Raw genomic sequence first — 144,179 nt, 5'->3', positions numbered from 1 at the left:
GAATGGAAAATCCCCACATCCATAAAGCATCTGCGAGGATTTCTTGGGTTGACAGGGTATTATCGCAAGTTTGTTAAGAATTATGGGAGAATAGCAGCACCTCTAACAACATTATTGAAGAAAGATGCATTTTCATGGACTCCGGAAGCAACAAAGGCCTTTGAACATCTTAAAGAGGCAATGTGCCAAGCACCGGTCTTAGCTACACCGGACTTCACAAAAACCTTTATTGTGGAATGTGATGCTTCAGGAAATGGAATTGGTGTTGTTCTAATGCAAGATGAAAGACCCATTGCTTTTGAAAGTCGTCCAATCAAGGGAAAGTTTTTAAGCAAAGCTATTTATGAGAAGGAAATGTTGGCAATACTCCATGCACTTAAGAAATGGCGACCCTACCTAATGGGAAGACACTTCAAGGTAAAAATGGATCATGATAGCCTTAAATACTTTTTAGAACAAAGATTATCCTCTGAAGAGCAACAAAAGTGGGTCACAAAGATGTTGGGTTATGACTTTGAAATCATCTACAAAAAAGGGAAGCAAAATGTGGTGGCAGATGCACTCTCAAGAAAGGATGAGGATGTGGAAGCATTGTTGTGCGCCATTTCTATTATCCAACCAGATTGGATAAATGAAGCAAGGGAGGAATGGAAGAATGACGAAGAAGTGTGGGCACTTATTCGAAAGCTACAACAAGATTCCAGTACGTCTGATACATTTAGCTGGAAAAATGATTCGTTATGGTACAAAGATCGCTTATACCTCTGTAAGAATTCCCAGCTAAAACAAAAGATTCTTATGGAATTGCACACTTCTCCCTTAGGAGGGCACTCAGGATTTTTAAAAACTTACCACAGGGTTAAGAAGGAATTTTTTTGGGATGGCCTTAAATCAGATATTCAAAAGTTTGTGGCGGAATGTTTGGTTTGCCAACAAAATAAAGTTGAAACAATTAAGACACCGGGTCTATTACAACCTTTATCCATTCCAAGCCAACGTTGGGAGGAGGTTTCAATGGATTTTATCACAGGTTTACCCAAGTCTGAGGGAAAAAGTGTCATCATGGTGGTAGTTGACAGACTTACCAAGTATGCACACTTTTGTGCATTATCACATCCATTTAAAGCCAGTACAGTTTCTACTGCATTTATGGAAACAATTCAAAAGCTACATGGAAACCCAAAGATTATTGTAAGTGACAGAGATCCCATTTTCACTGGAAATTTTTGGACATAATTATTTTCTTGTCTTGGTACTCAGTTAGCTCATAGCTCATCTTATCATCCTCAATCTGATGGGCAAACTGAGATAGTAAACAAATGTTTGGAAGGATATCTTCGTTGCTTTGTATCTGATAAACAGACACAATGGGTCAAATGGTTGCCTCTGGCTGAATGGTGGTATAACACTTCCTTCCATACAACAACAAAAATGACCCCATTTATGGCACTTTATGGGTATCAACCACCATCCATCACATCATATTTAAGAGAAAATTCTAAGGTTCAGGCAGTGGAACATCACATCGAACATCAACAACAAGTCCTCCAACTCTTAAAGGATAACCTCGTGTTGGCACAAAATAGAATGAAACAACAGGCAGATCAACATCGCAGTGAAAGAAGTTTTGATGTAGGTGATTGGGTATTCCTACGGCTACAACCATATAAGCAAATGTCCCTAAAGCAAGCTAAGAAGGATAATAAATTATCACCAAAGTATTATGGTCCGTACAAGGTGTTGCAAAAGATTGGTACTATGGCATACAAATTGGAGCTTCCTGCAGCTTCTCGATTGCACCCAGTTTTCCATGTTTCATGTTTAAAGAAGGTTATAGGCGACAAGCTCCCAGTTCAAACAATATTGCCAGAACTTGACGAGGAAGGAAAAATTATATTGGAACCGGAAGCAGTCACAGAAACAAGAACTCGACAGCTACGAAATCGATCAATTTCAGAGTATCTTATCAAGTGGAAGAACTTATCCGCTGAAGATTCCACATGGGAGGATGAGAATTTTATGCAAAAGTATCCAGAACTACTCAAGCGTTGAGGACAACACTTTTTTGAAGGAGAGGGGCATGTTGGGTCCCTATAATACTAGTGATTACCCCATTACTATTGTAGTTATACCCCTTATTTATATTGTTGTGCCCCTATTACCCCCATATTGTTATTTCTGTGCCCCATAGAATCCCTCTATTGTTATTTTTGTGGCTTTATATTATTATTGTTAGGTCAGCTGGATTATATTGTGACTCCTTAGACTCCTATATATAGAAAGGAGGTTTTGTCATTTGAATCATCCAAGAATTGTTCATTTATGTAATGTAAAGGAGGTTGCCCCCTCGAAGAGGCTGAATTCTAAGGCGTTGATCTATCTTTTCTATCTTTTATTGAGCTGGTTTCTTAATAGTTTGAGCCATGCGAACCTAGGCACTCTCTTCGAGCTGCTTGCCCTTGTCATCTCCTACTGTGATACCGCTTCAGAGCACAATGTTTATGTTCGGGTCCTCCTCGCACGGTTCAGACCTCATCATTTGTAGGTTCTAAGTCATGGGAGGCTGGAGTGTTCCTTTATCGTGCAACCTCGTTATCAATGTGGGGCAGTCCTCTGTCTCATGATCAAACTGGGTACAATATAAACAAGACACTCTCGTCGGATTCGTACAATCGCGGGTATAATGCCCTAGCCCTCCGCAATTGTAACAGATCAGTTGTTTGCAACCCCTTCCTAGTCCCATTCCACCTTGACCTCGTCCACGCCCCTGAAACCCGGTGCGCGTCATTCTTGTATTTTGATAGAGGGCTTGTGTTTTGGTCTGAACCCTATATGTAGGAGTCTAATCCATCATCAATTCATAACTTCTATAGGTACGCTCATCATGGCCTACTGACCTGTAGAAATTATAGAATAACGGTTGGGACCTCTGCGTATACTTTTGTAATAGATGATAGTTGTTAGGTTCCTATACCAATAAGAGTCATAATTTTGATGAATTAAGGTTAAGCCTTGTAATATTGTACATACCTTTGCTTTCTGCAAATATTTTCCATATTAGAAAAAATAAAAAAATTTAAAGAGGGTATGTCCTAAAAGAATAATCAAAGGACAAAAATAATAAAAATAGGTCACAAAAAAAAAATGAAAAATATGAACCCCAAGAAAACCGAAAGACCATGAAAGTGTGCAAGTCAAAATGCCACTACTATTTACTTTTTATTCTTAATCGATGATTATGTGTAGCTTATTACTTATGCCACAATCCATGAATAGTCAAAATGTTTAAACATGGCTATTTTATGTGTTCAACATCATGTTTATATATAGAGAATAAAATCTGAACAAACAGTGTAATCTTGGCAAATAATTAGATAGGTAGAGTAAATAAAGGAGCTAAATTGTTTAAATTGAGCCCTTGGATGAGAAAAGGTTTGATTTAGATAGTTTTCTATGTAAAGAAAATAAAATATTGATAAGGGTTTGCTAGCTTAAATGCACCCTAAGAAAGTGAAGAAAAAATGGTAGAATAAGTAGATGGGTAAGTAGAAGAAAGGTTGCAGAAGTATGATGATTGATTAGACATAAGCATATTTATCATTTTTCACCATATGTTCCAAATATGAATGGACAATCAAGCATGCAAATGGATTTCAAAGTCAATTAATTAACCTCCCCCATTCATTTCACCTCTTGACTTAACTAATTTCCCACAATAAAGTTCAAAGTACTTAAAAACCTTTAAGTCAAAGAGGCTCAAAGCATTTCTCTGACTTTTGAAGGGACCGGACCCTCAGCTCAAAGACTTATGGATATCAGGTACTAGAATCCCCTCATAAAAGTTCACACCCCCCCTCCTTCAATTCATTCATTTTCCTAATAATACTCCTTTTCCTAAGGTTAAAACATTTTTTGCCTAGGAAAAAGCAATTCTCCCCCCATATAAAACACTTTTCATACCAAAACCCCACAAAAATGCTTTACCCTATGTATTAATGTAAATATGTGAAAACATGTAATTCATGAAAAAACATTATGCTTACTGTTTTTCCCTTTTCTGGCCATTTTTCATATTAATGACTAACTTTATTATAGTAAATCCTGGTTTACTGTGATAAATAAACAGTTGAAAGCTACTGTGCAGTAAAAATGAAGGCAGTGGAGTAAAACAGGTAAAAACAACACAACAGGGCCAAAGAGTATCAGATGAAAGTAAAGAAGACTCCAACGTAAAAATGCCACAACTATCAGCCAACTTAAAGGGCTACATCTCAACCATAAAGGCCAGCACAACCATAATTAAAGGGACAGCAAGAAATAGTTCATTATCTGTCTCTATCTTCTTGCTAGAAGATATTTGTATTTCCTAGAATAAATCTCAAGTTGTTTTGAGATATTTTCTAATAAGTTTTTTGTATAAATAATTCACAATTAAAAGTATGTAGTGTGGATTCCAAACATTTCTATAGACCTTTTCTCTCGAATCAAAAATTCTATTGTATCAATGACTGGATTGGCTTACTGAATCAAGGAATAAAGATCAGATATTTTACAAGATTCTTGTGTAAAGTGAAATACAAATAAGTATTCTCTCATGTTCAATGTTGTTTTCCTTCAAGTTTTTCATAATCTTTAAGTATCTCTAAAATCTAAATGTTATAACATGGAATGATAGTTTAGAAATTGCTTAAATACACTATGTCTTGACTGTTATGCGTTATGATATGTTTTCTTCACAAATCTAAGTTAAGGAATTCTTGATTGCTCCTTAGTTTAGGTGACTTCTTGTGATCTGTAGCAAAGGATTCTTAATTTCCCTTTGTTCATGATTATCCTCTGTTCTCCATTCTAATCTTGTTCTAAGGATTCTTGAGTGCCATTTTACCCTAGTTGGAGTTGCTTCCCCCATTACACCTAAAGGTTTTCATTTTTCTCTGCTAACCTACCCTGTGAACATTCCAATTAATGAATTGGTCCATTCCTAGTATCCATATTTTGACTCCATAGCCCAATGGCTTGAAGACCTATCTCTATCCATCTACTCTAAGAATTCCACCACCCAACCTTCAAACCAAAACCAAAACCCCAAAGAACACTAAGAACTAGCCTAAAATCCCATAAGAAACAAAGCTAAATTATATAGAGAGATCCTTCTCTGAGTTAGGTTGGCTAGAGCCTATACTTAAAATATTGGTTTGTGGTTACCTCGATTTCTTCTTTCTTCTGATAACTTCTAAGGAAAATTCGGAGTAATAACATAGCGGCGACCATACTGGGGACTCAAATCCTCAGTCTTAATAAACCTTTAAGAAAATTTTATATCTTTATTTAAAGCCTCTTAAAGGGTTTATTAGAAGTTATTTACGAAATCTCACAAAAAGAAAGTAATTAGAAAAAGCTTGAAATTCTGGCTTCAAGGAGAACTCACTACACTAGGGCTGATCCAGATCCAAACCTTGCCCCAATAGTTGATAATCCCAACCTAATTTCAAGAAGACCCAAAAGAGAAGAAAGTTCAATTAGTCAAACACCTTTAATCAAAGTCGATTCGTGCCCTGATGAGTGGTTGTTTTTAGAAGACCTTCCCTTTGATGTGCCATTTGATCTTTCCCTATTTAGAACAAGGTCTAAAAGTGCACTTGATGAAATTTTCATAGATCTAGAGTTTATTGTAGACCTTGAAGTCCAAAAGGCCATCAAAGCAATTGATGAGTACCTCCTAAACTCACCACAGTCATCCATTACTACTGCTAAGAACCTTGAGCTTTCTGAACCAATATCCACTACTCTTAGTTCACCATTATTCCCTTCAACCTCTCAAGTTCATTCTCCACCCCCATTCATACCCTCACTCCCTTACCAACATATCATATCCCAGGTACCACCTGTCAGTCCTAGTTCATCCTCCACTACTGCATCATCTTCCAATGCCTCAACCCCACATTTTAACCCATCCCAGCTTATAGCCATGGCAAATAGATATGCTCCCCTTGTCTTACATGCCCCACTTGGTGCCATGCTAGTAGACTACCAGAGTAAAATCGTATAATTTTATGGTGTAGGACACTATACTGCACAACACCATGTTAATAAAATGACAGACTACTTTGAACTTCATGAAATTGATATTGCAAATGTCCAAATGAGATTATTCGCTCTGACTTTAGCTGGTGCTGTTAGAAAATGGTTTAGATCACTGCCTGATAATAGTATTGATAGTTTAGAAGTATTTCAACATCAATTTTTTAATAGATGGGTAAAGAAAAAGAATCCTCTACAAACCCTTTCTGAATATGAAAATATTAGGAGAGGACCAAATGAAATTGTTCAAGATTACTGCACCAGATTTAACAATATATATAATGCAGTTCCAGTTAATCTGAGACCCCCACCTGACTTAGCATTAATAAAGTTCCCTGATGGTTTTGACACAGACATGGAATTCTAGCTCAGGGAAAGAAACCTCCCAACCCTAGAAGATATGCAAAGTGTAGCAATAAGTGTAGAGGCTAATTTATTAGCTAAAAGAGCTAGAGTTAGGAATAAAAGAAGAGCATTAGCTAAATATGAACCTTCACTTTCTGACATTAACATAAATAGCTTAGAAAAAGGCATGGAAAATTTGATGGATAGAATAGAGAATATAGAGAGAAAACCACAGTGGGATAATCAATAGGCACCTCTAGTTGGAAACCTGAACTTCAGGAAAAACCAAAACCAAAATACTAGAAAAATGGACCTGATCAGAATAGAAGACCTCCTTTCCAGGAAAATTATGCAGAAACATCCCATCCTGAAGACCCAGAGCAAGACACATAGATTAACCTGATGGGATTAGATGATGAAGGTACTATTTTTCTGACCCAAGATGATCAGGAATTACATACACTGCAGCAATTGCAAAACTAGTCTGGAGAGTCATTTGACTATAAACAAGGTTATGATTCTACCATATTTGAAGTACATAAGAAGTATAACCTAAGGAGTAAAAAGAATTCTGATATCTTTGAGCAAATGAAGAAAAAAGTGCCAAATCAACCAAAGAAAATCAATGAAGCCCTGGTTTCTAAAATCCTCCAGATCCTCACCAGACAAAACCAGAATTCTTCTCACCCTACCATTGAATATATTTCCCCTAATCAACATTTTGATGATCAACCCTCTTCTTCAGCTTCTCCCAAAAAACCAGTGGACACATCTCAAAAACTAGATTGGAAAATTCACAAAAAGAAGTCCCCAATAAAGGAAAAGAAGACCATCCCACTCAAATCCATTTTGACAAAAGTCCAAAACCTCAAACTGAGAAAGCCCCTTTTCCTTTAAATTTGGGAGCAGAGGTATCTAAGCTGAAGATTTCAGTCTCTTTCACAGAGTTAATCAAGAATGAAACCTACAAAACACAGATAAACCAAACCCTGAACCTTGCTGAAAATGAAGATTCCGTTAACCTGTTTGATGACCAACCTGAACTTATATTTGGTGCAAATTTCAATGGAAAACCACAAGAAGGAGGGATACCACCTTTCTATATTAGCCTTGGCATCCATGAAAAAATTCTTCATAATGAAATGTTGGATTCTAGTGCCTCCCACAACTTAATGCCCAAATCAGTAGTGGAAAAATTGAACCTAGACATTACTAGACCTTACAAGGACTTATTTTCATTTGAATCAAGTCAAGTAAAGTGTCTGGGGTTGATTAAAGACCTATGTGTTACCTTAGTTCAATATCCTACCAAAAGCATCCTTATGGATATTGTAGTTGTTGACATCCCACCAAAGTATGGCATGATGTTATCCAGATAATGGGGAGACAAACTTCGAGGATCTCTATAACTTGATATGTCACATGCAACAATTTCTATTTTTGGAGAACCCAAGAAGTTGTACCAAGAAAATTTAATGAAATACATGGTGAGTAGCTAGGATCGGCCTCAAAACTTTCCTATCTACTTTGTACATTCAGACATTGATTCTTTTATTTTGTATAATACTGATGAAACACAAGGAACTCTTTTAGACAGTGTTGATACAAAACCAAAAGAAATTGCAGTTTCAAAACAAAAGGAAATTGTCCAAACTTTATAACTTTCCACTGAACAAGGTACTCAAGTTGCGGAAAAATTGGTGGAAACAGATGATACTAATTATGAACATGAGATATTGTGGCATCTTGACTTTGATGGGTCAGTCAATAAGTTTGGAGCAGGAGCAGGAGTTTGGATATACAATCTAGAGAATGATTATTCAAAATTCCATGCATACAGACTAAATTGTAAGTGTACTAACAATATGGTTGAGTATGAAGCACTACTTTTAGGACTTAAATTAGTTAGGAAACTAGGAGCTATAAGAGTTTCTGACATGGGAGACTCTGAATTAGTGATAAAACAAATTAATGTTGTATATATGACCAAAGTCCCTAGATTAAGTTGTTACAGAGGAACCATTGTAGAAATACTAAACACTTTCTTAGAAACCAAAGTTGTTTTAATTCCTAGAAAACATAATATGCAGGCTCATAGTTTAGCAATGTTTGCTAGCACCTGCAAGCTACCCTTTCAACCTAACTATCAATGCTGAAGTAAGGCACAGGCCTGCAATCCCAGATAATTTGAAGAACTGACAAATATTTTTTAATGACAAACAAATAAACAACTTTTTGATTTCAGAACAAGATTTGTAAATAGAAATATGATACTGACACATCAATAGAACTTAACACTAAAGATAGAATAGAAATAAATGAGATAGAAGGTGAAGAGATAGATAGATTCCATCCCACTAAATTCAAAAAATTAGATGTAGAAAACCTAGAGCAAGTTGAGATTGATGAGATAATTAACGAAGACACTGAAGTAATCAATCTCAAAGACAATTTCTTACCTAAGGGATTAACCCCTTTGGAAGACCTGTTTGATTCAAATGATGTCCCCAGAAAGCCCAAAATGGAACCTTTCAAATCTGATATGGAGGAATGTAATATTAGCACTGGTGAAAATCCAAAATTGATCAAACTTTCTAACTCATTACCTCCCACTGAAAGAGTAAAATACATTGAGTTATTAAAAGAATTTGAGGATGTATTTTCCTGGAGTTATGAGGACCTCAAATCCTATATGACACTAGCATCATACAACACACAATCCCTATAAAATAAATTCAAAAACCTTTCAGACAAAAACTTAGAAGGATAAATCCTATCCTATTACCGTCAATTGAAAAATAAATCCAAAGGTTGTATGATGCTAAGATAATTGCACCAATTAGATTTTCTGATTGGGTTTCAAACCTGGTGCCAACTAGGATGAAACCCGGTGAGATTAGACTCTATGTGGACATTAGAAACCTCAACAAAGTATCCCTTAAAGGCAATTACGCTCTCCCCAAAATGGAACATATTTTTCAAAGGGTAGTTGAATCAACTAGGATCTCATTAATGGATGGGTTTTCTGGTTACAATTAGATTTTAGTTCATCCTAATGACCAAGCCAAGACTGCCTTCACTACTCCTTGGGGCCCATTCATGTATGTGAAAATGCCTTTTGGATTAATGAATGCAGGAGCCACTTTTTAGACGGATATGGATATAGCATTTGTCAAAGAAATTCATGATTTCCTAGTGATATAACTACATGGCATTACTGTATTTTCAAAATCTGACAACCAACATTTGGATCATCTAAGGCAGGTTTTTATTAAATGTAGGAAATATGGAATTTATTTGAACCCAAAGAAGTCATTGTTTGGGTTGGAAGAAAGAAAGTTACTAGGTCATATAATTTCAAAAGATGGTATCCGAATAGACCCTGCAAGAATAGAAGCCATCTTACAGATACAACATCCAAGGAACATCAGAGAATTAAAATCTTTCTTAGGGAAAATTAACTTTCTTAAGAGATTTATTTCTAATCTAAAAGAATTAATTAGATCACTGAACAATATGTTGAAAAACTATTCAACCATAAAATCGACTGTTGAAGCCAAAAAATCCTTTGAAGACATTAAACTGGCCTTAACAAGAACACCAGTTTTGATCAATCCAAAATTTGACAAAGATTTCATCTTATTTTCCTTTGCTTCTGAGCACACAATTGCTGTAGTTTTACTGCAAAAAAATGACCAGGGCTATGAACAACCTATTGCTTTCTTTATCAAAGCCCTCAGATATGCCTCCCTTTAATATAACATAATGGAAAAACAAGCTTTTGCTTTGGTCAAAGCTATCAAGGACTTTAGAGCATATATTTTATATTCTCATATAATAGACTATGTTCCCAATTCAGTAGTCAAAGACATCCTAACTCAGAGTGGTCCAGATGGAAAGAGGGGAAAATGGATTGCTACTATTTTAGAATATGATATAGAAATCAGACCAACTATGTTAATCAAGGGCCACGGTTTAGCCAAGCTTGTGATTGAGTCAAACTGTCAGGCCCTGGATATAAACTTTATTGTGCAAATAGATAATGAAGAGGAGATGGCAACTCCACTAATCAACTAGGCCTTTATTGAATCACCATGGTACGCTGATATGATTTATGTTTTACAAAATTTACAAGCTCCTCCAGGATTATCTAAGACCAAAAGTAAATTTTTGAAGATGAAATCCTTAAAATTTTCTATATTAGACAATGTGTTGTTTTGGAGGAATCATGAAGTTATTCTTCTCAACTATTTATTAAAAGATGATTCTGACAAAGTACTGCAAGAGTTTCATGCAGGTGACTATGGAGGACACCTTTGCTGGAAAACCACTGTAGATAAAATTCTTAGAGTTGGTTTCTACTGGCCAACTTTGTTTTCCAATATAAAGAAACATGTGACCTCCTATCACAAATGTCAATTTTTTTAGGGAAAGAAAAGCTTCTACCTTTACCCCTAAAACCAATCTCTATTGAAACACCTTTTCAACAATGGGGGTTAGACTTCATTGGTGAGATTCACCCACCTTCTTCTACCCAACACAAATGGATCCTCACTACCACAGACTATTTCACCAAATGGATAGAGGCCATACCTTCAAGGCAAGCCACTGACATTGTTATCATAACCTTCCTTGAAACCAACATTCTATCAAGATTTGGATGTCCAACTAAGCTCATTACTGATAATGCAGTAGCCTTTAAATCCAAAAGGATGATAGATTTCTGCAACAAGTATCATATAACCCTAGGCCATTCCACAACCTATTATCCTCAAGGAAATGGACTGGCAGAATCCTCAAACAAAAGCTTAGTGAACATCATAAAAAAGTTGTTGGAGGACAATAAGAAAACATGGAATAAAAATCTAGTCAATGCCTTATGGGCAGATAGACTAACCACAAAGAAATCAATTGGTACCTCTCCCTACCAACTAGTTTATGGGATGGAAGTTGTTTTTCCATCTTCCTTGGGAACACCAGTAATGAAGTTGCTCCAAGAATTGTAGGTTGAACCAAATGACATCCAAAGAAGAATCAACCAAACAATTCATTTACAGCAAACCAGGAAAGAAGTGTACATCAGATCTCTGGTTGTGCTGGAAAGGATCAAGAAGATTTTTTATAACAGGACCAAGGCTAAGGATTTCTACCTTGGTGACAAATTCCTCAGATGGGATTCAAGGAGGGAAGAAAAAGGTAGACATGGGAAATTTGATTTCCTATGGAAAGGCCCATATGTCATTTATGCTTTCAGAGGTAATAATGCTTTCTTCCTCAAAGAAATGGATGGTACAGAAGCAGAAGGTGGACCAGTGAATGGTCAGATGCTCAAACACTATTTTGAACTTAACTACTAATTTTTGCTTTCCATTGTACATATTCCATTTTTTTTTCAAAAAAGTTTAGTTTGGATTGGATGGTGGTCATAGAAGTTGAAGCCCAGAGAGAAGGCCCTAAGCTTCGAAGGATTCACCATCATAAGTATCAATAATGCAGAGGCATAGATGATAATTTTGCAAGGAAACATCAAAAGAAATTTAAAGGCTACTAATTTACAAAGTTCTTGACATTTCACCAAGAAATGCCATCCCCAAGTGGAGCCACTGTTAGGTTCCTATTCTAATAGGAGTCATAATTTTGATTGACTAAGGTTAAGCCATGTAATATTGTACATAACTTTGCTTTCTGCAAATGTTTTCTATATTAGAAAAAATTAAAAAATGTAAATAGGGTATGTCCTAAAATAATAATCCAAGGACAAAAAGAATGAAAATAGGTCAAAAAAAAATGAAAAATATGAACCCCAAGAAAACTGAAAGACCATGAAAGTTTGCAAGTCAAAATGCCACTAATATTTACTTTTTATGCTTAATGAATTATTGTGTGCAACTTGTTACTTATGCCACAATCCATGAATAGTCAAAATGTTTAAACATGGCTATTTTATGTGTTCAACTTCATGTTTATCTATAGAGAATAAAATCTAACCAAACAGTGTAATCTTGGTAGATAATTAGATAAGTAGAGTAAATAAAGGAGCTCAACTATTTAAACTAAGCCCTTGGATGAGATAAGGTTTGATTTAGATAGTTTTCTATGTAAAGAAAAGAAAATATTGATAAGGGTTTGCTAGCTTAAATGCACCCTAAGAAAGTGAAGAAAAAATGGTAGAATAAGTAGATGGGTAAGTAGAAGAAAGGTTGCAGAAGTATGATGATTGATTAGACAAAATCATATTTATCATTTTTCATCTTATGTTCCAAATATGAATGGACAATCAAGCATGCAAATGGATTTCAAAGTCAATTGATTAACCTCCCCCATTCATTTCACCTCTTTACTTAACTAATTTCCCATAATAAAGTTCAAAGTACTTAAAAACCTTTATGTCAAAGAGGCTTAGAGCATTTCTCTGACTTTTGGAGGGACCAAACTCTCGACTCAAAGACTTATGGATATCAAGTACTAGACTCCCATCATAAAAGTTCACCCCCCCTTCAGTTCATTCATTTTCCTAATAATACTCCTTTTCCTAAGGTTAAAACACTTTTTGCCTAGGAAAAAGAAATTCTCCCCCCATATAAAACACTTTTCATACCAAAAACCCACAAAAATGCTTTACCCTAAGTATTAATGTAAATATGTGAAAACATGTAATTCACAAAAAGCATTATGCTTAGTGTTTTTCCCTTTTCCGCCCATTTTTCATATTAATGACTAACTTTATTATAGTAAATCCTGATAAAAACCCAATTTCCTGTATATATATTTATCTCCTTTGTGTGAATTAACCCTACACGCCAGTCTAATTATAAACTAAGATCTTCACCTAAAACCCGACTAAAACCTTTAACTGGTCAATTTGTGATCAAGTCAATTAAGCTCCCTTTTAATCCTTTGTTAATCACCCCGATGGCCTAATCTTACTTTAAGCCATTATTAACCCTGATACCGCCATAATTAACTACCTGCCGAGCCCCCCACTAGCCTGCACACAGCTTCTCCACCTGATCACCATGCGATCGTCCCCCCTCCTCATCCGACGACCCTTATCCATATCAGGCCAACCCGATGTACGTCCTTTACCCACCCGATAAAGTGGTTTCCCCCTTGGCCCCCAATTCTACGTGTCATCTAATGAGTGGAATCAGGTGGCCCCTCCCAAATACCACCAAGCACCCAAAAGTAGTGTTAAATAACTGCTTGCCACCCTCCCGCGATGTGATAAATTAACCACTATTCACCTCGTACCTGCCAAAAAATATCTTTTTGCGTATAAAAGCCAAAAGCCCCAAAATTGTTTGTTTTCGATGAAATTTCATCTACAAGCCTCTATACGCATGCATGACACCTACAAACGTCAAAGCCATCAACCCATGTGCAATTTCACTCCAAAGATGTCGCAAACAACCCAGTCAGCCTTGCAACCTATACGAAGCCCATTCAACCACTTGAAATCGCCAACCACCCTGCTCAGAACCAAATCACCCCAGTTCCAGGTATTTAAACCAGAATTCACCAAATACCCTGTCAATTCCAAAGTAACCAATTTCTGAATGTTTTAGTTAAGTTAAAAATTAATTAAAAATACTCAAGAGCTTGAGCCATAAACCACTACAGAATAGCGTCACCCTAAAAACCTTAAATCCCTACCCACACTCAAATCCACAAGAACTAAGTATGGCTACCCCAATTGCAATGGATGTGAGGCCTATCACTACACCTCATTTAGACCTATGTCACCTTCCCCTGGCTGACAGAGACCTTCAAATAAAAGATACCACTGTCATAGAGCTCTTGCTCAAAGTGCATTGCCAAAGTAGGGACAAGTTCCTGAACCATGCTGATGAAATTGGCCTTTGGGAATCAAATTTGCATGTTGGAATTATGATAAAGGTGTTGTCCTTGATGGCAACTCACTCAAATGAAAGATCACAGTACAGCAAGTTAACAGCAAAGAATTGCAGATTAGACTACACAGAATGAAGAAAGAGAGGTATACACAGGTTCACCTTGACCAAGCTGCATATACATGTAGGTTCACTGTATACAAGGCGTGTATACGTACACACACACTTTCACAGAAGCAAAAGCGTGTATATGTTGGAAAACTAAGCTTTTGGTCCATGGTATTTGGTCCAAGGTATTTGGTCCGAAGTATTGACCCTAGGTATTTGGTCCAAGGTATTTGGTCCGAAGTATTGACCCTAGGTATTTGGTCCAAGGTATTGGTCCTAAGTGGTTTTGGTCCATGGTATTGAGAAAGGGCTAAAAATATAAAAGGAGGAGAAGATCATTAGGCCACAGTGTGCAAAGTATTGAATATCTGATGAAGTGTGAAATCTAGTATGCAGGTTATTGGGTTATGGTACAGTGTTGGATCTGAACCAAGGATGAACCTTGGCGGATGATGAGGGATTAGATCTAATGATGGATCGGGATCTTAAGGCGTAAAATGAACTATAATTATGTGTTTTTGCTCGTGTATATTCTAGATCTGAATACATATTATTCTGCAAATGTTATGATCTAGGTATAATTGAAGTCTAGTATAGTTGTAAAATTATGAATTAACATTTACAGATGTATACGTTGGTTGGCTTAGACAAAAGTGCGTACACACGCTGGTTATACACAGGGAAGTAGCATATACCTTGTGAAGAATGTTTCAGATGTTTTGTTTGCTATTACAGAGATCTGGGTTCTGTTCTCGTGATTGTCTTTTGGTGAAAGTATTCTTAATGATTAAATTTAGGAGTTTCAGTGATTGGTTTATGTACTTGATGATTGTATTGCAGCTATGATGTTGTTGATGGGTCCAGTATGAAAATTGGATATGGTGTTGTGTTGCAGGAGTATCCAGTCTGACAATTTATGAAATGTGGTCCCTAGTAGAAGAGTGGAGTTTCCTGTAGGGTGGCACCTACATACTAATAAACATATTGGCTAGTACAAGAGCTACGGGATTGTAGCTCCCTTCCAGCAGTAGCTAGAAAACGAGAGAAGGTTGCAGTTTTCTTCAAGTAGAAGCATGTGTACTGGTATAAGTCTGCACCAGTACAAAATTGTAAACATATTTTTCTTTTTATTAAAAGAAGACAAAGACTACAACAGCAGGTGGTTTTTACCCACATTCGGTTTCCACTTTATATCTTGGTGTTCATGTGTGAAGCTTATGTGTAATGCTTTATTATGCTTTTACTACATTGTCTAATTAATATCTGACATACTGGTTAAAGTTCAATGCATGATAAATTGGTTAAATCAAAAGTTATCTGCATATACACTAGTTGCTTTAATAACAGTCGCGTGTACATGCTAGTTAACTTAGCTAAAGTAGCATATACAAATCTTCTTATGGAAATGAAATATTATTGAATTAAAAGTACTGATTCACTCCCCCCCCCCCCCCCCCTCCCCCCCCACCTCAAAATTATTTCCAACAATTGGTATCAGAGCAGGTCCTTCAGAAGAAGCTTGATCGCTTGAAGGAAGATCCATCATCATGAGTAATCAAGAAAGCGAGGGATCCATCACACCACAAATCTTTGATGGGGACAACTTTGTTTATTGGAAGATAAGAACCACATCCTATCTTCAATCACTTGTAACAGTTGTCTGGGAAATCATGGAAGGAGGATATACATTTCCATCAACAATTCCTACAGATACGGAAGGTAAAAAGCAATATGAAACCAATGTTAGGGCTGTCAATACATTATTGGGAACTTTGTCACAACCAGAGTTTGTAAAAGTTATGCAGCTCAAATTAGCCAAAGAAATATGGGACAAAATAATTCTAAGATATGAAGGAGACTCTCAAGTAAAACGAGCTAAACTGCAAACTCTCAGAATTCAATATGAAACTATTAAGATGCACAATGATGAAAGTATACCTAGTTACTTCTTACATATAGATGAGGTTGTTAATTGCATGAAGAATCTCGGTGAAGAGATAAAGGAAGTTACCTTAGTTGAGAAAGTTTTAAGATCCTTGTTTGCTAAATTTGAATCAAAAGTGTCTGTGATAGAAGACAAATAGGATCTACAGACTATTACTATGACACGGCTTCAGGAAATCTTAACTACCTTTGAGATGAGAAAAGGAATCCCATCAGATATGAGATAAGCTACATTTAAAGCTTCAGCAAAAGGAAAGGAAGAACTCAATGAATCAGGACATATTTCAGAAGAAGAAGATGAAGTAAACTTTGTCAAGAAGCTTCAATGGGGTTCCGAAAGATTTAGAGGTAAACTACCTTTCAAATTTTTCGCCTGTGGTAGAGTCAGTCATTATGCTGCCAAATTTCCTCATAAAGATAAATATGATAAAGGGAAGGAATCTGCAAAATGGAATAGAAAACAAAGTGTAAGCAAAAGGAGTTACTATACTCATGAAGATAGCGATGGTTTATCAAATAGTGATGAAGACGAAAATAGTAATGACTATAGACTTCTAATGGCTTATGAAGATGATAATTTTTAGGATGCTTTAGAAGAATATGACCTTCATGAAGAAATCTCTAAACTCAAAATTTGTTTATAAGAAAAGAATATGACTATAGATACCTTGGCATATCAACTTGTTGAAAGAGAAAAACACAATGAAAAACTAGAATGTGAAATTGTGGGTCTAAGAAAGGATCTTGAGAAAACAAAATCTCTCAATATTAGATTTGCTAAAGGATTAGAAACCTTAAATGAAATCATCAAAGTGCAGCATTCTCCTCTGATAAAGACAGGTCTTGGATATACTAAAGAAGCATCTCAATCACAGAAGCAGTCAACCTCCACTAAAAGCTATCTTGATCCAGCAAAGAATAGTGAACAGTATGACAATCATCAGCAAAGGCAAAAAGCAGATCACCAGGTAAATCAGGCTCAATTTGCTTCAAGGATGAACAGAAGTCATAAAAAACCTCAAGTAAATCATACTCAATTCACTTCAAAGATGAATAGAAACTACAATGACCAAGTCAATAGAATCGATAATCGTAGGAACTTCTTTAATGTTCAATGTTTCTCATGTCATAATTTTGGACACAAAGCTGCTCAATGTGTTGCTTACAAAACCATCATGACTAGAGAAGCACGAAATCAAAGGTATTCGACAGGGATCAAGAAAAGTTCCTATAATAACTTTTCTCTTCTTGAAAATGAAATAGAATGTTCAATCTGTAACAACTTTGGCCATGAAGAATCTAAATCGGAGTAAATTTCAGAAAATACCACAAAAGGAGCAAACTCCATTAAATCCCAAAATATAGAGAAAGAAAGAACCGCAAAGAGAAATATGTGGTATATCCTTGTATGAAAAAGCACAAGAAAACCAGTGGTACATCAACAGTGGATGCTCAAAACACATGATAGGTGACAAAGAAAAACTTCACTCATATAATGCCTTAGAAAAGGAAAAGAATGTATCATTTGGAAACGACACTCCTGTTGTCATAAAAGGTAAAGGATCTGTTTTCTTGAAAGAAAAGGTTAAAGCTGGGAATGTTATGTATGTTGATGGTCTAAAGCATTACCTGTTGAGTGTCAGTCAAATGTGTGATCAACGAAATGAAGCGGTGTTTCGATCAAACAGATGTGTTGTTTGTGAGCTTGATATAGGAGAAACTGTGATCAAAGGTACAAGAACTCAAAACAACTTATACATAATCAAGGGAGGACAACAACAATGTTATCTAAGAAAAAATGATGAAAACTAGCTATGGCATAGAAGATGGGCACATCTAAGCTTTTCTCAAATGAGAAAAGCATGCAAATTCTAGGTTGTTCGTGATCTTCCAGATATCAGCATTCCTGAAAATACAATATGCAAACCATGTCAATTCGGTAAGAAAAGTAGATCTCACTTCATTGAAAAAGAAGGGTCAGCTAGTAAGCCTTTTGAACTTGTTCACACTAATTTATGTGGACCATCAAGGAAAAAGTCACCTCGTGGATAAGAATACTTTATATTGTTCATTGATGATTTTTCTAGAATGTGTTGGATAAGTCTTCTAAAGCATAAAGATGAAGCATTCGAAAAGTTCAAAGCCTTCAATGCTTTGGTTGAAAATGAATCAGATCGCAAGATCAAATGCCTCAAATCTGATCGAGGAGGGGAATTTACCTCAGATGAATTCTTTGACTTTTGTGAACAACATGGAATAAAAAGGCAGTTCTCCACTGCAAGGACTCCTTAGAAAAATGGAGTGGTAGAAAGAATGAACAGAACTGTTCAACAAATGGCAAGAGCTATGCTAGATGAATCTGGAACTCTTGCAACCTTCTGGGGTGAAGTTGCATTCATCGTCGTCACTGTCCTCAACCAAGAAAATGTTTGGGTAAACAACACTCAAACTCCACATGAACTTTGGTATGGTAAGACTCCTACTATAAAATACTTTAAAGCTTTTGGAAGCAAATGTTACATCAAAAGGACTGATGAAAAACTTGGTAAGTTTGAACCCAGAGCAGATGAAGGTATTCTTCTTGGTTACTCTTCCCAAAGTAAAGGATATAAATGTTATAAGAAAAGACTTGGGAAAATTATTGAAAGTATTGATGTTGTGGTTGATCAAGCATGCAAAAATCCAAAACAGATAAAAACTGAAGATTATGACAATTAAGAAGATGAGGATTATTTTCCCACATCAAATCACACTGATTTTGAAGAAGAAACCAATCAAGCACCAGAAGAAGAGGTAACGGTAGAAGACAAGACTTCATCCAGGTATGTTCAGAAAAATCAGCCAGAAACTCAAATTTTAGGGTTAAAACAGGCAGGTGTCCAGACAAGAAGTACTATTACAGAAGCCTCAAGCTATCTAGCATTACTATCTTCCAACGAACCTCAAAATGTAAATGAAGCATGCAAAGATGAATGTTGGGTCAAGGCCATGAATGAAGAACTTGAGCAAATTGAAAAGAATAGTACTTGGGAATTAGTTCCTAGACCTCATGATAAGAATATCATAGGAACTAAATGGATATTCAAAAACAACCTGAACGAAAATGGAGAATTTATTAGAAACAAGGCTAGACTTGTTTGTAAAGGATATGCTCAACAAGAAGGTATAGATTTTGAAGAAACTTTTGCACCTATTGCTAGACTTGAAGCCATAAGGATGTTTCTTGCTCTTTCTAGTTTTCAGAAATTCGAGGTATACCAAATGGATGTAAAATCTACCTTCCTCAATGGAGACTTAGAAGAAGAAGTCTATATTGAACAACCAGAAGGATTCATTCTTCGAAATGATGCAAAACTTGTATGTAGACTCAGAAAGGCTCTTTATGGTCTAAAACAGGCTCCAAGCGCCTGGTATAACCGTCTTGACAAATATCTCCACCAATAGGTTTTTTCAAAGGGGTCAGCAGATAACAATCTATATACAAAGATTGACACTGGTAATTTGATAATAATTGTTGTTTATGTTGATGATATCATTTTTGGTAGCAATGAATAATCCATGAGTCAAAATTTTGCTTCAATAATGCAGCAAGAATTTGAAATGTCCTTGCTTGGTGAGCTTACCTATTTTCTTGGTCTACAAGTTTAACAAAATAAAGATGGTATTTTTCTTTCACAAACCAAATATCTCAAACAGATCCTGAAAAAGTACAACATGGAAGATTCTAAACTAGTATGTACCCCAATGGTAATTGGATGAAGTCTTAGCTCAAATGATGAATCAACAATAGTACATCAACCAACTGATTGGCAGACTGCTTTATCTAACAAGTACTTGACTTGACATCATGCAGGTAGTAGGAATAGTTGGAAGATTCCAAGCAAATCCAAAGGAATCACACCTTCAGGCAATCAAAATGATTTTCAAATATCTTCAAGGAACATAGAACTTTGGTTTATGGTATCTTAGAGATACAGATCTTACTCTTCATGCTTATACAGATGCAAATTGGACAGGAAGTGTTGATGACAGAAAAAGCACTAGTGGTGGTGCATTCTATATGGGTTCCAGGTTAGTGTCTTGGTTCAGCAAGAAACAAAGTTCAATTGCATTATCTACAACTGAAGTAGAATACGTGGCTGCTGCATCTTGCTGCACACAACTACTTTGGATGATGCAAACCTTGCAAGACATCTAGATCACATGTACTCCACCCATCTCCATTCTATGTGATAATACAAGTGCCATTAGTATTTCAAAGAATCCAATCATGCACTCCAAGACCAAGCACATACCCATAAAATATCATTTTCTACGTGAACAAGTGCTTGATCAAAAGGTCAAATTGGAGTATGTTCCCTCCAAAGAATAGGTTGCTGATATATTCTCTAAACCACTGCCTAGAGAGACATTTGAATATCTTAGACAAAAGCTGGGAGTAGTTGTTGCATCATCCTGCTGTTAAATCCTATTTTTCAGAGAAAGGTTGTTGTACGCAAGTTTCATGAAGTGTAGTCGCGTACATACATGGGTTTCTGTGGGCACAATCGCGTATATGTGGGTTTGAGGAAAAGCAGTGGGCCAGACACAAAAAAAAAGGGGTCTGCTATGGTTCTGTCAATAATATACTCTGTTTCATGATGGTTACAATCTGCTGATAACATGTGGAAATATATTGGTCCTAATAAAGTTTTTGATAACTTGATGTATATATGATTGATGATTATGTTTTGATATCTCTTTCTGACATATGCAGTGATCAGATCTGATAGTGAATAGGTGGAACAGGTTCAGGGGGAGAACATGATATGCTTCTAATAAAGCATTATGTTTAGAAGTCTTTGGTACCTAATTAATGATGTCTATGGTGTTTTCACATACATATGATATGATGTGAATGATTTTGTGCTACCACTTGGAGATATGACATATGCTTAGTTGATCCATGGAAGGTTATGATAAGGGAATGAAGCAAGTTTATCTTGAGGAGATCAAGAGGATGAGTTGATATATGCGACATACTTTGACACAGGTTGATGATATTTTGGGAACTAATGATGGACATTTACAGGTTGCTGGTCTAGATGCTATTGACAGATGTTGTTGATGGTGCAGATCATATGATAGTTGCCGATGACTATCATGGTCTTGTCTTAGATATTTGGTCTCTATTATATATGTCATGTATATCATTTAATGTAAAGGTCATGAAACGACCTAATTTTTAACCCCACTATGTATGGGATGGATGATGTAATGTTTCTTGTTTTTGTCATGTATAAACAATTAGTATATCCCCACTTGGTTGGGAGATGGATGTATGTATGAGTCATTGGTGACAAGAAGGTCTGTATAGATTCATGTTATTCTTTAGAAAATATTTTTGCAAACTTTGCTTGTGCTCAGGGGGAGCATGGACTCGATCATGGGAGCTCAATGAGTACACTTCAGCATATCAGAGAATTCAGCATGTACCCTTTGCCCTTGATGTCAAAGGGGGAGAGTGACTTGGTGTTGTTGTTGCCATCAAGTCCAAAGGGGGAGATTTTTGGCATTATGATAAAGGCGTTGTCCTTGATGGCAACTCACTCAGATGAAAGATCATAGTACAACAGGTTAACAACAAAGAATTTTAGATAAGACTACACAGAATGAAGAAAGAGAGGTATTGCAGGTTCACCTTGACCAAGCTGCATATACACAGAAGTTCATTGTATACAAGTCGCATATATGTACACACACACTTTCACAAAAGCAAAAGCTCGTATATGTTAGAAAACTAAGCTTTTGGTCCGTGGTATTTGGTCCAAGGTATTTTGACCCATGGTTTTGGTCTAAGGTATTTGGTCCAAAGTATTGACCCTAGGTATTTGGTCCAAGGTATTGGTCCTAAGTGGTTTTGGTCCATGGTATTGATAAGGGACTAAAACTATAAAATGAGGAGAAGATCATTAGGCCATAGTGTGCAAAGTATTGAATATCTGATGAAGTGTGAGATCTAGTATGCATGTTATTGGGTTATGGTTCAGTGTTGTATCTGAACCAAGGATGAACCTTAGCGGATGATGAGGGATTAGATCTAATGATGGATCGGGATCTTAAGGCATAAAATGAACTATCATTATGTGTTTTTTCTCATGTATATTCTAGATATGAACACTGACCAATATGTTATTCTGTAAATGTTATGATTTGGGTATAATTGAAGTCTAGTATAGCTATAAAATTATGAATTAACATTTACCGATGTATACGCTGGTTGGCTTTGACGAAATTGCATACACACGCTGGTTAGACACGGGGAAGTAGCGTATACCTTGTGAAGAATGTTTTAGTTGTTTTGTTTGCTATTACAGAGATCTGGGTTCTGTTCTGGTGACTATATTTTGGTGACAGTATTCTGAATGATCAAATTCAGGAGTTTCAGTGATTGGTTTATGTACTTGATGATTGTATTGCATCTATGATGTTGTTGATGGGTCCAGTATGAAAATTGGATATGGTGTTGTGTTCCAAGAGTATCTAGTCTGAAAATTTATGAAACATGGTCCCTGGTAGAAGAGTGGAGTTTCCTGTAGGGTGGCACCTACGTACTAGTAAACATATTGGCTAGTACAAGAGCTAGGGGGTTGTAGCTCCCTTCCAGTAGTAGCTGGAAAACAAGAGAAGGTTGCAGCCTTCTGCAGGTAGAAGCCTACGTACTGGTATAAGTCTGCACCAGTACAAAATTGTAAACATATTTTTCTTATTATTAAAAGAAGACAGAGACAATAGCAGCAGGTGGTTTTTACTCACATTGGGTTTCCACCTTATATCTTGGTGTTCATGTGTGAAGCTTATGTGTAATGCTTTATTCTACTTTTACTGCACTATCTAATTAATATCTGAAATACTGGTTAAAGTTCAATGCATGATAAATTGGATAAATCAAAAGTTATCTGCATATACGTTGGTTGCTTTAATAACAGTTACGCGTACACTCTGGTTTACTTAGCTAAAGTAGCATATACAAATCTGCTTATGGAAATGAAATATTATTGATTTAAAAATACTAATTCACTCCCCCCCTCTCAGTATTATTTCCAACATTGCCCAAGTACCAGTTCCCCCAAGTCCACATTTTTCCTGAAATTGTGCATATGTGCTATGCTTGCTACGTTCCTAGTCACAGAACCATCATGTATCATGACCAGAAGGTCCTTTTCACCATTACCGTTGAATCCATCAATGAAATGTTGCAGCTCCAACCAGGACCAAACCTAACTCCCCTCTCAATTGGAGACCTATTAGACTTATACCCCAAAATTAGCTCTGCCAAATTGGCCCAACTGTTCCAAACCTTCATCGTAGAAGAAAAGCACATCCCTAACAACCCCCCTCCATATGCAGCAACTATTTTTTCCCCTTGGGGCCGAAATATTGTAGCCATGATATCTTGTGTTTTGGGTTACTCCACAAGTGAGTACATTGATGAAATTATCCTGGCTTTCATGTCCATTTATACCCCAGGACAACCTCCTGCAACCATTTATGACTTTGCCGCAATCATAGCTGACAGGATGCATGAGCAGTTCACAAGAATGGGAAATGAAAGAGTCTTCAAATGATATTCAATGTTATATCATATGTTCCTATATTATCAGCCTGATAAGTTCCCATTCACCCTCCAAAATCTGGACACCAAGGGTCAACCAAGGTCAGTCATTTTTTGGACCCCATTAATCCATGAGTACCAGTCTCCATACTCTTATTAGGACTTTATTGACTTATTTGTACATCCAATTATGACGATGTTCACTGGAAACCCTCCTCCAAGACTTAGTCTAGAAATAAAGAGACTCCTTCAAATGTCAAAGCATACCAAAGTGGGTGACTGGTACCTTTACCAGAACCACACAGAGATCAGAATATATGGTTGCATGCTTGTACCATACAAATTTCCAAGATACCTCCCTATGAGATTGTTTGCATTAGAATACTACAAGAAAATTATCAATGCAGATGAGATAAACTTTGTAAATGCAAAAAAGAAGGCCAATTTCAAAATAAAAGACCAACTAGGCCCCTTCATATGTAACTCTAGGAAGGTTGGGACAGAGGTAGAGTTGATAGTACAGAAGATGAAGTTCCATAGAAGTTTTGTTTGGAGATATGACCCGTTGGAATTCATCACCAGGAAGAGGAAAAAGGTCAAGCTGGGACCTTTTATTCACCATCCCATACTTGAGATTGAAGCCTATGCTAACCAATCAGAATGGGTGGAAGGAACCCTAATTGATCAAGACAACATCAGAATAGACATAGAGAACGCTCTAATCGATCTTGAAAAACAACTTGATGAGGGTTCGTTCTTGCAGGTGCCAGAGCAGTCAGATAGGCCAAAATAGTCAAACAGGCCAGAGAAATCAAGTAAACTAAAGACAGCCATGAGTACCCCCTCAGTTATGCAAACTCCTCTAAATGAGGAGAAGAGCCTAAAATGAAATAGGGAGGAGGCCACCACATCAGCAAGGGCCACTTCACAGACTTATGTAGATACAAGCCAACCAAAAAGACAGAGATTGAATCCTGTCTCTAAACAGGAATACACAGAGAAAATAACATAAGTCACCAGCACAGAAAGAAATAGGAGCAGGCCCATCACCCCATCAGAAGGCACTCCTTCCACATCACAAACTCAAGGATTGCAAAGGCAGCTCAGTATTGAGGTACCTTCCTTTAGAATTCCTGCTGACAAAGACAAAGACATCAAGGAGAGGTATAGGGAAATGAAAACCAGGAATGAGAAGCTTAAGGTCCAAACTTATGCCCAGTACCTGAAGATGACCCCTACAAATCAAACAAGGCTAATGATAGCCTTTGATATCAAAGAGGAGAAAATGCAGATGACTTTTATCAAGCCTACAACTCAATAGCCAAGAATAACCTCAAATTTCAAGAAAGTATATTTTGAAGTGCTAGCAAGGGATATCCATCCCATAGACCAGATCGAGCTACATAAGCAAACAGGGGAGATGATATACTCCACTTTGACTAGAAATGCCATAGCTACCCATCAACTACAGAATTCCTTAAACAACATATCTACACAATTACAGTTGGAAAAGGCCTCCTCACAGACCAAGGACACAAGAATCAAGTCCTTAGAGGACTTAGTAATTGAATTGGGACACGATCCCAAGGATATAAAAGCCACAGAGAAGATAATTAAGAAGAAAAATGATGATATCATTGCACTCAAGAACCAGCTAAAGATACCCCAGCTGCATCATCCAAAAACATTAGAGGTCCTGGAAGCCCAGCAAAGACATGAAGAGCTCATGGACTTGGTCCTGAAGCTGAATGATCAACTCAAGGAGACAGAGAAGGAATTTTACATTTTAATTCAATCGAAGCAAAGTGACTTGGCCACAACTTCCAAAACTTCCATTCCGACAATATCCACAGCAGTTCCTTCTACACTGGAAGCATCATTGGCACCCACAGCTCCACCTACAACGACATTGCCAGTAATAGCAGAATCTATTACATCAACAGGAGAACCAGGGGACAAAGCAGTAGAACTTGTGAAAGCCATGGAAGATATGTCTATCCAGGCTACAAAGATGAAAATATTGAAGGAAAAGGTGGAAATTTTGAAAACTGATGGCAAACTGGCCCAACTCAAGCAGAAAGAGGAAACACAAAGAGCCCAGAGAATGGGTGAGAGGATCAAAATCCTGGAAAAGGATTTGACACTTGAGAAGCCACTTGGACAAACAAAGGAAATGTTATGGGCCAATATCATCAACTCTATCAATGATATTTGGCCATCAATCCAAGTTATTTTTGAGCAAACAAAGCTAGTGAAGATAGCCACTGAAGCTATCCAGAAAGGGAATGAGGAATTGGGAAATAAGCCTGAGGATGCAAATAGACTCATCCATTTCCTCAATAGAAAAAATAGATATGAGCTACATGATCTAAACATTGAAGTCAAAACTGCCACCATTCTAGAAATAAGGAAGGTCCTTTCTTAAAGGAACCTCATGCTTAATTTAGAAGAAAAGTGCCACAATATGCAAGTAGCCATTGATAGATTCATGGCTAAATTTCAGATTTTGAGGGAAAAGGGTCTGCCTAGTCCTAAGGTCATCAATGATAAACTCATGACACAATTGGGCTATGGCAACAGACTCAAACAGTTGGCTAAGGAACAAGCCTTAATCCATTAGAGCCTTACCAACAGGGAAAGTATTATATGACACATTTGAGAACTTGTTTTTCCTTGAGCATGAGGTAAAAAATTTGTTCCTCACCAAGACAATTTTTTCTAAATATACCGAGGCTGGTGAGATTTACAGGAGAATGGTAAATGTGAAATTACCAAGTGCAGAATGGTGGGAAACAATGACACATTTACTGTCATAAATAAATAGATGAAAGTTACTATGCGGTAAAAATGAAGGCAGCAGAGTAAAACAGGTAAAAACAACACAACAAGGTCAAAGCGTATCAGATGAAAGTAAAGAATACTCCAACCTAAAAATGCCACAACTATCATCCAGCTTAAAGGGCTAAATCTCAACCATAAAGGCCAGCACAACCATAATTAAAGGGACACCAAGAAACAATTCATTAGTTGTCTCTATCTTCTTGCTAGAAGATATTTGTATTTCCTAGAATAAATTTCAAGTTGTTTTGAGATATTTTATAATAAGTTTTTTGTATAAATACTTCACAATTCGAAGTATGTAGTGTGGATTCCAAACATTTCTATAGACTTTTTCTCTCGAACCAAAAATTCTATTGTATCAATGACTGGATTGGCTTATTGGATCAAGGAATAAAGATCGAATATTTTACAGGATTCTTGCGTAAAGCGAAATACAAATAAGTATTCTCACATGTTCAATGTTGTTTTCCTTCAAGTTTTTCATAATATTTATGTATCTCTAAAATATAAATGTTATAACATGAAATGGTAGTTCAGAAATTGCTCAAATCACTTTGTCTTGACTGTTATGCATTATATATGTTTTCTTCACAAATATAAGTTAATGAATTCTTGATTTCTCCTTATTTTAGGTGGCTTCTTGTGATCTGTAACAAGGGATTCTTAATTTCCCTTTGTTCATGATTATCCTTTGTTCTCCATTCTAATCCCGGTCTAAGGATTCTTGAGTGCCCTTTTACCCTGGTTGGAGTTGCTTCCCCCATTACACCTAAAGGTTTGCATTTTGCTCTGCTAGCCTGCCCTGTGAACATTCCCTTTAATGAATTGGTCCAATCCTGCTATCCATTTGTTGACTCCATATCCCAATGGCTTGAATACGTAGCTCTATCCATCTACTCTAAGAATTCCACCACCCAACCTTGAAACCAAAACCAAAACCTGAAAGAACACTAAGAACTAGCCTAAAATACCATAAGAAACAAAGCTAAATTATATAGAGAGAGCCTATACTTAAAAGATTGGTTTGCGGTTACCTCGGTTTCTTCCTTCTTCTAATAACTTCTAAGGAAAATTTTGAGTGATAGCAATAGTTATCTGTAGCATGCTTCCCTCCTATCTAACAAATCATGCACCATAGTGTAGGTGCCGCGCTCAACCCTACTTGTGCCTCCAGTCTCAATGGCATTGGCCCTCCTCCCGTCAGGTAGTTCGCAAAGACTGGACAATGGTCCTTGTCATGTCCCTGTACTTTGCATTTTATGCACCATACCTCCTCATGTGCTTCTAGGCGAGCTGTCTTGTCTTGTTTCAAGCTCTGCATCTCAAGACAAAAGTTTTCAACTGTGCGTGGATCTGTTGGACTCCTAAATTAGGATCTCTTATCAAGGTCTCGTGCGATCTCATTCTGATCTCCAACGGCTCGACCTGAGTCGACAACTTCTATTGTGACAGTGTGTTCCTTAGATGCGGTGTTAGTGACGCTACAAACCATGCGTGATGTTGCCCATCTATCAAGGTCATGTTGGCTTCACGAATCATACACTTCAGTCTCTGATCCCGCTCCGAGGGGGTCTCACCTAGAAGCATAGTGATTTTCTTAAACCTGATAATCGACTGTGTCTCTGATATTGGTCTGCTAAATTCCCTATTTAGCACAACTTGGATATCCACAAACCCTGCATTTGGATTGTCATTGGAATGCTCAATGTACCACGTCAGTGCGCGATCCTGCAAGCTGCTAACTAGTGTTGCCTTCTTGATATTATCATCCATGACTCCTCGCACTTCCCATACAACTTTTACCACAAACCAAAATTGGTTTGGATCTTCATTCCCTACTCCTTTGAACACCAGCAACTTTATTGCGCTCTCCATATTGAACTGTGGCGGTAGCAGAGGTTGTGTGGGCGTAGATGTGGGTGAATATGGTAAAACTAGTGGTGGTGTAGATGGGGGTGGTATGCGTGGAATTCGCTACCTTATCAAACTGATCGCACTTCTCGGTGAAACTTTCACGAGCTCTTCCTCACTTTCTCGCAGAGGTGAAATCAAGGGACTAGTCTCTAATTCTTCGCTACTTTCTTCTTTGTAGATCTTCCCACTTCGCATAGCCCCAAACATCAATTTATTCGCATAACGTGCTTTTAACACAATAGCATTTTAATCCAAGTGTTCAAAGATTTAATGTACTTGCCTCGCGGTCCTTTGAGGAAGTGTCGTTCTACCTCACTATAGCTGTCTGACATATCTACCACGAACTCGGTGATAAATCCACCTATAATTCGATCGATCCAATGGTCCACAATGCGCACAATCCTATATCCTGATGCTTCTAGCCTTTGCACCAACTCTGGAGTCTAAATAATAGGTTTGTGGAGCCTGCATCTTCCTTGACTATCATCTAGCTTCACGATCCACTCATACAACTCAGAGGGGAAGAATGCAAAGAATATCTCGTGGATTTCCATATATAAGTAGCGCTCTAACCACTGTTACTTAGATACTCATGGATTCCTATTTTCTTGTGCCGCAAACTCGTGAATCTTTCTGTGCAACCACCCTTCAATTTCTTTCTTTGTCAGATTCCAGTGGCATGACATCAGACATATCTTATGCAGATCCCGGTCTGGGCAATGGAACCATTTGTTGGCTTATGGGGATCTGACCCAGGTTCGAAGGTGATTTAGCCAAACAAATCCTGGTACTATTGGCCCTTTCGGAAACATTTCACGGAGCATGGACTGAGGTCTCACCCGAAGTAGTATGGGAGGGTGCTAGAACTAGGTTTCCGCACCCTGGAGATGTTTGATGAGTTCAAGAGGTCCGCGGTTCGACCCTATGCACACGTTTCTAAGCGCACTTTCCCTTACCTCGCAACCTGAGATGTTGCCTTCGCGCATCCCTACTCGGGGTTCAAACACTGTTATTGGCTAATTCCTTACTAGTATTCCAATGTTAGTTGATTATTCTAGTCTACTTGTGTGCTTAAGTTATACTTATCAACAAAAACCATTCATATAGGTGCGCACATTAAATAAACAGTATATTTGCAATTCACATCAGACATGCATTAATTAAAGAACAGATACATGAATTGGTAACAAAGATTTTCTTTATTAATTTTCTCTTTGGTTACAGACTCGACTCCTCCCTGCGCACTCAGCTACAGGGGTCTGCGCACTCAGCTGCAGAGCCTTCTCCTACTCTACAACCCAAGACACACTTAGTCACTTAGACTCTATCTTCTTGTTCCTTCTTACCTCGTTATGTTTTACACTTAGTGCCTCGCTCTATTTATACACTCCCATGGTCTGCGGACCATGGGTAAGCTGACATTACATTACAAAACTAGGGCAGACAACCCTGTGACTCTATCATACATTTTACGCTCTGCGCCCACCATTCGCGGAGTCTTTACAACAATATTGGGTCAAAACTTGGGCTTTGAGCCCGAAAACATGCCTTGGGGGGGATTCCATGCCCAACAGGGACATTCCTTCGTCTCATGATCAAACTGAGTATAATATAAGCATGATGGTCTCGTCGGATTTGTACAATCGCAGGCATAATTCCCTGGCCCTCCGCAATTGTAACAAATCAGCTATCCGCAACCCCTTCTTGTTCCCATTCCACTTCGAACGCATCCACGCCCCTGAAATCCAGTGCACGCCATCCCTACATTTTGATTTAGGGCTCACATTTCAGTCTAAACTTTGTAAGTAGGAGTCCAATCCATCATCAGTTCATAACTTCTACAAGTGCGCTCATCATGGCCTGTCACACGGAATTTGTCAAGGGTGCGGACACGACTGACCTTCCTAGAAGTCTAAGACGTTCTAATGACAAACAAGACAAAATGGAGTGATCTTTCTCTAAATACACCTTTTACAACATGAAAACTACAAGTGTTTAGGCTTACCTTATTCCAAAACGCTGTTGTTGAAGTTCGTTCTTGACGATCCGGATGAGCTCCTCCTTCAAGTCAATTCCTGCAACCACAAACAATCAAACAATTACCAAGCACTTGCATTTCATATAATAAAACATATATTCAACATGCAGACCAAGGAACACATGAAATAACTCATTAACACAAGCTATTGAGAAAAATAAACCAGTTTGTATTAATAACGAAACAAAGAAACTCTTACAACCTGGCCTTGGTGTTGTGCAAGTTCCTCCCAGGGTCCATCAAGGGTTTTCCTCTACTTTGACAAAGCTCACCCTCTCCCAAGTAGAATCAAGTGAAGACAATCTCTCCTCACAAAGGCTCTAATGGAAGACCTAAATCCTGCAGCATTTACCCAAAGAAAATGTATAGCTCCAACCTCTCCTCCTTCTGGCTCAATGCCTTTATTTATAGTGTTGTAAAGAGGTTATTCAGGTCCACTATCAATGGGATCATCCCCCTCTATGGGTGGGATAGCTCCCTTATTGATGGGATAAGTTCCCCCTTAATAGAGATACATGAACCAACTGGAGGCGCATCCATTTCATCAAACCGACCTCTAGAATGTTCTAGAAGTAACCACAAGTAACTTTTTCAAGATAAAACTCGCGCATTTTGCCTTTTACAGAGGGACGCACCTGTCCCTTAACATACAGAGCGTCCATGGACGCAGCTTTTGTGAACATGGTCAGCGTCCCCGCAGGTAAGGCTAGAGAGAACCTGCGACCCCAGAGATAAACATATTTTTTACAAGACTTTCTCTCTTCTTTGAGTTTGAGATGGATAACAGAGGCATGAGACTTGCCTAAGAGGGTAGTATGACTGTTGATTTGAGCCATACTAACTGTAAGTAGTCAAGGTGACATTTTTTAGTGTAACAGATTGCCCCCTAAAGTGCGAAGCCTGGAATAGAGTAGGGTTTTGTAATTCTAGGAAGGGTGAAGCACTTTATCATTTCAAGGATTGTCTTGTGGATGGCCTGGTTGGAACCTGCAATTTTCAACACAAAATACATGGATAAGATTATATCATCACTGAGGTAGGCATTCCCATACTCAGATTCAAAACTTTAACTAATGGACTAACTATTCTGATACAGGAATGATCTTGCAGTACATCATTTTTATAGACTTTTGTAGACACAGTATGGACGCAGCCATCTGTTTATGATTAGTCTACATAGATAATGAATACAAAACTCCTCGCAGCCTGGATGGTAGAAACTAGATCCAGGGTCTTCACTTCTACTTCCCGAATTGGTACGATTCTAGCCATGTGATTAAATGATTTGATGTCGAACATGTTAGAAACCACTTGATTACCAGTCGATGATGTAAACTGTTAACAAGCGTGAGAGAGACCACCAGTAATGTCAATGGTTCTCAAAGTACCAAGCACAACCCGTGAAATGTGAATAGATGTTTTGATGTCGAACACTTCACGGAATCCTTTGATCGAAAGTCAATGATGTAAACTGACGTCAAAGGCGAGAAACCTGCCATTGATGCATGCAGACTTCAAGGTACTGTCGATTCCTAAGTCATCTTTCTAGATAATGTGTCGATGTCGATAGAAAGCGACCCGTTGCAGGCAAGCCCACAACACGAAATCATTGTTCAAGTTGAAGAAATGTTGCTGTGAGGACTGACTCAGGGATGGTCAAATGGATGACATATATTTTGCAGATGAAAGTTTTGCTCACAGACCTCTTGAACACATAACGACACGACAGATGGCTTGGTAACAAATAACTCAAAGTTAATCCCCGGAACCCGGTTAAAGACTTTCAAAGTGGTTTGATCAACTGTGAGGTAAAAGATTTCCCAACCCAGGTGAATGAAAAAGTGTCGTGTTCAAGAGTAGTAATAAAGTTTCTTTTGAGACAAAAGGTAACAAACAGGTTCATTCTTCTCTCTTTTCCCCCACCATTTCTGGCAAGTACCTCTTTATTTTTAACAAGCTTGAGGAGGATAACATATGCTTGATTATAAGCTCATCCTTCGGACGAGTCCAACCTAGTTTAAATTCGAACCCTAGGAAGGAGTGGTTCGTTCCTGTTTGTAATTGAACAGGTCCTCTACTGTAAAATTTTAACGAGCCCAGTATAGGAGAAACTCGGCGTTTTTCAATTTTAGAGAGTCTGAAAAAACTAAAGGAGACTCCACGTTGAACTTTTTCGTACATTTGTGTCCCTCAAGCCCGAAAAAGTATAAAATAATACCTGGGGGAACCGCTTGATCTTGCGACCAAGGAGTACTTTCATAATAGTGTCGTTGACCTGAAAAGTAAAAAGCGATCAAGGACACGTCGTTTTATTTCCTTATCGAGTTTGAAACGACAAAAACCCGACAATCTTTTCCTGATTTTGCGGTCAGAAAAGAGCTAAAAGGGGACCGTCTTTTAATTCCGTTTTAACGAGTGTAAAAGAAACGCTCGGCAATCTTTTCATGTTTTAAGAGTCTGAAAAGGGCTTAAAAGAGAACTCCAAGGTTTCACTTTTTCGTAAGTTTTAACGAGTTCGAAAAAGGGATAAAAATGTACTCATGGTTTTCACTTTTTCGTAAATTTTAATGAGTTCGAAAAAGGGATAAAAATGTACTCATATGACCGACTTTCAATTTAATTTACGAGCAGGAAAAGACGGAAAGAACTCGGCATTTTCATTTGTTTTACGAGAATGAAAAATAGCAAAATAATCTCGGGATTTTCATGAGTTTAACGAGTCTTGAAAATAACTGAAATTGACTCGAGATAGGTTTCATTTTTACAAAAGCTTGAAACAGATCAAAACTATGCTTCAAAGTAGTTTCATTTTTACTCAAGCTTGAAACAGAGAGAAAACTGTGCTTGATGCCCCCTAAGCATAACTGCTAGAGCGCATGCCCCCCTGCTTCATTTCATTCAACCAATTGGATGAAATGAAGGTTGAGTTACGAGATCATTGAAAGACTCGACCTAAAACTGTAAGAAAAACTAAAATAACTAACCTAAATATACAACTTAACATCTACGAGATCTAGTCAAACTCTTGACTCAAGTAGAGGAGGATTTGTTTCATTTTTTAATGAGCTTGACACAGGAAAAGAACTATGCTCAAATTCGGTTTCATGTTTACGCAAGCTTGAAATGAAAAACTATGCTTGTTATAAGTTCACATGCCCCCAGCATAATGATGCAAATCAAGGTACATGCCCCCCAAGCTTCATTGCATTCAATGAGGTGGATGGAATGAAGCTTTACTTTCAAGATCTTGGAAAGACTTGTGGGAGTTGTTTCATTTTTTAACGAGCTTGACACAAGACAAGGAACTTTGCTCATAACTACTCTCTACAATCTACCTAACAAAAACTTTACTCTAAAAACCTTGATTCATTTTTTAACGAGCTTGACACAAGACAAAGAACTATGCTCTAAAAACCTTGATTCATTTTTTAACGAGCTTGACACAAGACAAGGAACTATGCTCATAACTACTTTCTACAATCTACTTAACAAAAACTATGCTCTAAAAACCTTGATTCATTTTTTAATGAGCTTGACACAAGACAAGGAACTATGCTCTAAAAACCTTGATTCATTTTTTAATGAGCTTGACACAAGACAAGGAACTATGCTCATGACTAATCTACCTAATTAACCTACCCTTGTTTCATTTTTTAACGAGCTTGACACAAGACAAGGAACTATGCTCAAAAAGTTCGCATGCCCCCAGCATAATGATGCAAAGCGAGGTACATGCCCCCCAGGCTTCATTGCATTCAACCGGCTGGATGAAATGAAGGTTTACTTTCAATATTTAACTTGAAAAGGGAGTTGTTTCATTTTTATGGAGGTTGACACAAGAAAAGAACTATCCTCATACCTAATTCATTTTTTAATGAGGTTGACTCAGTAACAGGAACTGTCCTCAAAATCCTACTTTCTACAATCTACCTACATATCCTAAAATCTACCTGATTCATTTTTTAATGAGGTTGACTCAGTAAAAGAACTATCCTCATACACTGATTCATTTTTTAACGAGGTTGACACAGTAAACGGAACTTTCCTCGTACACACTGATTCATTTTTTAACGAGGTTGACACAGTAAAAGGAACTTTCCTCATACACACTGATTCATTTTTTAACGAGGTTGACACAGTAAAAGGAACTTTCCTCATTACATCCTAATTTCTAACTATATGACCTAAAAAACTAGCTGATTCATTTTTTAATGAGGTTGACTCAGTAAAAGAACTGTCCTCATGCTAGCCTATTTCATTTTTTAACGAGGTTGATACAGGAAAAAACTATCCTCGTAACATTGATCATGGCTTCCAACTGGAGGAAAGACATGTCAATGGACACACCTTGATCATGGCTTCCAAGAGGTCTTCATCCGAAGGAAGAATACTTCTTGGGAAGGAACACATGTCAAGGGACTCAAAAGGGATAAGAACATCGTGTTCAAGTAATCCCATAGAGTTTTCCATGTCAATTACCGGAGCTAAATCAAAGGAAGATGAGCAAACAGTGAGAGGCTCACTTACATCGGTAACTGAAATCATGGGACCGGTTGCCACATAATTAACCCGTGGCAGGGTAGATACCACTTTAGAATCAGGAACATTTAGGGGTGTCATATTATCGGTAGTTGAAAAAAGACTAGGGAACGAAAGCTGGTCTACAGTCACAATACTGCCATTGTGAGGGAAAGACATCGCGCGAAAGAGTGTCGATACGACAGCTTTCATTGCATAAACATAGTCTCGCCCAAGGAGTAAATTGAAATCCAAGGGACCTCGAACTACCATAAGATCAACACAAATAGTTTTACCTTCCAAGGTAATAGAAAACTTAGGAAGGATCCCTAAAGGTTCACTAATTGTTCTGTTAAAAGCTTTCAGATTCTGCGTAATAGGCGCAAGCTGAGGGGAACCCAAAGCTTTCCAAACAGCTGAGGATAAAATACTGACAGAAGCACCTTCATCTACCTGAGTACGATGTATGTCCCTACTACCAGCCTTAACAATGATTTGGAAAGGGATGGAGGAAGGAAGACGAGGTTCTGTCAGTCTATTCCAATCAAAGGAAAAGACCTCAGTACTTGGAGGGGGTTCTATAGAAACAGGTGAAATGCCCCCCGGCATAGAAGAATCCGATGTAACAAGAAGAACATCAGCGGTATGAAATTTACTCTCGAAAAGGAGAGTGTGATCGACCGAATGTGAAATTGAATCGACCACTTGATCAACTAACGGATCATCAACCTGAGTGACATGAGTTTCACTCTCCAATGGGAGAGTGTGATCGACTGTACTTGAATTTAAATCAATCACTCCGTCAGTTGACGGTAGGTTGGGAGAAAGTTTACGGTAACCGGTTGGAAATTCTTGTTGTGGAACAGTAAGGTTTTCCAATAATGTTGAGGCTTCATCCATGTGAGGGCAAATGTGAGTTTGATGACTCCCTTTGCATAACTTACAAGGAAACCTAACTTTACCTTTTTTCCCAGGAACCTGACTATCACTGGTTGATGGATCAACGGAAAGTTGATGGGATTTTTCTGACCATACTTCCAAGACCTTTGGAATACCAGGACAATTGACAAGGAAGTGGTCACCCTTACAAAGCCTGCAAGGGTATTTGGGTTTACGATGCATGTCGGAATTTTCCTCAACACAACTAACACTTACAGCCATGGTTGGTTGGTTGACTTCTTTCTTATCTTGCTTCTTCTTCTTTTTCTTCTTCTTCCCTTTCTTCTTCTTCTTAGCCTCCTGGTTACTAGCATCAAGGCTTTTACCAGGCGAAGAGGAAGAAATGGAGGAAGAAAAATTAGGCGAAGAAGGTAAAGGGTCAACAGAAGGTTGGTGATGTTGAGATGGTGAACTCTGTTGAGGTGAAGCATCCGGTTGAGGTGGAACAATTGGAGTACTTTGGGCCAACGAAGTTGAAAATAACCATATCGGTAAACCTATTGTAAATCCAGGTAATGACAAAGTAGCCATATAAGGAGGACCAACATTTCCAAAGTAAGGAAAAGTACTAGGATTCTCATTAGGAGGGGTTCCTAGGTTGATAAATTCCGGAACATTTGCCATTATATTCAACTTCAGTGAATTTTATTAACAATTTAAAACTAAAATTAACAATTCACAATTCACACTTAACAACTAAAATTCACAATTCACACCTATGGTCTCTAAAAGTAAAAACAAACAAATTAACACGCGCTATCAAATCTAGGAGTCAAACCACACACAAACAGTAAGCTCTCCGGACCGAAAACACTAGTTGGTGATGAAGCCCAACCTCGCAGAATTCAGTACAGAAATGGCGGGTGGAACAGTTACCCCGGCAACCTGCTTAATGAATAGACCGGCACAAGTTCCTCCACTTTAACCGTCTCGAAGTGAAGTGAACCCCCCGGAAAATCCAAGTGAGTATAACCGACGTCTGCTCCAGGTACAGTGGGACCTTCCCTCCACCGTCACCTCGGTAGAACCCTAAATATTATGGTCACTAAGGTCACCAACAGTAACAAATACACCTGGGGGAATAGTCTAAACTCCGACAGCACGCAAGGGCAGAGTAGCAAGCTCAATCCCCTTACCGGCTCCTTGACAACAATCCAAGGTTTACCGATAAGTGACCCCTGGCTCCTCGACAATGGTTAATCCGAGGTTTACCGTTTGTAATACGTACTATCTGGCGTCGTTCCCAACGAGGGGGGAATGATCCCCTCACTGGTTCGGACACGAGCTCGTGCTTCTCCTTTAAGAGGAGCTTTCCCAGAATGTAACTGAAACAATTGGATTTGTTCTACTCAAGATAGACTATCTGTTTGGTTTTGTAGTCTTGGAGAGTTAAGTACTCACCTACTCCAAGACCCTAGCCTAAGCTATGTTGGTGTTTCAGAGCCCTAGAAATGTAAAAATTACTAGATGAATTTTAATTAAGCGTTGTGTTATTAAGGCTGTTATTACTCAAATGGGTAAATGGAGATGAAACCAATGGTGTTATGACCCGACTCAACTGAATGCAATCGAATATGATAATGCAATCCTTTCAATTCGATGAATCCTAACTAGAGTAAGGAGAGAGTTTCCATTCACTTCCAACAATGCAAAAAATTGATCATTAAGAGAAAATTTAACAAATTCTCTAATGCACTAATTTCATCAAGAAAAACTAATGCAAATCAATTCCAAACCAATTTTTATTTTTATTTTTGTGTAAATTCAAATCAAAGAAAGCTGATCTAAATCTACGATTGATTTTTCAGAATGTAAACTATGCAATTGTAATCTATGCACAATTCACATGAAAAGTATGCAAATGTAATCTATGCACATTTTTCAATAATATTCTGAAAATGAGAATTCTAATTGTGCAAATGTGATCTATGCAAAAGAATTCTCAAACACAAGATGATTCTAATGTAATCTAAGAACCAATCAAGTGCAAGTCGAGAAAATTGGGTGAGAGTTCGAAAGATCAAAACATAAAAACACTCAAAGGCGATTAACACTCATACACAATTTAGCCCCCCCCGGCGAATGAGGGGGAAATTTTTTTGCAAAAACACAAGCAAAAAGATGCAAAATTGTGAAAGAACTGAGAGAAATCTCCAAGTAATGATCAAAGGAAATCAAATCAAGAATTTCTCAAGAAAGAGACTCAAAACACCCAATTGATGAAAGCTAAGAGCAGGAACAAGCTTAGGTGAAGATTCTGGACAAGGGACTAATGAATCTGGGCAGAAAAAACTAAGAAAAAACAAAATCTAAGAGCAAAAAAGGCAAAAAATGGAATTTTCTCAAATTTTGGCAGGGGACGCAGGCAACCCGTTAGCACAGGTGCGGGCCCGCTCTGTGCACGCAGCAAAAGTGCGTCCAAGGACGCACTGTGCAGCACTCAGAGGGTGCGTCCATCTGAAAAACTCAAGAAAAACCAAAATAAAACTAATCCTAAGCTAACCCACCCAGAGACAGAATCACAGAGCCAAAACCAGAAAAATAAACCAATTTTCTCAAAGCAAAGTTCACATAAAGGAAAAGACTTTTCTCATCAATGGAATCTATCCCCAGCGGAGTCGCCAATTTGTCACACGGAATTTGTCAAGGGTGCGGACACGACTGACCTTCCTAGAAGTCTAAGACGTTCTAATGACAAACAAGACAAAATGGAGTGATCTTTCTCTAAATACACCTTTTACAACATGAAAACTACAAGTGTTTAGGCTTACCTTATTCCAAAACGCTGTTGTTGAAGTCCGTTCTTGACGATCCGGATGAGCTCCTCCTTCAAGTCAATTCCTGCAACCACAAACAATCAAACAATTACCAAGCACTTGCATTTCATATAATAAAACATATATTCAACATGCAGACCAAGGAACACATGAAATAACTCATTAACACAAGCTATTGAGAAAAATAAACCAGTTTGTATTAATAACGAAACAAAGAAACTCTTACAACCTGGCCTTGGTGTTGTGCAAGTTCCTCCCAGGGTCCATCAAGGGTTTTCCTCTACTTTGACAAAGCTCACCCTCTCCCAAGTAGAATCAAGTGAAGACAATCTCTCCTCACAAAGGCTCTAATGGAAGACCTAAATCCTGCAGCATTTACCCAAAGAAAATGTATAGCTCCAACCTCTCCTCCTTCTGGCTCAATGCCTTTATTTATAGTGCTGTAAAGAGGTTATTCAGGTCCACTATCAATGGGATCATCCCCCTCTATGGGTGGGATAGCTCCCTTATTGATGGGATAAGTTCCCCCTTAATAGAGATACATGAACCAACTGGAGGCGCATCCATTTCATCAAACCGACCTCTAGAATGTTCTAGAAGTAACCACAAGTAACTTTTTCAAGATAAAACTCGCGCATTTTGCCTTTTACAGAGGGACGCACCTGTCCCTTAACATACAGAGCGTCCATGGACGCAGCTTTTGTGAACATGGTCAGCGTCCCCGCAGGTAAGGCTAGAGAGAACCTGCGACCCCAGAGATAAACATTTTTTTTACAAGACTTTCTCTCTTCTTTGAGTTTGAGATGGATAACAGAGGCATGAGACTTGCCTAAGAGGGTAGTATGACTGTTGATTTGAGCCATACTAACTGTAAGTAGTCAAGGTGACATTTTTTAGTGTAACATGGCCTACTGATCTGCAGAAATTATAGAAAAACTGCTGGGATGTCTACGTATACTTATGTAATAGATGGCAGTTATCTGTAGCATGCTTCCCTCCTATCTGACAAATTGCACACCAATGCAGGTGTCGCGCTCGGTCCTGCTTGTTCCTCTAGTCTCAAAGGCATTGGCCCTCCTCCCGCCAGGTAGTTCGCGAAGACTGGACAATGGTCCTTGTCATGTCCCTAGCCTTTGCAATTTATGCACCATACCTCCTCACGCACTTCTGGGCAAGTTTTCCTGTTTTGTTTCAAGATCTATATCTCAAGACAAAATTTTTACAACTGCGCGTGGATCTGTTGGACTGCCAGGTTAGGATCTTGTATCAGGGTCTCATGCAGTCTCATTGCAATCTCCAAGGACTAGGCCTGAGTGGATAACTTCTACTGCGATAGCACGTTCCTTAGATGCAGTGTTAGTGACACTACAAACCATGCACAGTGTTGCCCATTCGTCAAGGTCATATTGGCTTCACAAATCATACACTTTAGTCTTTGATCCAGCTCCCACAGGGTCTCACCTAGAAGCATAGTGATTTCCTTAAACCTAATAATCGACTGTGTCTCTGATTTTGGGCTGCTAAATTGCCTATTTAGCGCAGCTTGGATATCTGCAATCCCTACATTTGGATTATCATTGGAATGCTCAATGTACCACGTCAGTGCATGATCCTACAAGGTGCTAAATACTGTTGCCTTCTTCATATTATCGTCTGTGACTCCTTGTGCTTCCCATACAACTTTTACCACAAACCAAAATTGGTCTAGATCTTCATTCCCTACTCCTTTGAACACTGAAAACTTTATTTCTCTCTCCATATTGAACTGTGGCAGTGGCGGAGGTGGTGTGGGCAAAGATGTGGGTGAAGATGGTGAAACTCGTGGTGCTATAGGTGGGGGTGGTATGCGTAGAATTCGCTGTCTTATCAGACTAATCTCACTTCTTGGTGAAACTTTCACTAGCTCTTCCTCGTTCTCCCATGGAGGTGAAATCAAGGGACTAGTCTCTAATTTTGTGCTACCTTCATTTATGTAGATCTTCCCACTTCGCGTAGCCCCAGACATCAATTTATTCGCATAACCCACTTTTCACATAGCAACATTTTAATCCAAGTGTTCAAAGATTTAATGTACTTACCTTGCCTTCCTTTGAGGAAGCATCGTTTCGCCTCGCTATAGCTGACTGAAGTATCTACCGCCAACTTAGTGATAAACCCTCCTATAATTCGATCGAGCCAATGGTCCACAGTGCTCGTGATCTTATCTCCTAATGTTTCCAGTCTGCGCACCAACTCTGGAGTCCACACAATAGGTTTGTTGAGCCTACACCTTCCCTAATTGTTTTCTAGCTTCGTGATCCACTCATACAACTTAGAGGGGAAGGATGCAAAGAAAATTTCTTGGATTTTCGTATATAAGTAGCGCTTTAACCACTCTTCCTTCGATACTTGCAGATTCCTATTTTCCTATGCCGCGAACTCCTGAATCTTTCTGTCCAACCACTCTTCAATTTATTTCTTTGTCAGATTCCAGTGACACGAAATTAGATATCTCTTATGCAGATCCCGGTCCTGAAAACGGAACCATTTGTTGGCTTATTGGGGCTTCACCCGGGGTTAGAGTTGATTTAGCCAAACAAATCCCAGTACTACTGACCCTTTTGGCAACAGTCCGCGGAGTGTGAACTGAGGTCTCACCCAAAATAGTATGAGAGGGTTCTAGAACTACGTTTCCACACCCTTGGAGATGCCCGACGGGTTCAAGTGGTCTGCGGTTCGACCCTGCGCACACGTCGCTACGTGCACTTTCTCGTACCTCGTAGCCTGAGATGTTGTCTTCGTGCAGCCCTACTCAGGGCCTGAACATTGTTATTACCCAATCCTTATTAGGATTCCAATTTTATTTGATAATTTTAGCCTACTTGCATGCTTTAAGTTATACTTAACAACATAAATCATTCATACAGGTGTGCGCATTAAATAAGAAGTATATTTGCAATTTACATCAAACATGCATTAACCCAGGAACAAATACACAAATTGATAACAAACTTCTCTTTATTAATCCCTTCTTCAGTTACAGACTCGACTCTGCCCTGTGCACTCAGCTGCAGGGGTCTGCTCACTCAGCTGCGGACTTCTAGGCCTCTGCGCACTCAGCTGCAGAGCCTTCTCCTACTCTACAATCCAAAGACATACTTAGTCAATTAGACTCTTTCTTCTCTCTACTCCTATTCCATCCCTCTTGTTTTTTATACACTTAGAGCCTCGCTCTATTTATACAATCCCATGGTCCGTGGACCATGAGTTGGTCTATCCAGCCGACATTACATTACAAAACTAGGACGGACAACCCTGTGACTCTATCATACATTTCGCACTCTGTGCCCACAATTCGCAGAGTCTTTACAACAACATCAGGTCGAAACTTGGGCTTTGAGCCCCAAAAAATGTCTTGGGGGCGATTCCATGCCCAACAAGCATCCAGTGAAGTCCATATCAAATTGACCATCTCACGAATTATGGAGGCATTGTAGCATTACCTCCAAGGAAATTCCTCTCGCTAATGGAATGCCCCACCAATCCCGAAAACTAAACTCTCACACAATGGTCTTTACAAATGTTGCGGGATCATATGAATTAAAGTCTTGAGTGTCTAATTCAAATCTCACTAACTCCTTTCCCTCAACATCCGCGACTTTCAAGTTCCTTATCTCATATAATCCAATCTACAAAGGAAGAGTGGGCCATGGTGCTTTCTTCTTCCTATGCAGCACTGTTGGAAAACCTATGGTGAGATGGTTTGATATACTTCTTCCATGATAATTTTGTTAGTGGAATACCTTGCTAAGACATGCAAAGGCTTCTCTCTACTAAACAATCTAATGAAGGTGCCGCCTAGTGAAGCATACCAATCTGCAATGTCTACTATCACCTCCATTTATTCTCGTGACATGCAAGGTGTATCTTCTTCAAAGATAAGCTTGTATAGCAGGATGATGAAGTTTTCAGTTAACCATACCACTACTCCTCGATAACTGCATTCTGAAAGACACTTGCAATAAATGTGTATGGTATTTTCTTGTGGTCTCCATGTCCACTTCATGCCAGGTAACTGTTGTTGTGCACATATTGCATCTTGTAAGTATACAAACATATATAACCTTTCTTGCTCATCCTTGGGAGGATTCTGAGCCTATGTTATATGGGCCTTCAACTATCGAGCCAATAAATTTGACTAGTTGAATGGCCTCACATCATTCACCACTTGGTTTAATAAAACTTCCCACCCTTTAGGAAAGGTTTTTGTGCTCTCTTGACCATGGATTCTACAAGAAAAGATAACCAAGACTTGGAAAAACTTCGTGAGGGACTTTGTCTTGCACACATGGGTGGATGTCTATCGAAACTTTGATGGCTCTTTCACCCAACCTTTGACAATGTCAATTATGTTCAGATGATTGTGGATTGAATAGAAGAGTGATTCCATGCACTCTACTGGCTCGGGAAAGTGATACATTTGGTGAAAGTCTCCTGCCTGAAAGGTGGCGAGCTTTTGTCCACTTGCACTGCTCAATGTCATGGTCTTCTTATCAAACAATGAGACGATCCAACAGATGACATCTGCACACAGGAAGGATGAATACCTACATGAAACCTTGTATAATATTGAGTGCCAGATGTTGAGATACAACTTCAAGTCCTCTAAGTTTTGCTCAAAGTCCTTTACAAAAGCATTTTTAATCTGCTGCCATGTTAGTGATGATCACTTTTCTACAAATAGATGAGTATCCTCATACACTCACAAATCAACTAATTTTTTCTCAACTACTTTCTTAGTACTACTCTTAGTAGTTTCCTTTGAAGCAGCGCTCTTAGGTTCCATGGTAACAGCGACTGTTGGAGATGTGATCAACAACTGTTGTACCTGTGGGATAGAAAGGACACTCATGGCAAGCAAATGTCAGTCTTAGTGAGGGCCACCGTCTGCAAGGTTCCTTTTACACTATCGTACTGGTGCTGGAGCTCATGCGCCTCTATTTATAAGCATTGGATGTTAGGGTCCTCCTGCAGATTCGTGAGGACCTCAAATGACTCCTCCAACATTCTGATGCAGTCCCTTACTACACTGTCGATCTCTTCCAGCCCTGATGTAATAGTGCTAGCGTGTTGTTCTCTTACTTTTGAACGGGTGGAAGGTTGTGCCTTCAACTGTAGCTCAGCTATATGAAGGTTTAGCTCCAGCTGAACCTTGGCCATTTCGTCTCGCGCCTCGCGCACCCCTACTGCTAGTCTGTGGATGCGTGCCTCTGTTGCTGCATCTGCTGGGATGGCTAGCTCACGGATCATCTGATAGGCTTCTTCCAGTACCTGTACCATCTACCTATTCTGTGACACCACTTCATCGCACTGCAAGCTCAACTATTCCATGTTGATCATTTGCTCACTTAGCACTTACAACACACAACTCTCCCTAGCCCGCAGTTCTACAGTAATCCCATCTTGCAGAAAATATAGCGTCTCCCGCAGGAGTGCAGCCATGTTGATCCTGACACCTTTTAGTGCTCTAATCATAGGTCTGTCGGCCTCATCTGTTGTAACCAGTGCCCCTTTTAGGAGCACTATTGTATTTGTTGTCTGAGCGCACAGCATCTGCTCTGCTACAGTTGTCCCTACTGCGAGGCTGGACGAAAGGGTACAAACCTAAGGAGTGTGCACCTGTAACTCCTGCAGCTGCACTCTAAGGGCCCCCAACAAAATCTGATTCTATTACGCGAAGTTCTGGAGGGCCTCGGAGGTGACGTCGTGCAACATATCGTCGATGTCATGCAAATCACCCTCATTAAGGGTGATTGGTTCGATAGACAACTTTTACGCCTTGACCTTCTTGCGCCCCCCCATCTGCTCACTGAGGCGCTAGTGCTTCAGTTGTGTTGACGTAGTTTGTGGGTCCATGCTGCCCTCCTCTTCCTCAGTTTCCTTCCCATGTGGAGGCGACTTCTAGCCCTCGCGCATCTTCTTGACTGCCTCCTGTGCTGCTACTATTGCTACCTTTTTCTATTCTATTTTTGTCTGCATAGTGTCCCACGCCTCCTGCGCTTTTTCTGCAGGAGCTTCCTACCTTATCTTCTCTGCCAATTGCGCCATCCACAGTTTGGCCTCCTCTTTCGGCCGCGATTTCTGAGGTGCACCACGCCAGTGGCCACGTCTCTAGTACATCAAAAATTACGTCATCTGTGGCTATGAAGGGTAGCTCGCTCCATTTCTTGGCTGGGTTCTTTCGCACTCTGATATATATGATATGGAGGTCCTCTTTAAATTCTACAAAAATTTACAAGCTGTTGTAAACAGTTGGTGATAATTGTGGCTTGCGGTTAATCCCCATTCTGACATTCATTTCCATGAACACCAAGGATATCTTATTGTCGTGGATCCGGTTTGTGTCTTTTGTGGCCCACAACGAAGCATACTTCGTGGACTCCAATAGATCCCTATCAATTGTGGGGAAATAGGTGTCCTTCAGCAATTCCCCTACCACGAGCACTATGGATAGCAGAAGCCATGCATAGTGGAACATTTTTCCTTGTTCTTGGACCTCGCAAAAATTTTCCAGGAACTCCTTGCATAGGAACTTGGACTAGTATTTGGGTCACCACTTTAACTACTTTGTTATTGATGTTGGATATGGCAAAGCCCCTTTTCTTCTACTCCAGCTTGTACTTCTTCTTCATGGCATCCGCGATGGCCAAGTCACTTCTCTTCCCCTTTGAGATGTCTGTGGGGTCCTCTCCTTTGCATGGAAGCCGGGTAATGCAGTGGATTAAATGGTCCGTGATGGGGATGGGCTCCTTGTTACACAGTAATTTGTCACTGCCTTCACTCCACTCCTTCTACTGTGTCATGTGCCTAAGTCAAACATGCTCATATTGAACAAATTCTCTCTTGTGCTGCCAAAAAAACCCTTTTTTCCTAAGTTATCTGCCTCATCACTTCTGTGGACAAAATGTACGCACTGAAGGGCGCTCATAAACAGTCCAGCTGCACTGCCAGTGTGGAAGTACATCTGATTCCCACGATGGTTCGATTTCATGCTCTAACGTGAGGTTACTTATTATCTTTAGCGATGAACTGATTGGCTACATTACTCACTAGCAATGTCAGCGCTAAGGATCATTTATGTCCCCGCGATGACCCAGATTGGACGAATTTGTTCCAACAGTTTGCCTTCCAGATGACTCCAGACCTGGTTGTTGGCCTAGTTTGTATCACCCCCTTTCTCTGGCATGGCAGTTCCATCAATTGTGCTACCTTCCTTTGGATATTCTCACTCTTCCACCTTTCATGGAGACTCCTTCTCCTATTTAAACTCTCACCATTGCTATGCATTGCTAGTTTTTGATAGTTGGATAGTTGAGCAATGTTGTTAGTGTTTGTGTGTTTGCTAGATAGCTGGTGTGAGTGTGACAATTGTGGGATTGTTGATAGCTTGTGGAAGGTTGTGAAGTGCCCTTAATCTTGTGTGAAACGTATGAGTGAGAGAGATCTTGTATGTTGGGAGATCCATGTTCAAAGAGTGAATACTTGAAGAACATGTTGGATGGATCCCTCTGAGAAGGCTTGTGACGTCAAGACTTTGGTTGTAAGATTACTCTTATTTCATTATTAATACAATTGATGATGTTTTCCTATGTCTTGTATGTAATTTACTTGATAGCTCATGACTTCTTGACTTTGTGAGTAAACAGATTATTGTTGTTTTCCAGTTATGTGCTTTGTTGTATTTCCTTTGCATTATTTCAGGTTGATCACTCATTAGGAGGAGGAAGTGGAAGCTGGAGCAGCGCAATGGAACTCCATCGACCACCGGTTGAGGTAGGCCTCCAACTATGACTGTTTAAGGAAAGCTATTGTTGATCTGTCCTTGTTTGTGACTAGACCCACTCTGGGGCTAGAGGGGTTGCCTCTATCCGTAGAGGGAACACTTTCCTGCCTCACACTCCTCCAGCCACAAACACCCACCATGCACCAGATAGAGTAGCTGTCTGATGATGAATGTTGTTATTGGAGCGCGGTGGAAATGCGGCAACCAGAGCAGGTTTAATAACCCTACCTTTTCCACCCCGCGTAACCACTTTCGTGGCTCCAATTCAATAACCACTGTCGCATTGTTCTACTTGGGCTTCATGAGCTACGTGGTCTCTAGATGAGGGAACATCTTGTGGTCAGCGAGATCCCAATCTTGAAATTTCAAGATTGGCACCCGTCCTAGGTGTGTGCCCTCAAAGGTGATGTCGTTTGGGAGGAGCGGAGTCTGGAGGGAGCTCTTGCTCTCGTCGAGGTCCTTGGGCACTTTCTCCTTCCCCTTCCATAGGGGGATATAGGCAGGCAGCTTCGCTGGAGGGTGCGCAGGCTCAATTTCTTCCTCCATGCCTTCATCCTCATCTTCTTCAATTATTAGGTCCTCTAGGTCTTCCTCCTCCTCGTCGGTTTCCAATTTAACTTCTTTCCCTTTCTCTTCCATCATTAACCTGGTGCGCAGCAGGTTGCTAGGGGACACCCATACAGGAATCATCATTTGTTTGTCTTTATTTAGCCTCGGTGTGCGCATTAATTTAGGAATTTTCACTTCAGGGGAATTCCCCATAGTCAAGGCCTATGCAGCCTCTTCAGTGGTCATATCTGCAATTTCCATAACTTCCTCGCATGTTGCCATCTTGCTCGTCCGAAAAAATATCAATCGCGTAATCAGGGTCTCAATCAACGCTTTGCACAAGTCAAATAGAGCTTTGCTCAGAACACGTGGGGTATACAATAGATCAATTCACAAATGACCAAGTGTTGTTTGTTGGGTGGCCCTTTGTAATTTATAGCACCTTTTGAATTTTAATTCGACTGTTCCCCCCAAATCTGGTTCATTAATGCTCCCTTGGCAGTATATTTTCCCAAATCTTTCCCCTAAATTATATCTTAAATGCCTATCACCCACTCCATTTGGTCTCAAGTCGAGCATCACATCATGAATAGTGACTCCAATAGTCACTTTCTAGTCAACCCGTGCAACAGCGCAACCCCCCTTATGCAGTCACGGACCTTGTGACACTTTGCTTTTGCACACAGCTCCTAGGCAAAGTAGTTTATAGTATCGCCCCTCCTTTCAACTGCTTGGAGTGTTGAGACTGTACTTCCCATGGCTAGTCAGGTGGCTGTATAGGGTTTCATCCAGTCATCCATCACTTTTCATTGAAAATACCCACCTTTTATTGTTACTCGCTGCATCGCGCACTTTATCATCGGCATCACGCCACCATGGTTGACATGTTTAGTAATATGTTGGCTTATAGAGGCCTGACCCAAGTTCAGAGGTGATTTAGCCAAAAAAATCCTGGTACTATTGGCCCTTTCGGCAATAGACCACAGAGTGCAGACTAAGTTCTCACCTGAAGTAGTATGGGAGGGTGTTAGAACCAGGTTTTCGCACCCTGGAGATGTCTAATGAGTTCAAGTGGTTCGTGGTTCAACCCTGCGCACATGTCGCTATGCGCACTTATCCATACCTCGCAGCCTGAGATGTTGCCTTCGCGCAACCCTACTCGGGGGCCAAACATTGTTGTTACCCAAGCCTTGACTAGTATTCCTTTGCTAGTTGATTTAATTAGCCTACTTGTAGCGTTTAAAGTATAATTAGAAATATAAACTATTCATACCTGTGTGCACAGTAAATAAACAGTATATTTGCGATTTTACATTAACCATGCATAGATCCGAGAACAGATACATGAATTAGTAACAAAACCTTTCTTTATTAATATTTTCCTTCATTACAGACTTGACTCTGCCCTGCGCACTCAACTGCAGGGGTCTGCGCACTCAACTGCGGACTACTAGGCCTTTTCGTGCTCAGCTGCATAGCCTTTTCCTATCCTACGACCCAAGACACACTTAGTCACTTAGACTTTATTCTCGCCTCTTTGCTACTTATTGCCATGTTTTACACTTAGAGCCTTACTCTATTTATACAATCCCATGGTCCGTAGACCATGGATAGGCCGACATTACATTTACAAGACTAGGGCGGACAACCCTATGACTCTATTATACATTTCGCGCTCCACGCCCACAACTCGCTAAGACTTTACAACAATATTGGGCCAAAACTTGGGCTTTGAGCCCAAAAACATGCCGTGGGGGGATTCCATGCCCAACAGGCCCCCAACACAAACACCGTGACTCACCCTCGAAACTCTGTCGGTGTGGCGATCTTGGCGTGGAGTCCTTCTAACTATTCTCTAATTGTATTGAGATCCACAGTGCACTGAGCTGCTTCTTGTTGAATCTGTTGCATCCGTTGTTCTGAGACCTCTAAGTCTGAATTGTTTCCATACATCTGTACCAGTATATGTTTATAGTCCCACGCCTTTGTATGGCTCCCTGGAGCATGAAGACTATGCTTCTGTCGGCTAGTCAGATAGTCGGCCCACCCTTGTAACGCTTCAAGCAACTGCCACTCACTTTTCCTTGGAAGGGTTGTCCATTTAGTTTGACTAGCTAGACCGCACCTCTGTTTGTGACCTCCTTAACCATGTATGGTCCTAACCAATGCATTCTGAACTTCCCCAAGAATTTTTCAAACTTACTGTTATAAAGCGACACTAAATCATTTACCTTGAAAGTGTGCAACTTAATATGGCAATTGTGCCAGACCTTTTCATGCTGCTTTTGTACCTGCTAATGAAAACCAACCAAGAACCATTCCTCCTCAAGTTATTCCAATTGTGCGAGCCTTTCTTCCAAAGCTTTGCGGTCCATCATACCTGTAAGCACAGCGATTCGTAGACTAGGTACAATATACTCCATTGGCATGGCAGCTTCCACACTATAAACTTACCGAAAGGGTGTTTGTCCCATTAGTTTCTTGCATGTTGTCCTATAAGCCCATAGTACTACAGGTATGCAAAGGTCCCAATCATTTCGCTGCACATTGCACACTTTGGTTAGCACAGTCTCCAGTATTTTGTTGAACACTTCTACTATCCTGTTGGCTTGTGGGTGATATGGTGTGCTTTTCTGATGATACATCTGGAACTCTTATGTGAGTGCGCTGATGGTTTCATTCAAGAAATGTGTACCTCGGTCACTCATTAATATCTTCGGACATCCAAATGAGTTCAACATGTGTTCAAACAAAAACTTCACAATCGTAGCAGCCGTACAGTCTTTGACCAGTTGCACTTCCTCCCATCGTGTCAGGTACTCCGTCATGGTGATGATGTAGCGCACGCCCGTCTTTCCCTAAGGTTTGATGGGTCCCACAGAGTCAATTGCTCATTTTTTTAATGGTTGTAGTTTCATTTGTGGATTCAATGGCATCTCGTCCCTCCATGATGGATTTCTGGTCCTTTGACATATATCTCAGGCTTTATAGTATGCTTTTGAATCCTGGTGAAGGGTTGGCCACCACAACCCTGTGCAAAGAATCTTTTGTGTGGTCGCTCATCTTGCATAGTGTCCTCTTGCAGCGCCCCCATGTGCTTCCACAAGGATCTAACTTCATCCAAATTCAGGTTCGTAACTTCGCAATATCTCATGATTTTCGATTTTGTATAGGTGCCCTGCAATAACAGAAAAATCCACCGTGCGCACCACCAATTCCTTCTTCTATTGGACAGAGTATTCCTTCAGCGCGGTCCCTGTTTTTAGAAAGTGGATTATATCTTCGAAGTGCCCGTCCGTAACGTGTACAGCAAAGAGTTGTGCGTCAGGTAATCCTTCCTCCAAGTTAGTAGGTTCCTTGCCTGTCTCAATACGTGACAAGTGATCTGGTCCTGCGTTCAAGCATCCAGGTTTTACCACGACCTCAAAATCATATTGTTGGAACAATACGAACCACCTACATATGCGCCCCCCCAACACAGGCTTATTCACTAATTACTTTAGCGTGGAATGGTCTGTATACATTTCGAAATGTCCTCCTAGCAAGTAGTTCCGATATTTTTGGAGCACATACACCATCACCAAGCCCTCACACTCGGTGGTGCAATAGTTCTTCTTGGCTTTGGACAATCTCTGACTTGCAAACGCGATAGGGTGATCCAAGCCTTCCCTGCCCTCCTGTGTAAGCACTGCTCCTAACGCGATACAGGACGCATCAACATGGACCTGAAACTACACATCCCATTTTGGGAAGACCAGGATTGGAGCGAAGGCCAATTTCCCTTTTAGGACATGTAGGCTCTTCATGCAATCATCATTCCAGCAAAATGTGACATCCTTTTTCAATAGTTTCTCCATCGGCACGGTGATTTGGGCATAGCTTTTGATGAACTTTCTGTAGTACCAGGTGTGTCCCAAGGTAGCGTGCAGCTATTTAACACTTTGCGCTACTTCCAAATTTAGAATTACGGCAATCTTTGTAGGGTCCACCATCAGTCCCTATTTGCAGACCACATGTCCCAACAGGTTCCCAAAGGGAACTAGGAATGTGCACTTCTTAAGTTCCAGCGCAATCTGGTGTCATCGGCAAGTATCCAGAATCAAGTGTAAGCCTGATACGTGGTGCTTAACCAATCCGAAGATAGTCCAATCATCAAGATAGACCTCCAGGAACTTGTGTATGTATTCTTTGAATGCGGCAACAACGATGCACGAAAATATGGTTTGCGCATTCTTCAATCCAAACGGCATAACGGTGTATTGAAAGCATCCCAATTTTGTTGCAAAGGTTGTTTTTCTCCTGTCTTCCAGCGCGATCTTGGTGGTACCCTGAGAACCCATCCGTGAACAAGCATGCTTCTTGTCCGCCAAAATTTTCTAATACTTCATCTGTGAATGGTGTTGGGAATGGGTCATGTACATAGGCGTCATTTAGCTTCCTGAGGTCCACGTATATTCTTATTTCGCCCTTCCACTTTTTCTCTTGTACTACCATAGGACTCACCCAGTCGGATTCTTCCACTGGCTCAATAATTCCGGATACGAGCAATTTGTCTAATTCTATAGAGACCTTTTCCTTATACTTCGGATTCAAGCAGTAAGGCCTCTGCTTAACCAGCTTTTTGTCGGGTTTAAGGGTGATCTTCATCATCCCTAAGTCACCAACAATCCCTTTTATGTTTGTAATCTTGGTTGGGAATAAGCCTTGGTACTTGCGGAGTAACTCGGCGACATTGTCCACCATGGCATCATCCCAAAAGTCACCGAGCGTTGCATACTTTGGTTCAGCCTCCATCCCAATGTTTACCTACTTCATTTTTAGTAGCACTGTGATGTCAGGGTCTTCAATCAATGGTCCTCGAACCTCGTGACAACCTTCAGTTTCTGGAATGTTAATTTTCCATGGATCCTCATCATCCTCCTCAATATTTACATTGTAACACTCCAGTGCACAACTCAGCTGGGTCGCCCATTCCGACTGAAGCACTTCCATTGGCTCCTGTGGTATTTTGAAGATAGTTGCATTTACTACTTGTAGCGCATCATCAATAGTATCCCACCAACTATCTTCAAGCTTGAAGGTTAATAGGAGTCCTTCATGCAAGTTCTTCCATTCGCTCGTGCCATGGCAGAGCTCTACCTCAGTATACCAATTCATGGGTATGACATCTAGGGTATGACAGAACAAATGCACCCATTCAGGTGGTGGCTCTTCTGCGTAGACCTTGGTCCATTTCGCGAGGTGTGCACGTGGATCATCCCATCCATCATACTTGTATGTCAGTCGTACCTACGATTTCCCAAATCGTAGGCGCATCATCCTTCTACATCCCCGCCAGTCCTTAAAATTACGCTGGTGTGTACCCCAACACCTTGCAGGATTAGCGCATAGTGCCCATTTCAGAGCGTCGAAACGCTGCTACTCTGGTACTTCACTTTCAAATTTGGTTAGGAATTCATCCATCGTTGTCAACCCATCATACACAGGCATATACCTTTCCTCTACTGCTACACAACGTAGTGACTTTATCATCATGTTGCAATTGAGTGTGGTTACCTTGTGTAACCGATTTTGCCATCGTACTATTCCCTCGTCTGAATCCGATGTGCAGGAGCTTTCACGCTCCCACGAAATCCTGCCATCCACTGTAGGATTCAGCCAATATTGTTCTTGAGCAGTTATCTTGTAGATACAGTCTAGATCATCATCGTTCTCATCGTCATGCACTGGCTCTGTGTAGTGTGATCCTTCCGCAGGGTCTAAAGGTACCACTACGTGTAGTGACTTTTTCTCAAAAATCATCTTGCGTTGCTTTATATTTGTCACTCCATTCACGTCAGTGACCCAATCTATTCCTAGTAGCACAAGATAGGGATTGTTGTCATCCACGATCTCTATCACTTTGAAATCTACAAGCGCACTCACACTTTCAATATCTACCGTTATTCCCTGCAATCTTCCTATTGGTAGGATGTTTTTTTGGTTCGCCATTCACGATTGAATAAGAGACCATTGCAATGCGGGCTTACCCATGCACTCCCATGTTTTCTTTGGCAATACATTCACGTCCAATCCTAAATCTAGAATCACTTGATCCATTTCATATTCCCCAATTTGCGCAATCAATCTCAACTCCCTTCTTATTCACGTTGTGTGCTTCCCGAGCTTTCGCACTACGTGTGGTTCCCCTAATCCAGCACATTTAGTGATGAGTTCTTGCAGTCCCTTCACAACCTTGCTATCACACAAGAACTTCATGCATGTCTCCATAATGGTAGTAAGCATTGATGGGTCCATCTCTGGTTCTAGTTTGTCTTTACTACCTGAAGTCGAGACCTCCATGAAGCTCTTCTTAGCTTCCATGAATGTCTCCTTCACGTGCTCCAAATCAAACTCTGGTTCCTTTGTTGGAGCCTTGCGAACCTAAGCACTCTCTTCTAGCTGCTTACCTTTGCCATCTCTTGTCGTGATACCACTTTAGAGCATGATGTTTACATTCGGGTCCTCCTCGTGTGGCTCAGACCTCATCATTTGCAAGCTCTAAGTTGGGGAAGGCTGGAGTATTCCTTTATCGCGCAACCTCACTATCAGTGTGGGGAAGTCCTCCATCTCATGGTCAAACTAGATACAATATAAACATGATGCTCTCGTCGAATTTGTACAATCGTGGGCATAATGCCCTGGCCCTCCGCAATTGTAACAAATCAGCTGTTCGCAACCTCTTCCTAGTCCCATTCTACCTCGACCTCATCGGCGCCACTGAAATCTAGTGCACGCCATCCTTGCATTTTGATCAAGGGCTCGTGTTTCGGTCTGAACTCTATAGGTGGTAGTCTGATCCATCATCAGTTCATAACTTCTACAGGTATGCTCATCATGGCCTACTGACCTGCAGAAATTACAGAACAATTGTTGGGATGTCTGTGTATACTTTTGTAATAGATGACAGTTATCTGTAGCATCATTCCCTCCTATTTGACAAATCACGCACCATAATGTAGGCGCCATGCTTCGTCCTACTTGTGCCTCTGGTCTCAATGGCATTGGTCCTCCTCCCACCAGGTAGTTCGCGAAGATAGGACAGTGGTCCTTGTCATGTCCCTGGCCTTTGCATTTGATGCACCATACCTCCTCAAGTGCTTCTGGGCAAGTTGTCCTATCTTGTTTCAAACTCTGCATCTCAAGACACAAATTTTTTAACTGTGTGTGGATCTGTTGCACTCCCAGGCTAAGATCTTGTATCAAGGTCTTTTGTATTCTCATTGCGATCTCCAAAGCTTTAGCCTAAGTTGACAACTTCTATTGTGACAACGCGTTCCTTAGATGCGGTGTTAGCGGCACTAAAAACCATGCACGGTGTTGCCCATCTATCAAGGTCATGTTGGCTTCATGAATCATACACTTCAGTCTCTGATCCAACTCCTAGGGGGTCTCACCTAGAAGCATCATGATTTCCTTAAGCTTGATAATTGTCTGTCTCTAATTTTGGTCTGCTAAATTCCCTGTTTAGCGCAGCTTGGATATCCGTGATTCTTGCGTTTGGATTTTCATTGGAGTGCTTAATGTACCACGTCTGTGTGCAATCCTGCAAGGTGCTAACCAGTATTTCCTTCTTGATATTATCATCTGTGACTCCTTGCGCTTCCCATACAGCTTTTACCACAAACCAAAATTGGTATGGATCTTCATTCCCTACTCCTTTGAACACCAGCAACTTTATTACGCTCACCATATTGAATTGTGGAAGTGGCAGAGGTGGTGTGGGCGAAGATGTGGGTGAAGATGGTGAAATTAGTGGTGGTGTAGGTGGGGGTGGTATGCACAGATTGCGCTGCCTTATCAGACTGATCGCACTTCTCGGTGATACTTTCGAAAGATCTTCCTCACTTTCTCGCAGAGGTGAAATCAAGGGACTAGTCTCTAATTCTTCACTATTTCCGTTTCTGTAGATCCTCCCACTTCGCGTAGCCCCAAACATCAATTTATTCACATAGCCTGCTTTTCACATAGTAGCATTTTAATCCAAGTATTCAAAGATTTAATTTACTTACCTCGTGGTCCTTTGAGGAAGCAACGTTCTGCCTCGCTGTAGTTGAATGACGTGTCTATCGTGAATTCGGTGATAAACCCTCCTATAATTCGATCAAACCAATGGTCCACAGTGCACGCAATCGTATCTTCTGATGCTTCTAGTCTACGCACCAACTCTGAACTCCACACAATATGTTTGTCAAGCCTACACCTTCCCTGACTATCTGCTAGCTTAGCGATCCATTCATACTACTCATAGGAGAAAGATGCAAAGAAAATTTCATGTATTTCCATATATAAGTAGTGCTCTAACCACTGTTCCTGCGATACTCACGGATTCCTCTTTCCCTGCACCGTGAACTCATGAATCTTTCTGTCCAACCACCCTTCAATTTATTTCTTTATCGGATTCCAGTGACACGACATTAGACATCTCTTATGCAGATCCCGATCCCAGAAATTGAACCTTTCGTTGGCTTATAGGGGCCTCACCTAGGTTCAGAGGTGATTTAGCCAAACAAATCCTGGTACTACTCTCCCTTTCGGCAATAGTCCACAGAGCGCGGATTGAGGTCTCACCCGAAGTAGTATGGGAGGGTGCTAGAACCAGGTTTCCACACCCTGGAGATGTCTGATGAGTTCAATTGGTCCGCAGTTCGACCCTATGCGCACGTCGCTACGCGCACTTACCCGTAACTCACAGCCTGAGATGTTGCCTTCGCACAACCCTACTCAGGGGCCAAATGCTATTGTTACCTAAACCTTCACTATTATTCCATTGTTAGTTGCTTTACTTAGCCTACTTGTAGCATTTAAAGTATACTTAGCAATATAAACTATTCATACATGTGTGCGCAGTGAATAAACAATATATTTGTGATTTTACATTAACCATGCATAAATCCAAGAACAGATACATGAAATAGTAACAAAGCCTTTCTTTATTAATCTTTTCCTCAGTTACAGACTTGACTCTTCCCTGCGCATTCAACTGTAGGGGTCCGCGCACTCAGTTGTGGACTACTAGACCTCTACACACTCAGCTACAGAATCTTTTCCTTTCCTACAACCCAAGACACACTTAGTCACTTATACTCTATCCTCGTCTCTTCGTTGGTTATTTCCATTTTCACACTTAGAGCCTCACTCTATTCATACGATCCCATGGTCCATGGACCATGGGTAGGCTAACATTACATTTACAAGACTAGGGCAGACAACCCTATGACTCTCTCATACATTTCGTGCTCTGTGCCCGCAATTCGCGAAGACTTTACAACAATATTGGGTTAAAACTTGGGTTTTGAGCCCCAAAACATGTCGTGGGGGGATTCCATGCCCAACATAATATGTGGTCCAATTCAAGGCATCAGGATCATCAATTCTCGGCAATAGTCCCCAAATTCGTTGATTTGATCGTGCACACCTTGTTTTATCACCCTGGGTTCTTTATCGAGAAAATCCTTCTTGTTCCCATCCTCAAGCTTCTTAACTTCTGCTTCTACCAAAGTGATTTTATCTCTTAATCAAACCCTTTGTTTCCTAAGTTCTTGGAGCCTAAGATCACCCTGTCGGATATCTTCCTCAAGTCCCAAGCATTCTACTTAGTTTAGCTGCGCGATCCCTTCTTCCAAGGCTCTACAAATTGTTGTATTGATCGGTGCCACTATGTGCGGACTAGGCATTTTATACTTTATGGGGATTACAGTGTTCGCCCCATACTCTAGCCTCAGAGGTGCCTACGCCGTCAGTTTCTTGTACATGGTCCTATTATGCCGTAGAACCATTGGTACACACAGATCCCAATCATCGCGATGTGCATTGTGTACCTTTTTCAGTGCTTTGCATACTTCATTAAAGGCTTAGGTGTGTATAACCTTCTATGCACTTGATCTTTCCATACTCCATCGTTCCAGTCGGAGGGGTCGTTCGCACCATTTCCTTGCCCACACCTGCTTACTGACCGTGTCTCCCAATGTGAAGTCTGCGTGCATCCGCGCAGGTTTTTTAAAATATGCTTGTATCAATCTAGACAAGTGCATGCTCGGACCATTCTATCCGGTAATCTTGTCTGTTAATCGCATCTTAGGCTTCCCAAATCATGTGTGTATCATTCTCCTACATTTTCACCAGTCCTCAAAGCTTCCTTGGTGTGTACCCCACCACCTCACTGGCGTAGCACGCAATACCCATTTCAATGCTTTGAAACGTTGTTGTTCTAGCACATCTCTTTCAAATCTGTTCAAGAAGTCATCTACCTCGCTTAACCCATCATACATAGGCAGATCCCTTACCTCCATTGATACACAACATATTGATCTCGTCATCATGTTACAGTTCAGCGTGGTTACCTCGTGTAACTGGTTTTGCCATCATTCTATCTCTTCATCGGAATTTGATGTGCAGTATCTTTCACACTCCCATGAGATTCGTCCATCCATGGTTGGATTTACCTAGTCTTTCTCTCGCGTGGTTATCTTGTAGATGCAGTCCAAGTGTTCGTCGCTTTCATAGTCACGCATTGGCCCGGTGTAGCGCGATCCTTTTGTAGGGTCCAAAGTTACAACTACGTGTAGATACTTTTTCTCAAAAATCAACTTGCACTTCTTCAGATTTATCATCCCATTCATATTAGTGGCCGAATCTATTCCTAATAGCGCAGGGTAGGGATTGCTATCATCAACAATATCTATCACTTCAAAGTTTGCTAGCGTGCTTGCTCCTTCGATATCCACTATGATTCCTTGTAATCTTCCCATAGGTAGGATCTTTTGTTGGTTCGCCATTTGTAGTTGGATAGGATACCATTGCAGCGTAGGCCTTCCCATGCACTCCCATTTTTTCTTCGGTAGAACGTTCGCATCTAATCCTAAGTCCATAATCACTTGGTCAATCTCATATTCTCCAATCTATGTGGTTAATCTCATCTCCCTTCCTGTCCTTGTCACGTGCTTTCCAATCTTCTGGACTACACATGGTTCTCCTGGCGTGGTCCTAACGCATCTATTTATAAGTTCCTGCAGTCACTTTATAGCCTTGCTATCGCGCAGCAGCTTCATGCATGTTTGCAAGAACGTTGTGATCATTGATGGGTCCATTTCTGGCTCTGGTCTGTATTTGCTTCTTGAAGTGGAGGCATCAGCGAAGCTCTTCCTAGCTTCCATGAAGGTTTCCTTAGTGTGCTCCAAATCAAACTCTGGTTCTTTCGTTGGAGCCTTGCAGACCCAAGTACTCTCTTCAGGTTGATTGCTTTTATCATCCCCTATTGTAATTCCACTTCGAAGCACAATATTCACATTAGGGTCTTCCTCGCATGTCTCAAACCTCATCATTTGCAGGTTCTGATTCGGTAGAGGTTGGAGCGCTCCGTTGTTGCGCAACCTTTCTATCAGTGTGGGACAATCCTCAGTCTCATGATCAAACAATGTACATTACAAGCATGATGGATGCATCGGATTCGTACAATCGTAGGCATAATGTCCTGGCCCTCCGCAATTGTAACATATCAGTTGTTTGTGACCTCTTCTATGTCCTCCTCCACCTCGGCCTTTCCCATGCCCTTGAAATTTGTTTCGCGTCATCCCTACGTTCTAGAAAAGGGGCCACATTTTAGCCTGAACTCTTTAGGTAAGATTCTTATCCATCGTCATCTCATAACTTCTATAGGTGCATTCATCATGTCCCACTAATCTACAGAAATTACAGAACAAATGTTGTGAATTCTGCGTGTACTTCTGCAACAGATGGTAATTTTTCATAGCATGCTTTCCTCCTATTTGACAAACCCCAATGCAGGTGCTATGATAGGTCCTGCTTATGCTTCTAGTCTCGATGGCATTGGTCCTCCTCCCATGAGGTAATTCACGAACACTGGGCATTGGTCCTTGTCATCTCCTTGACCCTTGCCATTTACGCACCACACCTCGTCGCGCACTTCTGGATGAGCTGTCACATCTTGTTTCGGACTCTGCATCGCAAGGCACAAGTTTTTCAACTGTGCATGAATCTACTGAACTCCCAAGTTGGGATCCTGTATCGGGGTCTCACGCAGTCTCATCGCAATCTCCAAGGCCTCGGCCTAAGTTTTTAGCCTTTGTTGTGATAGTTTGTTCCTTAGATGTGGCATTAACGATGCTACAAACCATTCATGGTGTTGTCCATCTGTCAACGTCATGTTAGCTTCATGAATTGTGCACTTCAATCTCTGATCCAACTCCCAAGGGGTCTCACATGGTAGCATTGTGATTTCCTTGAACCCAATAATCAACTGCACCTCTGACTTCGGCCTGCTAAATTCTTTGTTTAGTGTAGTTTGGATATCCATGATCCCCACATTCGAATTGTCATTGGAATGCTTAATGTACCAAGTCAGCGTGCGATCCTGCAGAGCGCTGACCAATGTTTCCTTCTTTATATTGTCATCCATGACTCCCTACGCTTTCCATACAACCTTTATCATGAACCAAAACTTGTCTGGATCTTCATTTCCTACTCCCTTTAACACTGGAAACTTTATCGATCTTCCCATATTGACTCGCAGTGGTGGCGGAGGTGGTATGGATGAAGATGGGGACGAAGACGGTGAAACTGGCGGTGGTGTGGGTGGGGGTGGGATGTGTAGAATTCTTTGCTTTATCAACTTGATCGCAATTCTTTTTGAGACCTTCGCGAGCTCTTCCCCGTCCCCTTACGGAGGTGAAATCAAGGGGCTAGTTTCTAGTTCTATACTACCTTCATTTCTATAGATTCTCCCACTTCGCATAGCCAAAAACATCAATTTATTCGCATAACCTACTTTCCACATAGTATCATTTTAATCCTAGTGTTCAAAGACTTAACGTACTTACCTCGTGGTCCTTTGAGGAAGTGTCGCTCTGCCGTACTATAGCTGACTGAAGTATCTAATGCGAACTCAGTGATGAATCCTCCTATAATTTGATTGGGCTAGTGATAAACAACGCATGCGATCTTATCCTCCGACACTTCCAATATGCGCACCAACTCTGGAGTCCACACAATAGGTCTTTCGAGCTTGCAACTTCCTTGGTTATCTGCTAGCTTCATGATCCACTCATACAGCTCAGTAGGGAAAGATGCGAAGAAAATTTTGTGGATCTCTGTGTATAGGTAGCAGTCTAACCACTCTTCTTTTGATAGTCACGGATTCCTGTTCTCCTGTGCCGCGAACTCGTGAATCTTCCTATCTAACCAATCTTCAATTCCTTTCTTTGTTGGATTCCACATATACGACATCAAACATCTCTATGCAAATCCCGGTCCCAACAACAGAACCATTTGTTGGTTTGTTTGGAACTGACATGTTTCAAAGATAATTAGCCAAACAAATCCCTTTACTACTAGCCCTTTTGGAAACAATCTGTGGAGCGCTGGAACCATGTTTCCGTACCCTTGAGATGTCTGAGGGGTTGACTCGGTCCAACTATCAGTCCCTGTGCACAAGTTACTTCGTGCACTTCCCTGGCCTTCACGCCCTGATATATTCACCTTCGCATAGTCCTGACTGGGCCTGTGGGGATTTCATGCTGCTGGAGCAGTGCTTTACACTATTTCCCTAAGTCACACCCGCAATCTTACTTATTTTCTTACACCAGTTAGGTATCTTCGCGTAAATGGATGCCTTATGTTATATTTATTTATATAGCACATTAATATGAGTTCACATAAAAAATAAACACTACACTTGCAAATTATACCCAATAATACATAAAACATGAAAAGATACATAGAAATATGATAAAACTTCTCTTTATTAATTTTTCCCACAGTTACAGACTCGACTTGCCTTGCGCACTCATCTGCAGGGGTTCACGCACTCAGCTGCGGACTACTAGGCCTCTGCACACACAGCTGTAGAGCCTTCTCCTACTCTATGACCCAAAGACACACTTTACACTTCGACTCAATCTTTTAGGCTCATCATGCTTCTATCTTTTTATTGATGTTTTCTAAACTTAGAGCCTTGCTCTATTTATACAATCCCATGGTCCGCAGACCATGGGTAGATCTTTCAAGTCGATATTACATTACAAAAACAAGGGTGGACAACCCTATGACTCTATTATGACTTTGCGCTTCGCGCCCACAAATCGCGGAGTCTTTACAATGGACTTGGTCAAAACTTGGGCTTTGAGCTTAAAACATGTCTTGGGGGGGAATTCCATGCCCAACAGAGAGACTATGCATTGTGTAGCCTCAGTGGCCAAGGATGAAAAGCTAGCTCCTGCAACTGCGCAGTGTGTGTTTGGAGATAGCTTGGACTGTGCACTACACAATTCCAGAGGCCAAGATTGTGGCTTGAGAATTAGGATTTCACAGTTCCAGTTGGGCAACGTGAAAACCAGCCATGGGGAATGTAGATTTTCCCAAGGGAAGAGTGAAAAATGAGCATATATGAGAGATAGTGTGAAGTTGATTACATATCTAATTGAGTGTAATTAAATGCATGTGAATCAAGGACATCAATTAATCAAATGGAAGGAAAACCAGGTATGTGAAGAGAGAAGCCACAACAGCGACCATTGGTGCAACGAAGGAAAACTAATACGACACTTAGGAAAGGCAATCTAAATCTTAAAACAACAATTATACAAGTTAAAATGCCAACAAACATGAAGAGAAATAAGTGAAACAACACTCATACAAGACAAATGACAAAAAGTGACAGAAAAGCGGCAAAAAATGACAAAAGCAAAACTCACCCAAAAAAGCAGCGATGATCGCACCGAAGGTTCCTTGCTCCCCTCGGGAATGTTATAGCTCGAAGGTCGAGTGTTCAAATGATCTCTAGAAGTGTCAATTAAAGACATTTGGATCAATTAGGGTTTATGATGTGCATGCTTAAAATCAAGGAAAAAGTGACCCTTGACGAAAATTTCTAAAAATAGCACAAGTGCCTCCTTCGAGATATTAAAAATAGATAGCTATTTTTTAGGGATGCCTTATTTCTTTTTTCCTTTTTTCCTTTTTATGGGAAACTTTCCATGCACACAGTCGGGAAATTCTGCACAATCCTGGGGAGCTGGCCAACTTTCCGGCTAAGTGCACTGCGCAGTTTCTAAGTTTCATGAGGGTTGCACAATTTCTGGGCTCGATGCTAGCCTACCTCCCATGATTGCATAGTTCCTAACCACAAGGTTGAATTCCAGTCAGGACTATCCAATTCCCATCATCAAGGTTGCTTACCCTCTAGGATTTCATAGTCTCTAGAAGGAATCGCATAACTGTTGTAAGATTAAGTTGGGAGATCAACTTATGACTTAGAAGAATCAGCTAAGTGAAAAAACATAAGAAAGAATGAAAATATAAGTCTTAGTCGAAGGATGAATACCTGGATTAGTGTGAGATGAGTTGTTGTGGATAAGAAGGGTGGCTTCAAAATTTAAACATAGGCAAAATTTTGGAGGGTGGTTATAGCCACTACAACATACTTGTAGGTTTATCAGCTACTCTGAAAGGAACTTCTATCCCTACTCATTTATCAGGTACCACTAAAATGGATTGTTTCCCCTCCTCATTTACCAGTACTCACTAGAAGGGACACTTGCCCCTACTCATTTATTAGTCTCTTCAGAAAGGGATTCTTTCCCCTACTTGTTTACTAGCACCCACTAGATGGAACTACTACCCCTGATATGCAAGATACCACTTACTAACCATGTTGATCCATCTTTGATCCATTTTAAAACTCAGATCAATATGCCTTCTCTACTTTCCAAATAATTGAATTCCTCAATCACAAACAGCTCCAGTAATCTCAGATTACTAATAAACTCACCTTCATAAATCTCTTGTTACTAATACAAAACACCAATAAGATCACCTTCACCAATTTCTGAATACTAAGCAAATCATGCACTGGCAACACCAACACCAATCACTAATGAACTTCTTTGCATATTTAAAAACACCTTTAAAATACCAAGATTTGTCTTTGATTCACCTTTCATGCATATCCAAACTGTTATGCATCACATTGCACCAAAAACCCTTAATCCACACACTCTGCTCTCCCACCACACATAATTCTGCTACTCGAATTCTACTTATAAGGATTTATGGACTAATATTTTTGAATTGGACTTTAGTTATCTTGTTCTTCAAATATTTGCATGAGACTCTAATTGTTTCCTTCTTCCTGTTCATTTTTTTCCTCTAACTATGCTCTTAACTTCTCAATCTTTTATTTGTAGTTTTGGGCTCAATTTATGAGTTAAAATGTTGATTTTAGGAATTTTGGCCTTTTAATAGGTTTTAGCAGTGCTTCTTCTAATTTTATCTACAATTAAATTTGGCTTGACTACTAAATTAGCTGCCAAATTGACAATTCCACTGAATTTGTGCATAAGCCCCTTTTTCTCTAGCCCTTTTCTTGTTTTCTTCCATAAGACCAGGTCTCTGCGACCATTGGCCAAGGATTTTAAGTGGTTATCCTATTTAAGACTTTCACAGGCCAAAATCCTTTGTTAATGGCTCTGCACCATTGATTTAATTTCTACGCAAAATGACCAAAGGGAAAGTGCTTAGCTTCCTTAAGAGTCTGTCTGACTTATTAGCCAATAATTTGGGCGTTAAGCCCTTTATGCCCTACTCATGCTTGTTTTCTTTGTTTGTGGCTCTGTGTCATTGGTATTTTCTCTACGCAAAATGACCAAATGCCAGGTCATTGGTATTTTCTCTACACGAAATGAACAAATGCCAGGTCCTGGCACTAAGCTAGGATCTCCAAGCCTAACACTTTTATCATGTGCCTCTTGTTATTCAAGTGTTCCCTTGGTCTATTTCTATGTGAAATTACTGAGGGTAAGGGCTTAGTCTATAATCCCTTCTATCACGACACATACCTATCCGCCCTCTTTATAAACCACCGGGATTTATCCGTCGAGTTGACATGTCCCATGGTGACCACCACCTATTCTTTTAATTCTATGGCCAGCCTTTGTTTCCTATCCTCCATGTCCCGACACCCGCTTCTCGGCACTTCCACTGTGATATATTAAAAAAAAACCACTAGGGTTTATACCGTGGGATGATTTTTCCAGTTGGGATCCTCTCGCTACAGCAAGAGCTAATAAAAAACTCTCTAAGCTGAGTCAGTCACCTTGTCATCCAACCGCCTCTTGCCTAGCACATCCCTTCCACATACTATTAACAACCTGTCATGCTCCATCTAGGGGGATGACATAATTTTGACGTCACTTGTACCATGTGATGACCAATTATTAATGACATCTGTCACCTAGAAATGGGCCTTTTGGGTGCACGAAAATGCCAAATATGACTTCCACATATCATGATCTAATTAGTTGGTGCTGACATCATCATCCTCCGTCGTCTGGGCCAATCGCATGTTGCCACCTGTCTTGCCAAAGCAGAGAGAAAGGGTCTTGCGGCTCTTAGTTTTGCACTGATTTCTTTTGTTAATATTTTTATCAAAAAGCACTGGGTTCGATCCATTTCCTTTATTTTTTCATTAGGTCGATGCTTTGTTACACTGCCTCTTTGTTATACTCATGGATTTCTTTTTCGTGCTCACCTTCAGCAGGTTGATTTGTTGGAGAGGAGGCCTCCCAACCACTTCCCATTAGACAGTGCTTCGTTTTTGTGTCTCGATGTCCACCACCCGATGCTTTCACTTTTTGTGCCCTTTACAATCCTTTGAGGTTCATCCACTGGGGAAATTCCATCAGGTTAGGCTATAGTGTAGGCTCCACCTGTAGCCAATGGAAATGCTTCCCACTATTGTGCTAACAGCCACACTTGCTTGGTCCTCAATTTTTCTTCTCTAAAAACTTTACCATTGGATTTGCCTGCTTTTCCAAACTTGGATACATGCCAAAGGCTCACCCAAATGGCTTCTAACTCTATTAGTTTGACTTTTGGATCCCCAACTTTGACTGGCTCTAACTTTCGATCTAGGAGGCCATTTCAGACTTCCATATAGCACTGGAAATCTCTTTCATAGCACTTCCCATCTAGGTGGGTTTTACTTGCATCTGAAACTATTTACTCTCTAAGAAGTACCTCCAAAGTCTCTACACCATCCTCATCAATGATGATCTTATTATGGTTGATACTTTTCCATGATTTTCCTTTTCCATCTTTACCATTTCCATTTACTCCACCTTTGCAGTTTCCATGCTTTCCTTTTCCAACAATATTTTCCATGGCCTTTGACTTTTCCAACAATGTTTTCATTTGCCATCAACGACAACATATTTCCAACAATATCCCCCTTTGGAATTGATGGAAACACCAAGATCAAACAATACATCATTGCCAATGATCATTACTTTTATTTGATACTTATCCTTGTTCTTTTCTAATGATCATTTACCATCTTGTTTCTGATCAGCAATACTTCTCCCCCTTTTACATAAATTGTAAAGATACTAACATCCTCTCCCTTGGAAACAATCTCCCTTGCCTTCTGATCTTATGGACCTATCAATTTCTTCTTCTTATGTTGAACACCTCAGGTACCTCTGATATGATCCAAGGAGATTCCTCTATGTCCTATGAAGAAGATTGAGTTGAAGGGAAAGGAATATTTACTTCCAATCTCTACCTCAATCAAGCAAGAAGGACATCTTGCTAAAACCACATGCTTGTGCAACTGAGCCATGAGAAAATTATTCCTACTAGTCTGAGTCTTAGCTAGGAATAAATTCATAACAATGCCTATCTAGACACATACACCTTACCTCTAACAACAAGAACAACCTTAACTATGCATGACACCATCAATTTTCAACTAATGACCAACAAAGTACAACACTTAGAATTCTTTACTTGATAAGCATAGAGGGACTCTCATCAATGCATGCTTAGACCAACAACTTAGTTTGTATCTCACCTGGCAGACTTATAATGACAACAGATTCGCCATGATGATTTTGACTCATCATTAAAAATAATCATATAAATCAATACTTTCCTACCAACACTTGGACTTACAGACAACATGAACACTATACTCTGACCAAGAATCTAATAAATGTAAATACTAATTGATAGTACCTATGATACCAATTTAAAATGATGTCAATTGCTAAATTGATGTTTCATTTAGTGTTTTTGAGAACTTGATAACTGAGTGTCCTCATCCTCTAATCATTATGCTTTCACCACTATGTCTGATACCAATTACTAATTGGAACAACATCATAACAATCAATCCATTTATCATATCAACAACTCAAGATAACATGCAACAAAGCCATTAGCCTCTGTCATGCAGCACACAACTAATACCAATTAATGATACCAATTGTGAATGCATAATTTGATACTCAAATATTGGCTTGAATATTACTCCCCCTATGGCCATGCTTACTCTTTGTATTATGACTCTACAAACAATACTTGCATTAGCCATAAGTAGATCATCTCCATATATCTACCTGATTTAACAACAACATTTAATACTTCTCTTATCCTTCAAATGCATTCATTAGCATGATCCTTTCTACTCCTTGCATCTGACCTTTTTGTCTTCTCTTGAATCCAATATTTTCTTTTCAATGAAGAGGAACAATAGATCTACTCCCCCTGAGCATAGTATCTTCCTTTTTCTTCCACACCTTGATATAACCTGATTTCTTGTGTTGGTTTTCCTAGCTGGGTGATTATCTACCATTTTTTTAGCATACAATCTACTAATCATTCTTCTTGTTAGCACCAATTAAAGCCAATTTGTAATTTACCTCTTTCTATTATTTCTCACTGTCTGTGCCTTCTTCCTTCTTGTACTACAGTAAAGAACCAGCAGAGAGATTGTTCCTCCTGTCTAATTTGAGTCTCTTCCTACTGCAGGTTATATGAGAGAGGTCAACTGTAGGAATTTCAAAGTCCGATATATTAAATCTCTGTTGGTTATCTTCAAAACCAAACATTCTTCAATGTTTCCTTCATGCACCATTTGATATTCATTTCTCCTGAGTGCTAAAATAGTTCCTACATAGTTCTTGTTTCTTGCTTTCCTCAAGATTCATGCCTTTGTTTATAAAATTCTGAAATAAGGATTTCTTGCCCAATCGGTGTGTGACTACTTTATTCCGATATTTATTACACCTGTATCATTCAACATTATTCAAGAAGGGGGAAAAGGATTATGCTTCTTACCAAAGCTTCATCCTGTATTGGGCCACTAAAAATATTTCCTTTTTGGGGAAAATGCTCTCTGTACTTGGTTTTTCAAATTTCTTTCAGCAACTCGTGGTTGTGGCTGAAATGGAGAATTCCACCTATGTTATTTCTCCTTCGTTTTTATCTCTAGACACTTAGGGGAAAATTTCCATGTGTATTATAGAAAAAGCATATGAGTGATTGGATACCTTTTATTTTATTTCTAGAAGTATTTTGGTCTTCTTGTGGCTAAGTTGACTTCTCTGCTACAATAGTATTATTAGGTATATCTTTAACAATGCGAGTGGGTCCCTTCAATGTTGTTGCTGAGTAATTGTCATCTTCCAAAAATATCTCCGCCTAAGAGGAACAATGGTTGGTTTGAATCTCCTTAAACACTACATGCTTAAGAAGATTCAACATCTTCTCTTTTAATGTTCTATTCTCTTCCTCTAGCTTTGTATTTATGGCTCTAAATTTCTTAATCTCTTTAAGAGCTTATATGAACTACCTATTCAAATAAATATTTTCTTCAATATCTTCCAACCCAATAGAGGAGCCACTATATTCATCACTAGTGTTTATTTCACTCTCAAAAGTTTCTTCCCTTGATGACTTTAGGGATTCTTTTGCTGACACATGAAATTTCCAATCTTCCTCTTCACCAGAGGTGGACCCATTCTCTTCTTGACCAATGTCCAGATCTATTATTTTTATTAATTTATCTCTATCTTCACTAAAACATGATGAGAAACTCTCATTTTCACCTGTACTTACAGCTAATAAATTTGAAGATAAATGGTCTATTGTTCTTCAATAACAACAAAACAACAACTTACCTGCAAATTGCATCTTCTTTGGTTGTTGATCATAGACGTGTCTTATTGATACAGAATAAGCGTCATTTGATTCATGATCTTCAATGCGCTTTGAATGTTCGGCTGCTTCATCCTCCATGGAAAGCCTCTTGCTATCACATGTAGCTTACATGTCTACTTCATATATGGATTTCAATTTATCCCATATCTCCTTGCAGTTTTAAAACATATTTGCTGGCTTGATGGGCCCTAACCTAGGTTCAGTGTTAGTCAGCCAATAAAATCCCTACACTACTGGCCCTTTCGACATCATCCCATAGAGCGCAGACTCAAGTCTCACCTGAAGCAGTATGGGGGATGAAGGAACCAAGTTTATGCACCCTGAGATGGTTGTGATGTCGATCTACACTTCCTGATCTTACCTTCATGAAGATCGATAAGCCTTTAGGGCTTATCAATGTTCCTTCTCTTCCGTCCTTCAATACCTTTGTGAAGGCACCCGCTTGATCTTCACGCAACCCTAACCAGAGGTCAAGGCACTTACGTGCCACTGTGACTACATTATTGTATAAGTTCCCAAGTTATCTTAAGCGTTACCTACCCTACCATGGATTTACAGTTATCTTCGTGTAAACCTATATTCTTTCTTGCGTTCAATTAATAGATATAATCAAATACATTTGCACATCAAATAAGCATTATAATGTAAACCCAGATCGTAACATAATATAATAAAATGCATCAAACAAAGACAAAATACACAGTGATGTGCAGAATACTTCTATTTATTGATATCTCAAGTTCAGTACAGACGCTATCCACCCTGCAAACAGTCGTAGGAGTCTACACACTCAGCTGCGGTTTTCCACCCTAGGTCTCTGCGCACTCAGCTACAGAGCCTCTTCCTACACTAAGACCTGAGAACACTTCGAACTTCTTACCCACAAACTCTTCCCTTCTTACTTCTCTTCCATTTCTTCTCTTCTCTTAGAGTCTTCTAAGATTCCCTTTTTATACAATACCATGGTCCATGAACCATGGGTAGATCTTTACAGCCAACATGAGACTTTACAAAACAAGGGTAGACAACCCTTTACGACTCTTGACATCTTCATGCTTTGCAACTGCAAAATGCAGAGACTTTACATTTTTATTACAAAATTTGGGCTTTCTGCCCCAGAACTGACTGTTGGGGGAACTCGTTCCCAATAGGCCCCCAACACAAACATGGTGACTCACCCTTGAGTCACTCTGCGGGTGCAACAATATTGGTGTGAAGACCCCCGAGTTCAACCTGTACGACTGCTACCTCGGCGGTACACTGCGTGGCCACCTACTTTATCTCCTTAACCAACTGTTATGTCACTAGCCATGCACTATCAGCCTAAAGCTTCTATTGAGTCTCCTGTAAACTAGCCAACTTGCCTTCAATGGAGGTTGTGATCAAGTAGGCCTCATCCAACCAAGGCTTCAAGTGTGCCTTCAACACTTCCTCTTTCTATTGAGATGCATCTACCTATTCCTTCAATGATTTGGTCTCCTGTAGCTTCGTGAGTCTCTGTGTGATTGCGACAGTACGTGCTATCCCTTTTACCTCATCGTAGCACTGTTGTATCTCTCGTGCCTCTGTTTCTAGCCTCTGCATAGTAGGGTCTTCTTGTAGGCTGGTTAGTACTTCGAACAAATATTCAAAAATCATTGTGCATTCCACCACTACACTTTCTACAACCACTATTGCCTCTATTACAGCATTCATGCATTGCTCCTTGACTTTCAGTGCAGTTGAAGCCTAGGCCTTCAACTGTAAATCTACGATTTGGAGGTTCAGCTCCAGCTGAACCTTTGCCAACTCTGTGTGGGTGTCACACACCCCCATAGCATGTTTGCTAATGTGCACATCTACCGGCTCATCCTCAGGAATGGCTAACTCCTAGACCATTTGGCATGCTTCCTCCACGACCTCGACTATCCACTTGTTCTTGTCAGTCACGTCATTTTAGTGGCGATGGTAGAATCTCGTTGTATGTCCATCTAAGCATTGTTGACCTTCTTCTCACTGGTCACCTGTAAAGCATGTTGTTCATGAGCCCTCAGTTCCGCAATCACACCATCTTGTAGCAAGTGGAGCACCTCGCTAGGAAGCGCTGCCAAGTTTAGCCCTACTCCCTTGAGGGTGTTGACTGTAGGCCTGTTAGATTTAGTCTCTATTGTCAGTGCTCCATCTGGAAGCGCTATGGCTCAGGAGTCCCTCGCACGTAGCATCCTAGTGGCTTTTGAAGTACCAATGGCCAAAGTGGTGGATGTCGCGCCGCTCTATGATGCCCGAATCTGCAACTCTCATAGATCCACCTGAATGGGCCCCAACGCCTACTATTGTTGCTACTCAAACTACTACAACAGTTCCATGGTGGCATCCCTTACAGTATCTCCAATGTCATTCAAATCCCCCTCTGTTAGGGTGGTCAATTCCATGAATGTCTTACTGGCGTTGGATTTCTTCTGCGACCCTACTTTTTCTTGCCCCCTTGGATGCTTAATATGGAATGGAGGCGTCTACAAGTCCACTCCTCCCTGTTGTGTCTGATCGTCCTCTTCTTCCTCTACCTCTAGGGAGGGCGACTTCTCTCTATTAAATTTGACTCCTCTCCTCCTATCTATAAGCATCCTACGTGGTAGCGCTATCTACCTTAGCCTTATCCTCAACCTCCTTTCTCCTTTTCTTAGCCAGCTGCTCCATCTTGAGCTTGGCTTCTTCCTTCTTCTACTGCGCAGCTGTCTTGCTAGATCCCACAGTCAAGTCTGAGGCAGTGTGCCGGCCAGCTATCAATGACCACTTGAATCGCATCATTCGTCACCAAGTAGGGCAAGTCGTTTGCTAGGGGTCCTTCCGCACCCTTACTGATGCATGGTGGAAATCAGCCTTGAATTCCACCTATGCCTGCAATTTATCAAAGATAGTAGGTGACAACCGCGGCTTGTGGTTGATGGCCATGTGCACATTCATCTCCATCAAGATCCAAAAGATATTGTTGTCCTTGATCTACTAAGTATCCTTAATCGCCCACAGTGAAGTGTGCTTCGCAGCCTCAGGCAAGTGCGGTGTGATCAAGGAAAATTGATTGTCTTCGGGTAGCTCCCAGGCTACCAACATGATGGATAGCAAGATCCATGCATAGTGGAAGGTCTTGCTGAGATCCTGCGCCTCGCGACAATTCACGAGAAACTCACCATAGAGGTACCACAACGAATTAAACTGTACCCCCTCTGCACATTAGGCCACTAGAGCCACGACGGGCACTGGTACTTCATCAGAGCGACACTTCTGCATGACCTTCCCTGGCAAAATCTGTGTGGCCACTTTGACTGCATGGTCAAAAATACTTGTAATAGCATAGCCGCATGGCTTCTTTAAAAGTCTGAGCTTCTTCTTCATGGCCTCCATGAGGGTAAGCTCGCCTGCCTTTCCACCAAACATCATAGCCAAATTCTCCCCTGAGTATGGCAGCCTCGTGATCCTATGGATTAGTCTATCATTGATGGGTATTGGCTCCTCCAGCCACAAACACCCATCATGTACCAAGCACAACAACTGCTTGATTACCTGCAAGGTAATGGGTGTGCGATTGTAATCCAGCACCCATAGAAGGTTGAGTAGGCCTGCCTTATCCACACCTTTGAGCCACTTCCGTGGTTCCAACGTGGTCATCCCAGTGTTCTTATGGAAAACACGGTGCATTAGCTGGTCTTTCATCAAGTGAGGGAATTTCTCGGTGCCAGCTAAGTCCCAATCCTCCAATTTCAATAGTGGAATATTCCCCAAGCTAGGTCCTTCAAAAACAGTATGGTCTGGTATTAGAGGTGTGTACAAGGTGACCTTGCTCTCATCAATGTCCTTAGGCACCTTGGCCTTGCCCCTACGCGGAGGGACGTATTCAGGAAAATTAGTAATGGGGTCAGACCCCTCAAATTCAACGTCCTCTATTTCCACCCCAAGATCCTCATCATCCATTGGGATATCCTTAATTTCTTCCTCCTCTGGTTCTAGGTTAACTATTTTTCCCTTTTCTTCTCCAATGGGCTTGTCCTTCGATGGGTTTCTCATAGGTGACACGCGCACCGGCTACGGTGTCACGGCCTGCTTGCCTTTCTTGCTTTTCGCACTCTCCTAGGTTGGGGTAGGCCTTGGTCTAGGCAACCATGGTGACTTGGGGACTCCAACTGGTATCTCTGCAACCTCCGGAGCAGTTCCCTCTGCTTCCATAGCAACTTGTGGCACAGCCACTTCGGCTATCACTGCTTCCCCAATATCTATAGATTATGATGGTGTCGACATGAAGCTATTCAATAGTTCTTGTGTCTCCTTTGGAAATTTCTCAAGCACCAAACTCACTATCAGAGCTTCAAAGAATTCACGGTTCATACAAGTGTGAGAGCTCAACAACTCAATGCTTAAAATGCCAAGTGTTCTTTTTTGGGCAGGCACATGTAATTTATAGGCCATTTTGAATTCAAATTGGACCATTCCCCCCAAAATCAATTCATTAATGCTAGATTGGTAGCAACGGAACCATTTGTTTCATTAATGGGCCCTGACCCAAGTTCAATGTTAGTCAGCCAAGAAAATCCCTACAATACTGGCACTTTCAGCATCAGCCCATGGAGCACGAACTGAAATCTCACTCGAAGCAGTATGGGGAGATGCAGGAACCAAGTTTCGCACCCTGATATGGTCATGATGTTGATCTACACTTCCTGATCCTGCCTTCGTGTAGATCAATAAGCCTTTAGGGCTTATCGATGTTCCTTCTCTTCCGTCCTTCAATACCTCCACGAAGGTACCCAACTGATCTTCACGCAGCCCTCACTAGAGGTCCAGGCACTTATGCGCCTCTATGGTTACATTACTATATAAGTTCCCAAGTTATCTTAAGTGATACCTACTCTACCATGCATTTACAGTTATCTTCATGCAAACTTATATTCTTTATTGCGTTCAATTAACAGATATAATTAAATACATTCACACATCAAATGCATTAAACAGAGACAAAATACACAGTGATGTGCAGAATACTTCTCTTTATTGATATCTCAAGTTCAGTACAGACTCTATCCATCGTGCGCACATAGCTGTAGGGTTCGCGCACTCAACTGCGGACTTCCACCCTAGGCCTCTGCACACTTAGCTGTAGAGCCTCTACCTACGCTAAGACCCGAGAACACTTAGAACTTCTTACCCACAAATTCTTCCCTTCTTACTTCTCTTCCATTTTTTCACTTCTCTTAGACTCTTCTAAGACTCCCATTTTATACAATCCCATGGTCTGCGGACCATGGGTAGATATTTATAGCCAACATGAGACTTTACAAAACAAGGGCGGACAACCCTTTACTAATCTTGACATCTTCACACTACGCGACCACAAAATGCTGATACTTTACATCTTTATTACAAAATTTGGGCTTTCTGCCCCAAAACATGAGCTTTTAGCCCCAAAACTGACTCTTGGGGGAACCCATTCCCAACAATATTACTTTTTCAATGTCTGACATAGGAAACCCTCTCATTATTTCCCTCCTGACTTGTTTATAAAACTTATAATTTATTACTCCATACTCCATATATAGTTATACATCCAAATCAAGAGCTTGAAATTATGTTTTCATCCTTACATTCCAAGTTGTATAATTTGAGTCATTCAAAAAGGGAACTCCATTTGAGGTAATCCAATCCTAGTTCTCCATGACCCCTAATCTTCCTTCCAGTCGTTAACTTGATCCTGAAGGACACTGGATTTGATACCAATTGTTAGAAACAATGGAAACCAGGAGACTACTAAGAGGGGGGCTGAATTAGTAGTGTGGACAAATTATACTATTCTTCACAAATTACACCTTTCAATCACTTTAACAATTATTCATGAATCAACAACAAAACTAAACCATCTAGAACACAACACCATAATCATTAAGCACATGATAAACATATACACAAGACACTAATCTTATTTTTATTACAAGCTTCAACTTGATTACATCATTCCCCACAAGCTACTACTTGCAGGTTTATCATCTGCTACTAAATGGAACTTCTATCCCTGCTTAGTTATCAACTACAACTGAAAGGGACTATTTCCCCTACTCATTTTCCAATACTCGCCGGAAGGGACTCTTCCCCCTTCTTGTTTATCAATCTCTGCTGAAAGAGTCGCTTTCCCCTACTCATTTACTAGCACCCACTAGAAGGAGCTACTACCCCTGATCTCCAAACTACTTATTGCTAGCCCTGCTGATCCATATTTCATATGTTTTTAAACTCAGATTAAAAGGCCTTCTCTTCTTTCAAAATAATTGAATTCCTTAATCACCAACACCTTCAAAAATATCTTATTACTGATAAAATCAGCTTCAACAATCTCTTATTACTGATAAAAATCACCAATAAGATCATCTTTAGAAATTTCTGATTAATGAAAAAAGCATGTGCCAGTAACATCAACACCAATCATCAATGCACTTCTTTGTATCTATAAAAACACCTTTCAGATACCAATATTGGTCTCTGAATAACCTTTGATTCATACCCAGACTGTTATGCATCACATTTAACTAACAACCTCTAATCCAAATACTCTGCTTTGCCACCACACATAATTTTTCTACTTGAATTATGCTTATAAATATTTCTAGCCTGATGTTTTTGAAATGGACTTTAGTTATCTTGTACTTCAAATATTTGCATGAGACTATAATTTTTAATTTTGTCTTGTTAATTTTTACCCTTTAATTGTTCTCTTAACTTCTCAATCTCTCATCTACAATTATGGGCTCAATTTTTAAGTTAAACTGTTGATTTTACCAATTATGGCCTTTTAACAGATTTTAGTAGTGCTTCTGCTAATTTTATCTACAGTTAACTTTGGCTTAACAGTTAAATTAACTTCAAAATTGATAGTTCCACCGAATTTGAGCCTAAGCCCCATTTACTCTAGCCCTTTTCCTATTTTCTGACATAAGACTAGGTATCTGCAACCACTGGCCAAGGATTTTAGGCGCTTAGCCTATTTAAGACCTTCGTGGTATAAAATCCTTTGTTAATGGATCTATGCCATTGGTTTCATTTCTATGTGAAATGACCAAATGAGAAGTTCTTAGATGCCTTAAGAGTCTATACGACTTATTAGCCAAGCATTTGGGCACTAAGCCCTTTATGCCCTACACGGACTTATTTTCATCATTTTTGGCTACGTGTCATTGGTCTTGTTTCTACATGAGATTACCAAAGGTCAGGTCCTAGCACTAAGGTCGAAGCTCCCAAGTTTGATTCTTTTATCTTGTGCCTCTTGTTATTCAACCTCTCCATTGGTTTATTTCTACTCAAAATGATTAAGGGTCAGGGCTTAGCCAGTAGCCCCTTCTATCCCGGCACATACCTCTACACCCTCTTTATAAATTATCGATATCTACTCAGCGGATCGACATGTCCCATGGTGGCCACCGCCTATTCTTTGATTGGTGCCACCTTCCATTATTGTTTATCCTCTATGTCCCAGCACCCGTTTCCTGACACTTATGTTATGCTCTGTTAATAAAACCCACCAAGGTCTATATTGCAGGATGATTTGTCTAGGTGGGGACCTCCTGCTCGAACAAAATCCAATAAAAAAACTCTCCAGGCTGAGTCAACTTCCTCGTCATCCCAACGCCTCCTGTCCAACGCATCCCTTTTGTGCACTATTAACAACCTGTCAGGCTCCATCCAGCGGGATAATGTCATTCTAATGCCACTTGTACCACGTCTCAACCAATGATTGGTGACACATGCCACCCAAAAATGGACCTTTTTCATGCCCAAAAATGCCAAATATAACGGCCACATGTTATTCTCTAACTGGTTGGTGCTGACATCTTCATCCTCCACAATCTGGGCCAATCACATGCTGCCACATGTCCTACCGGAGGAGAGAGAAAGGGTCTTGTGACCCTTGGTTTTGCATCAATTTCCTTTGTTAATATTTTTATAAAAAACCACTAGGTTCAATCCATTTCCTTTGTTTTACTATGGTTGTTGCTTCATTACACTACCTCTTTGTTATACCTCCAGGATTTATTCTCCGAGCTTGCCCTCAATGGTTTGAGTTGTCATAGTAGGAGACTCCCAAGCGCTTCCCATTGGACGGCACTTTTCTTTTGCATTTTGGCATCCACCACCAAGTTCTTTCACTTTGTGCACCCTTTGCAATCCTCTAGGGTGACCTATTGGGGTAAGTCCGTCGAGATAGGATGTAGTGTGGGCTCCACCTACAGCAATGGAAATGCTTCATGTTGTTGTGTTGTCAGCCACATCTGCCTGGTCCTTTGTTTGTCTACTCTAATGACTTTGTCATTGTGTTTGGCTGCTTTTTCAAACTTGGCTATCCACAAAAGGCTCACCCAAAATCCTTCCAAGTTTGTTAGTTTGACTTGGAGGTCCCCAACTTTGATTGTCTCTAACTTTCGATCCAGGAGGCCATTTTAAGACTTCCACATACCACTGAAAAATATATTTCAAATCTCTTCCCATCTAAGTGGCTTTAACCTACATCTGAGATGATTTACTATCCAAGAACTGGATCCAAATTATCTTCACCATTCTCATCCATGACGATCTTCTTATGACTAATCCTTTGCCATGCTTTGACTTTTCCATATTTTTCATTTCCATTGCCTTTACCTTTGTAGTTACCATGATTTCCTTTTCGAACAATCTTTTCCATGGCCTTTGAATTTTCCAACAATGTTTTCCTTTCCCATCATTGACAACATATTTACCAATGTAGTTTCCTTTTCCAATCTTTTCCATTTCCTTTTCCTTTTTCGTTGCCATAAATGACAACACATTTACAACACATGGATGTTTAGATGTGGACTAAAAGGGTAAGAGGCACTTTTCTAGAAAATAGAAGGTTTTTAGGTGACATTTGGTGAGCCTAAAAACAAGTTCCTAGTGGTGGCCAATTGGTGAAATTTTTCAGAGTCGGCCTTAAAATACACGGAGAAATGTATCTTCTATGTCTCCCAATATCCCAAATACCAGGGTGGTTTTTTCCTTAGTGATGACCCTTCCTTCATATTATATATGAACTATAACTCATGTTTTCAAGTGAATCACAATATTAACAGCAAGAAATCGCATAAATAAGTTGATAAAATAAACACCAACAGATTTCCGTTAGAATTACTACAGCAAGATTTCATTCAAGAAAAAGGCCAATGAGCTCTCATGCAGAGGGAAAATGGAGTTTGTGAGAGGAGAGGGAAGGGTACGATGAACAATGAAAATTGAACAAGGGAAAAGAAACCCTTGTCAATTTATGAAAATATGCCCTTTTTATACTGTGGGAAAATGCCATTTTTTATTTAATTTATTTCTTTTTGTTTTTCATTTTAATTTTTGTTTTTCTTTTTTTTTTCCATTTCATATATTCAACGTCTTATTGTATCTTGTCATATATGACAAAATCAATAGATACTATAATTACTTTCCAAAACATAGCAAGAATATCTCAATACAATAACAAATGGCATCATGCATGCATCTTCAGAGTTAAGTATTTTTCTAATAACAAGAGGGTTTTTAGTCATGAATCAAACAGTCGGTGAAAAAGAGGGGAAATCTATGTTAACAGATGGATATATAGTCAAAGTGAGGGTTCCGGAAGGAATTTAGCCTATATGTATGAGGGTTCTTCATAATTTGACAGAGGCCATAAGTAACTTGTTAAATTTCGCTGCTTGGTACTCATAACCAAAGTAATTTTTTTATTTAGAAAAAACCCAAGTTAAAAGAGGGCTTGAACTATAGAAGGATCATCAACAATATTTTATGAAAAATTCTAATAATTTCTACTTGCAATTGAAATATTTTGTAGAGAAAATGTTATTCCCATGACAAGAAATAAGCGAATACATAATAGTGATGGGTAGTATAAACAGAGTCGTGGAAAATTTAAAAGGAATAGAGATTCATTAACCAATGCAAATAATACAATTCACTATGCAATTAACTATAAAATATCAACTTACCGAATAGACCCTCGAACTACTCAACACACAGCTTGCAAGAATGTGCAGTAGTTGTCCTATAGGCCATTTTATGTTTTACTCTTCAAAATTACAACTTCCATAGTAACTAGTAGAGTAACAATGTGAATAATAGTAGATAAAATTTCCAAAATGAACTCAAGTTCCTAATTTTGGAATGTGTTATTCCCATTCAGGAAACCCTTATTGTAGAGGGTCACCAATTCCAAAGCCAAAACAATTACTAACCCTTGATCATTGTTACATACTGGAGCATTTAATAACTAATATGGAATTCCTCATTCCAAATCCCAACATTTACAACTCAGAGTGGTGCCAATCCACCTCATTCCTAGTGGGTTCAAAAATGGCATGTGAACAATAGGAGAATGGATTAAAACCATAATACATCAACCATCTAAATGACTTAGCATGCATGTTTCCACCGCAGGGGTCAAATTTTTGAGTGGCATCAAAATTATTTTGAAACTCATAACATATATATTCAATAACTCATCACCAAATATAAAAATGGAGCCAAAAACCCTTATAACGTTCATATACCAAATATGAAGTTGTGAAAGGAACCATAGCTTAACCATGAATTAAAATGAGAAACATACCATATGTACAATGCAACTTCAAACCCATCATATATATCGTATAATACTTGACCCCATAAAATGTAAACTATTTCCACAATAGATAATATGCATGTCATTCTCATAACATTTCCATTATAAAAACAATATTCAAATGTTTTCAATTTGAGTATATGGAAATAACTTATAACTCTCCTTTTATTCTTTTTTTATAAAATTATATGCTTGAGCTATTTGTATTCATGCATTTGTCTTGCATGGAATTCACAAATTATTGTAGCAGCTACAACACCCTCCCAAATTTTGGCCCACATCCAATTTCGGAGCCTCCTTTGAGAGTTTTACTTAATGTCTACACGCACTCGGTTCGCCCCGTGAGCTTGTCTGAGTATTCACACCCACCTTGCTTGTTCATTTGACAGACAAATTTTGCATGTCAATGTCAATGTTATGATTGCGACCATGTTCTAGTCATACACAAGGTCTTCTCTTCGTGTGTACATGTTGTCTTCACTATGTAAACATTCGTCACACTCACACACAAAGTCATATACACTGTCGCACAAGCGTTGTCACGAGCATCCAATGATCAATCACAAGCATCATGCTTCTCTCTCACACCATCGATTAGTCAAGTTGAGCATGTGTGTCTGGATGATTTGAGTCGTCTCGTTGTCAAGTCATGTAAATTTGTGTTTGCAAGTTCACGTATGAACCTTTTCACGCACTCTCACACTTAGTCGTTTTGTTGAAGTTCTGTCGAGCGGATTCCCCTCTGACAGCCAGACCTTCACCCCGCCATCAACTCGATTGACTATCACCCAGAACAGTGCAGAAGCACCAAGCAAGCCATTTCAATATGTGTTGCCTACAAGCTGATCAATCAACCTTCATGCTTGTCAAACGAAAAATTTGACCCGGCAGTCACCCTGGGACTGACTCCCTTCAAAAATTGCATAGAGATTACTTCCCTTGCCACTACATTGATTGAGAAAATTGCTCAGAAAAGGTGGACAGACACCCAGTGCCCATCCTTGTCTCCCTCAGAAAATTCCGTAATTTTTCCAGCCAACCCACCAGTCAATTGGTTGGAAGCTCACCCAGAAAACTACGTAGATTTCATGGGCAAGCCCTCTACTACCAAGTAGTCCACTCAGATTAAAAACTATGCAGAGGTGATCAACAATCCAGCCTCCCAGCATCAGTGCAATTTTTCCCACTAGCAGCTCCCAACAATTGACTGTCAGTTCCCTCCAGGAATTGCGCAATTTTTGCTAACAAGCTCTAGCAGCTGACTGTCGGTTCCCTCCAGGAATTGCGCAATTTTTTCTGCCAAGGTCTGAGCAGCCAACTACCAGTTCCCTCTAGGAATCGTGTAATTTTGGCTACAAGGTACCCACTACCTGCTCCTTCCAAAAACTGCGCAGAATTTTTCTGCTTAGTCTTCCCTCAACCGAGACTGCTTCTCCCAAAAATTGCGTAGTTTTGTCCTTCAACTGAGACAAATCTTGTGGATAGTCACTGTCGATCTGAATTTCCCATCACCATCTCCCAGTGACTTCTACGTAGTTTTCACCAGCAATGCCCGGAGCCTCCAACCCAACTCAAAGCTCGCAACCTTGTCTTCTCTCCCAATCACCTGCATCTGAAACGTTCATGCATTATGGTAGACTAGTAGGTTTATGGATTTGATTTCGTCTCATCATGAGTGACTGCAGATACGAGTACACAAAAAAACATGGCGCGATGATAGATGTGATGAACAAATGGAGTATACACAGAAGGAGATGTTCACCAATGTATGAACAAACGATGCATGCAAAGAGATGTGCTTGCAAACGGATGATCATGCAAAGATGTGTTCACAGATAGATGGACGAGCAAACCTGTGAGGATGTGTTCATGAAAGGATAGATGGACGAACATGCACTTTTCATGAATAAGAAAACCTACTAAGCATGCCAACATACAAGCAAGGAGCAATGTTCAAATGAAACATCAAGGAACCCAATGACCATCGAAGAATCCACGCACTTTTCCATGCAGAGGTGAAGGTATGACACACCATGAGGACATCCATCACCCAGCAACACTGCAGCTCGACATGCACACCAGCAACAACATGAATGTACTAGCACTTTCATGTCGATTCTTATCATGAGTCATCTCGTCCACATATCTATTGTGGGCCATGTTGTCAATCAATGTAATGTAACATGGAAGTCCAAGAGACCCATTTGTCATATGAAGAGCCATGTGAAGTCGAAAGGTCATAGAAGTCAACGAGTCATGAGGGAAGTCGAACATCCACAAGGGTTAGTTTCACCCTTGGCTATAAATACCCCTTCATTTGTACATGCAAAAGAATTTCCACCTCGGCTCCTCCCACGTAGCCTTGAGAGTCTCTAATCTTTTCTTTGATGAGTAAGTAGTGTCTCCAATGCCCCACACACTGGGTTAGCGATGTATGGTGTAATGATGTGTCTTAGAACTTTCACTTAATTTAGAAGCCTGCTAACATACCAACACGCTTTCACACATGTGTTGTAATTCTTGTAAGACTAATCTTGAACACTTGTAATACATGTTGCTTTAACCTGTGTTTAACACATGAACTCATTCATTTGTTGTAATACATATATATTAATGAAAATGTGTTGTATGAGCTATTAACATTGTCCTACGCATGTTGGTTACCTCCCCGGACATCAGACAAACCTTTCACATAAACTTGTTATAACAATTGTCGCGCTTGCACAGACTCCTTCGCTGTGTGTTCTACGTGTTATCTTTCCTTGTGTGTTGTGACTGCCACATCCATTTGGACTACTCCTACGGAAGTTGTGCACGTCCTGTTGTGTTGTGTTTTCCTAACAGAGTTGGGACTTCCTCCCATCCAACAAGGGACTTACTCCCACCCTCTCCCTCTGTGGTGAAAGAACCATTGACACAAGTAACACTAGCAATCACTAGGCACATGAACCTCACTACTCGAAGAAAAAGCAGACCACTCTCATGTGCTGACAAGCAAGATCTGAGGCAAATCTTTAAGATAATGGAAACCAGGCCATCATACCGGATGGGACTCCCACACCATATGATGTGAGGTCTAGTTGGGACTTCATACCAAGGTGATCCCCTAAATGTTGGCGGGTCCAATACCGTCAACACAAATATAGGTTGAAAAATATAATGAGCCTGCCAACCTTAGTCATCATTCAATCAACATCAAATATTTTTGTCATAGGACATATGCACATGATATATAGTAATGAAATATCAAGCTTCTTGTATCTTGATCTCCCCCCTTTGGTCATGAAACAGATAGAAAAAATAAATAAATTAGGTTCACTTTAATGATGGAGGCATAATTTTTCATCTTAATACAAAATTGATTTTTTTAATGAAACTCGTATCAACGCCACGAAACTCTAAATAGTCACTTACACCTTGCGGCTAGTTTAGTTGATCGAACTTGATTAATAGAAATAGTAAAGACTTTGCCAATTAACAGAATTGTCAACTGAGAATTAGGCCACTAGGCCTTACATATGATTTTAAATTAATTGTAGATAAAATTCAATCCTTGTTCTACAAAAACTAAACTACATTACATAGTTTTATGATAAAACACTCTTGATTAGAACTAGTGATCAATAAATTGTCGTTGACAGGGCTTTTGTGATTTTCAAGTTAACCAAATTAGATCCCTTGTAACTCTGCAATATGTACCCAAATAAGCTTGATTTGATACAAATATGATCCGTAAACTACCATATCTATCCCATTGGGTAGCTCATCGCAACAAATATACTAATATATATATATATAGATAGATAGATATATATATATTAGAAAATCTGAACTCTACACTATAGGGGTGTTGTCGTCGCTACAACACCCTCCAAATTTTGGCCTATATTCAAATTTTGGAGCCAATTGTTTATCATCTGAACTATCATTTTGAGTTATTAGAATGATTAGTACTTGTTCTCTAAGTTTTCAAGTCCCCTTCTAAAAGAATACAAAGTGTCATCTTTTGTTCAGGGAAGTGCCATTCTTTGTGAAAGGCGTTTTTGACATACCCTTGAGAGGAAGCTCTAGTGAATTCTCTTGCATTAGTGGATCCTATCTACCATATGGATATGTATTGGACAAATTCCCAAAGTATTATGTACTTTCTCCTTGCAGTTGACAATTGTGTCATAAAGTTATATTGTAAGTGTCGCAGTTGGAGGTAAGTGTCATTTTTTGTCGTTTCAATGAATACATGATGATTTTGGGTATAGGGTATCTTCTTGTCATGTGGTTGATAGTTTATGGGTGTGTGATTATGATCAAGTTTTGTTATATGCTTTTACTCTCACCTTCTAGTCTCATTGTTCTCACACACTAATTTTTGGAGTTTTCATTGTCTTCACAATCTACTCAGTTAATGACGAAGCCTTTAATCTTTAGAAACTATGAATTATGTAGTCCTAATCCATAGTGATGATGCCTCTATCTCTTAGAACTATGCACTACACAATCTTAGATGAAAGTCAACATGCTTCATGAGAAACAAGTTATACTAGGTGATTTTGGGACTGACATTGTCTTGTCATGAGTGAATTTCATTAGAAAGTGTTATTACCTAAACATGGTAGGATGATTCTCAAATAGGAAATCAAGTATATGTTTAAAAAACACTCATGGAGGTGAAGATAAAAGAGACCAACAAATAAATAGATAAAGGGACACTATACTATAACAAATCGATGAATATCGAGATGACAAGGAAGACTTCAATACTATAACCCTCCCCTCTAGAGGATGAAGATGAAGTAAAAGCAAGACCTATCATGAAGATGTGAAGACATAGTAGCAAAGAGAAGAGCTTGGAATCGATACACTGCAACAATGTCTTATTTCACTGTCTCCAATAGCTTCTCAAAGTTTCACAAAAAAAGTCATATATTATCAATATATTCTGCCAAAATTTGTGGAATTTAATATTGTATTTTCAAAAAATGAGAAGATGTAAAATGTGTGGAAGCCCAAGGGTCACACATAGAATGTGAAAAGTCATTAGAAATTCCTATACAGTATAATCATGTAGAATCCCAAAGGTCACGTAGAAGTTCAAAAGTCACATGGAAGCCCAAGAGTCATGAGGGAGGTCAGGAGTCACAAGGGAGATGGAGGTTCACCTCATCTATTATAAATACACTCTCATACCTCAATCAAGGGACTTTTCACCTTGGCTTCTCAAGCTAGGAATAGGAGAGAAGATCATCATTTTGAGGAGAAAATGGTGGCTTAATGTTCCACTATTGGACCTAGTGTTGTATTATTGTAATGGTGTATCTTGGGACTTTCACTTAATGATTTGAAGCTCTTGGAGTTCGCACACTTTCATGCATATATGTTGAATGATGTAAGGATATTATTTCCTTATTTTTGGTGTATGTTTAGGTTTATACATAAAAATGAAAATGAACTATTTCATTGTCTTTAGTATGCATCTTTGAATCGTGTGTCTCTTGTTTTAATGATAGTTGTTTCTTTGTGAACTATTTCGCAAGATAATTAATGATTCTCTTAGGTATATGTGTGTGTATTTATTAGGAGAGTTCTATTTCTTTTATTATAAATACTCTCTTTCTTTTTCCTTATCGTGAAATAACATGATGTCACTATGACAACAACCGTCCAAAATTTATGCCTATGTCAATTTTGGAGCCTATGCTAACTGTCGTTCGAAGCCCCCTTGTGTCATCATGTGGTTTGATTTTTTATTTGTGTTTTCTCCTAGTGTCACATCCTCTTATGTCGATGTTTCCTAGGTGCCAACACTTAATCATTAGAAGTGTTTGAGTCAGTAAGTTTATGGTTAGGTGAACTCAAGGTTCTTCTTATCATAGAAACTTTTCTTCTTGCCATGCACACACTCAAAAAGCACACAAAAGTGGAAAAGAGTTAAAAAAATAAAAAAATCACTCAAAAAACCAGAAGCACATTTTAGGTTGACGAAGACATCCACTTGAGTTGAGTACACTTCTTCAGGCTAAAGGATTACGCCCTCCTTGAACACATTCATTCAGGTCGAACAAGTGCACCATACCTGAGTGCACTTGTTCATGTCGAAGACATGCTCCCTGTCTAGTTGCATGCATGAGGCAAGTTGTTGCATGAGGGCTCACTCGAAAATAGGGGCCTTATTAACACCTTTTAACTAACATTTTCATGCGACGACAAGTGGCACTCATGCATGAATCATTTTTCCATCTTAATTTCTTTAAATAAACTCAATTAATTATTCTTTGCATAATCATTTCATCTGAGTTGAGCACACAACTAGGGAAACAATACGCTCTTCATCAACCAGTGCAGCAAGTAAGTTTGCATACCCAATATTTTCATTTCTTCCCATCATTTCACTACCCAATCTTTCTTTGCTTGTTTTCAATCATTTGTTTTGTAGTTTGTTTGCTAGCGTTTTTGTTGAATCTTCATCTTGCAAGTATTAATCCATTGTCACATGCAAGAGACTCTTCACATTATTGAAACATTCTACCTTCCATCATGCATGTGACAATATCTATAAAATCCTTGCAGATCCTTCTCTTCCTGATCTGTTCATCGAATTATACTGATTAAACTAGTTTTTGAGCTTCCAACGAGTAGAGCACACTTCTTGAGATTGAAGCCTCATCATCCTAAAAAACTACACCCTGGTTAACCAAGTTTTCTTCCTAAGCACATGAGTGCATCATGAGGACACAAAGAATTTCCATTTGACCCTTCAGAGTACTACAGTGACCCCTCTTTTCCTTAGAGTTCATGAGCACATCATGAAGGCATCAAGCATCATTCATTCAGCCTTTTGGCATGTGACAATGCACCCTCCTTTGCTGTGAGTGCATGGGCACATTGTGAAGGCCCGAAGCCTTATTTAATTCATCCTTAATCCCTTCATAGTGTGATAGTGAGCCGCCCTTGTCTCCTTGAGTGCATGGGCACACAAGGAAGACTTGAATGCCTTCACTCCTTCAACCCTTCATGGTGCAATATTACACCCTTGTTTATTTTACTTCCTTTCTTGAGTGCATCAGCACACTATGAAGCCTTTAATGACCATGCATGTCCCCTTCATGCTTTTAAAGTGTTACCTCCTAGTTTACATGTGAATTTTCTCTTGCATGCAAGTTATTTTGCACTGTCATCCATGAGACTTTCATGTTCAATCACATGTGATGGCTCATTTTACATGATCTACAAGTATTGCTACATAGTTAGTTTTTTAAATTTGATCTTGTCATTATGAGTGTGATTCCACAAATAGGTGTTCTTACCATAAGTATTGTCACCTTGCCATCATTTGTTGGAGACATGTCACCTCGTAAGGTAGCCTCTAAAGAAATTTCAGAAGAAAGCACTTATGAGCCGGTCAAAGTTGCAAATCCAAGAATCCCTATATATGTGGACACTCAGTGTTTCATTCAGAGGCATACAGAGGTCACATGGAGCAAGATATAAAACAGATTCATGTAGCAAAAGTTTCCTAAGGAATTAGAAGTTGTGCATGCATACATAAACATTAAGAAGTACAAGATGCATAGGATCTCATGTAGATTCTCAGTCATTACATGTGAGAAATCTATTGAATGATGTAGGTTTTAACCCTGTACAAAAATTACCTACTTATGAATTCTAAGAATAGAAAATAAAAAATGCAAGAGCATAACACATAAAACACATATACACAGATATTTTCCCCTGGATCCCAAAACTGAGACTACCAGCTTGATTTTTCATTATGTTCCTTTCAATGTTATAATACATATTTATACATGTCGAGGCATCCAATACCATGGATCGAAAACCATCACGTCCAAAACCATGGACCGAAAATCATCACGTGGACAACCATGTGCGAAAACCATGCACAAGACCATAGGTAGATCCACCCAACCTAATAAAGGGTCCAAAAAAAAAATTCCCCGGGGCACTGCCCTGGACCTCGTAGAGTGGGGGTACCCACCCCCTCACACTCCCTAGATAGGGGGCTGCCACCCCCCGCACTGCGCAATCAATGCAATGAAGGGGGGGCTGCCACCCCCCCGCTACGAAATCGACGCAATGAAGGGGGGGCTTCACCCCCCCTCTAACACCCTGATTAACTACGTAGGCTAGTCATGGAAAGAATATAACACAACCCAACATTCTCCCACTTGTTGTTTTCTTTCCACAAGGGGCCACAGGAGAGCTTAGTCATTTAGATAGCCCTGTAATGTCCATTGTTTCTGTACACCAAGAGAACTTCTCAAAGCTCACAGATTTTGTCAATGCATCTATATTATTCTTCAAAGTGTCCACCTTTACCAGTAACACCTTTTTGTCTCCTATCATATCCCTCACAAAGTCATACTCAACATCAATGTGCTTTGTCTTTGAATGATAAGCAAGGTTCTTTGCCAAGGAAATTGCACTTTGGCTATCACGGTCTATCCTTATAGCTCATTGTACTAACCCCATACTTGAACGCAATCTTTGCAACCAAACTACTTCCTTGCTTTCATGAGTGGCTGCCATGTATTCTGCTTCTGTAGTTGATAGTGCCACTACAGATTGTTTCTTACTCATCCAACTGACTGCACCTCCAAATAAGTTAAACACATACCCACTTGTAGATCTTCTCTGATCTAGATCTGCAGCCCAATCTACATCAACAAAGCCATGAATATCCAACACTCTGTCCAATCCTGGTCTTCCTTGGTAGCACAAGCCATAATCACTAGTGCGACGCGAATACTTGAAAACCTGCTTCACTATTGTCCAATGCTCATTCCCTAGCTTTGACATAAACCTACTCAATACTCCCACTGCATGTGCAATGTCTAGTCTAGTACAGACCATCGCATACATCAGGCTATCAATTGCACTTGCATATTGAACACGAGACATGTCCTCTTCCTCTTCTTGTGTCTTGGGACAATGTTCAGCAGATAACTTTACACCTACAGGAATAGGAACCCTCACCAGTTTACCATCCTACATATTAAACCTCTACAATATTGTCTCGACGTACTTCCTATGGTTTAACCAGAGCTTCCTCTTTGCCCGATTTCTTTTAATTTCCATGCCCAAAATATAATTTGTAGCACCAAGACCTTTCATGTCGAATTTGGAGGACAATTGCGTCTTCAAATCCTGGATAATTTATTTGTCATTTCCAACCAGCAACATATCATCCACATACAAGACCAAATAAATAACACGGTCACCAATTAGTTTAAAATACACACAGTGATCTACTTTGCTTCTAGTGAAGCCAAGTCCCCATATAAATGTATCAAATTTCTTATACCACATCCTTGGTGACTATTTTAACCCATACAAAGACTTATTTAACTTGCATACTAGTTCTTTCTTACCGTTCACCGCAAAGCCTTCAGGTTGCTTCATCTAGATCTCCTCTTCCAGATCCCTGTGAAGAAATGTTGTCTTCACATCCATCTTTTCTACCTCAAAATCAAAAGCAGCAGCAACAGATAAAAGTAATCTAATAGAAGTTACCTTGGCAACAGGGGAAAAAATATCACCAAAATCAGTTCCCGACACCTGGGAATAACCTTTTGCTACCAATCGAGCTTTGTATTTCTCCACCTTTCCTTCTACATTTGTCTTCCTCTTGAACACCCATTTTACACCAATGGGTTTCCTTCCAACCGGAAACTCCACCAGATCCCATGCCTCATTTTTGTGCAAAGATGCAATTTCATCAACCATGGCCTCTTTCCAGAGTTTGCCATCCTCTGAATATACTGCTTCCTTCACAGTTCTAGGATCATCATCACTAATAGATAAAGAAAAATTTGAACAAAAAGTAGATGGACTATACCTTTCTGGCTACCTGCTTTCTTGAACTGATCTTCTCACACCTAGAGTTTGTGGCTCTTCATCTTCTGATTCCTCTTCTATTTTAGAGTCTAATTCTTCCTCCTTTAGCTCAAACTCTATCTTCTTAAGTTCCTTAGGTTAGACTTCATGTTTAATAACATTTTTAACCTATCTGAACACCGCATCTCGGTTGTACACAACCTTCCCTATTATTCGGTTCCAAAGCTTATAACCCTTTAAACCATCCTTATACCCAATAAAGATGCACTTTTCATATTTACTATCCAATTTTGTTCTTTTCTCCTTTGGAACATGTACATATGCATCACATCCAAATACCCTCAAATGTGAAAGAGAGGGTTTCTTACCAGTCCATACCTCTTTTGGAGTATTATCCTCCAATGCTGATGAAGGTGACCTATTGACCAGGTAACATGCAGTCTCCAACGCCTCTACCCAGAATTCCTGTCCTAGCCTGGCACCACTAAGCATGCTTCTTGCCCTTTCCATCAACATCTTTTTCATTCTTTTTGTAACTCCATTTTTCTCAGGTGTATATGGAGTAGTCTTCTGTCATGCTATACCACACTTCTTACAGAATTATTCAAATTCCTTACTGCAAAACTCTCCACCATTATCTGTCTTCAGCACCTTTATCTTCTTCTATGTCTGGTTTTCCACCAGAGCCTTAAATTCTTTAAACATGTCAAAGACTTCAGATTTCTTCTTGAGGAAATATATCCATGTATTCCTTGAGAAGTCATCTATAAAAGATACATAGTAGATAGACTTACCCAGTGATGGTTCACAGGTCCAAACACATCACTGTGCACAAGCCCTAATATCTGTTTTGCCCTCTTACCACCAGTGGGGAAGCCCACCCAATTCTACTTCCCATATAGACAATTTTCACATAAATCAAAATCCAGAGAGCTATTAGTCATACCTTCTACCATACCTTTACCATGAATTATTCGAAGGCCCTTCTCTCCAATATGTCCCAGCCTTTGATTCCATAGAATGGTCTTTTCTCCAGAGACCACTATATTTTTTGCTCTACTTTTAGGAACCATAGAACTATTGCATCCATCAATAACAGTGCTTCCTTGCAGCTTGTACAGAGTTCCAATCCGAACTCCCCACATCAATACCAGTACTCCCTAAACCATCTTGCAGATATCCTTCTCGAACATTGTTTTTACACCTACATCATCCAGCTTGCTTACAGAAATTAGATTTCTGGCCAATGGAGGAATAAGCAGAACACCTGGAAGTGTTCTAACCCTTCCACCTTGCAACTTCAACTTTACTTTTCCATGACCAACGATTATAGCCTTCCTATCATCTCCCAAGAAGACATCACTACAGTCATATTTCTCATACTCGCAGAACCACTCTCTATGGGGAGTGAAGTGAAAGGATGCACCTATGTTAATCAACCTTGCCTCATGATCTACATGTGTACTTGAAGAAGCCAAGGACACATCCCCACCTTCATCTGAGGTGGTTTTCGCCTCTGTAGAAGGAGCATCATCAGATCCCTTTCCTTTTTCAGGACCTTTAGATTTATAGTCCCTTTTGTAGTGCCCTTCCTTTCCGCATTTCCAGCACACCACCTTTATAGGTTTTCCTGGAGATTTAGATCTCCCTCTAGATTTAGATCTCCCACTCGATGACTTATTTTTGTTTTTGTTCTAGGACCATCCTCGTATAGACAAGGCATCACCATTCTGGCTCTCCATATTTTTCCATCTCATCTCCTCCGTCAGCAAGGATGAGACTATTTCATCAAACTGCAAGGTAGTTGCATTGCTACCTATTGCAATAACCAGACTATCCCACAAATCTGGTAGAGAACACAACAAACTAATGCACTTCTCTTCATATAAAATTTTAATATCAACAGATAATAACTAACTTACCACATTATTAAATGTGTTCATATGCTCTATCATCGAGTCTCCATCTTTCATCCTTAGGTCATACAGCTTTTTCTGTATGAACGGTTTATTCACCAGATTCTTAGATTGGTACAAAGTCCCTAACTTGTCCCACAAATCCGTAGCCGTAGCTTCCCCTGATACATTCATCAATACTAAATCTGAGACACACAATCGTATTGTGCTCTTTGCCTTCCGATCCAACTTCTTCCATTCTTCATCAGACACTCCCGTTGGTTTAGTACCTGGATCTACCACGATCCACTGATCTTTATCCACCAACAGATCCTCCATCTTGAGTTTCCATAACTCAAAACTCTGACCATTGAATTTCTAGATCTCTATCTTTCAACTGCTCGCCATCTTCTTTCACCACTAGAATCGATCTTTTTAAGTTCTCCCACTGAACAAGGTTTACCACAGGCCTGAGTGAAACCCCTCAGCAACAAAGGCATCCCCTTGAAGCCAAAATAGCTCTTATAGAAAATGTAGGTTTTAACCCCTACAAAATTTACCTACTTACAAATTCTAAGAACAAAAAATAAACAATGTGAGAGCATAACACATAAGACACATATACACAGAGATTTTCCCCTGGATCCCAAAACCGGGACTACCAACTTGATTTTTCATTATGTTCCTTTCAATGTTACAATACATATTTATACATGTTGAAGAATCCAATACCATGTACCAAAAACCATCATTTCCAAAACCATGGAGTGAAAACCATCACATCCAAAACCATGTGTGGTAGGTCTGCCCAACCTAATATAGGGTCCAAAAAAAAACTCCCCAGGGTGCTACCCCAGACCCTGTAGAGGGGGCTACCCACCCCCCTCAAAGCCCCTGTGACCACCCCACTGCACAATCAGTGCAACGAAGGGGGGACGAAACCCCCCAGTTAACTACGTAGGCTAGTCATCGAAATAATATAACAAAACCCAACAAATGGATCATCACACATATGGGTTACTCTCACCTTGTGCTTTGCAATAAGAATGGAAACAAGCTCACCACATATTATGGTGAGGATATGTAGACATATTATAAGATTCTCAAGCCCAATGAATATTCAAATGACAACTTCTACATGAGATGGGCTACCCTCCACACAATCGATGTTAACAAATCATGGTGTTGAGAACCTGCCAATTTTCGTCATCACCCATATGCAGTCTATCCGAAAAATATTCTAAGAGACATATATCAGTATTTGATAGTTATTTATTTTCAGATGTTTGGGTGCAAGAACGCTGAGGATCTCCCCGATATGAATTCCCAATTAGACCTCACATTGTTTTGTATAGGAGTCCCATCTGGAATATGGTTCGGTTGTCGATGCAGTGGGTTTTAATGATGTTCCTTGGCTACAATAATGCATAGAGTGGTGTATGGTGACTTTAGTGGGAACAAATCTGTAACTCTATGGAAATTCAAGTGCAATACATGAAGGTTCTAACACATGAAGGGAAATTAAGTGACTCCCTTAGAAGCATGTAATAGTACATAGCTTGGAAGGAACATACGAGCATAAAGACATCACAAGCTATCCTGCAAAATAGTTCACAAGTTAACCATGATAGAAAAATACAAAAACATGCATTCAACAAGATTCGTACCAATGCAAATGAAATAGTTCATAATAATAAGCATAATTGAAATAATATACATTGTAGACATAACAAGAATAGTCCTACTATATTCATAACATATATTCGAAAACATGTCAACTTTGTATTTGTATTAAAGTGAAAGTTCCAACGAGACATATACCATTGATGGACCACTAGCTCCAATAGCGGAACATGAAGTCAACACTTGCTCCTCTAAAGAAAGATACTCCTTATATGCGACGGAGAAGCCAAGGCTCTCACAAACTCCCAAGCTCCTGATTCTAAGGCTAAGCCTATCCAAAAGGGGTGACTATTCACTTCCCCTTGTGACTCTTGGACTTCCCTCTTGAATATTCAACTTCTTTCCAAGATAACTCTTTACATTCATTACCTTGTGAATTTTCACATTCCATGATTGAAACTTGGAATTACACTTACAAATTAATTACAAAATAATATCACAATACACCCCTACCCATATAAGAAAAAATTGGGTAGAGCCAACTAGACAACCTAATAAGACAAAACAGTTATGCTTGAGTTTTGGGAAAATCCATCTCAACAACTTCCACTTGATTTTTCTCTTTTATGTAATCGTGACAATATTTGTATTGCACGATGACATCCCCAAACTGTGTGATGGTGTCAGGATGGATGCAAGCTCTAACCTCCATGGAATCTGGGTAGACTGATTTGGAACCAGTCTATGTTTCCATCCTAAGCAGGAGGAACATTGTATTGATCTAGATAGGGCCATCAATGTACTTTTTCTTATTCTTTATGTTTAATTCAATATCTTCCTTGACGGTGATCTATCTCAAATGTTCCAAGTATTCTTCAATATCCTTCTGGACCTCATTTCTTTGTTTGGTATTTGTGAGTGAGTCAACTGATGGGATCTAGTTTACTTCAATATCTTCCTTGATGTCAATCTATCTCAAATGTTCCAGGTATTCTTCAATCTCCTTCTAGACCTGATTTATGTGTTTGGTATTTGTGAGTGAGTCAACTGATGGGATCTCATGTGATTTCACCAAGATGTTCAGGATATTGTACAATCGTGCATATGAGGCCTGAGTTTTGGCAATAAACGAGGTGAGTTGTTTATTATTTTTTATGAGTATCTGAACCTTTTTTCTCCAACTTTGACTCTTGCCTTCTCTTCTTTCCCAATTCAAGTGGTGCCCTTTTGTACCACATTAACCATTCATGCGTGGCAATAATAGACGATTACATAACCTTGAGAGTTTTGACATGATCTTTACACTTCTGCTGCAATCCATGCAAGTGGAAAAATTTCTTATGCATGGTAACAAGATCCTCATAGATATTTCGCATGGCCTCTCCAAGTATCAATACTGCATCAAGTAATGTTGTCTTCAGTTCTTCCAGATAGATATGTGTGGGAGCTATGTTCTGTAACTCTACCTGGAGTTGTTCAACCTCTTTCCTAGCAGCCTGCAAGTTCCTTGCCAACTATTTGTTCTCGACCATCTAATAGTATTTGTTTGACTTTGTAGCACCTACGAAAGCCAAGTTGGTTGCGGAATTGGCACCTATATTTCTTATAGTGTCTATCACAACCAACCTTTCTTTAATGAATGTAAGAGATGCAAGGTCATCCAGAAAATGTTTCTTCCGCCCTTGTACAATATTTTTCTGATGCTCATCATAAGTCAAATTGTACGTGTCCATAACCAGATCACCATTAAGAGAAACAATTTCCTCTTCATCGCTTGGAGCTTGCTCTGTTAGAAGGTGGGGATACTGAATGGTGACCTATTGTTTACTTGGCATCAAGTCAACATCTTGGTTTTGTAGCTTAGGTTCCTCCTCCATGTCTTGGATCTCAATAAAATCCTCAATCTGTTAAGTGAGCTCCTTGTCCTGCATCTTCTTTCTCTCCTCCTTTATCTATCAATTATGTTCTTTTTCTTTAGCTTTTCTTCGTGTGACTTCTTCTTCTTCTACTCTTTGTCTTTCTTCTTCTTCATGCTTCTTCCTTTCTTCCTCCAACCTCTTATGCTCGCATTCTTCCCTATGCTTTTGTTTTGCTTCCTTCATCCTTTGTTTTGTCTTCTTATCTGCTTCTATGGCCTTTTTAAGTATGATTGGGTTTGCTTTCATCTTGCAGCTTCGCTTTCCCACTAGACTGTGCACAGCATTCCTCGTTTCCTTCTCATTCACTGGGTTGTGCTCTTCTAGTAGTACTGCCTCTGGAGTGATTTCTTTCTATGGAGTAATCTACGAATTTCTAGCGAAGTTGACTATTTTGTAGGACTTGGAGGCATTATAACAATTCTTCCATGGTTCCTCCTCCGATCAATGAAAGGTCCTTCTTAGCCGCTGGAAATGAATCCTTGCACAGTGGTCTCTACAAACATTCTAGGGATCATATGGATTGAAGTCCAGAGTATTGAATGCAAACTTTTCTATTGACTTTCCTTTGATATTCGCGACTTTAAAATTCTTGATCTCATACAATCTGATTTACATATGAAGAGTTGGCGAAGGTGCTTTCTTCTTCCTATGCAAATCTATTGACAACCTTATGGAGAGATTATATGCAACTTCTTGAATGAATAACTTGTCGGTGGCATACCTCGATAAAATATGCAAAGCCTTCTATCCACCAAACACCCTGAGGAAAGTGCCATCGGGTGAGGTAAACCAACTGCTATCTCTGACTTTGCTTCCATTTCCACACATGACATGCAAGGTGGCTCTTCCTCAAAGATCAACTTGTACAAAAGAATAAGTGATCATTCAATGTTTAGATTACTTCTCTATGGCTGCACTCTAAAAATAGGTTGCAATGAATGTGCACAGCAGGGTCTCATGGTGTCCAAGTCCAATTCATGCCATGGAATGCATTGTGTGCACAAATTACATCCAATAGATATGCAGACACGTAAAATATAGCTTGCCCACCCTTGGGAGGATTTAGGGCATTTCCTAGCTGGATCTTCAGCTTTCGAGACAACAAATATGACTAGTTGAATGGTTTACCTTCGTTCATAGCCTGGTTCAGTAAAAATTCCCGACATTCAGAAAAGGTCTCGGTGCTCTGTTGGTCATCGATTCTGTGACACAAAACTATCATAACTGAAAAAAGATGACAAAATAAAAACTCACCCAAAAAAGCACTGCATACTCCATCGAAGGCTCCTTATCTCCTTGGGAATGCTAGAGCTCCAAGATCAAATGTCGAAATGACCTACAAGGGAATCCATTATATAGATCTAGTTTGATTAGGGTTTATGATGTGCATGCCTAAAATCAAGGAAAAAGTGACACTTGGAAGAAATTTCCAAAAATAGTAAGTGTGCCACCTTCGGGAAACTAATTGATAACCCCCTATTTTCTAGGGATGCTTTTTTATTTTTTTCTTTCTTTATTTTTCAGGAAACTTTCCATGCACACTTCCAAAAAGGATTACACAATTCATAGGGACTGGAAAACTCCTTGATTCAATGCATTGCCCATTTTCTAAGCTAATGAGATTCTTTACGCAGTTTCCATCATCATGGTTGGGCTGCCATCCAGAATTGCATAGTTTTCATGCTCAAGGTTGGCCTTCCAAGATTGCGCAATTTCTAGAGGCAAGCCCAACAATGCTGCAAGGTCAAATCAAGAGTTGTCTTGTGTTTAAAAGATATCAAACCGAGATCAGTACATCACAAGCAAAGCAAGAAAATATAAGTCTTGAAATCAACATGAATACTTGACAACAGTGAAACATAAGCTCCGGTGGATAGAAGGAAGGCTCCAAACTCACAACATGGGAAAAAATTTGGAGGGTGGTTGTAGCAGCTACCACATGTTTGAAGAGAATTGGATATATATGCTTAATATGGTGGTGACATGTGGTAGAGATTTCAACTAGGTGGATATATTATCATATGATTTGCAGCATCAGGTAGGTGTTGGGACAGGGTCCCCCGCGGTCAATTTTGGGGCAAAAGCCCAAGTTTTTGTTATGTAAAGTGTAAAGTCTCCGCAATTTGTGATCATGAAGTGCTTAGATAGTAAAGTGTCATAAATGGTTTTTCCCTTCTTTTATCTAAGTTGTTTCGGCTTTAGTAGACCTATGTATAAAATGGAGAGTCTTACAGAGTCTAAGATAGAAGATAATAATGAAGAATGAATGTAATGGGCCATTAGAAGTGAAGGACGAAGAGTCTTAGAGTAGAAGAGAGGCTCTGCAGCTGTGTGCGCAGAGGGATAGAGTAGAGTCTGCAACTGAGTGCGCAGACCCCTACAGCTGAGTTCGCAGACCCCTGCAGCTAAGTGCGCAAGGTAGTCTCGAGTCTGTAAGCAGAACTAAAGTATCAATAAAGAGATTGTTCTAGAAATATCTGTGTTTTTTCCATTTACTTTTGTTATGAATGAATGTGTTTATGTTATGATGAATAATGGGGCTATGATTTAATACTGTATTTATGTGCGATAATGCATGGTTTACATTGTTATATGAACACAAGTACTAATATATGCTTATGCAAGTAATATATTAATGCATGTTAAAGATACCAGATGCTTAGGTTGATCTAGGTAAATCCAGAACTAAGGGAAATTACAGAGGCTAGTAAGAGGAAGTTATATCAATAAGCCATAAATTCTTATCGATCTGTGTGAAGGCAGGTTTCAGGCATAAAACGACATCACACTCATCTATGGGTGCGGAAACTTGGTTCCAACATCCCTCCATATGGCTTCGGGTGAGACTTCAGTCCATGCTTTGCAGATTGATAGGGCCAATAGTGTAGGGATTTGTTTGGAAAACTTAACCCTGAACTTGGGTCAAGACCCACTAAGCCAACAAATGGTTCCGTTGCTGAGACCGGGATCTGCATAAACAGATGTGTGATGTCACATCACTGGAATCAAACTAAGAAGGAAATTGAAGAGTGGTTGGATAAAAATATCTATGAATTCGCGGCGCAAGAAAACAAAAATCTGCAATTGACGAAAGAACAATGGTTGGATAGGTATCTTTACAAAGAGATACATGAAATTTTCTTATTTTCCTTCCCAGTCGAGTTATACGAGTGGATCACTAAATTAGCAGACAGACAGGGAAGGTGGAGGCTTGACGGTCTAATAGTGTGGACCCCGAAGTTAGTTAAGAGGTTGGAAGCCTCTAAATATAAGATCGTGTGTGTTTTCGATCATTGGCTTGACCGTATCATCAGAGGAATTGTGACAGAGTACATGGTCGATACCTCGGTCAGCTACAGTGAAGCAGAGCGACGCTTCTTCAAGGGACCACAAGGTAAGTATTTAAGATCTTTGAATACTTGGATTAAAATGATCTTGTGTGAAAAGCGGGTTATGCAATTACCTTGATGTTTGGAGCTATGCAAAGTGGAAAGATATTTAGGGATAGAAGGAGAACAGGTCCTAAATATAGCCCGTTGATTGAACCTTCTCTGAGTGATGACGAAGGAGCAGCACAGGCTTCACTGCAGAGTGTTGTCATGTTAATAAGGTAAGGTTTCCTGTGCATACCCCATCTGCCCACTCCACCTCCATCTTCACCTCCACAACATACACCTTCTCTCACACCACCTCCATCTTCACCTCCACAACATACACCTTCTCCCACACCACCTCCATCTTCACCTCCACAACATACACCTTCTCCCACACCGCGACCACCTTCGCCACCATTAAATATGGTGAATTTAGTGAAGTTGCTTGTTTTCAAGGGATTGGGAAATGAGGACTCGGACTAGTTTTGGTTTGTTGCAAAGGCCGTATGGATAGCCCAGAACATTACAGATGATTAGATGAAGAAAGAAATGTTGGATATTGCTTTGCAGGATCACGTGCTAAAGTGGTACATTAAGTACTGCATCGATAACTCGCTAGTTGTGTTAGCACACATTCAAACTACGCTGAATAAGGAATTCAGTAGACCCAAGTCTGAAGCGCAATAAATTGTGGGATTCAAGAAATCATGATGAAGCCTGGAAAAACACCCTGGGAGTTGGATCAGAGATTGAAATACAAGATTCGTGAAGCTAACATGAATCTTATGGATGGGCAGCACCGCGAATGGTTTGTGGCTTCACTCTTGCCTGATTTAAGGGTTTCTTTATCATAGCAAAAGATTGGGACCCAGGCGGAAGCCCTAGAGATTGTGATGAGACTACATGAGACACCAATTTAGGAGTTCAGCAGATTCACACAGAGTTGCAGAATCGTTTCCTAGAGTTCCAATGTCTGAAGAAAGATAGAGAGGCTCGACCTAAGGTGTGTGAAGAAGTTTGGTGTTTGAAATGTAAGAGTCGAGGGCATGATAAATATCATTGCCCTGTCTTCACGAATTATGTTGAAGGAGGAGGGCCAATTCCTCTGAGACCGGAACCTCAAGTAGGGCCAAATACAGGGCCCATGCTATAGTGTGATATATGTCAAGTAGCTGGAAAACATGTGATAGATAATTGTCACTTGCTGCAGAAATTTGTACAGACACCGCAACAATTCTTCTTCAACTTCTGAAAATCAGTAGGTCATGATGAGTGCAACTGTCATAGCTATGAGTTAATGGTGGAGATAACACCCATGTATTGGATGCAGATAGAAACTCAGTCTCTGGATCAAGGCGCTGGGGGAGCGTGAGGAGGATACCAGGGGTGTGGACGAGGCTGAGGCATAGGAGGACCTGTGAGACGTCGCGAACAAGATATTTGCTACAATTTTGGAGGGTCAGGACACTATGCATGAGAATGTGCGAACCCAACATGCCTGTTGTGCCGATACTATAGTCATTTTGACCACGTGACATAAGAATGCCATGTATTAATAGCTAAGATGCAGTAAAAGGGGACACAGCCTTAGAAACCCACCCAGAACTTGCAGATGATGAGGGTTGAACCCCATTTGCCGATACTATAGTCATTTTGACCACGTGACATAAGAATGCCATGTATTAATAGCTGAGATGCAGTAAAAGGGGATGCAGCCTCAGAAACCCACCCAGAACTTGTAGATGATGAGGGTTGAACCCCATGAAGAGGATCCTAATGTGAATATCATGCTGCAAAGTGGAATGATGACTAGAAAATATAAGGGAAGGTATCTTGAAGAAAGTGAATGGTTCCATAAAGCTCCATAGAAGGAGGTTGGCTTTGATCTAGAGCGCACAAAAGAAACCTTCATGGAAGCAAAGAAAATCTTCGTTGAGGCTTCTACTTCAGGAAGTCAGGATGAGTAGTCTGAATAAATGGACCCATCCATGCTTAGTACCTTTTTGGAGACCCATATGAAGCTTTTGTGCGGTAAAGAAAATGCTCTTGAAGGACCTTGCATAGTCAGGAAAATTGGTAAGCACAAGGCAAGAACAAGGCATGAAATGAGGCTCACCACGCAAATAGGAGAATATGAAAATGTGAATGTTTTTCCAAAACAAACATGGGAGAGAATGGGGAGACCTGCACTTTACTAGTCTCCGATTCAATTGAGGATGGAGAATCAACAAAATATTATCCCCATGGGAAGATTACAGGGAGTGACAATAGATATTGAAGGTGCGAGTGCGTTGGCTGATTTCGAAGTGATAGATATTGTCAATGATAGTAATCCCTATCCCGCACTCCTTGGGATTGACTGGGGTATTGACAAGAATGGGGTGATCAATTTGAAGAAATAGACAATGTCATTTGAGAGGAAATCGCTCCATGTAGTTGTACCTCTGGACCCTGTAGAAGGACCATGCTATACTGAACTAGTATGTGATTATGAAAGTGATGATGATTTGGACCAAATCTACAAAATAACAACACGAGACCATGATTGGGTGAATTCGATAGTATATGGATGCATTGCATGGGACCGTGAAACCTCCTACACATCAGATTCAGATGAGGAATTGGAACACTGGCAAAATCGCTTGCACGAAGTATCTACGTTGCGCTATAACATGATGACTAAATTGTTGTGTTTTGTATCATCAGAGGTAAGTAGTTTGCCTTACTATGATGGCCTCACAGATGTAGATAAATTTTTGGGTGCATTTGAAAGGGAAGTGCCTAAGAAGCATCGCTTCCAAGCACTAGATTTGGTGTTGCGTGCTATGCCTACAAGATGGTTGGGTACACATAAAGACAATTTTGATGGATGGCGCAAATACAAAATAATGATGAGTGTGTGGTTTGGTCTCCCAAAGGTGAGAGTGACAGAGAAATATGATAGGAGGAGTGATCCACGCGATCACTTAGCAAAATGGGTTGATGCTTATGGAGCAGAACCGAAACCGGAGTGGGTGCATTTGTTCTGTGATACTTTAGATGTAATACCAATCTATTGGTACCTAGAAACCAAGCTCCACCATGGCACAGACGAATGGGATATCTTGAGATAGTGATTCTTAATGACATTCAGCTTTGAAGATCGATTCGAGTGAATCGATGAAATGTTGTAGGAGGTTAAGGTAGCAATCTTCAGAATCCCACAAGATCCCTTGGATTTGATTCAACTAGATTGGACCACCTAGCTACACCATGTGTTGGAGTGCTACAATGTGACTGCTAAAGATGAAGAGGAGGATCCAAGGAACATTAATATTTCAGAGGCACAAGGTCACCGCGAAGTTGAGGGGATGCAGATAGAGAATCCAGATATCATCGCGCCGCTGAAAACTAGGCAAGTGAACATTAGAACAGAGGCGGAGCCAAAATTTGCAAAGATAGGGGATTACTGGGATGATGCTCTAATGGATAAGGTCGCTAAGTTGCTCTGCAAGTATCAAGATTTGTTCCCCATAAATGTTTCAGACTTGAAGGGAATAATCATCGATTTAGGAGTGATGAAAATAACGTTGAAACTAGACACGAAGCCTGTGAAGCAAAGGCCATATCGCCTTAATCCTAAGTACAAGGAAAAGGTCCACTTGGAGTTGGACAAGATGTTGGCAGTAGGTATTATTCAACAAGTAGAGGAGTTCGATTGGGTAAGTCCTATGGTAGTTCAAGAAAAGAAGTAGAAGGATGAGATAAGGATCTCCGTAGATATCAGGAAACTGAATGATGCTTACGTTCATGATCCCTTTCCAACTCCATTACAGAAGAGGTTTTGTATAATGTTGGTAGACACGAAGCATATTCATTTACTGATGGGTTCTCTAGATACCATCAGATAAAGATTTTTCTGGAAGACAGGAGTAAGACTACCTTTGCAACTGAGTGGGGATGCTTTCAGTATACAATAACACCTTTTGGACTTAAGAATGTGTCCGCAATGTTTTCGAGCGTATTCATTGCGACGTTCAAAGAGTTCATTAACAATTTTTCGGAGGTATACTTTGACGATTGGACATTTTTTGGGTTGTTAAAGTGCCATGTAGCTAGTTTGTGCTTGATGTTGGATACGTGTCGGAGGTATCAGATCGCGCTAAACTGGAAGAAGTGCTTATTTTGCGTTCCTTTTGGAATCTTGTTGGGTCACGTAGTATGTAGACAAGGCTTAATGGTGGAACCAACTAAGATAACAGCTATAATCAATTTGGAGGCACCAAGGAGTGTTAAACAAATATGCACAAGGCTGGGTCATACTAGCTATTACCAAAAGTTCATCAATATTTCTGCTCAGGTTATTGCACCAATGGAAAAGTTGTTGAAGAAGGATGCTACATTCTATTGGAATGAGGAATGTCAGCGAAGCCTAGATGTGTTAAAGGAGAAAATGGTCACTGCATCGATCCTATTCTTCCTGGATTGGAAGAAGGAATTTCATGTGAATGTGGATGCGTCATGTATTGCACTGGGAGCAATATTGACATAGGCTGGTGAAGGAGAAATGGATCACCCGATAGCATTTGTGAGCAGGAAGTTGTCTAAGGCTAGAAAGAACTATTCGATGATAGAGCGTGAAGGGATGGCTATGTTTTACGTGCCCCAGAATTTCACGCATTACTTACTAGGAAGGCACCTTAAGATGTATACAGACCATTCTGCATTAAAGTACCTGGTCAACAAGCCTGTGTTGTTGGGGGGGGGGGGGGGGGGGATATGCAGATGGTTGTTGTTGTTTCAAGAGTATGATTTCGAGGTAATTGTGAAGCCAAGGTGCTTGAATACAAGGCTAGATCATCTGTCGCGCATTGAAACAGGGGAGGAGCCTACCAATTTGGAGGAAGGGTTACCGAACGCGCAGCTCTTTGTGGTGCACATAGCAAACAATAATTTTTCAAACATTATCCACTTCCTGACTACAAGAATGGCTCCAGAAGGGTATTGTACCATCCCCGTGTTGGGTGGATGTGCTCCGTATGGCGACAACTCGACTCGATCATTTGGTGGGTCAACGAATGATTGTGATGTTGCACTGAGTATGGTGTAATGGTGGACTTCCTTCTCCTCTCGGCCAGCGGTGATGCGGGCCTTTTTCTCCTCTGCTTTATGTTGCATGGGGTCTCTCTTGCATATGATAGGGCACTTGGCTAAATCGATATCACGTATGTGAAAAAATTGTCTTAATCCCTTCTAGTGTTCGCATGGTAACTCCCGTAGTGCCACTCACTGCACGAAGTCGTTCACCCGCTGCACACAGAAGCCATTCACTGAAGCCGCTATTCAATAACTACCTGCATGAAGTCGTTCGATGCCATTCACTGAAAGCGTTCACCATTGGTTGCGTGAAACCATCCATAAACTGCATGCGCATAGCCACCATGGTTCAAAGCACTCCCGTCCAGGGGTATGGTTCTTTCTCTCTCGGGTCTGTCTTGAAGGGTTCTGGATTGAGCGGATACATCTATCTTGTATGTTAGCAAATGGGTGTCCCCCATCTCCCTAATCCAACCCCGACTAGGATGGATAAGAAACTGACTTGCTAACTTGCTGTGAACTTACATATGCATGCCCTCTAATCAACATAAGAAGGAATTAGTGGTGTGCATGGCAGACTTTTCTATGATTGCAGGCCACTTATATAAGATGGGATTAAACGAAATACTGTGCCATTATGTGCCTAATTTTGGATGAAGCATCATCCTATCTGAAGCTCATGGAGGAGCTACGGGAGGCCATTATGTATGAAAGGCAACAATGCAGAAGATTTTACGCGCTAGGTTTTGGTGGCCAACATTGCATAAGGATTCCAAAGCATATTGTAGGGTGTGTGATGCATGTCAGAGGACTAGTAGGCCATCATGAAGTGATGAAGTGCCTCTGAATCTACAAATATCATTATAACTATTCAAAAAATGGGTAATTGATTTTGTAGTACCAATTCAGCCTCTAGGAAAGAAGATGGGTGCACCGTATATCATTATCGCGACTGAGTATTTGCCTAGTTGGGTGGAGGCACAGCTCGTGAAAGATTGTATAGGGGCAACCGCAACAAAATTTCTATTTGAGTATGTGCTAACCAGATTTGGTTGCCCAAACATTTTGATGAGTGATCACGATACACACTTCCTTAATGAAACAATCAGCGCGCTAATGGAAGAATTCCAAGTTTATCCTCAAAAAAGTACGCCATATCATCCTCAGGCCAATGGGACGGTGGAAGCATTTAATAATATATTGGAGAATGCGATGACCAAGGTTTTCAATGTGTAGAGGAATGATTGGGATGTGTATGTACCAGCAGTGCTATGGGATTATAGAACTACTTCTAAGAGGCTGGTTGGATAGACACCATTCAGGCTGGTCTATCGCATAGAAGTTGTGATGCCGATGGAATACAGTGTGCCTATTCTAGGCACAGCTTCGTTCATAGGAATGGTGGACCGCGGAGCCTTAGAAGAGCGACTCGCGTAGCTAATAGAGCTAGAGGAAGATAGATTCTTGGATGGATTCCACACGTTTAGAAGGAGCATGAAAAGGAATGCAACGATTGGCACATCAGACTATGCACCTTCAAGGTAAATGATTTAGTTTTATTATATCACAACAAGTTTGATAAATTTCCAAGAAAATTTTAGATGCATTGGTTGGGGTCATATGTGATCAAGGAGATTACCGATGGTGGAGAAGTTCAGCTTGTGAAACTGAATGGAGATCCATTTCTGGGAAAGGTAAATGGCATTTGATTGAAGCCATACATAGGGATCTGACCAGATGACTATATGATTGTAGCACAGTCTTAGCGCTCTAGGCTGCTGCATGGAGGCATGAGACTATAAACTACACTGCCCAGATTGTAGAGTTACGCAATCAGGGGTCTACGCAAAATAGGAGGATGTCACAGTACCAACAGACATGCGAAGGGAGTTGTGCTATGGGGGTGGAGACCATGCAACGCAGCCAAAAAGTGACCATTACTGTCACTATTCATGATTTTACTACTAGAAGACGGTTAAGAGGAGAGGGCAGCTAGCATTTAAGACATTTAAAGCTGAAATCAAGTGTGAAATCTCTGGAAATCTGCCTCCAATGTCGCATTTATGGACGGATTTTGGGGGGAATGGTCGAATTTGTATTAGAATTTGCCTATAAATTATAGGTGTTCGTCTAGCGAGAAACACTTTTCATTCTGAGAATTTATGAGTTGTGATGTCTATTGCATGACCTCTTTGAGAATTTCCTTGCAAGCCCCATGTCTGGTCAGTATCCTACATCCGATCAGATCCTCATTAACAGCTCCATATTTTCACTTGCTGAGACCACTAATTCTAGGGGCATTTTCGCCTCTCAAGGAGCTTCCCTTGAGGTCATGAGTGTGGAGGTTCCTGCAGCAATGCCTAAGGTGCCGAGGTCACCTAGGCTGAAGCCTATGCCGAGGAGAGAGGCTCCCAAGCCTAAAAAGGATAAACAAAGAAGACGCTACCAATGTGTGGGTCACCAAGGAAACATTCAGCTATACAGGCTCAGAGAAAAGAAAAACCAACCACGCAGGAGAAAGGAAAAGTGGTAGATCTAGAGGCTGAGGGGGGCGCAGAAGACATAGATATTGAGGGCGTAGACCCTATTTCAAAGTTGTTGGAGTACATCCCTCCACGCCAAGGCAAGGTGAAGGTCCCAAAGGACCCAGATGAGGGACAATTCCTCCTTAACAAACCCCTATTGCTGGAAAATATAACTTTTGAATGCCCACTCTTGGTGCGCATCCCATGTCTGAAGATTGAAGATTGGGATTTAGGGGACATTGAGCGGTTCCCCCACCCAGCTACTGATACCTTCATGAAGCTAGTTTTCTACAAGGAGTCTGGTGTCACCGCGCTAGAGCCGGTGGAATGGATTCGTGGGGTAAAAAAGGCAGGGTTGTTGAACCTGCTATGGTTGCCTCACTACCACTGCGCCCCTATAAATTTGACAGTCCTTAAGCAGTTGTTGTGCCTTGTGCGTGACGAGTTCTTGTCGTTGAGTGAGTTGATACCAATCACTGATATGCTCATCCATCGTATCACATTGTTACCTCATTCTGGAGTAAATCTAGAAAAGGCATTTGGTGGAAAGACAGGCGAGTGCGACCTCGCTAGGAAGATGAAGGACAAGTTCAAACTTGTCAAGAAGTCATGTGGGTATTCCATTTCCAGTATTACTGACCCTGCAGTGAAGGTTTCAACTCAAATCTTGGCTCGAAAAGTGATGAGAAAGTGTTGCGCAGACGAGGTACCGGCACCTGTGGTTTCATTAGCAGCTCAATGCGCAGAGGGCATATAGTTCAACTGGGCGTGCTACCTGTGCAGTGAATTCCTCGCGAACTGCAGAGAGGCACAGGACCATAGTAAGACCTTCCATTACTCATGGTTATTACTATCAATTGTGATGGCTGCATGGGAGTTGCTAGAGGACAACCAATTACCTCCAATCGAGACAGATTTTCCTGAAGCCACAAATTTTGTATCTTTATGGGCCACTAAGAACACTGACCGAGTCAGGGAAAGAAAAGTGTTTTGGGTACTAATGGAAGCAAGCATCTACACAGCCATCAATCAAAAGCCATGATTGTCACCAACTATCTTTGAGTAGCTATCTCACTACATGGAGTTCAAAGCGGACTTGCACCATGTTTACATCTGGGTGCAGAAGGATCCGGATCAGAAGTGGTATGATCCCCCTTACTTGGCTATAGATGATGCCATTGTAGAAGTCCTCAAGCATTGGCCATCATATTAGCACACACCATCATATTTGGCCATCAGGACTAGCAAGTCCGCATAGAAGCAGAAAAAGGAAGTGGCTTGACAGAAGGTTTAGCAGTTGGTAGAAAAGAGGAAGAATGAGATTGAGGAGAAGGCTCAAGCAAAAGAGAAGCACACCGTAAAGGAACAAGTAGTGCAGGAAGAGCGTGACTCTGGCAAAAGTAAAAAATCTCCTTCACCCCAAATGGAGGAAAAAGAACAGTCAGAAGAGGGTGGCAGAGATCAGGAGAGCATGCCTTTCCACGTAAAGTGACATAGGGAATAGGAAAAGGATGGATAGCGAAAGAAGACCAAAGCTTCCAAGTCATTGCTAGATCCAATCACCTTGACTAAGGGTGACTTGGACGATATTGGTGATAAGTTAAGGGACACCACTGAAGAACTACTACAGCAGTTTGAGCAACAACAAAAGCAGGCACTAAGTGCCATACAAATGGGTTTGCGCGAGCTACAGATCCAAACAACTCGACTCGAGGCTGGTGCAGGGTAGAGTAGCATGACCTCAACTATTTAGGCACTTGGGACCACTCAAGCAACAGATTTGGTCCGATCATTGGATCTTTGGGCAGTCATGCTTCTTGTTGAAGCTTTGAGCGTAGAGGCAGATGCTGACAAGGCTACTATCAGCACTTTGAGGAATGTTGGCCTCAACTTGGTTGCATTCCCCAATGAATTCCTTCACACACTACAAGTAGCTGTGATTGCCGAAATTAGGGCCCAGGAACAGCACGTGCTGAGCTTGATCAGCGAGCAGAAAGTCAACAACGAATAGATTTTTGTTGAGAAGATAGTAGGGCTAGAAGCATGGAAGAAGGATCAAGAGCAGAATGAGTGAACTGTAGCTGTGGTGGCCGAGGAATGTCGAACAGTCTCTGAGCTGCACATACCAAAAGAGGCATCGTTGGAGTCCAAGATTAGGAAGTTGGCTACAGGAGTGCATGATGCAAAAACAGAAGTGGCCAAGGTTCAGTTTGAACTGAACCTTCGGATAAGAGAGCTCGAGTTGAATTCATAGCCTTCAACTCCACTAGAGGTCAGAGAAAAACACGAGGTAGATGTAAAGGATGTAATCGCAACAGTAGATGTCGTGGTCGCAGATTTCATCGCACTATTTGAGGAGTCCATGGAGGTAGTCACAACGCTCCAGGAAGATCCTAATCTGTAGCGGATGAATACAAAAGCCTGTGAATTATAGTAGGAGTATGATGAAGCAAGAGCGACAGTGCACATCGTCGCTATATCATAGTGATTGGCTAAGATGCATCAGGCAAAGCAGTTACTAAAATAGGTAGAGGCAGCACAAAGGAAAGAGGCGGTCCTCAAGGCTAGATTGGGGCCTTGGCTGGACGAGGCCTATGTTATCTCTGTCACCATTGAGGAGAAGCTAGAGAGCCTACATAGCACATAGCAGAAGATCAAGGAAGACAGTGCAGGACTAGCAACAGAGCAACTGGTGGAGCAGGTCAAACAGGTAGCCACACAGAGCGCGACTAAGGTAGCAGTGGCACAGGTCAAGCTAGGAGGTCTCCGTAGTAAGATCTCCGTGCCAGCAGAGTGACTCGAGGGTGAGTCACAACATTTTTTTGGGGGCCTATTGGGACAAGGTCTGCTGTGGTCAATTTTGGGGCAAAAGCCTAAGTTTTGGGGCAGAAAGCCCAAGTTTTTGTTATGCAAAGTGTAAAGTCTCTACAAGTTGTGATCATAGAGTGCGTAGATAGTAAAGTGTCATAAATCGTTTTTCCCTTCTCTTATGTAAGTTGTGTCGGCTTTAGTAAACCTACCCATGGTCTGCGGACCATGGGATTATATAAAAAGGAGAGTCTTAGAGAGTCTAAGGCAGAAGATAGTAACAAAGAATGAATGTAATGGGTCATTAGAATTGAAGAGCGAAGAGTCTTAGAGTATAAGAGGGGCTCTGTAGATTTGTATCCAAAGACCTAGAGTAGAGTCTGTAGCTGAGTGCGCGGACCCCTACAACTGAGTACACAGGGTAGTCTTGAGTCTGTAAGCAGAACTGAAGTATCAATAAAGAGATTATTCTAGAAATATCTGTGTTTTTTTCCATTTACTTCTATTATGAATGAATGTGTTTATGTTATGATGAATAATGGGGCTATGATTTAGTATTCTATTGATGCATGATTTTTCAGGGTTCACATTGTTATATGAACGCAAGTACTAATATCTGTTTATGCGAAGAATATCTTAATGCATGTTAAAGATATCAGATGCTTAGGCTGATCTAGGTAAATCCAGAACTAAGGGTAATTATAGAGGTGAATACGTGGTTGATTTACCTATTTAGGGTCCATGAAAGTCAGTCATAGACCTTCACGAAGGTCTAGAGGCTGGTAAGAGGAAGTTATATCGATAATCCCTAAACACTTATCGATCTACGTGAGGGTAGGTTTAGGGCATAAAATGACAACATGCTCATCTTTGGGTGTGGAAACTTGGTTCGAGCATCCCCCCATACTGCTTTGAGTGAGACTTCAGTCCGCACTCCTCAGATTGATGCCAAAAGCACTAGTAGTGTAGGGATTTGTTTGGAAAACTTAGCTCTGAACATGGGTCAGGACCCACTAAACCAACAAATGGTTCTGTTGCTAGGACGAGGATCTACATAAAGAGATGTGTGATGTCGCATCACTGGAATCCAACTAAGAAAGAAATTGAAGAGTGGGTGGATAGAAAGATCTATGAATTCGTGGTGCAAGAAAAAAAGAATCCGCAATTGATGATATAATAGTGGTTGGACAGGTATTTGTACATAGAGATACATGAAATTTTCTTTTGTTCCTTCCTAGTTGAGCTATACGAGTGGATCGCTAAATTAGTGAACAGACAAGGAAGGTGGAGTCTTGATGGCCCAATAGTGTGGACCCCGGAGTTAGTGCAGAGATTGGAAGCCTCTGAAGATAGTATCATGTGTGTTGTCAAACACTAGCTTGATCATGTCATTGGAGAATTTGTGACATAGTTCTCAGTCGATACCTCGGTCAGCTACAGCAAAGTGGAGCAACACTTATTTAAGGGACCTCGAGGTAATTATTTAAGATCTTTGAATAATTGGATTAAAATTCTCTTTGTCACACAGTAATTTGTCACTGCCTTCATCCCAGTCTTCCTACTGTGTCATGAGTCCAAGGTCATTCATTCTCATGCTCCCTGATGTTGCCAAATGACCCACTTTTCCAAAGGTTTCTCCCTCATCGTGTCTGTTGGCCAAATAAACGCGTTGAAGGGCACTCAAAAATAGTCCAGAAGCGCTGCCATCGCGGAAGTACACGTGATTCCCGCAATGGTCCAATTTTATGTGCCAACGCAACTGTAGCTTGTAATCTTCAGTGATGACCTGACTATCTCCATTATTCAATAGCGATGTCAGCGCGGTAGGCCAGTTATGTGCCCGCGATGATCCAGTTTGGGTGAATTTGTTCCAACAGTTGGCCTTCCAAATGATTCCAGACCTGATTGTTGGCCTAGTTTATGTTGCCCTCCTTTCTCTGGCGTGGTTGTTCCGTCATTTGTGCTACCTTCCTTGGAGACAAGGTCATCCTCCCACCTTTCATGGAGACTCCTTCTCCTATTTAAACTCTCACCATTGCTATGTGCTACTAGTTCTGGATTTCTTAGTCTTTGGAGTGGTTGCTGATAGTATCATTAGCATTTGTGAGTTTGCTAGATAGCTGGTGTGGGTGTGACAAGTGTGGGATTGTTGATAGCTTGAGGAAGGTTGTGAAGTGCCTTTGATCTTGTGTAAAACTTGTGAGTGAGAGAGACTTGTATGTTGGGAGATCCATCTTCAAGAGTGAATGCTTAAAGAACATGTTGGCTGGATCCCTCTGAGAAGGCTTGTGACGTCAAGACTTTGGTTGTAAGCTTACTCTTATTTCACTATTAATGCAATCAATGATGTTTTCCTATGTCTTGTATGTAATGTACTTGATAGCTCATGACTTCTTGACTTTGTGAGTAAATAGATCATTTGTTGTTCCGGTTACATGCTTGTTGTAATTCCTTTGCATTGTTTCAGGTTGATCACTCGTTAGGAGAAGGAAGCGGAAGCTGGAGCAGCGCAACGGAACTCCATCGACCACCGGTTGAGGTAGGCCTCCAACTATGACTGTTTAAGAAAATCTATTATTGATCTGTCCTTGTTTGTGACTAGACCCACTCTAAGGCTAGAGGGGTTGCCTCTGTCCACAGAGGGAACACTTTCCTGCATCACAAATTGGCAACTCCGCTAGGGAGCTTTGGCCTTTGTTCTTTTCTTGTTTACTCTTGTCTTGAATTTTTTTGATTTGGTCTCTTTTGAAGTTTGGGGATTAATTAGCAGTCTTTTGAGTTTCCTGGGTTGATCTCGGAAATACCTCTATTTGATTGAAGGGTTGACTGGTTTTGGTTCGGTAGTTTGTGTTCATTTTTCATTACTTTTGAACATCATCACGGAAAAAAGCCTAACAGTCGTGATGTCATACCCACTTTATAGCTTTTTACCCGCGATGATCTTGGGTTTCTAGCTTAATTCCCGCAACGACTCTTGAAATCGCATCATCACGGAAAATAGGTGTTTTTCCGCGATCATCTCGGGTTGTCTGTGTAAAATTTGCGATGACATCTCGAGTTGTCTATCCATCACAAGCGATGGTATCTAAACTGGTGATGACATCTCTAGTTGTCAGTGTACAACTTGTGATGATTCCTGAAAATTTGTTTTTATAACTTTACCTCCTGAATTCATCAATCTTGCTTATCCCCTGTTGTTTCTTGTCTCTCATTAGCTTGTTTTAATTGCTTTTGGTTAGGGGCACTGTCTCTTTGATTTCATTGAGTGAGTCTTGTGTTTTTAGACCATGTGACCTAGCCCTTTAGAAGTTTCGTCGAGAAACTGTTTGCTTGGGTTACTTGTCTGTTCAAGGTTCATCCACAACCCTCTTATTGATTTGCTTGAGGCTTTTTCACTGCTTGTTTCTGGTTGATTTTTAGTGTCGATTATTGAACCAATTTTTTATGTTGATTCGATTTCTTCACTACCAAGCATAGATCACAATTGTTTGGATCGATCAGTTCACACTTGCTTGTTTATCTCTTTGAATTCACAAAGAAAAAATAAAAAATAAAAAATAAAGTTTGCGTTCATTTAGCATACGAAAGTGAAAGTACATTTGCATTACGAATTTTCATGTTTGAGAAATTGGGAAGCAAATTTTAAATTTTTCATTAGTATTATCAATGCATCGTGAGATTAGTGTATTGATGCATTACGTTTATTAGTGTTTGCATTCGCTTGTCTTGGTTTGGAAATGAACTCTCTACCTTTCTGTAAGTAGGTTTTCATCGAAATGAAAGATGCTTTACTCATTTTAGCTGCATCCTAGGTTTTTGATATACATACGGTAGGGCCTGGAAACTAAAACATATTCCAAGATCAACTCTAAAATGAACTGAATGAACCTAACAATGCATTGGAACATAACGCTCATTATTTAGAGGTCTAGGCTAGAGACGTGCTCCGGCATCGTTAAACCTAGTCACTTTTGTTTCCTCTCAAGGTTGGGTGATTCCTCCTTCTGTGACTCAATAGTGGTCTAGCACAGACTTGTGCTCCCATGTACCATCGAGTATATGCTTGGATACCCCACTAGGTTATCATCCTTTATCCATAGGAAGCCGTGTCTGCTGCCTTACAAGCCATAACGCACCGAACATAGCATTCGGGAAGATTGACTACCATACAGAAAGTCCTTGGTTTTCATATGACTACCAAGGTGTATATGCAGTTTTACGGATTTGTCTAGTAAATCTTTTGCCTAGTTCTCAAGAGTAGTCACTTTCATTCCTTTTCGGACTCCCTAAAAGAAAAGTTCCATCTAAGCACTTGTCCTTTCAGGCTCATTAAACCTCGAAAGAGATAGAGTCACCTTTTCGTCCTTTTCTCGACTCTTGAAACATGAAAAGATCAAGTTTTGTTCCTGTGTCATAAAATTTATTGCCCACGAAATATTGCTGGTAATAGTTTGAGTTCTTGGTTGTGAGAAGAGTGTTTTTTAGGCTCGTTCCCGATGGCAACATTCCCTGAGTCTACCGGCCAAGTTCTTTCCCCAGATGGGAATCCTAGTCCATTTCCTTCTTTTGGAAATGCCGGTGCTCCGTATATGGAAACATTGTCTTTGCCTGGGTTAACCATCGGTTTTCTAGTATGGTTGTCTTCAACCTTGGTGGTCCCAAGCATCATGACTCCTGTTCCACCATCTCCTTCGTCTGAACCACGACATGTTGATTCCAAGGTTGGGCCTACGCCTTCTTCCCCTGTTTCTTCCTCCTCCTCTCCTCCTTCGCCTGGTGATAGTTTCACATCTAGTAACTAGGAGACTAAGAAGAAGAAGAAGAAGAAGAAGTCCGATAAATGCGAGGCCACCTATGCAGTTACTGATCTGAGTCCATCTCAGGTCGGGCCACCTTCTGCTCCTTCATGGAAGGTTAAGTTTCCTTGTAAATTGTGCAAGGGTGACCATCTTCTTCGTGATTGTCTTGGTATTCCTAGGATCTTAGATGTATGGTCTCGTTATCCGGCTCGTCCCTCATCGTCCTTCGAATCTCATGACAATGCCACCCTATCAACTGGCAATGGTAAGAAGAAAGGGAAGATTCGATTTCCCTATAGGCTATGTGAAGGCAACCATCCCTTTCACCTTTGTCCACTCATGGATAAAGCTTTCATCGTTTTGGAAAGTCTTACAGCTTCTTCACCCCAACTTCCCATTGGTTATTAGAGGGTCTCTTCAGACCCTCTCCCGATTGACAAAGAGATTGACTTAGATTCTTCTCTTGTCTATCCTCCTCCTTCCGAGCCTGGCTGTGCTACGCATGTTCCAGACCAACCATTGGTCAGAGAGAGTGTCGACTTGGGTTCACCACCTATTGATCACTCTGTTTCGGAAGAGCATCATGCTCATGTTCTTCTCGTCTCACCAGATTCTCCAGAGTCCAAAAATGACTCTCCTATCCCAGCTAATTCATAGAGTCCTTCTTCGATTCCTGTAGAGCAACGGGGCAATCATATGATTCCCCCACCAAGTAGTTTGGTCGTTTCCTTTGACTGGAATCATTTGACTTCTTTCCGCCTTCCATCCCATGTGCCTTTTCAGATTACAGTACATGCCTATGATAAGGCAGTACCTAGCACTGTCTTGGATGAGGGTGCATCTGTCAGTCTTATGCCTTCCACTACTTCGCAAGCTTTGGGCTCCCCACAGCTTGTGCCAGTCACACAGAATCTGTGGGCATTTGACGGAGGAGCCAGTCAACCTTTAGGGATCCTCCCGAAGCTTCCTGTTGCTTTGGGGGGAAAAACCGTCTATATAGACATTATGGTTGTCCAAGGTGCTTTAGATTTCAGTCTTCTCCTTGGCCGTGACTATGTTTATGCCATGGGGGCCCTTGTCTCTTCACTTTTCTGTGTGGCTTGTTTTCCACACAACAGAAGAGTGGTGACCATAGATCAATTATCGTTCTTTAGTCCCCCGGTGCCTCCTACACAACTGTCATCTCCTTTCGATTCTTGCTCACAAGCAGTACCTTCCTTGCCATAGGTCAATTATGTGGCTACCCGTTCCGTCTCCGCCTCTACTGATGATCATGCAAATGGTCTCGTACATCATGTACTGGGGGCATTGGAACCTGATCTGTCATTGGTGCACCATGACATGTATTCCTCCCAGAGTGTGTTTCTTCCATCCCGCGAAGACCTCTTGGGAGCCATGTTCTCATATGGCCCATGCGCTGGTGTCACGAGGATAGTTTGTTCCTATCTCAACCTCGTTAAAAAATGAAACCGGGTGTCTGAGGATAGTTCTGATCTTGTGTCGACCTCGTTAAAAAATGAAACAAGGAGTCACGACGAAAGTTCTTGATCTTGTGTCAACCTCGTTAAAAAATGAAACAATGGTTATGAGGATAGTTCTTTCACTGTGTCAACCTCATTAAACAATGAAACAACTCCCTTTACAAATCAAGTCTTTGATTAATATCTCGTAAAATCCAAGTCGAGTCTTTCAAAGATCTCGAATGTGAACCTTAAGTCCATCCACCTCGTTGAATGCAATGAAGCTTGGGGGGCATGTACCTCGATTTGGGTCATTATGCTGGGGGCATGCGAACTTATAACAAGCATAGTTTTTCGTTTCAAGCTTGTGTAAACATGAAACCGAATCCAAGCAGAGTTCTCCATGGTTCAAGCTTGTGTAAAAATGAACCCATAGTCGATTTACATCTCGTCATTACCGTTTATCCGCTAAATTCTGTTAGATGAGCCTTGGTTGTTTCATTCCATCGCCACCATCTCTTTGGCCAATCATATTCTTTCACTTGGTTGTTTTTTCTTTCCTGAGGAACCGCAGCAATGAGTGGTTTTATTAGCCAGCCTCTTGACCATTACATGTTTTGAGCAGTTCCACCATTGCCGGAACCAATTTCTACCATTTATACCACTCGTTCCTCTAGGACGAGTCTCCTTTAAGCTCATTTCTGACTCGTAAAAAATGAAAATATTGTCGAGTATTTTTCCTTTTTGACTCGTTAAAGAGAATAAAGATGGAGGTCTGCTTTCAGCTCTTTTCCGACCATTTAAAGACGAAAAGATTGCTGATTTTTCCATTTTAACTCGTTAAATGGAATAAGAGGCGGCTGCCTTTAAGCTCTTTTCGGACCGTGTAAAAACGAAAAGATTCCCGGGCCTTTGTCGTTTCAAGCTCGTTATCGGTTATGAAACGACGTGATTCCGACCACTTTTCTAATTTTTTGGGTCGAAGTCACTAGTTACGAAAACTACTCCTCAATCGTAATGGTCAGGCGGTTCTTTCGAGTATCATTTTATACTTTTTTAGGCTCGAGAGACACAACTCTAAGAAAAAGGACCCCCCTGGAGTTTTCTTTTCCGTGTCTTTTTCAAACTCTCTAAACATGAAAAAGACTCCGAGTTTTACCTATGTCAGACTTGTTAAACTCTGACGACATTGGACTTGTCACCATGACGAGACTAAAGCTTCTCCTTCCTAGGGCTCATTAAACTATTACTAGGTTGGACTCAATAACAGGTTTATCATTGATTGTCTATGACAGCTAGTCACTCTTGAACATCGACACTTTTGCTTCTTGTCGGGTTGGGACATCCATACATCGTCACTTGGCCTTCCGCAAGTTTGGGTTATCATTCTAGCCTCATTCCATTTGATTCATGCCATCTCCTTCGAGCCTCTGATCCCTTAGTGCCTGAATGCTGCCACCCCCCCCTCCGGAGTTGTGTCGCCGACATGTTCAAGAGTATAATCCTCCTGTAGTTTACACCCTCGTCTTCTCCTCTGATACTCTGTCTCTCCATCTCCGTCTTGTTCCTTATCTCGTGCCATTGATGGGGGAAACATTATGGCCCTCCTGCGACGGGTCGTCTCCTGTCGACTTCAGCTCATTATCCAGGAGATTGATCTAGAGATCCCCTCTGGTACCTTAGAGCTTGCATGCCTCAATGGCAATTTCTTCGCACCTGATGGTCGACTTTCATCATTGGTCATCGATTGGGTGATTCCACGAGTGTTCGACTTCAGCTCCTTCTTCACACTTCGTGGATTGTGCTGGACAGTACCTTGAGAACCATTAGCGTTATTGGTGGTTTCTCTCATGCTTGTTAATGGTTTTCATCATTGACCGATAATCAAGCGATGTTCTATCATGCTAGACCTCAGCACATCTATTTGCATGTTAGAATTTGTACTTTTATCGGATGGGTTCAAGACCTCGAACTCAGATTACACACGTTCGGGCTGCGAGGATTGGTTTAATGATAACATGACTCATTGATGGATGGCTGCGACCATACCTGAGTCTTCATGGATGGCTGCGACCATACCTTATTATCATCATGGTCTCATTAGCTGGATGGCTACGTCCATACCACAGACCTATTTCGTATGTCTTTTGGATGGCTGCGCCCATGCCTAGACTACATGTACTTCATTATCAGAGATATCAGTTGTACTTGCATGCAGGTTCTTCCAGATGGTGTTCTAGTTCAGTCAGTTTCGTAAATCATTTCACCCCTCCCTCTCTCTTGGGCTTCATACTTTAGGGGGCATGTGTTACACAGTAATTTGTCACTGCCTTCATCCCAATCTTCCTACTGTTTCATGAGTCCAAGGTCATTCATGCTCATGCTCTCTGATGTTTCCAAATGACCCACTTTTCCAAAGGTTTCTGCCTCATCGCGTCTGTTGGCCAAATAAACACGCTGAAGGGCACTCCAAAACATTCCAGAAGTGCTGCCATCATAGAAGTACACATGATTCCCGTGATGGTCCAATTTTATGTGCCAGCGCAACTGTAGCTTGTAATCTTCTGCGATGACCTGACTATCTCTGTTATTCAATAGCGATGTCAGCGTGGTAGGCCAGTTATGTTCCCGCGATGACCCAGTTTAGGTGAATTTGTTCCAACAGTTAGCCTTCCAGATGACTCCAGACCTGATTTTTGGCCTAGTTTATGTCGCCCTCCTTTCTCTGGCATGGTTGTTCCATCATTTGTGCTACCTTCCTTGGAGATAAGCTCATCCTCCCACCTTTCATGGAGACTCCTTCTCCTATTTAAACTCTCACCATTGCTATGTGCTACTAGTTTTGGAGTTCTTAGTCTTTGGAGTGGTTGCTGATAGTACTGTTAGCATTTGTGAGTTTGCTAGATAGCTGGTGTGGGTGTGACAAGTGTGAGATTGTTGATAGCTTGAGGAAGGTTGTGAAGTTCCTTTGATCTTGTGTAAAACTTGTGAGTGAGAGAGACTTGTATGTTGGGAGATCCATCTTCAAGAGTGAATGCTTAAAGAACATGCTGGCTAGATCCCTCTTTGAGGGCTTGTGACATCAAGACTTTGGTTGTAAGCTTACTCTTATTTCATTATTAATGCAATCAATGATGTTTTCCTATGTCTTGTATGTAATGTACTTGATAGCTCATGACTTATTGACTTTGTGAGTAAATAGATCATTTGTTGTTCCAGTTACGTGCTTTGTTGTATTTTCTTTGCATTGTTTCAAGTTGATCACTCGTTAGAAGAAGGAAGCGGAAGTTGGAGCAGTGCAACAGAACTCCATCGACCACCGGTTGAGGTAGGCCTCCAACTATGACTGTTTAAGGAAAGTTATTGTTGATCTGTCCTTGTTTGTGACTAGACCCACTCTAGGGCTAGAGGGGTTGCCTCTGTCCGCAGAGGGAACACTTTCCTGCATCACACTCTTGTTTGAAAAGCGGGTTATGCAATTACCTTAATGTTTGGAGCTACGCAAAGTGGAAAGATATTCAGGGATAGAAGGAGAATCGGTCCTAAATATAGCCCATTGATTGATCCTCCTCTAAGTGACAACGAAGGAGTAGCATAGGCTTCACCACAGAGTATTGTCCAGTTAATAAGCCAAGGGTTCCTGCAAATACCACATCCGCCTACACCACCTCCATCTTCACCTCCACAACATACACCTTCACCCACATCACCACCACCTTCACCACCATTCAATATGGTGAATGTAGTGAAGTTTCCCGTTTTCAAGGGCTTGGGAAATGAGGACCCGAACCAATTTTGGTTCATTGCGAAGACCATATGGAAATCCCAGAACATTACAAATGATCAGATGAAGAAATAAACGTTGGTTACTACTTTACAGGATTGCGCACTAACGTGGTACATTAAGTACTACACCGATAACCCGACAGCTGCGTTGGCAAACATTTAGACTGAGCTGAATAAGGAATTCAATAGACCCAAGTCTGAAGCGCAATCAATCGTGTGATTCAAGGAAATCATGATGAATCTTGATGAAACGCCCTGGATCTAGATCAGAGATTGAAATGCTAACATGAATCTTACGTATGGGCAGCACCGTGAATGGTTTATGGCTTCACTCTTGCCTCATTTAAGTGTTGATTTATCACAGTAAAATATTGGGACCCAAGCAAAAGCCCTGGAGATTGCAATGAGACTGCATGAGACACCAATTTAAATTTAGGAGTTCATCAGATTCATGCAAAGTTGCATAATCTTTTCCTAGAGTTCCAAAGTCTAAAGAAAGATAGAGTGGCTCACCCTAAGGTGCATGAAGGAGTTTGGTGTTGTAAATGTAAGAGTCAAGGGCATGATAAATATCATTGCCTTATCTTCGCGAATTATGTTGTAGGAGGAGGGTCGATGCTTCTAAGGCCGAAAGCTCAAGTAAGACCAAGTACAAGGTCGGCGTTGTGGTGGGCTATATTTTAGGTAGCTATAAACCATGTGACAGATAATTGTCACTTGCTACGGAAATTTGTACAGACACCGCAACAGCTCTTCTGCAACTTCTACAAATCAGTAGGTCACGATGAGCACAACTTCCATAGCTATGAGTTAATGATGGATAGAACTCCCGCATATCAGATGCAGATAGAAAACCGGCTTCTGAATCAAGGCGCTGGGGGAGCACGAGGAGGATACCAGTGACACAGACGAGGCTGAGGTGGAGGAGGACCTGCGAGAGGTCAGGGACAAGTTATTTTCTACAATATTGGAGGTTCGAGACACTACGCATGAGAATGTATGAACCTGACATGCCTGTCATGCTGATAATGTACTCATTTTGACCACGTGACAGAACACTGCCCTATATTAATAGCTAAGATGCAGGAAAAGGGGATGCAGCCTTAGCAGCCTACCTAGAACCTGAAGATGATGAGGGCTGAACCCCACGGAGAGGATCCTAATGTGAATATCATGTTGCGAAGTGGAATGATGATTAGAAAAGATAAGGGAAGGTAGCCTGAAGAAAGTGAATGGGTCTACAAATATCCAAATAAGGATGTTGGCTTTGATCTAGAGCATGCGAAAGAAACCTTCATGGAAGTAAAGAAAACCTTCGATGAGACTTCTACTTGAGGAAGTCAGGATAAGTAGTCTGAATAAATGGACCCATCCATGCTTACTACTTTCTTGGAGACCTATATGAAGTTGTTGCACAATAGCAAGGCCATGAAAGGTTTATAAGATTTGGTAAATAAATGTGCCGATAACTAAAATGCTCTTGAAGGACCTCGCGTAGTCAGAAAAATTGGTAAGCACAAGGCAAAAACAGGTTGTGAGATGAGGCTCACCACACAAATAAGAGAATATGAAATGGACCAAGTTATTTTGGATCTTGGGTCAGATGTGAATGTTTTGCCTAAACAAACATGGGAGAGAATGGGGAGACCTACACTGCAGTGGTCTCTGATTCAATTGAGGATGGCGAATCAACAAAAGATTATCCCCATGGGAAGATTGTAGGGAGTGATAGTACATATTGATGGCACGAGTGCGTTGGCTAATTTCGAAGTGATACAGATTGTCGATGACATCAATCCCTACCTTGCGCTCCTTGTTATCGACTAGGATATTCACATGAATGGGGTGATCAATTTGAAGAAACGGACAATGTCATTTGAGAGGAAATCACTCTGTGTTGTATTACCTTTGGACCCTGTAGAAGGATCGTTCTATACTGAATTGGTCTGCAATTATGAAAGTGACAATGATTTGGACCAAATCTACAAAATAACAGCGTGAGACCAATATTGGGTGAATCCAACAACAGATGATTGCATTGCATGGGACCTCAAAATCTCCTGCACATCAAATTCAGATGAGGAATTGGAGCACTGGTAGAATCGCTTGCACGAATTATCTACACTGCACTGTAACATGATGACTAAATCATTGCACTGTGTATCATTGGAGGTAAGGAGTTTTCCTTACTATGATGGCCTAACTATTGTAGATAAATTTTTGGATGCATTTGAAATGGAAGTGCCTGAGAAGCATTGCTTCCAAGCACTAGATTTGGCATTGCGCATTACACCAGCAAAATGGTGGGGTACACATAAAGACAATTTTTATGGATGGAACCTATATAGAAGAATGATGAGGGTGTGGTTTGGTCTCCCAAAGGTGTGAGTGACAAATAAATATGATGGGAGGAGTGATCCACGAGATCACTTAGAAAAATGGGCTGATTCTTATGCAGCAAACTCGCAACCAGAGTGGTTTCATTTGTTCTGTCATAATTTAGATGTAATACCAATGAATTGGTACCTATAAACCGAGCTCCGCCACGGCACAAACGAATGGGATATCTTGAGACAGGGATTCTTAATGACATTCAACTTTGAAGATGGATTTGAGTGCATCAATGAAGCGTTGTAGGAGGTCAAGGCAGTGATATTTAGAATCCCATAGGATCCCTTGGATTTGATCAACCAGATTGGACCACCGAGCTACGCCATCCACTGGAGTACTACAATGTGACCACTGAAGATGAAGAGGAGAATCTAGGGAACATTAATATTCCAGAGGGAGAAGGTCACCTAGAATTTGAGGGGCCGTAGATAGAGAATCCAGATATCACCAAGCTGTTGAAAACTAGGTAAGTGAACATTGGAACGGAGGTGAAGCCAAAATTTTCCAAAATAAGGGACTACTGTGATGATGTTATGTGGATAAGGTTGCTAAGTTTCTCCGCGAGTATCAATATTTTTTCCCCACAAAGTTTTTAGACTTAAAGGGAATAATTAGTGATTTAGGAGTGATGAAAATAAAGTTGAAACCAGACGCGAAGCTTCTGAAGCAAAGGCCATATCGCCTTAATCCTAAGTACAAGGAAAAGGTCTTCTTGGAGTTGGACAAGATGTTGGTAGCGGGTATTATTGAACCAGTAGAGGAGTCTGATTGGGTAAGTCCCATCGTAGTTCAGGAAAAGAAGCAGAAGGGTGAGATAAGGATCTGCATAGATCTCAGAAAACCGAATGATGCTTGTGTTCATGATCTCTTTCCAACTTCATTCACGGATGAGTTTTTGGATAATTTTGGTGTACAAGAATCATATTCATTTACTGATGGGTTCTCTGGATACCATTAGATAAATATCACGCTGGAAGACAGGAGTAAGACTACCTTCTTTGATTGAGTGGGGATCCTTTCAGTATACAGTAATGCCTTTTGGACTTTAGAATGCGTCAACAATCTTTTCGTGTGTAGTCATTGCAGCATTCAAAGAGTTCATTCACAATTTTTTGGAGGTATAGTTTGATTATTGGATAGTGTTTGGGCTAGTAAAGTGCCATGTAGCTAGTTTGCGCTTAATGTTGGATACATGTCGGAGGTATCAAATCACGCTAAACTCGAAGAAATCCTTATTTTACGTTCCTTTTGGAATCTTTTTGGGTCATGTAGTATGCAGAAAAGCCTTAATGGTGGACCCATCTAAGATCATGGTTATAATAAATTTCGAGGCACCAAGGAGTGTTAAACAGTTGTGCGCAACACTGGGTCATATTGGTTATTACCAAAAGTTCATCAAGGGTTATGCTTAGATTACAGCACCGATGGAAAAGATGTTGAAGAAGGACTCTACATTCTGTTGGAATGAGGAATGTCAGCGGAGCCCGGATTTGTTAAACAAGAAAATGGTCACCGCTCTAATCCTAGTCTTCCCAGATTGGAAGAAGGAACTTCATGTGCATGTGGATGCATCATGTATTGCGTTGGGAGCAGCACTGACACAAGCCAGTGAAGGAGAACTGGATTGCCTGATAGAATTTGCAACCAGGAATATGTCTAAGGCTGAAAAGAACTATTCGATGGAGCGTGAAGAGTTGGCTATGGTGTACGCACTCCAGAGGTTCAGGCATTAATTACTAGGTGGACACTTTAAGATGTATACGGACCGTTCTTCATTAAAGTACCTAGTCAACAATCTTGTGTTGGCAAGGGAATATGTAGATAGTTTCTGATGTTTGTAGCATAACATTTGATGAGATAAAGAAGAGTATCCTCAAAACCTAGTCTCGGTCACTATGGAGAAGTTGATAACCTCTAACACCAAAAGGAAGGCAAGGGAAGAACACATATTTAATTAAATTTGGAATTAAATAGTGGATTTAGAATTTCAAAATAACTTAAAAACTCAATTCTAGTGATGTCCTTGTAATAAAAATTTTCCAATTTTAATGAAATATGTGTTGAAGTCATGGCAGTAAATGTTACATTTGCTACAATGGCATAAGATAACTCATAATACTTGTTGATTGAGAATATCAGGTTAAGAAGAGAACTTATATGGTGAATAAACATGTATAACATATTGCAATGGAAAACCAATGGTTATCATCATAGAAATTCAATACCGCAGAATGGTAGTCAGCCATGCAAGTAGAGTTGGAGCCAAAAGAGGATACCATGGCATGACTATATGCCAAGATGATACTTATAGAAAAAGTCATGGCTCCTCTCATTGGCATTTAGAAGAATATGCACATAGTGGTGAAGCTCCTGAAGTTATAAAATAAAGTAGTTGATCAGATGCAAGAGTGGGCTTCCAAATATCTAAATGCTCTGTAGCATTTGGAAAGGAAAGACAAGGTTTCCACCAAGATAAACAGTGTTTAATTGAGACTCCACCACATAATTACTCTCATATTGGAGCACAGTCGATTAGTACTATGGCTATGTACAACCAACTACATAATGGGTTTGAGTCTCTAACACAAAAGCATGGGATGCTTGGCATAAAAACTCTTGAAGCAATCAGAGGTAGGGAGGTCATCTTCTACAAGATAAGGGATTTCATTGACCAAATCAAGCAAGCAATGGAATGGGAAGGCTTGGAGGTAACTAAATACATTATTTAGCAGTATTCCTTTGGACTAGTCAAAGCGCACATGAAGCTTTCATGCTTGTAGAATAATGTACAGTCAAGATCCAAGAACATACCGATAGAGGCATTGGAGGTGAAGATGCACTACAAAGGGGACTTTCCAAATTGGATCGAAGATATAGCGAAGGAGTTTAGAGCATGGCACACTTACATCACAAATGAACTCCATGAAGAAGGAAATGAATTATCCATTTGAAGAGTCTTTGTCCCTTTAGCATTTTTGTCTTATTAGGCCACCATCTTATTTGTAAATTGTCTTGTGTAATAAATATTATGTCATGAAGTCCAAGAGACACATGTGGAATATGAAAAGCCACATATTGGAATTTGAGGAAACATGTATTGAATATGAAAATTGATACGAGTTCAAGAGTCATGAGGAAGCTGAAAGGTCATTGTAAATTGTTATAAATAGCCCCTCATAACTCAAGAAAATGGATTTTGGAAGCCTTTAGATTCTAGAGGTATTTCCTTGTATTATCTTGTAATACATAAGAGACAGATAATTCTTTGGAGAAGCAAGTTGTTGTTGTTAATTTTTCTTCACTTTGTTCTATGCTACAACTATTACTTCAACAATATTTAATATCATTAAATTTTTCAATTTCTCTTCTTCAATTTTCCAATGAAAGTAGAGAAATAGTAGATAGAACAAGTAAAAAAATGCACATAGAAAGATAGCCAAGAGACAAGAGACACAATAATTGGTCAATGACCATGGAAAAACCCCACTAGGAGAAAACCCTTGCAAATCTTCTTCTTATTAGATTGTCTTCAAATTTTCAATAGAAAAAGTACATCATCCAAGAGTCAAAGTCAAACTTTGACTTAACCAACATTCAATGTCAATATTCAATATCAAACATTATTCAAAGTGGTCAACAATGGTCAAATATAAGCCTCATGTAATATGCCCAAGTCAACAGCAGCGCAATCAGCCCTAACCAGTTAGCAGTCAACGGTCAACACAACCTTTTAGGAGCTCGATAAAATTTAGCCAAAATTGACCTCAAATGTTGATCACAATCAACACAAAATAGTTTTAAAAATGCAGTCAAACTCGGTCAAAGGAGAGAGATAGTATGTTCTTCCTACATGCAATTTTCTACGGTCAAACTAGAAATTCAACTCTAGTTAAACTTCCCACATTGCCTTAGTTTTAGTGCTAGTCAACTCGGACTGAAGAAATCAAACATTTCGAGGTTAAAGGAGATCAAGATGTGAATTCAAACTTGGTCAAACTATAGTCACACTGTCCAACTAAAACATCAATGCAAAAAATTCAAGATTTCCTCCAAGATCCTCGCATGTGTGAAGAGAAGAGAGATGCCCTTTAACCTATACAAACCAAACAAATGAAGAGAAAGAAGAATGTGTGTTGTGTCATTTCCAAATGAGGCGTGAAGACACTTATATTTATATGAAACTTGAGGGGCACCATCTTATCCTTGATATATGTCTTTTGACCCAAGGCCAATGTTGACAATGTTGAATTTGTGGGTGTGTCCTAAAAAATCCACTTTTCCTTATCCGAATTGAGTGAAATTTAGGTCGATTTTGGTCCTCTCGAAAAGGGGAATTTAATGCAATCATTATCTCCATAAATGGATCTATACAAAGTGGGATTTAACCCTAGTTGTATAATTTAACACTCCCTCTCAACTAAGGATATTTCCACCTGTCAATATCTATCCATTGATCACCATATCCTCTTGTCATCATGTACCATCTTTGCTCGTCTATGATCATCTCATTTTTAACATTATCGACTGCAAAGAAGAAGAAATTATATAGGGGAGATCTAGATACCACTCTGCCTATATCATCATCAGGGAGATTCTGCTACCACCAATAATCATCATCATCATCAACATCAACAACAAGGAGCCATAGCTACCACCTGGTTCCAAAGACAATGGATGAGACCAACCTACCCCAAGCGTGGGGATCACACTCTATCCCAGAGTCCCCAAAAAAAGGTGAATTCAACATAAGTATCAAACTTTACCCTATTATCCCTTATCATTTATCTTAACCCTAAAGATTTAGATAGTAGAACACATGCATCCACCAACTTGGGTGAGATTTGTTGGAAATAATACTAAGAGGAGGGGGGTGGTGAATCGGTATTTACAATTCAATAATATTTCATTTCCCAAATAGATTTACATATGCTACTTCAGTGAAGTGAACTTGTGTGTGCACGCTACTGTGATTAGAGAAACCAGCGTATACCCAAAGAACTTATGATTTAGTCAATTTATCATGTGTTTATCTTTAATCAATGCATCATTAACTTATTATATAGTAACTATGTGCAGTAATAACATAATAAACCATCATACACATGAACACCAAGATTTAAGGTGGAAACCCAATGCGGGAGAAAAACCACCTGCTATTGTCGTCTTTGTCGTCTTTTAATATAAAGAAAATCTATTTACAATCTTGTACTCGTGCAGGCTCATACCAGTACATAGCCACCCACCTGCAGAAGGCTACAATCTTCTCTCATTTTCCAGCTTCTATTGGAAGGGAGCTACAACCCCCTAGCTCTTGTACTTACACATGCTTTATTCTTTAAATGTCATGATCTGGGTATTTCTGAAGTCTGGAATAGTAGCAAAGTTGTGAGTTAATATTTGTAGATCTATACGCTCATTCACCTTGGTAAAGGTGCGTATACATGCAAGTTCGACTCTTCCAAGTAGCGTATGCAAAAGAAAAGCCTATTGTTAAGAAATGACTAATCTATTTGATCAATGTTGTTGTTTTACTGCTGTCTGTTAATGAAGTATTCTTAGATCTGAAAGTAAAACTGAATGCATAAGGAGTTTGTGTCTAATTGATTAAGTCTGAGGGGTTATCTCTGATACTGACTGTCCAGATCTCTGTAAATTGACAGTATATGTTCAAAATATTATTGTTTGGTATAGATCTGATTCAAAAGCTTTTATGATTCAATATTTTTGAAGGTATACACAGGTTTTGTTAAAAGAAGTAGCGTATACACACAAGTTGGGTTCAGTAAAGTAGAATATACATTCTAATGTATGATTTTTGAGGTTGCAACTGGTTCTGAATGATGATGCAGGTTTTTGGATTCAACACCTTGTTCTAGTGATAGTGATATGACTCTTTAGATTAAGTGATTGTTGATGCATTTTGAAATTTTTGATGGGTCGAGTTTAAAAATTTGATGAAAAGAGGCCTTTATTTTGTATTGTTTTGTACTAGGAGTATCCAGTCTGAAAATTAATGAAACGTTGTCCCTGGAGGAAGAGAGAATTTAGTAGCCTTTTGTAGGCTAGCGCCTACGTACTAGTAAACATACCGGCTAGTACAAGATCTAGGGGGTTGTAGCTCCCTTCCAAAAGAAGAAAGAAAACAAGAGAATATTGAAGTGTTCTGCAGGTCGGTGCCTGTGTACTAGTATGAGTTTGCACCAGTACAAGAATGTAAACATATTTTCTTTATATTAAAAGAAGACAGAGACAACAACAACAGGTGGTTTTTCTCCTACATTGGGTTTCCACCTTAAATCTTGGTGTTCATGTGTATGATGGTTTATTATGTTATTAATGCACATAGTTACTGTATAATAAGTTACTGATGCACTGATTAAAGATCAACACATGATAAATTGTCTAAATCATAAGTTCTCTGGGTATATGTTGGTTTCTCTAATCATAGTAGCGTGCACACACAAGTTCACTTCACTGAAGTAGCGTATATAAATCTGTTCGGGAAATGAAATATTATTTAATTGTAAATACTGATTCAGCCCCCCTCTCAGTATTATTTCCAACAATTGGTATCAGAGAAAGTCCTTTAGAAGAAGTTTGATTACTTGAAGGGATAACTTTCAATATGAACAATCATGAAGTCATGGGATCTATCAGACCACCAATATTCAATGGGAACAACTTGGTATATTGGAAAATAAGAACCAGAGCCTATCTTTAGTTGCTTGGAGCCGAAGTTTGGGAAATTGTGGAACAAGGATATAAATTTCCAACAACAATACCTACAGATACAACAGGTAAAAAGCTATTCGAAACCAATGCCAAAGCAGTCAATAATTTATTGGGAGGTATGTTAGAATCCGAATTTGTCAAAGTCATGTAGCTCAAGACAACGAAAGAGATATGGGACAAAATCATTCAAAGCTGCGAAGCAGACTCCCAGGTAAAACGTGCTAAGCTCCAAACACTCAAAATTCAGTATGAAACTCTTAAGATGCATTGTGATGAAGGAATTGCTAGAGTTACTTTTTGCGTGTAGATGAAATTGTTAATTATATGAAGAATCTGGGTGAAGAGATAAACGAGGCTACTTTAATAGATAAAATTTTTAGATCTTTGTCTTCTAAATTTGAGTCAAAAGTATCTGCTATAGAAGAAAAACATGATCTTCAATCTATTACTATTGTTCAACTTCGTGGAATTCTAACTGCCTTTGAAATGAGGAAAGTAGGTCCATCAGATATGAGAGAAGCCGCTTTCAAAGCTTCAACAAAGGGAAAAGAAAAGGAAGAGCACAATGAATCAGGATATATTTCATAAGAAGAAGATGAGGTAAAAGCTGTTAAGAAGCTTCAACAAGGTTCCAGAATATTCAGAGGTAAGATACCATTCAAATGCTTTGCTTGTGGTAGAGTTGCTCATTATACTGCAAAATGTACTCATAAAGATAATCATGAAAAAGGAAAGGAATCTGCAAAAGGAAATAGAAAACAGGTTGTTAATAGAAGAAGTTAATATACTCATGAAGACAGTGATGGATTATCTAATAGTGATGAAGATGAAACTGAACAAGATTATAAACTACTCATGCCCTATGACAATGATGATTTTTTGGATGCCTTAGAAGAGGAAAACTTTCTTGAAGAAATCACAAAACTCAAAATATATTTGGAAGAAAAGAATATAATCATAGATATGTTGACACATCAACTCACTGAAAGAGAAAAGAACAATGAAAAACTAGAATGTGAAGTTGTGGGTCTAAGAAAGAACTAGAGAAGACAAAATCTCTTAATCTTAGATTTATTAAAGGATTAGAAAATTTAAATTAAATCATCAAGGTTCAATGTTCTCTTATAAATACGGGTCTCGGATATACTGAAGAATCATCCCAACCACAAAGGCCGTCAACCTCCACCAGAAGCTATCTTGATGTAGGAAAGACCAGTGAACAATATGTCAATCGTCAGCAAAACCCTGAAAGTATTCATTAGGTAAATCATGCTCAATTTACTCCAAGGATGAACATCAATAGAAGCATCATCCAAAAAGTAAACAATTCCAAAAGATTCTATGATCATAAATTTTTCTTTAATGGACAATGCTTTTTATGCCATAAATTTAGGCTTAAGGCTACTCAATGTGTTGCTTACAAAACTATCATGACTAGAGAAGCACGAAATCAAAGGAGCGTAAAAGGAATCAAGAAAAATTCCTATAATAACGTCTCTCCTCTTGAAGATGAAATTGAATGTTCTTTTTGTAATAACTTTGGTCATGAAGAATCTGAATGCAAGAGAAAATTTCGCCCAACACTTCAAAAGGAGAAATCATCATCAAATTCCAAGGTATGGAGAAAGAGGTAAGTTCAATTAGAAAGATGTGGCATAGCTCTGTTTGCAGAAGGAAAACAAAATTAGTTGTACATTGACAGTGGATGCTCCAAACACATGACAGGTGATAAAGAGAAACTTCATTCATATAATTCTTTAGAAAAGGAAAAGAATGTCTCCTTTGGAAATGAAACACCAATTGTCATTAAAGGTAAATGTTCTGTATATTTAAAAGAAAAGGTTAAAGATGGTAATGTCATGTGAGTAGATGGTTTGAAGCATAACTTGTTGAGTGTCAATCAAACGTGTGATCAAGGAAATGAAGTTATGTTTCGATCAAATGGTTGTGTGGTTCATGAGCTTGATACAAGAAATACTGTAATCAAAGGTACAAGAACTCAAAACAATTTATACATACTCAAAGTAGGACAAAAAAAATGCTATCTAAGAAAAACAGATGAAAACTGGTTATGGCACAGAAGATTGGGGCATCTAAGATTTTCTCAAATAAGAAAAGCATGCAGGCTCAAGGCGGTCCGTGATTTGATAGATATCAACATTCCAAAAAATAACATATGAAAACCATGTCAAGTCGGTAAGCAAACCAGAGTTCATTTCAGTGAAAAAGGATCAGCAAGTAAGCCTCTTGAACTCATCCATACTGATTTATGTGGACCAACAAGGAAAAATTCACCTCGTGGAGAAGAATAATTTATTTTATTCATTGATGATTGTTCTAGAATGTGTTGGATAGGTCTTCTAAAACATAAATATGAAGCATTTGAAAATTTTAAATCCTTCAAAGCTTTAGTTGAAAATGAATCAGACCGAAAAATCAAATGTCTCAGATCTGATCGAGGGGGAGAATTCATATCAAATGCATTCTTTGATTTTTGTGAATAACATGGAATAAAAAGGAAGTTCTCAGTCGCCAGAACTACTCAACAAAATGGTGTAGTGGAAAAAATTAATAGAACAACTCAACAAACTGTTCGAGTTATTCTTGATGAATGTTGGTTATGGAATTCCCCCACTGCAGGTTTTGGGGCTCAAAGCCCAAGTTTTGGTCAAAGATGGTGTAGAACTCCACGAATTGTGGGCGAGAAGAATGAAGTGTACAATTGAGTCATAGGGTTGTCCACCCTAAGCATTGTATTGTAAATTAGTGTAAATTCGGCCTACCCATGGTCCACGGACCATGGGATTGTATAAATAGAACGAGGCTCTAAGTTGTAACGATAGTTAAGGAGTGATGGAGAGATGAATAGCACAAGAATGGTTCGAGCTTAGAGTAGAAGTCTAAGTGTCTTGGGTTGTAGTAGTAGGAAGAGGCTCTGCAGCTGAGTGCGCAGAGGCCTAGTAGAGTTCGCAGCTGAGTGCGCGGACCTCTACAGCTGAGTGCACAGGGTGGAGTCGAGTCTGTAATCAGGACAAAAGGCTAATAAGGAGAAGTTGATTCCTAATTCTGTGTAATTGTTGTGATTATCTTCTTTATGTTTATGTTCATTTATGTATCGTGCACACTGATATAAATGTTGGACATGATGTAATAACCATAAATCTTGCACACATAAGCTAAGTAATTGGTTAATAAGCAAGGAGCTTGGGTATTGTACGGGTCGCGTCTCAAGCAGGGCTACACGGAAGCTGCACCAGCGGTTGCGAAGATATCGCAAGTGCGCGTAGCGATAGGTCAGACCACGGACCTCCAGAAGCCCATCAGACATCACAAGGGTGCGGAAACTTGGTTCTAGCACCATCCCATAGTACTTTGGGTGAGACCTCAGTCCACACTCTGCGGACTATTACCGAAAGGGCTAGTAGTATCGGGATTTGCTTGGCTAAATCACCTCTGAACCTTGGTCAAGCCCCACTAAGCCAACAAATGGTTCTGTTTCCAGGACCAGGATTTGCATAAAGGATGTTTGATGTCGTGCCACTAGAACCCTACAAAGAAAAAAATTGAAGAGTGGTTGGACAAGAAGATTCACGAGTTTGTGGCACAGAAAAATAGAGATCTACGAGTATCTAAGGAGCAGTGGTTGAATTGCTACTTGTACACTGAAATCCATGAAATTTTCTTTGCATATTTTCCATCTAAGCTGTATGAGTGGATCACAAAGTTAGCAGACATCCAGGGAAGGTGTAGGCTTGACAAACCAATAGTGTGGACTCCGGAACTAGTGCGCAGACTAGAAGCCTCAGAAGATAAGATAGCGCGAGCTGTGGACCACTGGCTCGACCAGATAATAGGAGGATTTATCACTCAGTTCGTGGTAGACACGATCGTCAGCTATAGCGAGGCAGAACGACGTTTTCTCAAGGGACCATGAGGTAAGTATGTTAAATCTTTGAACACTTGGATTAATATGCTATTGTGTGAAAAGCGAGTTATGCGAATAAATTAATGTTTGGGACTACGCAGAGCGGAAAGATCTATAGAAGCGGAAGCAGTTAAGAATTAGAAAACAGTCCCTTAAATTCACCCTCATGGGAGAGCGAGGATGAGATCGTGAAGGTTTCTCTGAGAAGTGCGGTCAGTTTGATAAGGTAGCAAATTCCACGTTTACCACCTCCACCCACACCACCACACTTCACCCCCGTCACCTCCATCTCCACCCACTCCACCTCCACCACCTCCGCAGTTCAGTATGGCAAGTGCGATCACACTACCAGTGTTCAAAGGAGTAGGAAATGAAGACCTGAACCAGTTCTTGTTCATGGTAAGAGTAGTATGGGAAGCACAGGGTGTAGTAGATAATAATATTGAAAAGGCTACGTTGGTGAGCGCACTTCAGGATCACGCATTAACATGGTATATCAAGCATTCCAATGACCACCCGAATGCAGGAATTGCATAGATCTAGACTGTGTTGAGAAAGCCAAAGTCAGAGATGCAATCAATCATCAGGTTTAAAGAGGTCACGATGCTCTAGGGCGAGACCTCCTGGGATTTGGACTAAAGGTTGAAGAGTACGATCTGTGAAGCCAATATGACGTTAACGGATGCATATCATTGCACATGGTTTGTGGCCTCACTTACGCCACACTTAAGGATGACACTGTCACAACAATAAAAAAATCTACCCAGGCCGAAGCGTTGGAGATGGCAATGAGGTTGCATGAGACCCCTATACAAGATCTTGTATTGGGAGTCCAACAGATCCATGTGCAACTATAGAATCTGTGTTTATAAATGCAGAGTTTGAAATAGGATAGGGCACCTCGGCCAGAGGCACGTGAGGAAGTATAGCGCATAAAATGCAAAGGCCAGGGCCATGACAAAGATCATTGTCCAATGTTTGCGTCTTAGTTCGTAGGAGGAGGGCCAATGCCAGTAAGACTGGAGGCACAGGCGGGACCTAGCACTGTGTCTGCATTATGGTGCACAATCTGCCAGATAGGAGGAAAACATACCACAGATAATTGTCATCTGTTGCAGAAGTATACGCAGACGTCCTAGTAGTTGTTTTGTAATTTCTACAGGTCTGTAAGCCATGAAGAATGCACCTACCGAAGCTATGAACTAATGATGGATAGTACTCCTACCTACAGGGTGCAGGCCGAAACATGAGCCCTCGACCCAATTGCAGGGATGACACACGCTAGGTTCCAGGGGCGCGATCGGGGTCGAGGTGGAATGGGACCAGGAAGGGGTCATGGACAAATAATCTGTTACAATTGCAGAGGTCTAGGGCATTATGCCTGTGATTGTACAAACCTGAATAGGATATCATGTTGGTACTATAATCAATTTGATCATGAGGCAGAAGATTGTCCTTTGCTGATAGAAAATATGCGAGAAAAGGGGGTAATCCAGCCCCCTTCGACCCAGAATTTATAGATGATGAGGTTTGAACCACGCGACAAAGACCCAAATATAAACATGATGCTCAGGAGTGGTGTGACAATGAGAGATGATAAAGGGAAGTAGCTAAAAGAAAGTGCATGGGTTCGCAAGGCTCCTACAAAGCAACCCAAGTTTGATTTAGAACGCGCGAAGGAGAAATTCATGGAAGCTAAGAAGAGCTTCACAGAGGCCTCCACTTCAGGTAGTAAGGATCAACTAGAACCAGGGATGGATCCTTCAATGCTCACTACCTTTATGGAGACATGCATGAAACTGCTGCACGACAACAAGGAAGTCAAAGGGCTACAGGAACTTATCACTAGGTGCGCGGGATCAAGAGAACCACGTGCGGTTTGAAAACTCGGAAAGCATGCACTATGCACAGGAAGGGAGATGAGGTTGAATGCACAAATAGGTGAGTACGAAATGGATCAGGTAATCCTGGACCTAGGCTCGGATGCGAATGTACTACTAAAGCAAACGTGGGAATGCATGGGTAGACCTCTATTGCAATGGTCCCCTATTCATTTACGGATGGCGAACCAACAAAAGATTTTGCCCATGGAAATATTGCAAGGAGTGACAGTCGATATTGAAGGCGCAAGTGCGTAGGCGGATTTTGAAGTGATAGAAATTGTCGATGACAACAATTTCTATCCCGCTACTAGGAATAGACTGGGCCATCGATATGAACAGAGTCATAAATCTAAAGAAGCGCAAAATTATCTTTGAGAAAAAGTCACTATGCGTAGTAGTACGGCTGGATCCAGCCGAAGGAGCGCGATACACTGAATCGGTGCGCGACGAGGATAGTGATGATGATCTCAACATTATCTACAAGATAACTGCACAAGGAGAGGATTGGGTGAATCCGAAGGTAGAGGGAAGGATTTCGTGGGAGCACAAAAGCTCCTGCACTTCGGATTCCGACGAAGAGATAGAGCAATGGCAGAATCGGCTACACGAAGTAACAACACTAAACTACAACATGATGATCAGGTCATTATGTTGCATAACAACAACGGCAAGGGAGCTACCAACATATGATGGATTGTCAGAGGTGGATGAATTTTTGAACAAGTTCGAAAGTGCAATAATAGAGCAGCAACAGTTCGATGCGCTGAAGTGGTCACTGCGCGCAACACCCGCACAATGGTGTGGTACACATCAAGGAACTTTTGAAGATTGGCACAGATGCATAAGGATGATGTGCGTACATTTTGGAAAACCCCAACTTCGAATGAAAGCCAATCACATGGGGCGGAACGACCTGCGCACCCACCTTTCGCGATGGGTACAGACATATGTTGTACAGTCCGCACAAGCACACACCAAACTCAGCCTAGAGAATCGGAGCAAACCACAACAGCAGGAAAGGCGACACGCGTTACCAATTCTCCACGATGAAGCATTCCATATTGTGCGCGGAGTATTGAACAAGGTTTACCAGACGAAAGAAACTAATTGGGACCTGCGCGTACCAACGGTTCGATGGGATTATAGGACCATGCGCAAAAACCTGAGAGCGGAGATGATTCCAAAGGTGCGAACTAGAGTAGAACCCAAGATTTCTGAACTGAATACCAAGAAGAATCCACACGTACTAGCTCCTACAATTACGGTAGCACGCGATGACCAGGATGAAAAATCACACAGCAGCATGAGGACGACCATATAAGGATTCAGAAAGCCTTTAAACGAGGGAACCTTAGACTTCACGAACTCGAAGAATATCGGGTACGATTAAGGAAGAAAAGCATGTTGATGGATGTTGAGATCAAAAGACTAGAAAGCGGGGTCATTCAAGCATGTCTCGTCAATAAACCAAGGATGACAAGGCAAGATACAGATGGTCATACCAATGCATTGGAAGAGTGTCGCCGAGAATTTATGATTCTGTTACCGTGGCTGAGACCGCACCTTACCAATCGCAGTAACAAGGGAAGCGCACCACATAAGATAAAGCATGCTGCGCCGGCCACCGCGAGGGAAATTGAGGAGTGTCCATATACTAGACTGGAAGATGAATTGGAGTCTCGCACAGATGGTGTGACCACCTGACTAGCCGTAGGGAGCACAGTCTCAACGCTCCAGACAGTTGAAAGAGAGCACGGGACTCTAAATGAGTCTGTTTGGGAACTACGCGGTGAGGGAGGTGCACGCAGAATCAACATGGTACAAGGTTCGTGCCCACGCACGGAGGGCTGCGTTGCTGCACGTTTCAACTGGGAAGTAACCATTGACGTCACTGTTCATGACGAGATGTCCAATTTAAGGCAAAAGGGAGTGGGCGGCGACAATTAAGACACGAAGTAAGAGCTAGATTTGGGACAATCTGCTGCCAAGGATTCATTAATGACTCAGAAATGGGGGGAACAGTTGAATTCAAATTCAAAAGACGCTATAAAACTCTAAGGAATAACTACGAGACAACACTTGGTTGTTTGGGATTTGAGCAGTTGCAGAGTATTGAGCACCAAGAAATCTTACCATATTTGAGTATGTGACAAAACCTATCCCGTGCAAACACAATGACTCCCACTAAGCCAGGTGTGAAATTTGCTGAAGATACCGCTAAGGAGCCCAGAGATGCAGTGGTTGTGCCAAAAGTTCCAAAATCAATACGGATGCCGTGACCGAAGAAAGATAAATAAACTATGGGACCAGTCCGGGTGTCCCCAAGAAACCCATGGTTCAGCAAGATATCAATAGAAGAAAAAGGCAAGGCCATCACCATTGAATCAGATGAGGAGGAGGAGGATTTACAGGCTCTAATTGATCAAATAGAGGCGCAAGATGATGTGGAGGAGGACGTCGCACCAATGCCTTTTGCAACAAAGTTACCCACATACGTCCCTCCATGGAAAGGGAAAGTTAGGGTGCCCAAAGACCTGGAGGCCACGAAGAGTGCGCTCCAGACCCCGCTCCTCCCCAACGGCATTACTTTTGAAGGTCCGCTCCTAGGCTGAGTGCCTACCCTGAAGTTCGAAGATTGGGACCTCGCGGATAGTGAGAAGTTCTCGCACCTAGAGATGTAGATCTTGATGAAGCAAAATTCAGAGGGACAAGTAACCACGATGGAGCCGCGAAAATGGCTGTGCGGTGTGGAGAAGGCTGGGTTACTTCATCTACGATGGATACCCCACTTTCACCATGCGCCCATCACCATTTTCGTCATCAGGCAGTTGTTGTGCCTAGTGCATGATGGGTATCTATGGTCGGAGAAGCCTATTCCCATCACGGCGAAGCTTATTCACCAGATTTCTCGACTTCCCTGTAAGGCGAAGGACCCTGCAATGATGGTGGGAAAAAGTAGCGATTTGGCTCTCACAAGAGCCATGAAAACTAAATACAAGCTGGAAAAGAAGAAGCGGGGCTATGCAATGGCGAGTATCAAGGACAAAGGCATTCGCGTAGCCACCCAGCTATTGGCCAGAAAATTAATGCGGAAGTGTCGTACCGATGAAGTACCAGTGCCTGTGATTGCACTGGCTGAATAGTGCGTGGAGGGGGTCCAGTTCAATTGGCGAAGTTCCTCCGTGAGGAATTTTTGGCAAACTAAAGGAGGCCCAAGAGCATGCTAAGACCTTCCACTATGCATGGATGCTCTTATCTATCTTGTTGATAGTGGGTGAACTACCGAAAGATAGCCAGTTCCTAGATATCGACCAGGATATACCTAAGGCCATGAAGTACTCTTCGCTCTGGGCCACTAAAGATGCCAACCGAATTCGCGCCACCAAGGTTTTTTCGGTGTTGATGGAGGCCAGAATCCAGATGTGAATCAATAGAAGACCACGATTGTCTACCACAGTGTACACCACTTTGCAGAGCTTTGTAGAGATTAAAGCGGACATGCACAACATTTATGTCTGGGTGTGGAAGGATCCGGCAAAGGCATGGACAAAGCTCCCATTCATTGCTACTAATGACGCCATCTTCATGGCATTGGAAACATGGCCTCTGGAGTGGCGCACCCTAGACATGGAAGGAATGGAAAGGGCCGCAACTTAGAAAAGGAAGAAGGGCACCAAGCTGCGCATCGTGCAGCTGGCTAAAAAGAGGTGTTAGGAAAAAGCAGCAGCAGAGGTAGCCGCACAGCAGAAGCTGATCGATGAAGCAGTAGCAACACAGACAACAGAAACAACAATAGCGCCAACAAAATAGGCCGAGGAGGGCCTTGACATGTCCATAGGGCAAGGGGTTGAGGACATAGACCTGGCTGAAGAGTGCACAGACCCAGTAACCATGTTGCAACAGTTGAAACGATCGTGCATCCCTAAGACACCGGTCCCAAGAAAGAAGGTTAAGGCATTAAAGACGTCCATCAACCCAATCACGCTTACAGAAGGTGATCTTTTTGACATCGGTGAAATGGTTTGTAATGTCACTAAGGACACGCTCCAAGAGGTGCTAACGGAGCATAAAATTTTGTTTGGGGCACTAAGCGTGCAACTATAGGGACTACAGGTGGAAACCCCACAAATAGGAACAATGGCTCCATATGTTGCAGCAGGTACATTAGAGGCAGAACAGATGTTGTTTGCCCAAATGACCAAAACTTTTGTGTTCCTCGAGGGCGTGTTAGCAGCAGCAAACGAAGTTGACCGAGCTGTGGTGGGTAGGATTAAGGGACTAGGCTTAAACTTGGTTGCCTTTCTACAAAAAACCTTGTACCAGTTACAGGATGGGATCACAGCTGAGCTCCATGCCAGAGAAGGTCATGTGCTACAGGTATTGAGTGAACAAAAGACCAATATGGAACAGCTCAGCCAACAACGTGATGAACTGGTTGCGTAGACTCAAGGACTAGAGTAGGCAGTGGACAATGTGTGTAGAAACGTCCCGGAATTGGCGTCCCGGTAGATCTACTAGTAGCAGAGCGGATCCACTGATTGACGATTGGATTCTGTGAGGCAACGAGGATACAGTTGGACCTTAATATTAGATTGCCAAATTGTGATTAAATGTGGAAGTTAGGGAACAGTGTGTTGGCGCTATTCAGAAAGGGCTGGAGGAAATAGGATAGGCAGTACAGAACTGCACCAATATGTTGGAAGAATCCTTCATGGTCCTCACTTCACTACAGGAGGACCCCAACATACAATGCCTGGAAATGGAGGCACGGGAGCTTCAAGTTTAGTATGACAGTTTGTGTGGAGCGATGCAGACAGTTGTCCTGACCCAGCAGCTTGGGAAGCTACAACAGGAAAAGGCGTTGAAGGAATAGGTGTATGTCGCGCGAAAGAAAGAGGCAGTCCTTAAAGCACGCATCTATCCTTGGATAGATGAGGCCTTCCTCATCACTGCAGACATCAAAGGAAAGCTCGCATAGATGAAGGCAATGCATGCCTTAAGACAGGGAGTTGTCCCTGACAGTGAGACTTCAGCTGAGAGAGTAGAGCAGATCCAGTAGACTGCAGATCAGTGCATCACGGACCTCAGGGAAACAAAGGAATGGTTGGAGGGGCTTCATGCCAAGATCACCGCACTAGCATAGTGACTCGAGATGAGTCATGATGATTGTGTTGGGGGCCTATTGGGCATGGAATCCCCCCACACTAGGTTTTGGGGCTCAAAGCCCAAGTTTTGGTCAAAGATGGTGTAGAACTCGGTGAATTCCGGGCGCGAAGCGCAAAGTGTAAAATTGAGTCATAGGTTTTTCCACCCTAAGCATTGTATTGTAAATTAGTGTAAAGTCATCCTACCCATGGTCTGCAGACCATGGGATTGTATAAATAGAGTGAGGCTTTAAGTTGTAAAGATAGTTAAGGAGTGATGGAGAGATGAATAGCGAAGGAATGGTTCGAGCTTAGAGTAGAAGTCTAATTGTCTTGGGTTGTAGTAGTAGGAAGAGGCTCTGCAGCTAAGTGCGCAGAGGTCTAATAGAGTCCACAACTAAGTACGCGGGCCCCTGCAGCTGAGTGCATAGGGTAGAATCGAGTCTATAATCGGGATAGAAAGCTAATAAAGAGAAGTTGATTCCTAATTTCGTGTAATTGTTGTTCTTATCTTCTTTATGTTTATGTTCATTTATGTATCATTCACACTGATATAAATGAGGGACATGCTGTAATAACCATAAATATTGCACACAAAAGCTAAGTAATCGATTAATAAGAAAGAATCTTGGGTATTATATGGGTTGTGCCCTGAGCAGGGCTGTGCAGAAGTCACACCTCCGGTTGCGAAGAGATCGTAAGTGCACGCAGCAATAGGTCAGACCGCGGACCTCCAGAAGCCCATAAGACATCCCAAGGGTGCAGAAACTTGGTTCTAGCACCCTCCCACACTCCTTCGGGTGAGTCCTCAATCCGTGCTCTACGGACTGTCGCCGAAAGGGCCAGTAGTACCGATATTTGCTTGGCTAACTCACCTCTGAACCTGGGTCAGGCCCCACTAAGCCAACAATGAATCTGGAACTCCTGCAACCTTCTGGGGTGAAGCTGCATTTGCTGCCATGACTATTCTCAACAAAGTTAATTTTTGGGTAAATAGTGATCAAACTCCATATGAACTCTAGTATGGTAAGCCTCCTACTATAAAACATTTTAGGGTTTTTGGAAGTAAATGTTTCATGAAAAGGATTGATGAAAAACTTGGTAAGTTTGAACCCAAAGCAGACGAAGGAATTCTTCTTGGTTATTCATCCAGAAGTAAAGGATACAAATGTTATAATAAAAGACTTCGGAAAATTGTTGAATGCATTGATGTAGTAATTGATGAAGCATGAAAAAATCCAGAACAGATGAAATCAGCAAAGGAATATGACAATGAGGAAGAGAATTTGTGCTTTCCCATATCAAATCAAAATGATATAGAGGAAGAAACCAATGAAACATTAGAAGAAGATACAACAGACATGGAAAAGACTCCATCCAAGTATGTTCAAAATAATCTTCCAAAATCTCAAATGAGAAAAAGGGTCTGGAGTACAGACAAGACAAACTCTTATAGGAACCTCCAGTTATCTAGAATTACTATCCTTCATAGAACCACAGAATGTAAATTAAGCTAGAAAAGATGAATGTTGGGTTAAGGCCATGGATGAAGAACTTGACCAAATTGAAAAGAATGATACTTGGGAATTAATTCCTAGACCTCATGATAAAAATGTTATAGGAACAAAATGGATATTTAACAATAAGTTGAATGAAAATGGAGAGCTTATTAGAACAAAGCAAGACTTGTTTGTAAAGGGTATGATCAACAAGAAGGTATAGATTTTGAAGAAACTTTTGCACCTATTGCCAGACTTGAAACCATAATAATGTTTCTTTCTCTTTCAAGTTTTCAAAAATTCAAAGTGTATCAAATGGATGTAAAACCGGCCTTCCTTAATGGAGATTTAGAAGAAGAAGTTTATATTGAGAAACCAGAAGGATTCATTCTAGGAAATGATGAAAAACTTGTATGCAAGCTAAAAAAGGGTCTATATGGTCTGAAACAAGCTCCAAGGGCCTGGTATTATCATCTTGACAAATATATACAACAACAAGGTTTCAAAAAAGGTTCTGCAAACAAAAACTTATATACAAAGATTGAAAATGATAAACTGCTAATTATTGTTGTTTATGTTGATGATATCATTTTTGGTAGAAATGAAGAAACTATGAGTTAGAACTTTGCTTCAGTTATGCAACAAGAATTTGAAATGTCCTTACTTGGTGAACTTACTTATTTTCTTGGTCTACATGTACAGAAAACAAAAGATGGTATTTTTCTTTCACAAAATAAATATCTCAAGCAGATTTTGAAGAAGTACGGAATGGAATATTCAAAACCAGTATGTACTCCAATGGTAACAGGATGTTGTCTCAGTTCTAACGATGAATCAACTACAGTAAACCAACCAACATACATATCTATGATTGGAAGTCTGCTTTATATAATAGGTACCAGACTTGATATCATGCATGCAAAACGAATTGTTGGAAGGTTCCAAGTAAATCCAAAGGAATCACATCTTCAGGCAGTAAAAAGAATAATCAAATATCTTCAAGGAACTCAAGACTTTGGTCTATGGTATCCTAAATATACAAATCTTACTCTTCATGCATATATAGATGCAGATTGGGCTTGAAATGTTGATGATTGAAAAAATCACTAGTGGAGGTGCATTCTATATGGGATCACGGTTAGTGTCTGGGTTCAACAAGAAACAAAGTTCGATTACCTTATTTACAACTGAAGTGGAATAGGTGGATTCAGCATCTTGCTGCACACAACTAATTTGGATGGTGCAAACATTGCAAGACATTCAAATCACATGTATTCCACCCATCTCTATTCTATGTGATAATACAAGTGCCATCAGTATTTCGAAAAATCTGGTCATGCATTCAATGACCAATCACATACCCATTAAGTACCATTTTCTACGAGAACAAGTGCTTGAAAAATAGGTTAAGTTGGAGTATGTTCCCTCCAAAGAACATGTTGCTGATATATTCACCAAACTGCTTCCCAGAGAAACATTTGAATATCTCAAACAAAAGTTGGGAGTAGTTTTTCAATCATCATGCTGTTAAATCCAATTTTTCAGAGGAAGGTTCATATACGCGGGTTTCATGAAGGATAGTCACGTATATATGCATGTTTTTGTAGCTACAGGAGCATATATGTTTTTCTGATAGAAAAACAGTAGCATAGGTTAAGGGGGAGTATTATCCTTCACAAAGATTCTGCATTAGGTCATGTAAAGATCTAGGGTGTTATATGTCTCCATCTGTCATAGTCTATTTTTTAATGAGTCCTATTGGACATATGATGTAATTTATATCCCCACTATTCATGGGATGGATGATGTAATAATTTTTGTATTTCAGTCATGTATAAACAATTGGTATATCCCCACTTGGTTGGGTGATTGATGTATGTATGAGTCATTGGTCTTAGGGAGGTCATACTCACTTAGTTGAGTTATATAGTCATGTTATTCTTTTGAAACATATCTTTGTAGACTCTACATGTAGTCAGGGGGTCATGGAAAACATAATGTATATCAAAGGGGGAGAATATCATGGTCTTCCCTTTGCCCTTGATGTCAAAGGGGGAGAGTATTTTGGTGTTTCTTGTTATCTCTAACAGTTTCTATAGCTTGCAGTAATCAAAACCAACATGGTTGCCATCAAGTCCAAAGGGGGAGATTGTTGGCATTATGATACAAGTGTTGTCCTTGATGGAAACTCACTCACAGGTCAGTTAAGTTTTGACAAAAGGCAACTCACAGTGTAACAGGTCAATTTAGAGGTAACAGGGCATTGGTAAAGAAGAACAAGAAGTTGGAACAAAGGTATACTGATCAGAATGAAGAATTTGAAGGAAAGGATGGTGTAAAGAAGTTTAAGCTGTATACACAGGTCCACTTTGTCAGAGGAGCATATACACGTAGGTTCATATCAAAAAAAGAGTGTATATGTATGCACACACTTTCACAAGAGGAAAAGCGTGTATGGGTTGGAAAATCAAGGAAATTCAAGAGGAAAGAATACCAAGGGTCAATACCATGGTATTAGCCCACAATATTGAGTGGAGTAATGACTATTTGATCCCGTCCAAGAATACCATAGGTCCTAAGTGTTGTTTTGGTCCGAGGTATTGAGAAAGGCCAAAAATTATATAAGGAGGAGAAGATCAAAGGGCCATGTGTGCAAGTGAAAGAGTTTCTCAGGAATACTTCTATCTGAAGTATATTTTATGTTGCAGGGGCTATGATTGTGATATGATATGAAATATTTTGTGCACCTTGAATTCAATGTTCAATGAGGATCATGAGACCTGAAATGACTTATCATTGAATGATCTGATATTGGTTGGGCTAGATCTGATTGCTTACACATGTTTTATTCTTTAAATGTCATGATCTGGTATGTTTGAAGTCTGGAATATGATTGTGATATGATATGAAATATCTTGTGCACCTTGAATTCAATGTTGGATCAGGATCATGAGACCTGAAATGACTTATCATTGAATGATCTGATATTGGTTGGGCTAGATTTGATTGCTTACACATGTTTTATTCTTTAAATGTCATGATCTGGGTATGTTTGAAGTCTGGAATAGCAGCGAAGTTGTGAGTTAATATCTGCAGATCTATACACTTGTTCGCCTTGGAAAAGGCGCATATACACATAGGTTCGACTCTTCCAAGTAGCGTATGCAAAAGAAAAGCCATTGTTCAGAAATGACCGATCTATCTATTAGTGTTGTTGTGTTACTGTTGGCGGTCAATGAAGTCTTCTTAGATCTGAAATTAAAACTAAATGCATAGGGAGTTTGCGTCTGATTGATTAAGTGTGAAGGGTTATCTCTGCTACTAACTATCCAGATCTTTGTAAATTAAGAGTAGATGTTCAGAATATTACTAGTTGGTACAGATCTGAGTCAAAAAATTTTATGATTCAGTAGTTTTGAAGGTATACGTAGGTTTAACACTGCCACTGACTATCTAGATCTTTGTAAATTGACAGTAGATGTTCAGAATATTACTGGTTGGTACAGATCTGATTCAAAAGTTTTTATGATTCAGTAGTTTTGAAGGTATACGTAGGTTTTGTTAAAGGAAGTAGAGTATACACGTAGGCTAGGTTAAGTAAAGTAGCGTATACATTTTGATGTATGATTTTTGAGGTTGCAACTAGTTCTGAATGATGATGCAAGTTTCTGGGTTCAGCACAATGTTTTGGTGATAGTGGTATAACTATTCAAATTGACTGATTGTTGATGTAGTTTGAAAGTTCTGATGGGTCTAGTGTGAAAATTTGATGAAACGAGGCATACATTTTGTATTATTGTGTACCAGGAGCATCCAGTCTGAAAATTAATGAAACATGGTCCCTGGAGGAAGAGAGATGGTCGTAGCCTTCTGTAGGCCAATGCCTACATAATAGTAAACGTATGGGCTAGTACAATCAGATCTAGCCCAACCAATATCAGATCATTCAATGATAAGTCATTTCAGGTCTCATGATCTTGATCTAGCATTGAATTCAAGGTTCACAAAGTATTTGAGATCATATGACAATCATAGCCCCTGCAACATAAAATATACTTTAGATAGAAGTATTCCTAAGAAACCCTTTCACTTCCACACATGTCCCTTTGATCTTCTCCTCCTTATATAATTTTTGGCCCTTCTCAATACCTCAGACCAAAACAGCACTTAGGACCTATGGTATTCTTGGATGGCATCAAATAGTCATTACTCCACTCAATATTGTGGGCTAATACCATGGTATTGACCCTTGGTATTCTTTACTTTTGAATTTTCTTGATTTTCCAACCCATGCGCTCTTTTCCTCTTGTGAAATTTTGTGCATACGTATACGCTCTTTTTGTTATTTGAACCTGCGCGTATACGCTCCTTTGACAAAGTGGACCTGCGTATACAACTTAAACTTATTTACACCATCCTTTTCCTTCAACTTTTTCATTCTAATCAGTAGACCTTTGTTCCAACTTCTTGTTCTTCTGTAC

The sequence above is a fragment of the Pinus tabuliformis genome, chromosome 1_2 (assembly GCF_031772625.1).
Source record: "Pinus tabuliformis cultivar Carrire ecotype Pingquan chromosome 1_2, CPIR1, whole genome shotgun sequence".
Lineage (NCBI taxonomy): Eukaryota > Viridiplantae > Streptophyta > Pinopsida > Pinales > Pinaceae > Pinus > Pinus tabuliformis.
Note: the sequence above shows the minus strand (reverse complement) of the source record.